Source organism: Pocillopora verrucosa, chromosome 3, assembly GCF_036669915.1.
Source record: "Pocillopora verrucosa isolate sample1 chromosome 3, ASM3666991v2, whole genome shotgun sequence".
Lineage (NCBI taxonomy): Eukaryota > Metazoa > Cnidaria > Anthozoa > Scleractinia > Pocilloporidae > Pocillopora > Pocillopora verrucosa.
Window position 1 is genome coordinate 22812271 of NC_089314.1, and position 137510 is coordinate 22949780.

The window sequence follows — 137510 nt, forward strand, 5'->3', positions numbered from 1 at the left end:
TCATAAACCAAAAGAGATGGTCGATCAGTTCATTGAATAATTTACTTTAGTATATACTAAAACAGTAGATAGCGTCAAACGCGCCCTCTGATTGGCTTCTCAAACCCAAAATATCCTTTATCATTTAATTTCATTTCCGGATGTTGCATTTCTAGTGATCTGATGGGTCACTCAACTCTGGTTATCAGCTTATATTCGAGTCACCTCTTATCGAAATGCATTGGGGCATGTCGGAAGCTAAAAACTTTAGTGAAAGTATTCAAACGTTCAGGAATTAATGAAACTTGATAAAATGAGTTTTCCATTCGCGCTTGTTGGATGCAAGATTGGCTATAGCCAACTCGGCGCTACGCGCCTCGTTTGCTATTCACCGTCTCATATCCAACTCGCGCTCGTAGAATAATTGTTAGTTATTTTTTCTAAGAGGGCACAGTAACGAATCTTGCAATCTCATTGGTTCTTAGCTCGACCCGTATTTTCCTACGCTTGCGTTAGTCACCGAGAACATCTCTAGCTTCCTTGCCACCCTTCACAAAAAGTATCTCAGAAATAAAAGACTGAATTCTAAAGACTAAAAAGACCAAATTCCCCTGAGGTCCAGTTAAAGTGTCTCATTTGACTCAAGTTATTTGGTGGAAAACTTACAGTTACATTCCTTACATTTACAGTCTTAATTCCTTATTTTCAGCTACGTTCCTTCGCTTTCAGTGAAAATTATCTTTTTTAAACAAGGTTATAAAATGGTTCAGTGACAAGGAGTCAAAACTCCTGCAGCAAACCTCGGTATAGTTGAAAATTAATACAAATACCAGGAAAGCAAAAACGGTCGAACCATATGACATTAGGTCTAAAGAGAATATTGGGACTATCATTTTCTCTTGATTAGGCGATAGCTATCATTTTTTTTGTGTAAGGTACAGAAGCTTGAAACGAAGTGCGCGCACAGCGAACCATTTTCAGAGATAGCAGAAAGAGACAAAGGATTCCTAGCTGTTTCATTAAGCATATTTAATGAAGAAGTTGATTGTCTGTAATGATGCCAAGCAAAGATGGACTGTCACAGAAATGATATTGAATACTTAGGGAAAAAAATGAAAAGTATCAAAGAAAGAAAAGAAAAAGGAAAAATTTATTTACCAAAAACAGCGCTTCAGCCGTTATATCAAGGACTTTCAAGTCTTGAAATCATTTCAGTGCTCTCTAAGTTAAAAGCAGTGGATTACTTCATAGGCGTTACGAAATACTTGAAGCGTTACTTAGTATGTTTAAGATACCAGAAAAAAAGATCAGATTATATCAGCTTTTGTTTTACGAATAAGGTAGGGGAAGGGTGGAAAATTGTCAGTCAAGGGTACTCTTTTTGTTGATAGCCGAAAGATTTGAAGAGGACCTATTTTAAGTAAGTATATTCAAATAAGAAGTTAATTACCTCGACAGCAGAAAGGTAAGACAGAGCTAGAGCTGATGAAAGCCCAAGGCCGGTGTTAAAACGTAAATGAACAATTTAAAAGAAAGAGCGCTTTCAAAGAAGAAAGCATTTAAAAATTTTTCAAACTAAAACCTTAGAACTACTTGACCTGTCTCCTTTTTTACAGATTATGGCAGAGTTTAAAAAATTGCTCCATTTTCGGTATATAGTAAAGGCTAGGCTAGTCAGCATTTTCAAGGTTAATTTTTAAGACTTCGGTCACGAACTTAAGCCGTTCATGTAGTGACAACTCTGATTTTTCAGAAAAATCAGAGGTCATGTGCCAGTTTTTCGATAAACGTGGCTATCCTGTTTCTGTCGTTCAAGCGGACCACCACCGTGCCCAACAAATTGATCGATAGGGAAAACACCGATCACATTCCATTCACTCTCACATTTCACCCTCGCAACCACGCAGTTAAATCTATCATTCTAAAGAACCGAGGACACCTTCGCGACATAGAGAGAAATGACAAGGACGCATCCAAACAAGTCGCTAGACACTTTAATCTCCCTTACCATTCTAAGCAGCATTTAGTAGTTTTCGGCCTTTCCCTAAATCAATGCTATTCGGAAAGCCGCAAAACTCTACGTAAAAAATTTATCTTTCAAATTGGCACTCTTAATCCCCACGGTATTAACGAGTGCTTTTCATTCAACTAATTTATTCTTGTTTTCTCGTCACCATAATCCCACCACTAGCGCAGCTCTAGACACACACAATTTTACAGTAGTTCTGACGAAGGGCTAACCGGCGCTCAAAATGTCAGCTTTGAAACTTTTAAAGGTGGCCAATTTACGTTATCGACTCAGTTGATGATACTAAATTACCCTGTTATACTCTCCCACTGACGCAGAACCAGTTTCTTAAGAAACTTACCCCCTTTTTTCAGATAAAGACTTATCAATTGATGAGGTTTCGAAAGACTTATCAATAGATGAGGTGTCGTAGACTCTTCTTTTAAACGAGACACGAATGATCTCATGTTGCTCTTTACCGATTAACTAGCATGATTACACTTCTAACCTTAGACTATCTCCTACCCACGACATCTTTTCTATTCGACTGCTCACCTAGGGTGGGAGTGTTAATACTGTGCAATCCCTTTCATTCCTTCCCTTCAAAAAATACAAAGTTTTCAATCCAAGTCAGATTTGAAGTGGTAAGACACGTGATAAAGAGACAGGAGACTGGGAAGTACTGTAACAATTCTTCAAGAGAGGAAAATGTGGGTGGGTTACACGTGAGGAGTTTCTATGGGTCTACTAATCAGTTCACACGAGAAAAGTACAATAAAGTCAAGTGATTCACATCGCCTGACAATAATTTTTTTTCAGTTCTCTTAAAATAACACACCATTCCCGCACTTCACTAAGATTACAGGTTATATAAATATGATTATAAAAATCCATCCGGAGCTCGCAGAGCGTAGTGCCATAATTATACAAAATAGTAGTAACCCATCAAGCCGAAAAAATTTGGATGTACGACCGTACGACCGTTCAAGGTGCTACTTTTAACATGCGCGGTCAACTGTACCGCGGGCACGCCAACGCCACGGCTTTGTCCACTAGTCCAGTGGTTAGTGCACTGGGCTCCGAGTCGGACGATCCGGGTTCTAGTCCTGGCCGGGGCAAGACGTTGTGCCCTTGAGACGTGCGGGAAAAGAAATGTGAGCTCCACTTTTAGGCTCGGCTAAATCTATGTATTACGAGTGACCTGATTCGTCAAAAACCTTTCATTTATAAAGGGGTAAGTTTCTAAAGAAACTGTGGTGCTGCGTCGGTGGGAGAGTATAGCAGGTAATTTAGTGTTAACAACTGGATTGAAAACGTAAATTAGCCACGGTAAAGGGTAAAAAAGCTGACGTTTCGAGCGTTAGCCCTTCGTCAATCGCTCTGACGAAGGGCTAACGCTCGAAACGTCAGCTTTTTTACCCTTTACGGTGGCTAATTTACGTTTTCAACCCAGTTGTTAACACTAAATTACCTGCTTTCATTTATAACTTTGATAAACCCATAGAAAATTGATATATTTTGAGTTATCTTAAAAAGGCATTAACCCGCGCTCTTTCGATTAGTTAACCGGCGTAATGACACATTTGGAATGCTGGGAGAACACGAGAAAAGTTCGTAAATTGCTTGCCGGAGGCGAGTGATTTTAAAACACTTCGAGTGTTCTCCCAACATCCTGTATGGGTTATTACCCAGGTAAATTGATGGAGAGAGCGGTCTATTGTTTTAATAGTCTTCGAAAGTTGTTTTTAGTAGTTTTTCGAGAAAAAAAAGGCAATCAATAGGTTTACAAAAGAACTGTCGCCAGTCAGCTGATAGATGACACCCCTAAAACATTTACGAAGAAGTTGCTCAGAAACCATTTCAACAAATTGCTTGATGAAGACGGCTATTAAATTGGCTTGGTTAACTTTAAAAAATCAGATGAAATCTTTCTTTGATTCATGTGTGATCTCAGTATTAACTGATTACCAAATACAGTACAAAACGAAAGAGTTTCTAAAAATGTGGGTTTTCACTCAAAATTTACATTTGAAATTATTAACGTTTCAGATTACGTCAAAGTGTAAAGGTCACCTTGCCACTCTAAAACTTACCAAAACGCAAAAAGCTGACTTTTCAATCGTTACAAAGAAACAGGTAATTGTCCAGAATAAGCCAATAACCTTTCTTCACGGTAAACTGAGGAATACAGTTATTGACCCAAGGACATTATTTCATTTTACTACTTGACAAAGCAAACATCATCCATCACCTCTGGCACAATCCGTCTCCAAAACTCGACAAGCTTTTGGTAAGAGATTTGAAGAACGTTAATGTTGTTTTAACATTGGACACATTCACCTCATTTCTTTTTACCTGTGTTTAAGATAAAATCATAACTGGTTAAAAATGATGTGAAATATATGAAACATATCTAAGATGTAACTGGTCAGTGTTTCCTAACGAATCGAATGCGAGATGTGTAGTAATATCTGCAGAAAAAATTCAAGTTTTAAACTTTGATTTTTAAAAAACAGAAAGAACTTAAAAACGGAAAAACTTCGGGAATGTTTAACGAATATACTCTAAAATCAGTTAATTAACTAGTTACCATTGTCATCTGTTGAGACCGTGGAGACCTTTGGTTTTTTTCTGTTTGTTTGTTTATCGGTTGGTTTGGAAGTTTTAGACATCACTTGCCAGAGATTAACTTGTTAATTTTTGGTATTTCTCCAGCAGGGATACATGATAAAAAATTTCAAACATTAATACTAGTACGGAGTCATTTCTCGATTCATTCAAATTGAAAACTACCAGAATAAGAATTTCACGTTAGTGATTTGATTATCTAAAACAGATCTTCAATATAAGATATCTCCTTTTCATCTTTTCTTTACTTTTTTTTCCTGCAGGATTTCCTTTAAAGAATGTGGCTTTGTTATCTCTTGCTTGCCATTGTAGCAGTCGATGGAGGTAAAGGAGATTCCTTTTTGATCAATGAAGTTTAAATTTGGCTATTTTCTTTTATGTAACTAATCGATTTTTAACTATACCGCATGTCAATTACAACGCGGTCGAAAGGGGCGTCTCAGAGGACGATAATATGTTGACGATAATATGTCAGTCCGCTGCAAGGGGGGTAGTTTTATTTATCGGAAACAAAATAAAGTAGGAAATCTATAGGAGAGGTTACTAAAACAAAATCTAAATAAGGCTACAGTTTTAGAAAACCAATAGATCCGGAAATATTTTGAGGCCGTTGCTCGAGATAAAAATATATTTTCCAGTCTTATCAATAAGCCTTCCTGATTTCTTGTCGCAGATGTATTCCAGAATTCTCAAAATTTTAAGCTTTCTGGTTCTGGAACAGCGGAGAAAAATGGAAAAATCAATTTAAACCTTCAAATTCAGATCGCAGGAACTGGGGAGAGTCCGATAGGAGGTCTAACGGGGGCGAGTCCGACAACAAGTCCAACGGGAGCCACGGGAGTTCCGGGAGCAGCTCCAATTACTGGGGCACCAACAGCAGGAACAGGGGGAAGTATGCTACATCAATGCTTAGTTCTGACCTTCAAGTCTTCTTTCATTTCATTTCTTAATAATAGAACTACTTGGAGCAGGGGGAAGTATGTTACATCAATGCTTAGTTTCGACGTTGAAATCGTCTTTCATTTCATTGCCGTATAGCAGAAATGCCAGGCGTAGGGGGAGGCATGCTACATCAATGCTTAGTTTCGACTTTAAAATCTTCTTTCATTTCATTTCTGTATAGCAGAAATTCCGGGAGCAGGGGAAGGTATGCTACATCAGTGCTTAGTTCTGACCTTAAAACCCTCTTTCATTTCTCTTCTGTAGAATAGAACTACCGGGAGCAGGGGGAAGTATGCCGCATGAATGCTCACTTGGACCTTAAAACCTTCTTTCATTTTCTTTCTGTAGTTAATGAAAACTGGACATACTTCATTTACTTAACATGATCTAACAAGGCGAAATTTTGTATGAGATAACATCTCACAACATAGCACGACAAACATACTATACGATATTTTATCCTAGATGTGACTTGTCAAAGCAGTTTCAGGCTACATCACAATCTCAGCCTCAGACTGCACAACTGGGAGAGCTGAGTCCTTCTCTTGAATAGCAGAATTAGAAATTGTTTCTATCAGTTGTCCTCATGTTAACATTTGTTGCTCAGGGGCAAGTTTACGCGAGCTTGAGAATAAAACCATACGACCTAATTTAAAATGTTCTACTTATAAAAAGGGCGACAAATGCTTTTGCATGGCCCTTCACTGGGTATAGCATCGATTCTTTCTTAACAAACATCTCTCTCTCTCTCTCTCTCTCTCTCTCTCTCTCTCTCTCTCTCTCTCTCTCTCTCTCTCTCTCTCTCTCTCTCTCTCTTCCAAGCTGAAACGTCTGCCCAATGCCAACCCCCGCTGCTAGTTTTGTTCAGTTATATTTATAAATCTTAACTCTCCTTTTGAAGAAGATCCTTCAAGGTGTCCTTTGATAATGATTCCAAAGGTATAAGCCTTTAAAAACAAATGACTATTTGCCCTCACTTTGCCTATTTTCTTTCAGTGTTTACTGAGGAAGAACAAATGGGTTTAGCAAAGCACAATGAATTCCGACAAGTACATGAAGCTCCTGCTATGACACTGGACAGAGATATGTGTGATCAGGCGAAACAGTACGCTCAGAAGCTTGTAGATATGGGTACTCTACAGCATTCGTCGAAAGGAGAGAGAGAAGGGCAGGGAGAGAATCTTTCCATGGGATGTTCATCAAACGCTCCACAAACCGTAGAGGAAGCCGTGACAAATTGGTGAGGTTAAATTTCGCTTTCTTGTAGCGCAGAAATTCGATTAGGTGTAGTATTCAACTTTGGCCTTTGAGAATAGGCTCACGAGGCTACCCAATACAATGATGTCATTTCTTTTACAGTTGTATACTTAGTTGCTAAGCTTTTGATTTGCAGTGAGGCTGAAAGTGACCTTGTTGTGATAGAGAGCAGTATCTAGTCAGATTGATAACAAAGTAATTTACTTTCGAAAAGCAGCAAGGTTTGTATCATAACCAGGTTACCCTTAGCCTCACTCCTCTTCGAAGGCTCGGCAACCAAACACGCAACTGTGAAAGGGACTATTTACTCCCAAACCTCGCTTTCACTACATTCTTCCCGAGTCTTTGCTAAGTTCTTATCGTTCGCTTGTGGGTGTTCCTTTGATTTTTGGTCCTACTCCCCATAAATAGAGAAAGTAACGATGATGGTAATCAGTTATTTTTTATTTCAGTGTTTTGGGAATATTTTTATTTTTGAATTACATTTCACCAGTTCGCGCCTTGAGAGTGAGGCGTAGAGGGTGGAATTGGATATTGCACCGTAAAAATGCATTAGGCCTACTTCCACTAATCTAGTTAAAATTATTTTCTTAGAAATAAGGTGTAGTAACCCTGACTATTTCTGAATGATCTGATTCGAAATACTAAGGAGCAACCATCCTTCCAAACAAGACATCTGAAACAGATATCGAATATATTTGGCACTCTGCAATAGCGGCCCGCACACAACCCAAGCGGTCCATACCACTGACGTTCAATCCAGTCTTTTTATGTAGCCCTCATTGGTGCCACTTCATGTTGCGGTTAATAACCTAATACCTTGTTATATGCTTACGGGAATCGATCGTGACATCTTCATTAGTTAGAAAAGCATCGCCGAAATCAAAACCTTTCTGGCACACTTCCTTTTCTTGAGTAACCAGGACAGAATTTCCCATAACAGATTTAAGCAGAAAACTCATGAGAGTAAATTAGTAGGGGATTATTAAGTGATCCAACACCAAATTCCCACAACAAACAGGAGAATAGTCGAGCCAAAAGTCGACCCAAAACATCAATGGTGATGCTAAACTCGCCAGATGAGCTGCCTTAGCACGAATTTAGTGCCCGAATAAAGCACGGAATCTATTGAAATCTTCAGTCGGTACAGGTTCCATGAAAAAACCGGTCACGAAAATGATACGAGCTAACAAACGGCGTAAAGAGGGTGGTGAAATATATGTGAAACCCATGTCTACAAAACTATTATAGATATTAGAAAACTTGACGCAGGGGTGGAATTGCTTGAATTAAAACTGTGAGGGCAATTTTACGAAATCGGAACACCTAAGGTTGCTAATGATGAACGATACTCTCCGCCGTGTGTTTCGTGGTGTGTGAAGCCAAAGCAGTCAATTAATGTTATGACAGCTGATTTTTCTTTTGCTCTATTTTTGTGTTCTCTCTCTTTAGTCTCATTGTTTTCCAGGTACAACGAGGTCTGTGATCCGGGATATAATTTTGGCAGGGCTTCCTACTCTGGTGGAACAGGCCATTTTACACAGGTAGTTTGGAAAGGCAGTACAGTTCTTGGAATCGGACGGGCAGAGGGTACAATGCGAGGAATGAAATGTGCATATATTGTGGGCAGATATAAACCAGCTGGAAACATGATGGGGGACTTTGCCCAAAATGTGGTGAAAGGTTCCTTTGATAAAGGCAGCTACTGTGCATCAATTCCAAGAAAAAATCGATGGTTCTTTGACAAGAATGGGAAAGCAGTGAAGGTGAATGGAACCAAAGTTCCGACTTTCAAAACGGGACTAGCTGAGAGTCGTGCCCAGCCGGTTGAGTTATTGAATAGCAAGAAGAAAACAACTGTTTCGCACAAGCACAATAAATGAGTCTCTCTGTGAAAAAAAAATTCAAAATAAAAAAAAAAAAAATATATATATATATATATAAATTGATATTTAGTAATTGCCATGATTATTAAACAGTTAATTAAAAGATAGGACCACCAAACACCGCTGTCTCACTCTGTTCATTTCAGTTGCTTAATGTAATCTTTTAAAAACTCCAACATTCAGAAATGTGGCCGAGTTTATCTTTTAAAAACCTGGAAATATAAGCAAACTGTTGGTGGGAAGGTTTGAAGTCTACATTTTTACCAAGATGTGGGTTTTTCGCACCGCACCGGAAACGTTATCAAACTTCATTTCCGGATGTTCTGATTGGTTCATTCAACTCTGGTTATCAGTTCGTATTCGAGTCACCTCTTATGGGAATGAACAAAGGGGGTAGCTGCGTCCGTGGGAGAGTATAGCAGGTAATTTAATGTTAACAACTGAGTTGAAAACGTAAATTGGCCACCGTAAAGGGTAAAAAAGCTGACGTTTCGAGCGTTAGCCCTTCGTCAGAGCGATTGGGACTTTTGTGAACATATTCAAATGTTCAGGTATTAATGAAATTTGATGAAACGATGTCTTCATTCGCGCTTGTTGGATACAAGATTGCTTATAGTCAACGTGACTCTACGCGCCTCGTTTGCTATCCAACGTCTCATATCCAACTCGCGCTCATAGAATAGAATAATTTTGGTTATTTTTTTCTCAGAGGTGTATTTATATTATATAAAAAGTACCTAGAAAGTTAAAACGTGAGGTATTTGGTTACAATTGAATTAATCGATGGAACTTTCATTCGTTAAATATCTGAATTCTCTCCAACAATTTGCTCGTAGTGAAAGGGCGAGAGAAGTTTATAGTTCTAGTGCAGATACATTTTCTATAAGTCTTTCCAAGTCCATTCAATTTGGACATTTGTTCTGTAAATTGCACCAAAAAAAGGAATTCAATGAGAAAAAGCCCCATTAAATCCCCTTGTGTCTCATTGAAGTGTCTCATTCGAATTAAATTTTAGTGAAAGACCAGATTTACACACGTCATTGCAGTAAACAAACGAGCGAACTCTCACAACTTCAGAGTAAAAAAATTTGAATTTACTTTCAATTACTTTCCTTCCCATTTACTTGCTGAACGGAGGTAAATCCTCGTACATTAATCAATCATCGATGAGAGTAATACTTTCCGTAAGATCATTAACTGGTTTTGAAGAAAACATTGTCGTGACAGTCCTTGCCAAACTAATTCTGTTGTTTTTTCAAAAGTGTACATGCGCTTTTTTTCCTTAGAAGCTTTCTGATTGACAGGTGTCAGATTGTGACATATTGTCTCAAAGTTGGCTTGAAAGCCTTTTAAATCACCTTTATCATTACGCAAATGAAAATCTCTCGGTGGAGCTTCTCTCTTCAATTTGCATTACCTCTATTTAATTACCATTTACTAGCTCAAAAATTGTTCGGTTTACGGAAGATCTTGCCGTAATCACAGCCCTTAATCAGTCGAGTTCTTTTGAAGAGAATTTCGTTTTGTTTAAGGAAAAAAATAAAAATGTTATTCACCAGTCTAGGTCGGTCCGTATTGGGAAAATTGGGTCTTGAGTACCACCCGAGTACCACCTCGAGACTTCGGGCACAGTTTTTCTCAATACGGACCTCCCGACTGGTGAATAACATATGTTTCTTTTTTTCTCAGAGGGCAAGGTAACGAATCTTGCAGTCTCTTTGGTTCTTAGCGCGGTCCGCATTTTCCTACCTCTGCCCACGGGCACGGTAACGCTTGTGTTGGTCACTGAGAACATCCCTAGCTTCGCTGCCATTCTTCTTATAGAGATAAATTTTGTTTTTCCGGCTGGGCCTTATTTTCAAGCAAATCAAGCCGAATGATAACTTATTAATCGTCTCTTTCCTCACTCTTAAGTCTCTTTGGTTACCAGTAGAAATTTGTTTTCGAAATAAAGTTGTGGTAGCAAATGTGTCATTCTGAAATGGGTTGACAAGCGGCCTGAAAACAGTTTTCAATTAACTTTATTCCTAAAAGGTAACTCAGAAAGTTAAGACTGTGAGATATTTTTTTGCTGCTGAATTAATCGATGGAACTTTTATCCATTTAATATCTTAATTCTCTCAATCAATAGTTTCGTCGTTGCGAAGTTTTCAGTATTAGAACACCTTCGCGTCTTGGAGAGAAATGACAAGGACGCATCCAAACCAGTCGCTAGACACTTCAATCTCCCTAATAATTCTAAGCAGCATTTGGCAGTTTCCGGCCTTTCTCTAAATCAAGGCAATTCGGAAAGCCGCCAAACACTGGATCAAAAATTAATACAAATACCAGGAAAGCAAAAACGGTCGAACCATATGACATTAGGTCTAAAGAAAATATTGGGACTTTCATTTTCTCTTGATTAGGCGATAGCTATCATTTTTTGTGTAAGGTATGGAAGCTTGAAACGAACTGCGCACACAGCGAACCATTTTCAGAGATAGCAGAAAGAGACAAATGATTCCTAGCTGTTTCAGTAAGAATATTTAACGAAGAAGTTGATTGTCTGTAATGATGCCAAGCAAAGATGGACTGTCACGGAAATGATATTGAATACTTGGGGAAAAAAATGAAAAATATAAAAGAGAGAAAAGAAAAAAGAAAAATTTATTGACCAAAAACTCTCTAAGTTAAAAACAGTGGACAAGCTCATAGGCGTTACGAAACACTTGAAGCGCTACTTAGTGTGTTTAAGATACCAGAAAAGAAGAATGATCGAAAATATCTTGAGATCATATCAGCTTTTGTTTTACGAATAAGTTAGGGGAGGGTGGAAAATTGTTATTCAAGGGTACTCTTTTTAATGATAGCCGAAAGATTTAAAGTGGACTTATTTTAAGTAAGTATATTCAAATAAGAAGTTAATTACCTCGACAGCAGAAAGGTAAAACAAAGCTAGAGCTGATGAACTCCTGAGACTGGTATTGAAACGTAAAGGAACAATTTAAAAGAAAGAGCGCTTTCAAAGAAGAAAGCATTCAAAATTTTTCAAAATAGAACCTTCGAACTACTTGACCTGTCTCCTTTTTCACAGATTATGGCTGAGTTTAAAAAATTGCTCCATTTTCGGTATATAGTAAAGACTAAGCTACTCAGCATTTTCAAGGTTAATTTTCAAGACTTCGGTCACGAACTTAAGCCGTTTATGTAGTGACAACTCTGATTTTTCAGAAAAATCAGAGATCATGTGCCAGTTTTTCGATAAACGTGGCTATCCTGTTTCTGTCGTTCAAGCGGACCACCACCGTGCCCAACAAATCGATCGATAAGGAAAACACGGATCGCATTCATGTTCACTCTCACATTTCACCCTCGCAACTACGCAGTTAAATCTATCATTCTAAAGAACCGAGAACACCTTCGCGACTTATAGAGAAATGACAAGGATGCATCCAAACAAATTGCCACTCTTAATCCCCGCGATAATAACGAGCGCCTTTCATTCAACTAATTTCTCCTTGTTTTCTCGTCACTATATTCCCACAAATAGCGCAGCTCGATACACACACAATTTTCCATTCGCTCTGACGAAGGGCAAGCCGGCGCTTAAAATGTCAGCTTTGAAACTCTTAACGGTGGCCAATTTACGTTATCGACTCAGTTGATAATACTAAATTATCCTGTTATACTCTCCCACTGAAGCAGAACCACAGTTTCTTAAGAAACTTACCCCCTTCTTTCAGATGAAGACTTATCAATTGACGAGGTGTCGTGGACTCCTCTTTTAAACGAGACACAAATGATCTCACGTCGCCCTTTCCCGATTAACTTGCACGATTACACTTATAACTTCGTTTATCTTCTACCCACGACATCTTTTCTACTCGACTACTCACTGGTGTGAGCTTCGATACTCTGCGACTCCCTTTCATTCCTTCCACTCGAAAACTACAGAGTTTTCAATCCAAGTAAGATTTGGAGAAGTAAGACACGTGATAAAGAATTACGAGACCGAGAAGTACTGGAACATCTCTTCAAAAGAGGGAAATGTGGGTGGGTTACACGTAAGGAGTTTCTATGGGTCTACTAATCAATTCACACGAGAAAAGTACAACAAAGTCAAGTGATTCACATCACCTGACAATCATTTTTTCAATTCTCTTAGAATAACCCACCATTCCCGCACTTCACTAAGATTACAGGTTATGTAAATGTGATTATGATAATTTATTTAAAAAAAACGATAATACGAGTGACCTGATTCGTCAAAAACCTATCATTTATTGCACCGATAAACCAATAGAAAATTGAAACCTTTTAAGTTATCACATAAAAGTAATAGCACGCGCTCCTTCGATCACTTTACTGGCGTAGTGAACCACTTGGAATGCTGGAAAACACAAGAAATGTTCATAAGTTGCTTGCCAGTGGCGAGTGATTTGCTCAGAAATCATTTGAACAAATAACTTGATAAATAGGGCTATAAATTTGCTAGGTTTTATTTGAAAAGGAAGATAAAAAAATGTCTTTAATTCATGTGTGATCCCAATATTTATTATTCTGGCGATTTCGTCCAGTCCTATCTCTAAACGCAATACAAAACGAAAAAGAGTTTCTCACAACAAGGGTTTTCACTCAAAATTTACGTGTGAAACTATTAACGTTTCAGATTACGTCAAAGTGCAAAGATCACCATGCCACTCTAAAACTCACCAAAACGCAAAATTGCTTGCCAGTGGCAAGTAATTATCCAACATTTCGAGTGTTCTCCCAACATCTTGTATGGGTTATTACCCAGGTAAATTAATATAAAGTACGGTCTATTGCTATAATAGTCTTCGAAAGTTTTTTAAATCAAGAAGAAGAGTCAATCAACAAATTTACAAAAGAACAATTGCCGCCAGTCAGTTGATAAATGACACCCCTCAAAAAATTATGAAGAAGTTGCTCAGAAATCATTTAAGCAAATTGCTTGATGAATAAGGCTATTAAATTGGCTTGGTTTTCTTTGAAAAAATCCGATGATTCTTTTTTTGATTCATGTGTGATCTCAATATTTACTATGCTGACGATTTCATACAGTCCTATTGCCAAATACGATACAAAACGAAAAAGAGTTTCTTACAATATGGGTTTAACGTTCCAGATTACGTCAAAGTGCAAAGGTCACCTTGCCACCTTAACTTACAAAAATGCAAAAAAACAGGTATAATTGTCCAGAATAAGCCAATAGCCTTTCTTCACTGTAAACTAAGGAATACAGCTATTGACCCAAGGACATTATTTCACTTTACTACTTGACAAAGCAAACATCATCTGTCACTTCTGGCACAATCCGTCAACAAAACTCAACAAGTTTTTGGTAAGAGATTTGAAGAACGTTAACGTTTTTTTTAACATTGAACACATTTACCTCATTTCTTTTTACCTGTGCGTAAGGTAAAATCATAATTGGTCATAAATGATAAGATGTAACTAGTCAGTGTTAGCAAAAGAATTGAATGCCAGATGTGTTGTAATATCTTCAGAAAAAAGTTTTTAAATTTGATTTTTTAAACATAGAAAGAACAAAACGGGAAACGGAAAAAAAAACTTCAAAAATGTTCTACGGATATACTCTGAAATAAGTTAATTAACCAGTTACCGTTGTCATTCGGTGAGAGCGCGGAGACCTTTGGTTTTTTTCTGTTTGCTTGTTTATCGATTGGTTTGGAAGTTTTAGACATCACTTGCCAGAAATTGAATGAACACTTGTTAATTTTCGGTATTTCTGCATCAGAGATACATGATAAAAATTTCTATCATTAATACTACTACGGAGTCATTTCTGATTCATTCAAATTGAAAACTACCATAATAAGAATTTCACGTTAGTAATTTGGTTATCTAAAACCAAATTACAAAAATCAGATGAAATCTTTCTTTGATTTATGTGTGATATCAATATTTACTATGCTGGCGATTTCGTCCAGTCCTATCATTAAATACAATACAAAACGAAAAAGAGTTTATCACAATATGGGTTTTCACTCAAAATTTAGGTTTGGTTTGAAGCTGTTAACGTTTCAGATTACGTCAAAGTGAAAAGGTCACTTCGCCACTCTAAAACTTACCAAAACGCAAAAAGCTGACTTTTCAATCGTTGGAAACAAACAGGTAATTGTCCAGAATAAGCCAATAGCCTTTCTTCACGGTAAACTGAGGAATACAGTCATTGAACCAAGGACATTATTTCATTTTACCACTTGACAAAGCAAGCATCATCTGTCGCTTCTGGCACAATCCGTCACCAAAACTCGACAAGCTTTGGGTGAGAGATTTGAGGAACGTCAACGTTTTTTTTAACATTGTACACATTCACCTCATTTCTTTTTACTTGTGCGTAAGGTAAAATCATAATTGGTCAAAAAATAACATGAAATATATATAACATTTTTAAGATGTAACTACTCGTAGTCAGTGTTACCAAGAGAAGTGAATGGGAGATATGTGGTAATATCTGCAGAGAAAAAAACATTAAGATAGAAAACGGAAAAAAAATTCGCTAATGTTTTACAGATATTTTCTGAAATCATTTAATTAACCAGTTACCGTTGTCATTTGGTGAGACCGCGGAGACCTTGCAGTTTTTTCTATGTTTGTTTGTTTATCTGTTGGATTGGAAGTTTTAGACATCACTCGCTAGAGATTGAATGAAGAACCGTCAAGTTTCGGTACTTTTGCGTCAGGGATACATGATAAAAATTTCCATCATTGATTTGGTCATCTGAAAACAGATCTCTAATATAAGATATCTCCTTTTCATCTCTTCATTACTTTTTTTTTCCTATGCAGGATTTCCTTTAAAGAATGTGGTTTTGCTATATCTTGCTTGCCATTGCAGCAGTCGATGGAGGTAAAGGAGATTCCTTTTCGATTGATGAAGCTTAAATTCGACCATTTTCTTTTATGTAACTAATCGATTTTTAACTATACCGCATGTCAATTACAACGCGGTCGAAAGGGGCGTCTCAGAGGTATGACCAGATTGATTAATATATGTCAGTGCTGCTGCAAGGGGATAGTTTTATTTGTCGGAAACAAACTAAAGCCAAAAACAACCATAGGATAGGTTACTAAAACGAAATCTAAGTAAGGCTACAGTTTAAGAAAACCAATAGATCTCCAAATATTTTGAGGCCTTTTTTCGAAGTAAAAAAAAATTTCCAGTCCTATCAATGAGCCGTCCTGATTTTTTTGACCCAGATGTATTCCAGAATTCTCAAAATTAAAAAAAAAAAGGCAAAATCAATTTAAACTTTCAAATTAAGATCTCAGAAACGGGGGTACGGAGAGTCCGACAGCAAATCCAACGGGTAGGAGGAGCTCCGTTGCCTGAGGCACAACCACCGGGAGTAAGAGGAAGTGTGCTGTAGAAATGCTTACGGTTCTGACCTTAAACCTTCTTTCATTTCAATTCTGTAGAAGAGAACTACCGCGAGCAGGGGAAAATATGCTACATCAATGCTTAGTTGAGTTATAATTACTTGCCTTGACTTCGCCTATTTTCTTTCAGCGTTTACCGACGAAGAACAACAGGGTTTAGCAAAGCACAATGAATTCCGACAAGTACACGAGGCTCCTGCTATGACACTGGACAGACAAATGTGTGATGAGGCGAAACAGTACGCTCAGACGCTTGCAGATATGGGTAGCCTAGTACATTCTCCAAGAAGTGACAGAGTTGGACAGGGAGAGAATCTTGCCATGGAATGTTTATCAAACGGTTCACCAACCATAGAGGACGCCGTGACAAATTGGTGAGGTTAAATCTCGCTTTCTTGCTGCGCAGAAATTCGATTAAGTGTAGTATTCAACCTGGGCCTTTGAGAATAAGCTCACGAGGCTATCCTACACAATGATGTCATTTCTAGGAAATTTACCCCCAAACCTCGCTTTCACTAAATTCTCCCTGAATCTTTGCTAAGTTCCTATCGTTTACCCGTGGGTGTTCCTTTTATTTTTGGCCCTATTCCCCATAAAAAGAGAAAGTAACAATTATGGTAATTAATTTTTTTTTGTTTCAGTGTTTTGGGTATGCTTTTAATTTTGAATTACATTTTACCAGTTCGCTACTTGAGGGTAAGGCGTAGAGGACGGAATTGACTATTGCAACGTAAAAATAAACCAGGCCTACTTTCACCAATCTGGTTACAATTCTTTTCTTAGAAGTAGGGTGTAGTAACCCTGACTATTTCTGAATGATATGATTCGAAACACTAAGGAGTAACCACCCTTCCAGACAAAACATCTGAAACAAATATCGAATATATTTGGCGCTCTGCAATAGCGGCCCGCACATAACCCATGCTAACGTTCAATCCAGTTTCTTGCTGTAACCCTCATTGGTGTCACTTCATGTTACAGTTAATCACCTGACACCTTGTAATATGCTAACAGGAATCCATTGTGACATCTTCATCGGTTAAGACAAGCATCCCCGAAACCAAAACTTTTTTGTGTTCCTTTTCCTTCTTACTATTTTTTCTTACTGTTATCCAATTACTCTGCTTCTATTCTTGTTATAGTCTTTCGCCAACTCCTATAATCAATTTTTACGGAAGCAGACTTAAGGATAAAAAAAGAATTCATAATATTTTTACATAGTCACACTCTTCTGTCACGCTTTCTTTTCACGAGAGACCAGGGCAGAATTTCCCCCTAACAGTATCAATACAATATCAAGCAGAAAACTCATGTGAGTGAAGAAAAATATCACTGTAGGGGAAAATTAAGTGATCCAACATCAAATTCCCACAACAAATATCCTAGGAATTTTATAGAGAATAATCGAGCCAAAAGCCGAGCCAGAACACCAATGGTGATACCAAACTCGCCAGATGAGCTGCCTTAGCACAAATTTAGTACCCGAATAGTGCTTGGAATCTATTCAAATTTTCAATCGTCACAGGTCCCATGAAAAAAGCGCTCACGAAAATGTGATACGAGTTAACAAACGGCGTAAAAAGGAATAGATGAAAGAGATAATAAATTTTAGTGAATATAGCGAGCAAAGTGGCAAATTAGGGTGGTGAAACATACGTGAAACATACGTGAAACATACGTGAAACATACGTGAAACATACGTGAAACATACGTGAAACATACGTGAAACATACGTGAAACATACGTGAAACATACGTGAAACCCATGTCTGCAAAACTATTTTAGGTATTTGAAAACATGACACAGGGGTAGAATTGCTTGAATTAAAACTGTGAGGACAGTCTCGACAAAATCGGAACACATGAGGTCGCTAATCATGGACGATTCTCTCCACCGTGTGTTTCGTGGTGAGTGACGCCAAAGCAGTCGAATTTATGCCTAAGACATTGCTGTGACCGCTAATTTTCTTTTCCTTTATTTTTGTGTTCTCTTTATGTAGTCTCAATGTTTTCCAGGTACAACGAGGTCTGTGATCCGGGATACGATTTTACCAGCCCCTCCTTCTCTGCTGGAACAGGCCACTTTACACAGGTAGTTTGGAAAGGCAGTACAGTTCTCGGAATCGGACGGGCAGAGGGTACAATGCGAGGAATGAAATGCACATATACTGTCGCCAGATACAGACCAGCTGGAAACATGATGGGGGCCTTTGCCCAAAATGTGGTGGTTGGTTCCTTTGATAGTGACAGCTACTGTGCATCAGTTTCAAGTAAAAGACGAAGGTTCTTTGACAAGTATGGAAAAGCAGTCAAGGTGAATGGTATTAAAGCTCCAACCTTTAAAACGGGACCAGCTGAGAGTCGTGCCCGGCAGGTTGAGTTATTGACGAGCAAGAAGAAAACTGCTTCGCACAAGCACAATAAATGAGTCTCTCTGGGAAAAAAAAATGTATACATATTGACATTTAGTAATTGTTATGATTATTAAAGAGTTGATTAAAAGATAAAACCACCAAACACCGTTGTCTCACTCCGTTGCTTACGGTAATCTTTGAGCTCCAACATTCAGTTCAAGAATGTGGCTGAGTTTATCTTTTAAAAATCTGGAAATATAAGGAAATCCTTACGTCCCCAACTGCAAGTGGGAAGGTTTGAAGTCTACATTTTGACCACGATGTGGGCTTCCGCACCTCACAAACTTTAGATCAGTAATGGTTTTGCAAACAGGAAAAGGCGTTAGCAATTCACTACTCTCTTGCCAATATCAGCCAATAGCTTTTTTGTTTAGAAACAGATACTTGCAAAAAATGTTTCAAAGTTTGTTTGGAAGCCTCTGAAATCACTTTTATCGCTACAGAAAAAGAAAAATTTTCGGTAAAGTCTCTCTCATTAATTTGCATAATCTCTCTTTATACTAACCTATACTCGCTCAAAAATTATTCAATTTAAGGAGGATCTAAAGTGTAACTTTGTATGATGAAAATAACAGAAAAAAAAGAATGGTCGAACATATCTTGAGATTATATCAGCTTTTGTTTTATGAATAGGGTCGGAGAAGGGTGGAAAAATTATCTGTCAAAGATACTTTTTTCTATTATAGCCAAAGGAGTTTAAGAGGTTTGACCTATGTTTAATAGGTATATTCAAATAAGAAGTTAACTTCCTCGACAGCAGTAAGGTAAGACAGAGCTAGAGCTGATGAAAGCCTAAGGCTGGTGTTAAAACGTAAAGGAACAATTTAAAAGAAAGAGCGCTTTCAAAGAAGAGAGGATTTTTAAATTTTCAAACTGGACCCCTGGAGCTACTTGACCTGTCTCCTTTTCACAAAATATGGCTGAGTTTAAAAAACTGCTCCATTTTCGGTGTGAAGTAAAGCTAGGCTAGTCAGCATTTTCAAGGTTGATTTTTAAGACTTCGGTCACGAACTTAAGCCGTTTATGTAGTGACGACTCTGATTTTTCAGAAAAATCAGAGGTTATGCGCCAGTTTTTCTGTCGTTCAAGCGGGCCACCACCGTGCCCAAAAAATCGATCGACGAGGAAAATATTGATCGCATTCCAGTCACTCTCACATTTCACCCTCGCAACTACGTAGTTAAATCTATCGTTATTAAGAACCGAGAACACTTTCGCGTCTTATAGAGAAATGACAAGAACGCATCCAAACCAGTCGCTATACACTTTAATCTTCCTAATCATTCTAAACAGCATTTGGCAGTTCGCGGCCTTTCCCTAAATCAAGGCAATTCGGAAAGCCGCAAAACTCTAGATCAAAAATTCATTCAACTAATTTATACTTGTTGTCTCCTCACCATATTCCCACCAATAGCGTAGCTCCATACACACAATTTTCAATTCGCTCTGACGAAAGGCTAGCCGGCGCTCAAAATGTCAGCTTTGAAACTCTTAACGGTGCCTAATTTAAGCTATCGACTCAGTTGATAATACTAAACTGCCCTCTTATACTCTCCCACTGACGTAGAACCACAGTTTCTTAAGAAACTTACCCCATTTTTTCTTCTTTTAAACGAGACATGAATGATCTCACGTTGCCCTTTCCCGATTAACTAGCACGATTACACTTATAACTTCGTTTATCTTCTACCCAAGACATCTTTTCTGCTCGACTACTCACTGGTGGGAGCTTCAATACTGTGCGACTCCCTTTCATTCCTTTCACTCGAAAACTAGAGAGTTTTCAATCCAAGTCAGATTTGGCGAAGTAAGACACGTAATAAAGAATTAGGGGACTGAGAAGTACCAGCTGGAACAATTCTTCAAGAGAGGAAAATGTTGGTGGATTTCACGTGAGGAGATTCTATGGGTCTATTAATCAGTTCACACGAGAAAAGTCCTACAAAGTCAAATGATTCACATCGCCTAACAATCGTTTTTTCAATTCTCTTAAAATAACACACCATTCCCGCACTTCACTAAGATTACAGGTTATGTGAATGGGATTTATGAATTTATGAAAAAAACGACCATATTACGAGCGACATGAATTCGTCAAAAACGTTTCATTTATTGCACCGATAAACTCATAGAAAACCGAAACATTTTAAGTTATCTTATAAAAGTAATAACCCGCGCTCCTTAAATTAGTTTACCGGCGTATTGACCCACTTGGAATGCTGGAAGGCTATTAAATTGGCTAGGTTTCCTAGGCTTTTGAAAAATTGGATGAAATCTTTCTTTGATTCATGTGTGATCTCAATATTTACTATGCTGACGATTTCACAGTCCAATTACCAAATACAATACAAAACGAGAGAGAGTTTCTCACAATATGGGTTTAACGTTCCAGATTACGTCAAAGTGCAAAGATCACTTTGCCACGTTAACTTACAAAAATGCAAAAAACAGGTATTATTGTCCAGAATAAGCCAATAACCTTTCTTCACGGTAAACTAAGGAATACAGTTATTGACCCAAGGACATTATTTCACTTTACTTCTTGGCAAAGCAAACATCGTCCGTTACTTCTGGCACAATCTGTCACCAAAACTCGACAAACTTTTGGTAAGAGATTTGAAGAACGTTAACGTTGTTTTAACATTGAACACATTAACCTCATTTCTTTTTACCTGTGCGTAAAATCACAAGTGGTTAAAAATGATGTGAAATATACAAAACATTTTTAACTGGTCTTTTAAAAAGTTTTTAAATTTGACTTTTCAAAAATAGAAAGAACATTAAAACAGAAAAAAAAAAAACTTCAAGAATGTTTTACGGATATACTCTGAAATCAGTTAACCAGTTACCGTTGTCATTCGGTGAGTGCGCGGAAACCTTTGGTTCTGTTCGTTTTTTTATCGGTTGGTTTGGAAGTTTTAGACATCACTTGCCTGAGATTGAATGAACACTTGTTAATTTTCGGTATTTCTGCATCAGAGATACACGATAAAAATTTCCATCATTAATACTACTACAGAGTCATTTCTGATTCATTCAAATTGAAAACTACCAGGATTTCACGTTAGTGATTTGGTTATCTAAAACAGATCTCTTTTTCATCTCTTCATTACTTTACTTTCCTATGCAGGATTTCCTTTAGAGAATGTGGCTTTTTTATCTCTTGCTTGCCATTGCAGCAGTTGATGGAGGTAAAGGAGATTCCTTTTTGACTGATGAAGCTTAAATTCGGCAATTTTCTTCTGTGTAACTGATCGATTTTTCACTATTCCGTATGTCAGGGGTGTCTCAGGGGTATGACCAGATTGATTATAATATGTCCGTGCCGTTGCAAGGGGAAAGTTTTGTTTATCGGAAACAAATAAAGCAAAAAATCCATAGGATAGGTTACTAAAACGAAATCTAAGTAAGGCTACAGATGTAGAGAACCAATAGATCTCCAAATATTTTGAGCCCGTTGTTTGAGGTAAAACAAAATTTATCCAGTCATATTAATGAGCCGTCCTGATTTTTTCGAACAGAACTACCGCGAGCAGGGGAAAGTATGCTACATCAATGCTTAGTTGAGTCATAATTATTTGCCTTGACTTCGCCTATTTTCTTTCAGCGTTTACCGACGAAGAACAACAGGGTTTAGCAAAGCACAATGAATTCCGACAAGTACATGAAGCTGCTGCTATGACACTGGACAGACAAATGTGTGATGAGGCGAAACAGTACGCTCAGACGCTTGCAGTTATGGGTAGCCTGGTACATTCGCCGGGCAGAGACAGAGGTGGACAGGGAGAGAATCTTGCCGTGGGATGTTCAACAGACGCTCCACAAACCATAGAGCAAGCCGTGACAAATTGGTGAGGTTATATTTCGCTTTCTTCCTGCGCGGAAAATTCGATTATGTGTAATATTCAACTTTGGCCTTTGAGAATAAGCTCACGAGGCTATCCTACACAATGATGTCATTTGCTGACAATTTACCCCCAGACCTCGCTTTCACTAAATTCTCCCTGAATCTTTGCTAAGTTCCTATCGTTTACCCGTGGGTGTTCCTTTTATTTTTGGCCCTATTCCCCATAAACAGAGAAAGTAACGATGTTGGTTATTAATTATTTTTTTATTTCAGTGTTTGGGATTGTTTTTTCTTTTGAATTACATTTTACCTGTTCGCCTTAAGGGTGAGACGTAGAGGGTGGAATTTTATATTTCAACGTAAAAATACACCAGGCCTACTTCCACTAATCTAGTTAAAATTCTTTTCTCAGAAATAGGGTGTAGTAACCCTGACTATTTCTGAATGATCTGATTCGAAATACTTGAGAGCAACCACCCTTCCAAGCAAGACATCTGAAACAAATATCGGATATATTTGGCGCTCTGCAATAGCGGCGCGCACACAACCCAAGCGGTCCATACCACTAACGTTCAATCCAGTTTCTTTCTGTAACCCTCATTAATGTCACTTCATGGTACGGTTAATAACCTGATACCTTGTTATATACTTATGGGAATCCGTTATGACTTCTTCATTGGTTAAGACAAGCATCGCCGGAACCAAAACTTTTTGCGTTCCTTTTCCTTTTTGCTCTTTGTTTCTTACTGTTATCCAATTACTCTGCTTCTATTCTTGTTATAGTCTTCCACCAACTCCCATACACAATTTTTGCTGGGGCAGACTGAAGGGTACAAAAGAATTCATAATATTTGAGCCTTGTCACACCTTTCTGGCACGCTTCCTTCTCATGAGAGACCAGGATAGAATTTCCCCTAACAGCATTAATACAATATCAAGCAGAAAACGGCGTAAAAAGGAACAGATGAAAGAGAGAATATATATGGGTTTCACGAATATAAAATATTCGTGAAACCCATGTCTGCAAAACCATTATAGGTATTTGAAAACTCGACGTAGGGGTACAATTGCTTGAATTAAAACTGCGGGGACAGTTTCGACAAAATCGGAACACCAAGAGTTGTTAATCATGGACGGTACTCTCCGCCGTGTGTTTCGTGATGAGTAACGCAGTCAAATTAATGCCCAAGACGTTGCTATGACCGCTGGTTTTTCTTTTCCTTTATTTTTTTGTTCTCTCTATTTAGTCTCATTGTTTTCCAGGTACAACGAGGTCTGTGATCCGGGATACGATTTTACCAGCCCCTCCTTCTCTGGTGGAACAGGCCACTTTACACAGGTAGTTTGGAAAGGCAGCACTGTTCTTGGAATCGGAAGGGCAGAGGGTACAATACGGGGAATGAAATGTGCATATACTGTGGCCAGGTATAGACCAGCTGGAAACATGATGGGGGCATTTGCCCAAAATGTGGTGGTTGGTTCCTTTGATAGTGACAGCTACTGTGCATCAGTTTCAAGTAAAAGACGAAGGTTCTTTGACAAGTATGGAAATACAGGCAAGGTGAATGGTACCAGAGCTCCAACCTTTAAAACGGGACCAGCTGAGAGTCGTGCCCAGCAGGTTGAGTTATTGAAAAGCAAGAAGAAAACTGTTTCGCACAAGTACAATAAATGAGTCTCTGTGAAGAAAAAAAGTATATATATTGACATTAGAAATTGTCATAATTATTAAATAAAGAGTTGATTAAAAGATAAAACCACCAAACACCGCTGTCTCATTCTGTTGCTTACGATAATCTTTATGAGCTCCAACATTTAAGATTGTGGCCGAGTTTATCATTTAAAAACCTGGAAATATAAGGAAATCCTACCTGCAATTGTGAAGGTTTGAAGTCTACATTTTGACTAAGATATGGGTTTTCGCACCGCACAAGCTTTAGTCAGTAAACGTGTTGTAAACAGGAAAAGGCGTTAGCAATTCACTGGTCTCTCGCCAACATCAGCCAATAGCTATTCTGTTTAGTAAACTTAGGATCACAGCTGTCACCTTGAAGACATTGTTTCATTTTACTGTCTAACAGGGTAAACATTATCTGTTACTGCTGGCAAAATCCGCTAACAAACTCCAAAAGATTCCTGGTAAGAGATTTGAAGTATATTACTTTTAAAGAACAAAACCTATCACTGTTAAGTCATTGTTAAGGTTAAGGCCAAATCAAGTTGTCGGCGACGAAACCTGATGACAACGTGGAAACGTTCAGATTTATTTTCAAAGTGTTAAGAGGTCCTTTGCATTGTAATTGATTAAATATTTTAAAAAAGGGTTTTTGATTTTTCAATCAATGGCGAGGGGAGAGGCAAATTTACTTTGTAAGACTGACCATGAGACGTATTAAATACGACCTCTCCGCCAAAGATCTCTTGCCCATAATGGATTATTTCTCGATATCCACATCGGTGCAATTGGCTTAGTCTAAATATCTGAAGACTTTCCTCGCCATGTTGAAATTAAAAAAAAATAGAAGATTGCTCACTTGGGTACTTTTCGAAGTCTTTCCTTTTTTCTTATCTTAAATTTGCCTTTTTGCATTTAGGACTTCCTTAAGAAAATGTTGCTTTGGTGCCTTCTATTTTCCATCGTTGCTGCCCAAGGAGGTAAAAACGATTTCCTTTACTGAACTGTCTGAATTTAACGGCACAGTTCTTCTTCTTATTGACTCATGAATTTTGCTTCATGCTACGGGTAAACGACGAGGAGAATGAAATGGCTTTCGGTGGTATGACAGTTACTATAGCCTTATTAAACTGATTGTCATTCTCATAAATGAAAATAAAAGAAAAACACTTAAAAAAAATGGACAGCGAAAACAAATTTATTATATTCATAGCTTCTCTCCGCAGGAAAATATTTTATTTGGATCAAATTTCTCATCGTGCTCTTGCTCGTTGTGCATCTGTTCTCTTGTAAAGCATGTTGTTTCAACCGACCTGAGCGCGCGCCAAGTGGAAATCTTAATGTAATCATATATGTTGTTTAATTGATTATTAAACTGCCTTCATGTGTTAATTTTACATGTCATTTAAGTTTGCCCAAGAGACTGGATCGCCTTGCTTCCAGAACTTGACCCAGTTTTTGGTAGCATACAGTGACAAAGAGCATCGTAACTCCATAAAATGAGACCATCCCGTAAATTAATCAGGTTTTATTGTCGCACGACTGATTTTAGTTCATGCTACTGTGTAGACAGAGGCACTGTTAGAATCAGAGGGACTTCCTATCTAAGATCACCCCACAAATTCCATCGCCGAGGCTTAAACTCATATCTTTTTTTAAAAAACTACTTATCATCTATCGGTACCGTCCTTTTCCTTGGTTGTCACAGACATGGACCACGGTGCTCCCATTACGATCTATGGCACTGGGATAATAAAACAGAACGGCACAGCCAATATGAATTTACAGATTAAGATAGGTGGACGTAAGGTAGGAGGTGTAACAGGAATTCCAATGGGAGGTGCAGCTCCATTGATAGGGAAAGAACAGCCCTTACAAGGAGGAGGTATGGTTTGTAAATTCAGTCTTCGCTATTTGGTTTAGTTTTGATGTGATTTTAAAGTTCGACGGTCATTTTGTATCTAAAATAGCATCGCAAAACCTGGATACAATCAGTTTTCCCTCCCATTAGTCCATGCAGTTTGTTTCATTACCCCTTTCACTCCCAAGATCTAATTAGTTATTCTCCTTACTGTCTGCCATACAATTCTTACGATGTTAGTTTAGAGTATTTGGTATTGGATCAACTAATAATTCCATAATTAGTATTTTTCTTCATTCTCATCACCTGCTTGCTTGATATTGTATCAATATTGTAAGGAGAAATTCTGTCTTGGTCACTTATGGGAGTGAAAGGGTTAAATCATCTTTCTAATTTTGAGATCAATGAAGTAAACCCGGTTATCATCTTATATACCATAGCTTGACCTCATATGGATAATAATCACATTGTCCAAAGCTTCAGTTTCCTTTTTGTGGGGGGGAGGGGAGACAAAAATTAAGGTATAAGCGAAAACCAACGTAAGAATGAAAAAAAGGTGAAAGAAACATCCTCACATGGCCAGCCCCGTTAACAAGAAAAACTAAATGAATCTTGTATTCTGTTTGACTACCCAAACTGATTGGTGAAGTAATCTTGCTCACTCGGGAATTCCTGCTTTGATCCAACGCATTCCTATTAACCTAATAGCCCATAAAATTAAATAGGTTCCACAGTTTAGAAATCGTCATGTGCAGCTCCTTCGCAAATTTTCACTACTAAATGGTACAGGGTAACGTGTTATACAAACTACAAATGATTACAGTTCTTCTCCTGTCCTTGAAAAGACATAAGCCAGCATCAGAAAAAGCTTCATGATCCTTTACTTATCATCATCATTAGTAGTCCCGTTGACGAGCCAAGTACAGTTAGTGATTTATTTTACTTGGAGAATTAATAGTCTGGTCCCACTGTCTTGTTAAGAAAGTAGTAAAGAGAGTAAGTAATAATTCTGAATAGTCCAGCCTCAGGCCTGAATTCCAGAACCCCTCCCTTTCCCCCGCCCTCTTATTTACCTCCTATGCAAGGACAGTACCACTTAAATACTTATTCTTGATTGGAACTTTCCTCGCTGTTCGTTTTCTACAGTCACTTTTTATGAAGGAACTCTCCTTCATATTAAGTGTTTATATAGATACGGAGCCACGAAAAAGGGATCTTTTGAATCAAAGGTATCAGTCCGAAAAATTTTCCAGCATGTCTTCACTTTGTCTTTTCAGAGTTAACCGAAGAAGAACAACAGGGTTTAGCAGCTCACAATGAATTTCGACAAATACATCACGTTTCTGCGATGACACTAGATAGGCAAATGTGCGATGAGGCTCATCAGTACGCCAAGCGGCTTGCGCGTATGGGTCGGCTTGAGCATTCAAAGGATAGAGAAAGAGATGGACAGGGAGAAAATCTTGCTATGGGATGTTCATCAGGTGCTTCGCCGCAAACTGTGGAGCAAGCCGTGAACAGCTGGTGGGCTCAGTTTTATTTCTTAGATCAATTTTCCGAAGGGTTGTTGACATCTTAATGAAATATTCCAAAGATAGATGTCAGTGATCAGGGTAAAAAAATCTCATCTCAAGGACTTATTATAACAACCTTAACTATATTTTTAAAAACTTTATCCTGAAATACTCCGCATCAGCATCTAAAAAAAAATGATATGCGACGGTACTAAACGAAGAATTCTGCGGCCAGAGAGTTATTTAGAACAGAGAACTTATTTTAGAACCAGTTTGGATTGAGGAATATGAAGTTAGGGGCTTCAAGTGTAAAGATTCCATCCCTTATTATGGGCATTTATTCCAAATAGGGCAATGCAGAGGATTTAGTCAAATGAACTCGTTTCGAAGGGCTTCTCCATTGTGCCTTTTCCTTCAGTCCTTCGTCCTTTAAATCCGCACGCTGTCTTTTTTCTATTAGCTTCTTTTGAGCTCTCCTATGAAATAATACAATCTCCACCAGCGTTACCACCATGCAGGAACAATGTGTTTGATGGATTGTGACAATTTAACGTCGCCTCATTTGAAAAGAACACAGTTTTTGAGAACTCTGAGCACTGCAAAATTGGTAGCCCATACCATTCGATATTCATTTAGCTTCTCTCCTTCCCCTGATGAGTGTAAGTTGGTAAATATAATAGCCAGTTGATGATCAGGTACCCACGATATACGTGCTTGTACCAGGAGAAAAAAAATAATGCTATCGCATGGTCAAAAAAAGAATCACTGAAAGGCGTGGCCTTTCTCCGTACCATTCCCTTCTTACCGTTACCCAATTAACCAGCTTCTTTTTTCGTTTCATTCCCCCTACCAATTTAGGAGCAGTTTTTTTCCGGAGCTAATCAAAGGATAAAAAGTGGTTCATGATAAAAGTTTTTAACCTAAAAATCTGCCTTCGCAAATCGCATAGTTTGCTCTTTCTGTTTTTGTACTCTTTCTTTCTCTATTATCTTCCAGGTACAACGAGGTCTGTCGTCCAGGATATAGCTTTTATACCCCCTCCTTCAGCGGTGGGACAGGCCATTTCACTCAGGTAGTGTGGAAAGAAAGCATTTTTCTTGGAATTGGACAAGCTTCAGGGGAGAAAAACGGCATGAAATGTACTTATACTGTGGCTAGATATAAACCGGCTGGGAACATTTTCGGAGAGTTTTCCGAAAATGTGCCAAAAGGAAACTTTGATAAGGAAAGCTATTGTGCATCAGTTAAGAGAAATACCGTCTTGGACAAGCACGGAAAGGCAGCTTTGCTTAACGATTCAAATGCCACAATGGGGTCGGCTGAACTTCGCGGCCAATATGAGGAACAGTGAAATAGAAAGAACGAAGGTATTGCCAAAAACCATAGACAACGATAATTGTTATACTTTGAATAAAAGAAATTAAATCAAATCCCTTTGTCTCCTTTAATTCTGAGCTGTGTCATATTGATGATTTAATGCCTCTAAAATCTTAGCACAAGGCCAAAGATCCTTCCTATAAATCTAGATTTAAAAGGAAATTCCAGAAAAATGGCAATTTGTGGTCCAAAGAAGGAATCTTGAAATGTTGATTTCAGTAAGAAACAAACGATTGAGTTAGTTTCTTTTGTTGTTTGGCATTCAACTGTTTGACCTATTTTTCCAATTATGGATACGTACCTTAAAGTTTTGATCTTTGTCTTGAGGCCTCAACTCTTTTGAGATCTTTGTCATCGGAAAAATTACGCACTTACATATTTAATGGTTTCTCTGAATATCACATCGAATTGGAAAACAAACTTCCACGCGGGAGACTAAGTATTAGAGACCATACCTCAACCTTTCTTGCTCACTGCATACAAGTGGAACTGACTTGACAGAAATCGTGGATCAACAGTCTCCTTCTCTGTCTAAAAGTTTTCTCTCCGTTAGAGATGACAAAATTTCATTAAAAATTGGGCGAAAAGATTCATTATCTTACATTTCAATATTTTCAAGTTTATTAATTTACTTATTCATTTCTCTTATTTACCCGTTATTTTTTTCTGTGATGATGGGAGGGGTGGGGGGCACCAGAGTCCTGATTCAGTCTACCCTTTTATCAAAATTTCGAATCAGCTAAGAATAAAACCTAAACAGTGAAGTATGTCGTTATTATTTTTGCTATTACGCGGATTAAAACACACGGGAAAGAAAACACGCGCAAATAAAAGCATCAACATAACAAAAGTTGTAATACAAGACAAGACATGGCCTTGTTCACCCTATATATATATTTATTTTATCGCACTACACTACATAACAATGTTTCGAGCCTAGCAAAATAAACAATTAACCATGCTTGTGATGGGAAATGTGACCTTTCTTTTTGCTGTTTAACAGCCCAAGGTCCTCGCCTCGCTGCTTTTTAAATCCAGTCTTTTTAGTCTTCCAGGCGTCCTTGACCGGAGGAGCTGAAATGGAAAGAAGAAAGTAAACAAAAGTAATTAGCTGCCTTTAAGACCTACACTTTCTAGAGTTTACGGAAACTTTGATTTTTCGCCTTAGAATTCGAAAGATTAAATAGATTCCGATTATATGTCATCAAACTAAACCAAGTTTTCTATTATCAGTAATTTTATACCATTAGTAACAGTAATTCCGTCATTGTATTTATTAAAGATAAGTCAATGCAAAAAGTCAGAATATAGAGCAAAACAGCTCACCAGTTTCTCCTGCTAGGCCTCCTGCCGGGAATGCCCCTCCTTCTTGGCCACCTGCAGTAGGACCAGTAGCAGGTATTCCTGCTCCAAATCCTCCTTCCAAACCTCCTATTCCTCCTTCTGGGGCTCCTAACCCTCCCACTGGGGCTCCTAAACCTCCCTCTGGGGCTCCTAACCCTCCTTCTGGGGCTCCTAATCCTCCCACTGGGGCTCCTAAACCACCTTGTGGGGCTCCTAACCCTCCCTCTGGAGCTCCCAAACCTCCTTCTGGGGCTCCTAACCCTCCTTCTGGGGCTCCTAATCCTCCCACTGGGGCCCCTAACCCTCCTTCTGGGGCTCCTAACCCTCCCTCTGGGGCTCCTAACCCTCCTTCTGGGGCTCCTAACCCTCCTTCTGGTGCTCCTAACCCTCCTACTGGGGCTCCCAGCCCTCCCTCTGGGGCTCCTAACCCTCCCACTGGGGCTCCTAACCCTCCCACAGGCGCTCCTAAACCTCCTCCTGCGCCTCCCAGCCCTCCTGTTGTGCTAACTGCGCCTCCCAGCCCTCCTGTTGTGCTAACTGCGCCTCCTGGGGCTCCTAATCCGCCTGCTGTGCCACCTAGCCCTCCTGCTACCCTTGCTTGACCTCCTGATGTGCTTCCTATTCCTCCTACTGGACTGACTGCGCCTCCACCAAGACCACCTGTCACGCTTCCTACGCGTGTGCTGCTTCCTTTTTTTCCAGATATGCCAGCTATCTTACTTGCTGTCCCAACTACCTTACTTGCTACCTTTCCTGCCTTTCCTCCCTTCAATGCTATGCTTCCAACTTTTGCTGCCAGGCCCAATAATCCAAGAGGTTTTGGTTGGCCACCCATTTCTTTTGATGGACCATTAACACCTCCTCCTTCGGGTTCTACCCCTCCTCCCAGCCCCTCATCAGGTCCTTCAGCTGCCGTTCCCTGCCCACCAATTTGTCCTACCGGTCCTTCTATGTCAACTTGTAGATTTAATCTGGTTGCGCCGTTTTTTTTTATTGTTCCAGTGCCAGAGATAGTTAATTGAGAATCTTGGCCCACCTCTGAAACAATCAATAAATATATCCCTTTGATGAATAGAAGGTGAAGGTGATCGCGGATTTTTGAACCACGACTTTGTCTTGGTGAGTAAAAAGGAAGTTGGTCAGTAATTATCAGCTTTCTTGATCGAACAAGTTTATAATTCTGAGGTTTCCTACATGGCTAAAACCACCGACGAGATTTCACAAAAGGGTGGCAAGGTGAATTTAGGGAACTCGTCGTGTAATTTTCTTCTGCGGAATTAAAAAGGAAGATAGTCACGCTCGGATGGCCAATCAAACTTTGGGATTCGCCTCATATTGCTCGTTAACGGAGGTGGCCTTTCAATGACAAATAACTGAAAAGAGAAACAAAGAAAAGGGGAAGACATTGTAAAAACCTCCTTAAATTTATGGGTATATCAAATGTTTCAGTTCGATTCCTTTGTTTTTCTAAGCTTCACTATCGAAACTCGCAATCATTTTGGAGGGTCATGAGCGCAGTTATCATATTTCATAAAGCTTCAGAAAGGCCAAGTGGCAGTCGAAATTTTATGACTTAAAAGGTACAACTGAAATAACACTGAAAATTTGTTAATGAACATAAGAGAAGAAACGATCTACAACATACCTCCCCCTTCAACAGGGACTACTGCCCTTCCCCTGAGAGTTCCTGCCCCCAATGGTGGAACTTCTCTCGTAGAAGTCATACGCCCTTTAGAAAGAACGCGAAATAAGCTCTTGAGTTACAAGCCGTCTAGAGAATAATTCAATAACAGTTTTGAGTAGTTCTGGTGCAATAAGATAAAAATAATAGCAGTATCGGTGTTGGTGTAAAGCAAGTGCTAGAAACAAAAGTGTTAGCTGTGACAAAAGCAGTGGCAGTTTCTGGAGCAGATGCGTAATGAAAGTCGAACCTTTTTGTTTCAAAAAAAGGTTTCCATTTTATTCAAATTTACTTTAATTTCATATCACATCACCCTCGAGGCTTCACGAGTATTTTAAAATTTTTCCTTGGCATATATGAATGTAACTCGTAGACGTATGGTCAGTAATTATTCTGCGATAAAGGAGTAGATTCCGAACACCTTGAATTTCTGAGCAGGGTTTTGAGCGATATTTTGATAGATCGATATAGATATTATTCCAAAAAGCCTATTTTAAACTGAACCTATTTGTATGAAGAGTCAATAGTCAATTCCTTTTTGCTCTTATTACCTCTGAAACGTCCTCTGTTTCTTCGATGTCGGGCTGCAATGTAGAATAAAATTATTACTTGGGAAGACGAAAAGAAATGTAACGTTAAACTGGACGAGTTGCTTCTGTTTTACCTCCTTCTACTGCTACAACAGCCAACAGAAGAAAACGAAGCCACATGGTTTTAAATCAGTCCTGAATGAAATAAAAAAGACGAGCGGTTAGCGAATAAGGAAATTTCTGAAAGAAATTTCTTGAAACGTGGGAAAACTTTCGATTCTTAGTCCAGCGGGTTGAAATTTGACCATAAATCGATGATCGTGCTTGATTCAGATAAGAGAAGGGATCAAATTCAAAAGTCTACACATATTCACAAGTATTGGATTTCATTGATTTGGAAATCAGAGAAGGATCCTCTGCGCATGCACGGACGAAGAAGTGCGGCGCTTTATCATAATTAGCACCTTGTCTTAGTTATTTTTAGCTAAAGAAAAACACAACGCCCGAATGTCCCTATTCACAGATTATGTAAATGTGTAACTTATCTTATCCCTTCTTTTGCCTAAAAATAAAGGAAAGATTGGAGGCAAAGAAATTTATTAACCTCAGGATCAACAAACGTTAAATTCTTTGTCAACGATCAGTAAGCAGGGCGGCTTCGGATTACAGTGAAATTGTTCTCTAGAGTTAAAACTGATCTCAGATTCACTTACTTATCTCAAAGGTTGATTGCTAACTTTCGAAATAGTGTATTTCGTCTATCTCACCAGTATGACGTTGGGTTTTTGTCACCAGACTAAAGAGAGATGGAATGCTGCCTCCTGTCCTTTTTATATAATGAGATAAGCTTTTGTTAAGGAGCCCTATTCCCCTGGTCACTAAACTAAAAGGTTATTGGCTTGTTCTCAAGGATAACCTGTTCTTCTCCGAAGTTCTGAAAGTCAATTTCTATACGTTTGGCGATTCTTTAAGTGGCTAGGTGGTTTATTGAACGTATGCTCTTCAGAAACCAGATAGGTTAATTACCAAATGTCCACATATTTATATTTCTTAGAAAGCCTTCATATCGAGGAAAAATCTACGTATTTTTATTTTTTTTATTCTTTTATATTTTTTGCCATCAATGTTCGTTATTAAATTTTTCATCAAGAGGCTCGGGGTTGGCGAAAAAGCTTGAAAACAGACTAAATAGGATTCAGGGGAAACGTTTCCGAATATGTGAGGTCATGACCTTGTATTGTGACAGAGCAGGTAAAAACTTCTCCTTCATAGGCGGAAAATTTTTAACCTTGTATCTTGAGCTATTCCTAAAGTTTGATGAACAGGAAATACGCAATTCCGAAATAAATGCATTTGGATATCTTTAAGGACCATTCTTGTTGAGCTCTCTTTCAGAGAAAATTTATCTGACCATACCTAGATTCACAAAAAGCAACAAATATTTGTCTTTTAAAAATTTAGGATGCATACAAACAAGCAAATATTGAGGAGAAGTAAATCGAAATATATTTACAACATAGCATGGGAACGAATTACTCAGAAAATAACATTCTGATGGCACGTTGAAGAGGCTCGCGTGGCATCATGGACGATTCGGATTATTTAAGCGTTTCGCGGGAAAGTTAAGTCATTTCAGGTCTGTCAGTCTTATGTTTGACCACTTTTTTTTTTGTACTTGTTATAATTTTGGTATTCCAGCTCCCTGCAAAATATGATTAAGATCATGCGATTTGTGATTAGTAGTGCAACCAGGTTAGTTTACCCTTTCCTCGAGGTATTGTGCTGCTGTATTAGATGACAAATACGTTTCCACACTTTTTTTGGCCCCATCTAAAAAGTGATATTTTAGCAGTTTTTCGTATCTGGCGTACGCTAGTCTCAGGGTGCACATGTTAAGAATGTATCAGGATGCGTATACAAGAAGACTGCCTGACTCATCCCAAAAAAAGTTTTTCACATTGAATGTCTCCGGTGAGTATAGTCAGAATCTGCCCTTTTCTTCTCGTGATATATGGAAAAATCCCATATATCTCGGGAGATAATTCTGAAATAATTCCTGTGAGTTAACACGTTTTGAGCAAGGTTTTTTTGAAAATTATAACAAAAGTGGTGATCGGTGAGTATCGATGATGATGATTACAATGATAGTAAAATTTAAGAGAAGAATAATTCTTGTTACCCAAGATTCATTCACGTCGGAAGTATAGGTACTCTGAATTGATTTGAATTTTTCCCGTTTGCCACATTGACCTACCAAGATAACCAAATGTCTTTTCACAATAATAGGTTAGCCTCTTCAGAATTCTTTCTACAGAATTTGAATCTATTATTGCAATAACATAAGTTATTATTTTTTTTCACTTAATTTACTCCACTCATCGTGCTTTTATGAGTTTGAGATGGCGAGGTGCCGCCATCTTTGAAATACGAAAATGATCATTGAGATTAACCTACTCGCCGCGAGTCAAAATTTGCCGCGCATCGGATTGAAAATCTGGGGTCAACAATCTCAAGTCTTGCCACACAGCTGTGTATTACTCCCCTCGCTTCTCTGACTGTCTACGATTAATGTAAATTACAAGCATCATATGACCCGGCCCCGCGCGCGCAACCCTGTAGAAAACCGGGAAGATTTTACTCGTTCTCTTTTATATCCCACAAAGGAATAGTGCTTTTTCGGATGTTTTTTCGATGTTGAGCTGATATGATTTAGGTTAAATTTAAGTTTTCTCTGAACTTTGTAAAAAGTCTTTACAACCTCCCTTAATTCAAGAATGTTTTATTTAAATTTAAATTATATTTACTAATTTATAGTCTGTCAGAGTAGTCCACTGAATATCCAGATTTCTCTAATTCCCAGTTAAGCAGTAAACGTTTAGTCGTCAGTTGCATAATTGAAACCGTTATCTTTTAAAATTTGATATTACTGTCGTTTGTCTCAAGGTGCTAGAGATTAAATCCGTATTTTGTCTTTTTTTTTTATCCTTGCTTCTTAAAGAGACCAATTAACCCGAGTTTCACCCATTTGGTCTCCCTGTGAGAGTTCTGCAGGTAGGTGAACCTTATTGATATACTTCAGGTTCCATGTTATCGTACACGAGGTTAGATTGAGGGCTGACTGTTTCGTGTATTCTTAACTGTACATAGAGTTTCCATAAAAAACTGAAGGACTTTAAGAAAAATAGGTAAGCAAAACCAGCCGGGGACGAGTGTTTCAGGTATGATCCATTTCAAACTCTGCCCTATGATTTGTAAAGCTTTTAAAATTTGTTTCAGATATCAGAGGCGACACAAGTACCAAAGCCTTTGCTTCTTCTACATATTAAATAGGTGAATTCTTCTGTTAGCGGTACAAGTAACGGAATGTTTGTCTCAGCACAGATATATATATGAAGAGTTCGGATAAAAGGAAATTGGCGAGTTTTCGTCCGAAATCAAACTACGAGTCTCTTCACAAGCACTGAAATGCAAAGAAACTTTAATTCCTGTCGCTACAGTTGTAAACAAACTTTTTCTTCCGCAAAAGGATTGTTTTTTATCGTTGGGTATTTACTGAAAAATATATTAAATTTTGGTCAAATTCAAAGTTCTGCGGTTTTCCTCTAAAACCTAATTAACAAATTCTTAAGCGCGCGACTTGAAAGAAAAAAACAGATTGGAACTGAGCGGTTTTCTTCCTTGTGATTAATTATAACAGCAGTTACAGTTTATCATCTTGTTGGACAAAGTCAACGTTACTTGTCATGAAGTTGACAAGCGAACTCATATGACTCCGTTCTTCCACAAACAGAGTTATTTTCAAAGTTATATCATTACAAAAAATTTTCAGTGTTTAAAAATTGCCATTTAGATGTGAAACACTTTAACAGGGTCACTTGTTTTTACAGGTAAAATTCCGATGAGACCAACCAAAAATATCCGATGTGTATTTTTACAGGTTCAAACTGCAAAAGCTTAGCATTGGGAGATAATTTTAGATCTGGTCTTGATAAGAACTTTCTTCCTATATCCTTAACCCTTTGACTCCCAAGATCTCATCAGTAATTCTCCTTACTGACTACCGTATAATTCTTATGATTTTAGTTCAGAGAATTTGTTACTGGATCAACTGATAATCCCCTAATTGATATTTCTCGTTATTCTTATCACTTGTCTGCTTGAAATTACATGGATATTGTGGGGAAAAATTCTGTCTTGCTCATTCATGGGAGTTAAAGGGTTAAACTAAATTGAGTTAAGTGCGCATGTGTGCATAATTCTGCTATGAACTATGAACATTTTGCGGGTTTCAATTTTTCGTGTCGCACTCGTTCCGCAATAATAAATTCTCGCGAAAACAAAGTCTCGCTTAGAAAACTCCTTCAGAAGTTTACCACTATATAAGTTGAAGGGAAATCTTGGTAATCTTCATGATCGCATTCTGTCGAAATATCCATAAACAAATCGTCTACTGCGTCTGCCCTCTGCTTATCTGGAAAAGACAGAAGTTTGAAACCGTAACTTTTTCATTTTAATACTCTGCTGCTTGAGCAGAAAATTGCAAAAATTTGTTTTTAAGGAAAACTTCTGTCGACTTGAACCGCAAAGAATCTGTCCCTACCACATAAAAAACATGAAGACGTTAGTAATGGAACAATATTGATTCCTCACAGCAGACTCAATGTGTTTTCTTTCTGTCCTCGTATTTCCAGGGAAAGGTAACGCTATGAAGCTGCTGTTGACTTCAGTATTACTGAGCTTTATTTCCAATATATTCACAGGTAAATTTTTAACGCTTTCACTCCGAAGATCTCATTTGTAAATCTCCTTACTTTCTGCCACACAACTTTTACGTTGTTGGTTTGGAGAACTTGGTATTGAATGAACTTATAATACCCTGAGACTTATGCCCTTTGATACTTTCTTTTTTCTGTGCTATTGGCACAAGTTGAGTTTCGAAATCTTTTTGCTTTTGAAAGAATCACCAACTGATCCAGAAGTTGCAGGAAATGCTCCAATCGTGCTCCCTACTGGAAGTAAGTTGAAATAAAGTATTTGCAGCAGTGATATAGAGACACATGACAGGACGGAAAACGCGTGCACTGTAAGTACCTCCCGTTGTCCCATACAAAGCCTTAGAAAACTTTTCTAAGGCTTTGTATGGAACAACGGGAGGTACTTACAGTGCACGCATTATCCGTCCTGTCATGTAGCAACCGTAAACAACATATTTGAGATGTCTGCTGTATATGTAAAGAAATATCTGTCTTTTATCGTTGAGTTCTTACTGACTGATTGACTGACTGCCTTGTTGTCAGACTTAAGGGCTGACCTATTGACCAGCGACTGACTGGCTGTCTCGCTGTCACACAGACAGACAGACAGACAGACTGACTGACTGCCCTACTGTCAGACTGTCTCGCTATAAGACTTACGGACTGACTTAGTGACCGGCTATAGATTAATTATAAAAGTCTCACTGTCAGACCGGACAGACTGATCGACGACTGACTGACCGACTGACTGTCTGTCTTTCTGTAAAATTGGTTAATTGACTGTCTGATTGCCGGAACTGGTTTTCAATTTTTACCAATTCTTCCTAAATTCTCCGCTTAACGTTTTGATGTAGTCGAGGGCTGACAGACCTTCCTCCAACAGCATTCTCTCAACAAGAAGTAAACGGCCTGAAAGAACACAATCGGTTCCGTGCGATACATGATGCGCCGCCCATGACACTTGATCGTGAGATGTGCAATTCCGCTGCCCAGTGGGCCAAATACATCGCAGAACAAGGCTCTCTTGAACATTCAACTGAAGATCAAAGACCTGAACAAGGAGAGAACCTGTCGATGGGATGTTCCTCAGACAAGGCTCAAACAGTAAAGGAGGCTGTTGCAAACTGGTAATTTGAGTACAGTTCATAGAATGTCTGCTTAAAAAAACCGGTCTATATCGCAGTGGTATATCTAAGGACAGGTGCGACTACGCTTATTACACCAAAACCTGGAACACGGCCGAGATTGTTTTTAAGAGACCCTCTCCTCATTATTTACTAGTAATTATTGTTTGACAAGGGCAAACACGATGATGAGGCCGAGCGAAAACCAAAATTGAATGGCAAAATCTAAGATGGGATTTCAGTTTTCGTTCATCTTAATTGTAGGTATAACGAGGTTTGTAACCCCGGCTACTATGGACTAGGTGAGTTAGAGACTGGGCCTGATGAAGCAGGGCACTTCTCGCAGGTGGTGTGGAAAGAGAGTACCAAGCTTGGAATCGGACGTGCAGAGATTGAACAAAATGGTATGAAATGTGCTTACATCGTTGGCAGATACAATCCGCCCGGAAATGTTCAAGAATCCTATAAACAGAATGTTCTCAAAGGGTCTTTTAACCGAGAAGTCTACTGCCCAACAGCTGTGAAAAAAGATGTGATGAGAGCGGATTAACTCGATCAGAACTATCAAGAGAAAATAGCGGAGTCCAATTAATTTCCATTACTGCCACTTATAATCATTCGATTGTGCGATAATAAAACGACCAGTGAAGCTTCGAAATCACACCTGCTCCCAAATTGAATGGAACGATGGCGAAGAAAATCACAATCTACCTCTGAAAAAATTCCTGGCCAAACCTTGTCAAGGCCCCCCAACGGACTTGTGGTTACTTGATGACAAATGATAGTAGTTTGAGAGCGCAGCAAATCCAAACCCGAGGAAACTTCTTTTATATATTTGGTAATAAAAATGACTTGTGATTTATTTATAATGGTAGTTGAACTGAATGGAGTACAATTTGGGCTGGAATTATACGCGTGATTTCAAAGTCGAACGAGCGCGCAGCGCAAGTTCGATTTGAAATCACAAATATGATTCCATACCAAAATTGCACGACACGAGGTTCAATTACCACTTTATTACATCCATTTTGAAATTGCCCAAATACAGGACTTGGTCAGTTCAAACATTTTATTGATGCAGTACTGAGCCGGTCTGAAATTAAATTCATGTCCTTTTTTTTTTGGGGGGGGGGGGGGGGAAGTAAGAGTTAAGAAACAAAAGTTGCAAAATTTGCCACATGATAATCTTTGTCTTTCATTTTCCTGCAACTTTTGTTTGAACGGTTACTTTAAACAAACCTTAAAATCTGATTGGTTGTTTTGTTTTTAGTGTAGCTTCCTCATTGGGGAGGAAAAAGATGCGATTTAAAGCAAAAAATGGTGCGATTCGTGAATAAATCGCATCAATTAGAGCCAATCAGATTACAGGGACCATCAGTGATTTCAAAATGGGTGTAATAAATTCATTAATTTATTAACTGTTTATGTGCAATTTAGAATAATTTCTGATCTTTGTCTTTCCGCTACTTTCTTTAGGACGGCTAGTAAAGACTCTTACTCTATGTCATTTCTTGCAATGAAGAATTACGTTTGAGACATCATTTAGGTTTTATGTTTTAGTAATTCTTTCCGGTTAGATGTGATAACCCTTTGATTCAATGCATTTTTCATTCCCATTCTCCCTATTTCTCCGTTTCACACTGTTTTGACCGGGGGAATAAGCGCGTTTTTGCTGTAAAACAGTTATTTTTTAGCACAAAATTGCAGGCACAGTTGAGTGATCGCAGTATTCCTCATAATTCCGTATGTTGCGTTACTCTGTTTCATTCATGTCCGTTGGGCCCAAACCGCTAAAAAATCCAGTTGACACGTAGTAATCCACGCAGTCTCTTTTTAAGGCCATATCTAAACATAAATATTAAAAGTTACCACATCTTGACACAAAACCTCCTGCACAACTACAGCGAAAAAGGCAAATCATCAGTCGGTGAGAGTCGGTGAGGGGTTCCGGAAAACGGAAACAAAGACCAACACGTGGATTGTAATTAATGCGTGACTGATACGATAATTATATTAAAACAAAGATAATGGCTAATCCAAGACTCTGCAAACGAAGATGGGACAAACAAAAACTAATTCAGTGTGTATAATACAAAACTTTGGAATTAAAAGAACTAATCAAGCCAAGTGGCCTGTGTAGATGAAATTAAAAACAAAAATCGTTGCGTGACTGGAGGCCAAAGAACACGAAACCCTCAAGCATGATTCGCGATCTCGTGACCAAAATTGCGTCATTTTACTGACTTGAAAGGGAAACGACGAGGTTCGTAACTCGCTTCTCTACCGAAATGCTTTTGAAATTTCTGCTTGCAGGCGTTTTTGTCAACTCTGTAATTGCAAATCTTTTGCCGATCTCCGTGAACCCAGCCAGACAACAGCTCGTGGATAGTTTGGGTCGCGAGGTCTTCTTTCACGGCACAAACGTTGTCGTGAAGTCATTCCCGTGGCATCCTGAAATCGAAGGCTTCAGCGATGGAACGTTCTCCGAACAAGACATGGAACTTCTGCAATCGCTTGGCCTGAATATTGTTCGCCTTGGCTTCATGTGGCCAGGACTAGAGCCAACGAGAGGGATATACAATGAAACCTATATGCAAGTTATGCAGCGAATTGTTTCGCTTTCCGCAAAATACGGCATTTACGTCCTATTAGACATGCATCAGGATGCATTCTCCAGAATGCTGTGCGTGGAAGGCTTACCGACCTGGGCAGTGAATACAGGGTACGCCAAAGGATTCCCTGAACCGCTTCATGAGCCTTTTGTTCCCGACCCGAAGACGGGAATGCCGTCTGATAAGGATTGCGCAAAGTTTGCGTGGTCAGATTACTATTTGACCGAAGCTACCAGTGTTGCTTTCCAAAATTTGTATAACAATACCGATGGTTTGTTGGATAGTTGGGCGGCCTTCTGGGCTAAAACTGCCGCAGGGTTTAAAAGTTTCTCCAATGTTATTGGCTACGAGCTTATCAATGAGCCCTGGGCCGGGGACATCTACGCAAATCCGCTGCTTATTGTTCCAAAAGTAGCAGATAAAATGAACTTAGCTCCCGTCTACGAAGTTCTGAGTAAAGCTATCCGACAGCACGATGAAGAACACTGCATCTTCTTCGAAGGAATAACTTGGGATGACTTTGGCGTCGGTTTCGACACCGTACCAGGCGGAGAGTTGTATCGAAACAGGAGCGTACTCAGCTATCATTACTACATCCCCCCTTCTCTAGCCCTGATCGAAAATTTCGGGGCGCGGAAAAAAGATCTAGAGAGGTTAAAATGCGGAGGAATGATGACGGAGTTTCTGACCAGTGCTGGAGAGATTGAGCCTATGTTTAAAACCATGGACGCTGCTGATATGTACCTTCAGTCGTGGATTGGGTGGGACTATAAAGCGTACCACCCCTCCCGTCCTAACTTGAAAGGAAACAGGCGCTCTGCTTTGTGGAATGGGACAGGACTCGATAAAATTTATGTTCAAAACACAACTCGTACTTATCCCCAGGCCGTCGCAGGATATACTGTTAAATTCAGATTTGATTTGACCTCGAAAGAATTTGTTTTAGTTTATGAAGTATCTGAAACGTGTCACGCAACCGACTCTGTGGTATATTTGAACGAAGAGGTTCACTACCCATCCGGTTATACCGTGGCTGTCACGCCATCCTCTGTGAAATGGTCCTCCGAGAAGAAAAACATGCTCACTTTTACTCATCCTACATCTTTGCCGGTTGGGTCTATTGTGGCGATCACAATTAACAAAAAATGAAACGGAGAAAATACAATATGAACATAACAATTATCTCATCAGTTTTCTGAGATGTTGACAACGAGACCAGTTCACAGGTGTGATTAATCAGAAAATAAAAGATTAAATTCGACTGCAAATTATTATAGGGTTTTCGAATGACTCGTTCTTACATTGTAAAATGCGTTTGTCTTCGAAAACCCTTCGACTCTTTACAACAGACAATTTTTCACACATTCATCCTGAAAAAAATCACTCTCATCTGTTGCTAAAGGACAACCAAACTGATGCCTAGTCCCTCACTCAATTAATTTCATTCTCTTGTTAGTTACTGCAGCAATGTTGGTACACACTGTAGTAGTCATAGTAATGATAGAGTGGGGGAGTCGGTGAGGTGCCTTTCTTTCCCCTCAACCTCAATTAATAAACTTGGAGATCATCCTTGGGCCTTTCTTCCCATATCAGCCCGTTCACGTACTGTAGCCATACTTTTCCTGAGAATGATCCCACATCCGAACCCTTAATGCACTTCGCACAACCGTGTGGACGCTACTTACTTCTTTCCCAAACTTTCAACATATCTTGTCTCACTAGGCCCACTCCCACGTTGCATGACAAGATCAAACAACGGCTGTGAAGGATACCCGGAGCTTACTCAGTAATACTGGAGACGACAATTGCCCATGTTTTTGATGGCAGCATTTGTCATTGTGCAAGTTCCCGTTTTAAAATTTTGCATTTTATTGTGTGCTAACTACGAAAATTATCATTTGTAGTATTAACGAAATAACTAGTCTTTGTGAGGCTTGTCCTCTTCTCCCTGGTCTTCGTATGACACACCAAACTCGTTGACTCTCTTCATATCGACCGGGTACAACCTGCAGACCAATATGCTTTGAATTTTACTTTCAACTAAGCTGAGTCATATGTAGGGCTGACCCTCAGCTTAAAGGGGTTTACAATATATGATTTCGGGAAGAAATACAAACGCAAAAGATGCAAAAGTAATCCAACAGGAAACAAAGATTAAGGAAATATTAGAAGAGTGCTTACCATCTCTGGTAGAAGTAGATGACGAAAACAACGTCGTCTCTGAAACAGGCCAGACGGTGGGCGGTTGGCATCACGATAATGAAAGCAAACACATCATCGATGAATGTGTTGAACGCCTGTAATATGTAATCAAACATAACTTTAGCTATAAACAATGTTTGCAATCAAATGAGAGACGGTGAAGAGAAGGGAAATGACAAGGGAAATGAATGAAGAAAGCAAGCAATAAAAATAAACCTGGGAGGTAGTGGGTGAAACGGAAGTAGTAGGATGAAAAAAAAAGAGTCGACTTTTCTAAAATAAATACGAAGACAAAGATTCTATTTCAAGGGTCCAGAGAGCGATGCCGCCAGAGATGAGCCGGAGAAATTGATAGGATATGTTTCGAAACTACAAGAAGTGATTGACGTTTAATTTCTCCCTTGGCAATACTCAAATTAATCGTGTAAGAGTTGTTATCTTAATCTAACACCAAATTCTCCACACTTATTTATAAGGAAGTGTTTAGCAGCTAGAGGGGAGAATCAAATATCATATTCTGGCTATACTAACCATTGACAAGACTGCGCACAATCCAGGAATACCAACTACATGGAGAAATAGGCAAAGACAAATCATTTAAACCTTAAACTCGCAGGAGTGACTAGCATCTAATTTCTCCAGTCAGTTTCAACGCCGGAAAGTTATGAGGTCACTTGTTGCTGCATATTTCTTAGCAGGGGTTGATGAAGTTGTTGACACTCCATTGAATCGTACAGCAAGCTGCCAATGTGCTCTTTGATCATTGCGACTTTTTCAGCTTTCTCCCTTTTGAAGGTTATCTTGTGATGGGAAAACTACAAGGATATTTCGTCCACCCTCAAGGACGACAGCTTATCGAAGTTGTACAGTACAACCCAGTCAACGTCGTCGTACTTCCAGTTTAGCCGTTCCACTCGCTCCCTTTCAGTCTCCTCTTTCTTCTTCTCCTTGCGCATTTTTATCTGGGCAAGGTGCTCAACATACTCTGCCACAAGCTTTTTGGGGAAAATGTATTTATCTGAAAACTTTCTAATAGCCTCACTGTCGCCACTGACTAGTTCACTTTCCTAAAACAATCGCTTAATCTGAGCTCGAGGCTGGAAGTCGTCCGGCTCACGGCCATCGGTGGGGGTTGCACTCCAAGAGAGATAATGGAAGTTTGGTAGCTTCCCTTAGCATCGCCATTCCGTCTTACGGATGGATAGCATTTCTGTCCTATGATGTGAAGAGTTCCTTGTCTAAATTTTACAAAGCTCGTTTGCATAGCCCTGTTGACAAAATTTCAGCAATCAGACAAAATCTCTAAGCAAGAGATATCCACTGTGCTTATGAGATCATCTTCCTAACTTCTGACGGTGGGCGTATCAAAGCAATTCCGTTTGCAGAAGGGGCAATCAACATCTTCTCTCAGCCGAAAAAAAGTACGATTTCATCAACCTTGCCAATCGACTCCAACTGCCATTCGTGAGGACTGTTAGAGAAATAAAGGAGAGGCTAAAGATCTACTCTTCATCCCCCAAATCAACAGATATTCTAGATAACATAAAGGCTAATGAAATTGAAAGACAGCCATCCTTTGAAAGTATGCTGTGCGCCGACGATGAACTGATATACGCTGCGAGAAAGGACTTCCAAGTGATTGTCCCTTTTCAAGTGGAAAAGGATGGCGTTGGGCAGAGAGGGGTAAAGGGGTACAGCATGTTTCTGCATATATGATGCATTTTCCTGTCAAATTGGGAGGGTATCAGGAAATGTTCTTTGGAAGTAGTTCAAGTGAAAGATGAGCCATGCATGTTGACATGTAGCGCTTTCCCTTGTGCGCCAGCGTAAAGAGCTTGTAGAGAGGAACACCAGCGAGATCCAAATGAGTACTGGCATTACAAGCGCTATAATGGACCTCAGGGTCATGTTTCCGCCAGGACCGTGGCCTCAGTTGCACCTCTTGAATGGGGGCTGCAGAAGATTGTGCAGCAATTTGCAACCATTCAACTTAAAAGTTGTATGACACTGGACGTAGAGAATTGCCATTCCACTGTTCATATCAAACAGGTGAATATGTCCATGATGGAGTATGCTAGATCCTTTGAATTTACCATGAAAGAATCGGTCGAGAAGGCGACACAATGGGCCGCGTTTCATCATACAAGCAGGAAGTATGGTTCCCAAAACCAAAGGAGACCATACCATTCTCTAAAGTCCCTTTGATAAAGCCACTTCCCATCGTTGATATGTCTAAAGCAAATTGCGATATTATGCGGAATTGAGCTTCGGCGTATGGAGCAGCAGTGCGACAGCGGACAGTGCGCCAAGAGACGACCATGGCAAAGCATGGCAATCTCCCTGAGTTTATATGCCAATCACAGCTATTGTTAAACCAATGAATGAAAGCGGACCACCCGCTTCTTTATAAGATGAAGCACAACCAGTCGACATCATCGTTGACCACATTGATAGACATGATAAACTTAGCTGCTACAGTGTTAGTCACGACGATGACTAACCGTATACCTTTTTCTATGAAATAGAAAATAGATTTGAAACAAAAAAACTAGACAAAGAAAGTCGTGAGATCAAAGGAAGCAAACTGTGAACTTCACTTTTTGTGGGAATGTATTCTAACCTCAGAGGACGCAAGACTGACCTAACGGAAACACTGTCGTATCAGTTGGCAGCAGTAACTTCTTTGGCTCATCTTAGTGTCGCCTAATGAAGTGTAGGCGACAGCAAGGAATTTACATGTGGAGACTTCGGTAGGAATGTCTTGTGATGTGTTTCTTGTGTTTGAAAAGTAGAAGTAACGGTGATGACGTTTTTTTTGAAAAATAAATTAGACCAGGTAAATCTTGCGGTGTCGGTGTGTTGACAATATTTATTGCGGTGATGCGGTATTTGTTCTATTTTGTTTGCGGTGTTGCGGTATTCAGAACCCCCCATGCCCCCCTCAACAAAGATTGTCAGTTTCAATGCCATAAACTGAAAACAAAAAAACCAAAAACGAATCGTAATCCGTTTTCAAAATTCCACACTAAAACGAAAAACGAAAATAAAATTTGAGTTTCCTTCTCCTACACAGTTGAAAATCGGTTGGCACTAAGATACACGGATTGGAGAACATAAAGTGAATTCGAATTCTGTTTCCTTCCCGGCGGGGAAAAAATGAAAAACGAAAATGGCAGTCCAATTTCGTTTTTTTACTGCAAAGAAAAACGAAAAACGAAAATAAAATTTGTTTCATTTTCCTATACAATTGAAAATCGGTTGGCACTAAGGTACACGGATTGTTTAGCCTTGGGCTTTTCTTATGCAAGTTCTTCTCTTACAATTAATAATTGCCAGGCGTATCTCAGATCCACCTCAGCCTCATTTGCATAAATTCTTTTGGTGAGCAAAGTTGGTCATGATCTCGAAATTGGTTACTCGCTAAAAAGCGTTCTTTTCATCAAAGTAAGCGGTCAGATAACAAGTGATACGCTGTGGAAGTAAGGTGAGATATTTTTATTAAGAATTCGACGTATTGTTTTATTCCTCACAACGGTCGTAAATATACCCACACAAACTCTTATAATTCCGCCATGACTATTATTGTGCAAAGTGATCATATCACAGCTGGAGCTTGGGCCGCCAAGTGGACCTTGTCGAAAAGACGCACGGACTATAGAATACTCGATCGACCTTGTCGAAAACACGAGCTTGCAGAATCCACACACTCTAACGCACGTGGGTCCTTCGTGCGATTTCACTTGTGATTGGTCGAAATTAAACGCGTGACAGACTCCATAGCAACACAGATTAAGCACACGTGGGTCGCTCCTTACGATTTCAAATGTGATTGGTTGGAATTGGCCTGACCACTCCCTTCGGCATAACGGATTACTTATTGATTAGCGATTGAAACATGATTCGCGATCTCGTGACCAAAATTGCGTCATTTTACTGACTTGAAAGGGAAACGACGAGGTTCGTAACTCGCTTCTCTACCGAAATGCTTTTGAAACTTCTGCTTGCAGGCGTTTTTGTCAACTCTGTGACTGCAAATCTTTTGCCGATCTCCGTGAACCCAGCCAGACAACAGCTCGTGGATAGTTTGGGTCGCGAGGTCTTCTTTCACGGCACAAACGTTGTTGTGAAGTCATTCCCGTGGCATCCTGAAACCGAAGGCTTCAGCGATGGAACGTTCTCCGAACAAGACATGGAACTTCTGCAATCGCTTGGCCTGAATGTTGTTCGCCTTGGCTTCATGTGGCCAGGACTAGAGCCAACGAGAGGGATATACAATGAAACCTATATGCAAGTTATGCAGCGAATTGTTTCGCTTTCCGCAAATTACGGTATTTACGTCCTATTAGACATGCATCAGGATGCATTCTCCAGAATGCTGTGCGTGGAAGGCTTACCGACCTGGGCAGTGAATACAGGGAACGCCAAAGGATTCCCTGAACCGCTTCATGAGCCTTTTGTTCCCGACCCGAAGACAGGAATGCCGTCTGATGAGGATTGCGCAAAGTTTGCGTGGTCAGATTACTATTTTACCGAAGCTACCAGCGCTGCTTTCCAAAATTTGTATAACAATACCGACGATTTGTTGAATAGCTGGGCCGCCTTCTGGGCTGAAACTGCCTTGGGGTTTAAAAGTTTCTCCAATGTTATTGGCTACGAGCTTATCAATGAGCCCTGGGCCGGGGACATCTACGCAAATCCGCTGCTTCTTGTTCCAAAAGTAGCAGATAAAATGAACTTAGCACCCGTCTACGAAGTTCTAAGTAAAGCTATCCGACAGTACGATGAAGAACACTGCATCTTCTTCGAAGGAGTAACTTGGGATGACTTTGGCGTCGGTTTCGACACCGTACCAGGCGGAGAGGTGTATCGAAACAGGAGCGTACTCAGCTATCATTACTACAGCCCCCCTTCTTTATCCCTGATCTTAACTTTTGAGGCGCGGAAAAAAGATCAAGAGAGGTTAAAATGCGGAGGAATGATGACGGAGTTTTTTACCAGCGCTGGAGAGATTGAGCCTATGGTTAAAGCCATGGATGCTGCTGATATGTACCTTCAGTCGTGGATTGGGTGGGAATATAAAGCGTACCACCCCTCCCGTCCTGACCTGAAAGGAAACAGGCGCTCTGCTCTGTGGAATGGGACAGGACTCGATCAAATTTATGTTCAAAACACAACTCGTACTTATCCTCAGGCCGTCGCAGGATATACTGTAAAATTCAGATTTGATTTGTCCTCGAAAGAATTTGTTTTAGTTTATGAAGTATCTGAAACGTGTCACGCAACCAAATCTGTGGTATATTTGAACGAAGAGGTTCACTACCCATCCGGTTATACCGTGGCTGTCACGCCATCCTCTGTGGAATGGTCCTCCGAGACGAAAAACATGCTCACTTTTACTCATCCTACATCTTTGCCGGTTGGGTCTAACGTGGCGATCACAATTAACAAAAAATGAAACAGAGAAAATTCAGTATAAACAATAATCAAGCAATGGTCAATCAATCAATAATCTCATCAGTTTTCTGAGATGTTGACAATGAGACCAGTTCACAATTATGATTAAACAGAAAATAAAAGGCTAAATTCAACTGCAAATTATTTTAGGGTTTTACAATGACTCATTCTTACGTCGTAAAATGCGTTTGTGTTCGAAAAACCGTTCAACTCTTTGCCACAGACAATGTTTCACATATTCATCCTGAAAAATCACTCCCGTCTTTTGCCAAAAGACAACCAAACCGATTTGTTATCTTATAACCAGTCCCTCACTCAATTAATTTCATTCTCATGATAGTTGCTGTAGCAGTGTTGGTAAACACTGTAGTAGTCATAGCAATGATAAAGGGGCGGGGGAGGGCGGAGTAGTGGGTGAAGTACCTCTCTTTCCGCTCAACCAAGTCTGCTTGGAGATCATCCTTGTTGTAGGGCTTCACCTCAGGCCTTTCTTCTCATGTCAGCCCGTGCACGTACTGTAGCCATACTTCCCCTGAGAATGATCCCACATCCGAACCCTTAATGCACTTCGCACAACCGTGTGGACGCTACTTGCTATTTTCCCAGTCTTTCTTATATCTCGTCACACTAGACCCACTCCTACGTTGCATGACAAGATCAAACAACGGCTGTGAAGGATACCCGGAGCTTACTCAGCGATACTGAAGACGATGATTGCCCATGTTTTTAATGGCAGCATTTGTCATGGTGCAAGTTCCCGTTTTAAAATTTTGCATTTTATTTTGTGCTAACTACGAGAATTACCATTTGTAGTATTAACGAAATAACTAGTCTTTGTGAGGCTTGTCCTCTTCTCCCTGGTCTTCGTATGACACACCAAACTCGTTGACTCTCTTCATATCGACTGGGTACAACCTGCAGACCAATATGCTTTGAATTTTAGTTTCAACTAAGCTGAGTCATATGCAGGGCTGACCCTCAGCTTAAAGGGGTTTACAATATATGACTTCGGGAAGAAATACAAACGCAAAAGATGCAAAAGTAATCCAAGAGGAAGCAAGGATAAAGGAGATATTAGAGGAGTGCTTACCATCTCTGGTAGAGGTAAATAACGAAAACAACGTCGTCTCTGAAACAGGCCAGACGGTGGGCGGTTGGCATCACGATAATGAAAGCAAACACATCATCGATGAATGTGTTGAACGCCTGTAATATGTAATCAAACATAACTTTAGCTATAAACAATGTTTGCAATCAAATGAGAGACGGTGAAGAGAAGGGAAATGACAAGGGAAATGAATGAAGAAAGCAAGCAATAAAAATAAACCTGGGAGGTAGTGGGTGAAACGGAAGTAGTAGGATGAAAAAAAAAGAGTCGACTTTTCTAAAATAAATACGAAGACAAAGATTCTATTTCAAGGGTCCAGAGAGCGATGCCGCCAGAGATGAGCCGGAGAAATTGATAGGATAAGCTTCGAGATAACTTTTTCGACGACACTTGTTGCCGCAACTTTTAGCTTTGGATACTTTGAAGAGTTTCAGTCAGGGAAAGAAAAACACCTGAACAGGCTTGGGGCTTGGGGCATCTAGCACCTCATGAAACTGCAGGAAAGGAACGAATCATTAATTCCACGGGAGAATTCTACCGCAACTGCAGAAAAAAGTGCCCCAGAGAACATTAAGACTTCACAATTTATTATTCAATCGTTGTCTGCAGGCCACAACAAACAAAACGAAGTACCTTGTACATAAAAGCTCTCCAAGGTAGATGTGCCACGGACTTAAGCTGAAAGAAAGAATTATGACGATCAGCAATATTCCTGATTGATTTCCACTATCAATAATTCAATTCATGGCCGGCTCGTCTTGATCATGTAAGATCCTACGGAAGTCTCGCTGCTCCTATATATTTATGACAAATTTTCAATTTTCACTTAGTCGGAAGTACCTATGGTTTTTACTTCGCTATGCTCTGCGGTTGGTCTCCGAAACTTCCGTTACTTTTCCAAGCATTCGGGTGCAAAGACCAACCACACTCGCTCCTACTTTGTCACAGTAAAAAGAATGCCCTCTCTTTTCCTACCTACCTTGTAGTTTACAAACAGCTGAGGCAACATGAACAAGAAACCAAACACATAGACGCCTACAAGGAAGACAAACAAGATGCTATCAACAAACATAATAAAAAATACCCTTGTTAGAAGTTGTTGTGAGCTTTTTAGGGAACCCCAGGTCAAATGGAGTTTAACACGTCTCCCAAAACAACTCAGACTACCGAGACGTAGTCACTAAATGAGACTTAACCCTTAAACTACAAGAAGTGATTGGCGTTTAACTTCTCCCTTGGCAATGCTCAAATTAATCGTGTAAGAGTTGTTATCTTAATCTAACACCAAATTCTCCACACGTATTTATAAGGAAGTGTTTAGCAGCTAGATGGGAGAATCAAATATCATATTCTGGCTATACTAACCATTGACAAGACTGCGCACAATCCAGGAATACCAACTACATGGAGAAATAAGCAAAGTCAAATCATTTAAACCTTTAACTCACGGGAGTGACAAGCATCTAATTTCTCCTCACAATATCATCCCTGAATCAAACATTTAGGTCACAAGAATTAAGGAAACGATCAACGAAAGAAGCCCTCGATTATTACACAAATTCTCGCTGTTAGCACCTTACGAAATGAATAGAGAACAGTACGGAGAATATGCGTAATGATGTTAGGGTGTAAAGCGTTAATACGTAAAATTAGACAAGTCCAATACACATTTACTGTTTTCAAAGATCGGCGAGGTCTCCACAAAAATTAAACTTGATTCATTCACCCCTGGCATTTAACAATCCACTTCCCTTTTTTCACTCTACCTTTTTTGTGGTTGGTACAGAAGTGAATATACAGCTACAGCTATCACCAGAGGGTATAGTGCATAAGAAATGTAACGCATGGCCTGAAAAACAAAGCAAAACAAAACAAGAGAAAATAATGAAACAATGCAGCATTCTGTGAAACTCCTAGTATCACATACTGTGTCTATAGCGTTCTAGTTGGTCCATCGAATCTCAATTATCAGCTCACATCCCACAGCTTAACCTAAAATATAAACTAACAATATTTAACATTATTTCTGTGGATGTACAAAGGTAAGATCACGCTCTTGGTCCCTATACGGCTTCCGGAGCTTATCCCGCTTTCTATAGCATGACACGAGAAGACGTATTCATTTTACTTCTTCTGGATGGGGTTCTAATCACTGTCGTCCTTGGGAAGTCACGCAAAGTCCCCTCGGTGGATTGGGGAGAGCGACGCGTGACAGCCAAGAGTACAGCTGCGAAGACAACTAGTGGATCGCTAGGTTATATCAACACTTATTTGGAAATTGGAAAACTACATGTAAGTGTGTGTAGACAATTCTTCATACCTGTACTTCACTGTATGATATTCATCGTTCTGCCTTACCTCGCTGTCAAACTCCTCAGTTTCTTTCTCTTTAGAAGTCCGTTGTCCAAACTTCGAAAGAAAAGAAAAGGTCGCAATGAGAACTAACTCTATCTGCCGAAATTAAGTTTTACTAAGGAAAGAACGTTAACTGGCGTTATTTCTTTAATTTACATTCACGTTGTATAAATCGTATTATCCAATCTCTAAATTATTACAAGTGCTTTGATTGGTCCACTTAGCGGGCCGTGCATTACTGTGTGTGTGCCCGATAAAATTTCAGGTCTTTTTCAGTTGCCAAAATCTCTTGTTATTTTTACCAATTAGTGTCCACTTTAGTGGGCGGATGAAAGGGAAGAGAGTGTGCAAAGAGTCAGTCTTCATTTATTCACCTGTACAGAAGGTCTTGCACCTTTCTCCCATTTGATGTTGACTTTGAATGCTTTGGTAACCTTCCAAACCTTCATGAAAAGAAGATAAGGAAGCGAAACCAGTTAGTATCTAAAAGGAAAAAACTTCGTAGCTTATGCTCATTAGATCTTGACGCTAGAGGGAAACTTAATTTATACCCGCACTCTAGGCTCGATAACCAGCCGCTGTCTTCAAGTTGCGAATTTACCTTTAAAGGTTGAAAGAAGGTACATTAAGTAATCGAAGACAAAATAACTTGAGAAGATTTGTATTTCAACGGGGATTGAACCGAACATGCCAAGTATAGGTCTAGGGGGCACTGCTACCAACACCGCTATGAAGCCACTTGTTGGAAACAAGGAAAATTTTTTTGAGTTGTTTGTCTTCCCTAAAGGAATGAGATCACAGCTAGTAAACATTAAAATATCGTTATGTCACATTATGTTATGCATATTTTTCTGTCAGCTAACTGCAAGTAGTTGTGTAATTAATCATTTAATCAAAAACGTATAAAAATTTTAATTCAGACTGATGAAAGAGCTCGGTGAAAGAGAAGTTAGGGATTCAAAATGCAATGAGTTCAAGACACGAGTTTATTAGGCAACTCGTGCAATAAAAATGGCTTAGGTTCCAACTAGCCTGCGGAACGTGAGTGCTCTCTCTGGTGTTTTCAAGTAAACGGAGGCAAACGCTAGGCGCACGCGCTTTACACGCGTGCCTTTCACGCTTGCCTCGGATTTGCCTCATGATAAATCAAATACTTACTTCAATGAGTACACCGATCCCGGCTGGGATAAGAACAAGTAGACTTGTTTGCTCGTCCATCAGGTACAAGAAGATTATAAATGTGCTCACACATCGCCAAATGACTGGAAAGGGATAGAAACCATCAACATCGTAATAACACAGCATTTGCAAAAAATTTTTATCACTTTACTTTATTAAAATACTTTGAGGCTACTGTGAAGACAGTGCTATAAACAACGATCTTGTTTGGCACTAACACCTATCAGGTGCTACTTCCCGAGTATGCATGTGGAAATAATACAGCCATCAACTATTCATTGATTGTTTTATCTAGACAAATGTGTCAAATAAGCGACAATGGCACAAATTGCCCAATTTTCTGTCTACAAGTACTATGCTAAGCAAAACTTTCCTCGCCCAAGCTTGTCAAGAATAGATGAAACCTTACCGGTTCTCATTGATAAGCCAACCATGCTGTCCCTGTGTTTCCAGTAATTTATATCATTCTTAAAGGCTAAAAAGTCAAACAGAAGCTACAAAAGAAAATAACAACATTTCACACTGCTATCTCACAAATGAACACGATTATTCATGGTTGTTTTCTGTACACATTCCATAAAATTCCGAGCACAGAACGGTACACTGAATCCTTTCCATTGAAAGATTTGATTCATTATTATAAAATTTTAGTGTAGTCATAACTTTTGTGCAAGGCCTGTTCATGGCTCTCCTCTCATTGAAATTTTTAGCAATTAAACTGATTGAGACACCACATGGCAATCCTTTAGGTTAAGGTTCTTGCAACTGTGCTTACAAAAGTAAACATTTGCTCATAACCTTTTAACTCCTGTGAGTGACCAAGACAGAATTTCTCCTTACTATATATATACAATATCATGCAGACAAGTGATAAGAATAAACTTAGATTACTAATAGATCCAATACCAAATTCTCCAAACTAACATAATGAGAATTATTTGGCAGTCAGTAAGGAAAATTTCTAATGAGATATTGGGGGTTAAAGGGATCATGTAAAACTTACATGGAGAACTGTTATTCCAAAGGTAAGAGCCAGAAGAAAGAGATTTGTGTCTGTGAAAATTCCTCTGACATCATCCAAATCCTTGTCAGTAAATCCTTAAATTAACCAGAAACATAAGGTTTTTTTGCACCAACTGAACAATGCTGTCAGTACTTAAAATAATTATATACAATTTTATTACATACATCTTCCCTCTTCAACAAGAAGTGTTGTCTGCAGAAATCTGTCTTGTCTGACAAAATTTTTTTTCTCATAACAAGTCCATCAAAGTATTTCTCACAAGAGTTGTATTTCCATTAAAAATTTGTAAGTCACTGATATATCTGTAGCAGCCAAAAGAAAGTTTTGGAGAATGATCATCCATATTGCACCTGTAATTTTATTCATACCTAAATCCTTCATTGATTTTAATGAATGGTGAACTGATGACCATATACGAAGCTTGCCAAGAGAAATAGGTGCATAGTTTATCTTTAACTGCATCTCACTGCTGCTTTTGTTCACAGGCTGTGGGGAAATCAACAAAAATACAAGTCATGCAGCTCAACTTCACAATCTGTGGAAAATAAATTTCATGTTTAAGCCTATATTCCATTACATTAGTTTGTGTATTCTCTACAATTACTCTTCTTTATACATTTCCTATGGTACTGTCTAGAAGAATTTGTCCAATAATTAAGAGCTTCCTAATGTGGTTACCATCTCCTACATTCTCATAACTTTAGTGTTTGCTTCGGCAATAATAATGTATGGAGAAATTATATGCTAATCACTCTTGGGGGTTAAAGGGTTAAGGTTGTAAATGAGGTGGAAGATTTACTCTGACTTGCTTGGGACACATGCACAATAACCAGGATTTATCCTGATTTCTGTACCATGCATGAAGCAAATTGGATCAATGCTACTCCTTTCTTGGTCTATTTCCAGTCATCCCCAGTGTTCTCTAGATAATTTTTAACAGTCAGCCATATTGGAACAGTGGCCAGTGGTAAACAAGTGAGCACCCAAATGACATAAGCATTTATTCTGACTAACAACGTACCTTAAGATATCTATAAATCACACCAAGCTGGTCTATGTATAGCACAGGAAGGTATTCTTTGTTAGGAGCTAACCTATCAGCAAGAACAACAAAAATGAACATGAGCATTTTGGGGTAGTTTAAGAAGATTTTAATCGACATCACTGATCTGCCATATAGTATACCTGTTTGACCAATTTTTTTTTTTTTACCAAATGTCTTTTCTTCTACTAAATGTCACAGTCTATCAGAAGGACTCCATTTATAACTAAACATAGAGGTACACTTCTGATATACACATTCAAGAATTTTCTTATCTACATTGGAGGAATGTCCATCATACCTGATGAAAGGGTAGATCTCACTGGGAATGGCTTGTCTCTCAAATTCAACTTTTTCATTCAGAACATGAAAATTCAGGATGGGCTTCCAGTGGGTTACTGGAATCTCATTCGAAGTAACACTAGACTTCTGCATAATAACAAAAGTGCTATTGAATTCATCGCATAAAAGCAAAATGAGTACGGTCACTTATATAGTTAGCATCAAGAAGAAGATACAAAACAAACAAAATAACATAATAAATTCTTATGTTTTTCAAATGAATATTTTTTACATGCCAAACAAATTCATTTATCAGACAGAAAGAAGTTTGTTGTGCTTAGAATGTGATAACCAAAGAGAGATCAGATCTGTACAAACTTTAAGATAAAAAATAAATGTGTATAGGCTTTTCACAAAATGGAACACAACAAGAAGACAAACAACCAAACTAATCAGCCAGGTCCAAGAAAACAGTTGATAATTACAGATTGATATATCCATCAATATATTTGAGTCTAACATTACCCGTAGTGGAGTAACTAATTTAATCACTGAGTTAACAACTGGTGGCAAATAACAAAGTAACTTGATTCACCTTTGGTTTTTCCGTTGAGAGAAGGTTAATAGATTCATCTTGAGGCAGTGAATACATTGTCAGAGGAGCTGAGGCATGTGATACATATTCACTCTCAAAAGGGGAAACTCCAGCTTGATAAACATATATGTGAGCATAAAGTGATCCATTGTTTCTTGTTTCATTTGGTATATTTGCATTTATTGATCTGCAAGTAAAAGAATTCTAAATTGAATTTACAATGTATGAAGATAATGACCAGACATAAGCAACAAAGTCTTTTGTCCACAATAGGGAATTCTTCAAAATTTTAATTTTAAGTGATAGGCTGACCATTTCAACAACCTGGGCATAGCTGATCAAAAAGGTCAAGTGATGTTGAATTATTACAGTAAGTGAAAACTTGTTGGTCAGTGTAATTGTCATGTCATGTCAAGTCATTATGCAGTGCAACCCCTTAGATTTCAAATCCCATGGAGAACAATTGTTTGGATCCGTGCTAAGAGATCACAAGAATTCATCAGTAACTATTTTTTGCTTCCATGAAAATTAATAAGAAACTACTTTTTATATATATTTTGCCTTCAAAAAACAGGATGTTCTATTGTTGTCAATGTGAAATGGAACTTGTATATTGTATACTTTTATAACAAAAATAGTCAATGTCATTTGAAGTATCAATGCACTGAAAGCCATAGAGATTACTGAACACATGGGCCATCTCCTCTGGTAAAATGCAATCCACCATGGGAACAATACAAGATGACAGAAAAGGGAAGATAAACAACTGATCTTGCATACAAGTAAAATTAATGTAAAACAAAGGAATTGCTCTACTGCTAAAAATATTAGGGGAGAAAAAAATGTTACATTTGAATTTTAATCCATAAGGCTGAATATGTCAGTGGAAAACTACTTTTCCATACTTACTATTTTGAGAACATGGTAACGACACATCACCAGAATTAATTGTTACCGTGAAATTCTAGGGTTTGCAGTAATTAAAGTTTGATCTGTCCTGAATGGCAAATATTTAACTTACTCTGTGAACTGATTTGATACACTAAAACTATCACTTTTCCAAAGTAAATTGGAATTTCTCTTGTTGATGTTCTGTACTTTTTCTTCAAGTGATGTATAAATTGATATCTGCAAGTATAAACATCAAAAGTTAACATAAATTCAACAAGTTGAAAGAGGCCTGAAATGTAAATGATTACAAGGAATGATTTTCTCCCCAATCTATAAATTTCTTCTAATACTGGGCAAAATAATTTTTTTCTGAACATTGCCAGAGTTTTTACAGTGACCTTTATAATTCTAGTAGTTTTAAATTTTTTGTTATGAAACAGAGTACAATTAAATTTTAAAACCCCAACTGGCTTCTTTTCAAATTTCTTTATCCTGAACATTCATACTGAGAAATATTTTCAAAATATACAGATTTACTTCTAGAAGCAGAAAATTCTCCAACTGCTGTGTACTCCTGACCTACAAGATGAACGTCTTCTACTTCCCTACTCCCTCCTCCCCCCCTTTCTTTGGGATCGTTTAATGAAAAAAGCTTTTTGATATCGAAGAGAAAGTGAAAGGGGCTTTATCCCACAAAAATTAAAGTAATAAGAAATAAAACTTCAAATATCAATTTTTGGACTAATTACACCGTGGAACAAAATGTTCTCCCTACAAAATGCCACTTAGCTAACTTACCTCTAACTTTTTGTCGATAATACCATGAGGTTTAAGGCATTGCCTTGTGCCTCCCTGGCACGTCGGCACGTGAAAAAGGTTATAAATAACATAAACACTGTTAACTATATATAATCCGAAAAGAATTAGAACTACTGTGGTGACAAAACTCATTGCGAATGTAAAAACAACGCCAGTTCATCAATCACGAGGCCATCCAAAGTCTACCATTTCTCCGGGTCATTGAAAAATACGTCATGTACAGCAGAACAAAGTGTTTACATCATTCATGTAAGTAAACTTTAAATGTCGTTGTCCTTGAGTGGATTGAGCTCCTTCTTCGTTGGAAGTTGCTTCTAAGTCCAGACTTGATTTAAATGATGAATGCAACTTCTGCAAAATTTTCCGTGATTTTTTTAAATTATTTTATCTAATCATAACTGAATTGATGACGTCTACCTCACAATAGTTTGTCAAACATCTGGCAGTGAGCCAAAAAAAACGCCATAAACGATACATATGTCCTTCTTACCTTTGTAAAACACAAATGGTAAAGTAACCCTCAAAGAATAATTTACAGGGGAACTTTTCAAAATACGCACAGGAAAGGTATGACGGGGTGACCTTCAAGAAGTTGTAATCCCAGATTTCCTTGCGGTCCTAGATGACGCAACGAGTCGCGCGAAGCGAAAAAAAACAACATGGCGGCTGGCAGTAGTCCTTCTTCTTCGTCTTCAAATTCAGACACAAGTCAACAAGTTGACCGAATAGCTCTCTTATATCCTAAAGTTAATGAATCAGAGACCCCTCTACCTCGATCATGGTCTCCTAAAGACAAATTCACTTTTATAGGGCTTTCACAGAATAATCTTAGGGTGCATTACAAAGGTTAGTGAGATTTTATGTATTTTTGTTTTCTTTCTTTCACGGGCTCTGAATTCCATCCTTTTGGAAGCTAATTCGAAAGGAGGTACTGTTTTGGTTTTATAATTGTGTGTACTGTCTTTTTCTGACCTAATAAAACGGTTCAGAGACGAAATGCCGCATCGATTACCTTTGAAACGACAGAAGTGGTTGTCTTGTGCTATTTGAAATTCATCTTTATTGTTTGCGCTTTATCATCAAAATTGAAATTTTCCCTGTCGGCGGTTTGAGTTTTTAAATGCAAATTATTTTCGATGGATTACGCTCAGCAGTAGAAACATTTGCTGCTGTAAATTTCAAATTGAAATTTTGTTATCAATGAATAAAATTTGAAGACGGATGCTTATAAGCGCAGATTATTTTTTTACTTGTAAGCTTAAACTTATATTGTTTACTCAATGATGGAAATGACTTTGCTTGGACTGAGCGAACGATAACGCTTACTATTGATGTGCATGTCTTTTCAGGTGTTGGAAAGACACACAAAGACGCGGCCTCGGTTAGGGCTACGCATTCGATTCCAGCGGCCTGCGGTATTTATTATTTTGAAGTCAGGATTGTTAGCAAAGGACGCGATGGGTAAGGAATAATCCCGCCTAACTAAACTATCTGTAATAACATAGCGTTTGAATCAGTTGTTTTCAAGTTATTTTTCCGGATAATGTTTTTTGTGTCACAATTAGAACATATGCACAAGGTTTAATTGCATTTCAGGAAGATACAAAGTGAATGCATGACAGTAAATGAAGGTTTGGTGGTTTTTTTCAAGAAGTTTCATTTTTATTTCGGCAGTAGCGTGAATTTTTAGTCATTTTAAAGGTTTTTGTCCCACTAAAAATAAAAATTAAAAGTTCCACAGAAGTTGTTAACAAGATTATAGTCCAATTCTATATTTGCATAATTATCCAGACTGAACACACTGTTTTCACTGGCTCAGAAAGGCAGTGTTTAGAATGTGGTGACAGATTGTAACTGTTGTATTTAAAATTATTAAAGGGCAAAGTGATTTCAAAGTGGTCTGATTTTGCATTTTCTATTTTTAAGGCTAGTATGATAATATACCTGGAATTTAAAGGAAAAAATAATGCCACCCTATTTTAAATAATTTCAAAGTACAGAATACATGTAGCCATATTTGATCAACACCTGTAAAATGAAACCACATGTATATTTTTGGTGCATATGTATTTTGAAATCCCACCAGTTTGATTGAAAGCTAATATGATAGAGATTGTTTTTTCTCTAGATTCATTGCACACCCACTGTAATAAGAAAATTAATTATTTTCTTTGGTTGTAAGTGACATTTTCCAAAATTGCCTAAAATCTTTCATTATATGAAATCTTAGGGGTAGAATTTCAACAGCACCAACGAGTAATTCTATGAACCTCTACATATGTATGTTTATAAATATATTTAATGTCTCTGGAGCTATGAATATCCCAATTCACCTTTTTATTGTAAGTTAAGAAACAGGGTTAATTTGTTTGAAACACTCTCTCTGGAATCTCATACATTCATACATACATTCACTTTAGAGGGGTTTTTTAGCATCAAAATCCAGAAAACAAATCTCCCAATTTCTCTCCAATTTTTGCCTTTCTTTTCTTTCAAATTCATGAAAAGGAAAATGCTTAAAACCTGATACAAAATAGGTGAGTGCATAACAGAGAACATTTGATTATTGGTGTTGATTTGATTTTTTGCTTACAGCTATATGGGTATTGGATTATCTGCACAAGGAGTCAACATGAATAGATTACCAGGTAAGTAATAAAAACTTTGATAGAGAAAGAGTATTTTTTCATCATGGTGCTTTTTTTTTTTTTTTCGAAGCCATGAAGTAGTCCCATAGTGTTTTTGAAAGTGGAGGAAATTAACCTGATTCTTTGTTCCCGGCTGATAGGTTGGGAAAAGAATTCATATGGTTACCATGGAGATGATGGGCACTCCTTCTGCTCATCCGGAACAGGAAAACCTTATGGTCCAACTTTCACAACAGGAGATGTCATTGGCTGTGGCATTAATCTGATTGATAACACATGTTTTTACACAAAAAATGGAGTTAATCTTGGTAATGTAAACTCAGCTGTTGCACTTACGTGTATAAGTGTGTCCTATAAGTGTGTCAAACATTAGTTGTTTGTTTGGTTGTTTCAATCAGGAACATATTTTACAATCAAGGGGGTCATGCTATGTCTTTAACCCTTTAACTCCCAAGATCTCATTAGTAATTCTCCTTACTGTCTGCCATATAGTTCTTCTGATGTTAGTTTGGAGAATTTATCCTAATTAAGATTTTTTCTATTCTCATTACTTGTCTTCTTGATATTGTATTGATATTGTAAGGAGAAACTCTGTCTTGGTTACTCATGGGAGTTGAAGGGTTAAGGGTAATTTTGTGAGAATAGGATCTTTAACTGTCCAGGTGCAACAAAAAAATTCCTAAAAAACTCGAGGACTTTGTATGAATTTAAATATTTCCTCTAGTCTAATTTGCTATCATATAATTTTGTTCACTCGCCCACTCACTTACTTTTTTTCACTGGTTTTACAGGAATTGCTTTCTCAGACCTACCTGTAAGTTTTTTAAGTGTTATTTTTTATTAATTGCATTCTTGTTTTTTCATGTTCTTCTAGTGCAATTCTTGGTTATTGTAAGTTACATATACATGTGCATATATCCAGATTAATAAGAATTTATTGTTAAAATATTACAGATTGTATTTCTCACTCAAGTCATTTCCTTTTAATTGTTTGTATTTCTAGGCAAACTTATACCCAACAGTTGGTCTTCAAACACCAGGAGAGGTAGTAGATGCAAATTTTGGGCAGCAGCCTTTTGTCTATGACATAGAAGAAGTCATGAAGGTATATGCTTGACTTACAGTATAATGTGATTTTTATTAAATTTACAAACACTCAACTTCATTCATAAGGTGTATGATCTATGGGAAAATTTGACAATTTTTTACTTCCATTCTTGTTTCAGTAAGTTTCAAGTCCATTTTTTCCAATTTAAACTTGCTCTGAAACTTTTTGAAATTGTACTTATTACCATCTAACCAGGCATTCGTTTTTATCTTTCTTCCTTTTACATGTTTATAGGAAGTTCATGCTCGGACAAGGCATACAATACAGACATTCCCTTTCACAGACAAAGAGGGCTTATGGCAGACAACACTGCAAAAGTAATCAGCTTTAATTAGTGCATGAATTGTACAGTATACCCCCTAACTCAATCTTGTTTTCATTGTACATATAATAATAAGAGCAGTATAAGAAACCTACAAACTCAGTGGAGGTAACTGCTGCATTTCCAGTTTCTTGCTGAAGCAATCATCCACTTTTACCACATGCTCACCTGCTGCCTCTTTTAGCAGAGTCCATGCATATTAAACAAACATTTGTGTAATCAAACAACTGTCATAATACCAGTGTGGTGCTCTACTAAATGAGCCAAGAAACCACAGAATGGCAGCCAGGGCATGCATTATTCTTGCTCATTCAGTCACTTTCCTACTGCTTCTTATGTCCTATGGCATTTAGGGTGGCATAGACTTCTCTCTTTTGACTCTGTTCAATCATGTCACATCCACTTTAGAGTTTGTCACTTCTCCTGTTGGGAGTGAGCTTCTCTTCGTGTTTGCATAATATACACAGAACAAACCCAGTAAGTGATTGTTTTTTGTATTCTCTTATCATTGTTAGGATTGTATCAACGTACTTGGTTCATCATGGCTACTGTGCTACTGCTGAGGCTTTTGCTAAGAGTACTGGACAGTCATTTACAGAGGAACTGGCTTCGATCAAGAACAGACAAAGTGAGTCAACAGTTATGCAAGACAGACCTTTAAAATATGCTTGTTGAATTGTTGCAACAAGCAAGTTTGAACTGATCAGTATTAGTAAACTATAAGATAAAACAAGGATTGATGCTGAGCCAAATCAAGATTATGGGTTTCATAGCATCTTTTGAATCCTTGTTTGGTTTGCAAACTTCCTAGATTTTGTTGCAAGTCTGAATGTTATGATCATTATTAATGGGGCTGTTTATTCTAGTACATTCAATGGAATAACTTTGTCTCTGCAGGAATACAAAAGTTAGTTCTGGCTGGCAGAATTGGGGAAGCTATCGAAACAACACAAACATTATACCCAGGACTCCTAGAAAGAAATCCAAACTTGCTTTTCCTTTTAAAATGCCGGCAATTTGTGGAAATGGTTAGTGGATGTGACAGTGATGTACGACCTGCAGCCCATAGTCCTAGATCTAGTCCTAATGTCAGCCCTTCGCACTCATATAGTGCAGCATCAATTGGAAGTGTTGCAAGTAGTTCTCCTTCAGCCACCAACGGCTTTGTTGCAAATGGCACATGTATAGACAATGGATTTGAAGCTGATAATGTACAAATGGAAGTTGAGGAATTTGAAGAAACATCAAGCAATGGTGTAGTGAATGGAACAGAAAAAATGGATGAGAGTGATCATAGTCCTAGCAGAGGTAAATGAGTAGTGTGAATATTTAGGTTTATGCCAAATTTTTGACCCTCCACATCAAAACATTCTTTAGCAAGATCTGTTTATCTGCTTGGAATACTGTACTGTACAGTAACTTCCATGAAAATGACCCAAGCATATTTTCAAACTAGTTTGGCTTCTCTTTATATAGGATTGTTAAAATCGTCATGAGTTCAATCAGCAGTGACCTTGACTTGCAAAAAAATTAGGATAGTTCAAATAGAAGTTGCATCAATAGAAATACTTTGTTTTCATCTATTTGAGCAGTCAGTGCTTTTTGTTTCTTCAGATTCCACTGGCAGACAAAATTTTTGTCAAAATAGAACTGTGCTTGAAAAGATTTTAGCTTTTGGAAGAGATTTACAAACTATGAGTGTACAATTGAGGAGAGAACATGGAAAAAATGAGACAAATAAGAAGACTCTTCAGGCAAGTCAATTCTGTAACTTTGTGTTTCCAATTTTATCCCTTTATATATTTAAATGTCCAGTTCAACAACATTGTTTTTAGCATGACAATTGAAAACTGTTTATATTTTTCAGGAAGCATTTAGTCTTTTGGCTTACACAGATCCTTGGAGCAGTCCCGTGGGGTATATTTTAGATCCTGTACAGAGGGAATCAATATGTTCATCTTTAAATAGTGCTATCTTAGGTAATTTTGGATAATGTTTTTACACACTCATATTATTAAAAGCTGCATGTACATGACAATGTTTTAATGACAGTCCAATTATGGATGTTTTGACAGCCTGAGAAGAGCTTGACCTTCCACAACATACGTAGATAGAGGTACTCAGGTTAAGAGGTGATAAAAATTGAACTGCTGAAATAGCTTCTCATGTCTAATGGTGACTTCTGCTCAGGTTGTGGAAATCTCAATTGCCATTGTCAACAGCTGTGTGATAATATCTTTTAACTTAGCATAACTTTATGCTTAGCATGAATCCTTTTCTTTTCGGTGTTGATAAACACATGAGCAAATATTTTTAACTATTCATAAACCTGTATATTCATTGACATTGAGCTAGGGATAAAGAAATAGTCCTACCTGAAGAAAGATTTCATTCATCTGTCACAAGATTTTAACCCAAAAAAATTAGTTCACTTTGTAGATTCAAACCTTACCCTCAGATTTTTCTATCTGGTGCTGTATCCCTGAGCAATAAAAATTGTTGATTATATGGGCCATATACATCTGTACATGTACCAAGTTCATAAGTTATGTGACAGAATTCCTACCTTACTCTTTCAGTTGCTTTCTTACGGCATGTTATGTCCTATGGCATCTATGGTAGCATAGACTTCTTTCTTGTGACTCTGTTCAATCATGTCACATCCACTTCAGAGTTTGTAACTTCTCCTGAGCTTTTTTTCATGTTTGCACAATATGCACAGAAAAAACCCAGTATATGATTGTTTTTTGTATTCTCAAATCATTGTTAGGATTGTATCAATATACTTGGTCCATCTTTAGGATCAATGTTCTTTAGTCTTACATATTAACCCGGTATCTGGCCTAGCTCACCATCAAGTTTCCTTTAGCTCCATGGTAGAACAACAGAGTACCAAATCCAAAGGGGCAGGGTCTGACACCTTGTTGTGGACTTGGATTTTTTCCCTTTCTCCTAACCTCTTGTTATGAATGTTTTAAAACATTTTAATTCTATATTCAACCAAGCTTAAATTTACTGTCTTTCTAAATCCATCGATCTTGTTTGCTTTCAGATTCTCATCACTTGCCCACAAAACCCCCTTTGGACTTAATTCTGGGACAGGCTCAAGAATGTTTGAAACTCATGTCAAAGATTGGACTAGGAGCATGTGCATTTGCTAGTGTTGAAGAGTACATGTAACATACAAATGTGGGGCAAATGTTTGGTTAATCTGTGGATGAAAGTACAATGTTTTATAAAAGCTTAAAATGACTCAACATAAAAAGTCATTGTACACTGTGTAAACATATCATCGAATGCATTACTTACCGGTACTTAAGTTTTTATCAAAATGGTGGTTATAAATTTACATGTAGGCAGCATTTTCTCTGAATCTTAAAGTCTTTTATGAGTAGAACCAAAAAATTACATTGTGTGGTATCAATAATCTTTTCACACCCACGTCCAAAGACACTTGTATTGTCTAAATTAGATATTACAATTTTTACAGAAAGACTCATAGTAGGCAACCAAGACAGTTTTCATTTCCAAGACTGTTAACAGAAATCCTCAGAATTGCTTTGAGATTGTCTCCAGAAGTTTACACCACTAGCTCAACCAATCATTCACTGATAGAGTAAATTGTGACTTATGTACTCTCCTTTTGATATTTTCCTCTGCCTTTCTTACCAGAAATGATATCTTAAACTGCTAGACTGTTATTGCACTGCTATACTGTTAACCTACATGTACATCCAATTCCTTATTTTTGGGTTATTAAGGGGTAAAAGAACCTGAAACATTGTTTGAATTTGTAATTTGCTATAGGGGTTTATTTTATTTTTTGAAATATTGTAAAAATTCTGTAATAACTTGACAGATACACAGTCCTGTATATTAGTCTTGTTTTTTTTTTTTGGGTTAGTTTTGCATTGCACATCTTGCAAATTGTCATTATTTTTGTAAAGTTTATCATGAAAATTATTTGGGGTTAATTAGAGGGTTTGTGCAGGACAGCAATAGGGTCATGCACGGTTGATGTCAAAGGGTACAAGTTCTACAATAGGAAAACCATGAACATCTGCTTTCTGATATTCTTTTTCCCTCTAAATGACTGATTTAGCATTCAACTGCTATTAGTTTGTATTACAGGAGTTTAGAGTGACATATTATTCTCTAGTTCTGCATTGTTTTAGAGTATAATTCTACTTCTCTAATCATGGCACACCCTCAAGATGGTTGCCTAAACAGCTCAACACAGTTCTTTTACTGGCTAATAGCCAGATTTGCATTTGTAATGCAGACTAAATCGAGATGATATATTGCATATTAATCAGAGGTATTCTCTACTATTAAATATCTTTCCTTTTTGTCTTTTTGTTGGTGAGTTTTTACAGAAAAATCTGTTTGACAGTCAAGAAAAGCAATTTTGAACTATATACTGTATATTACTTTTGATTAGTGTAGGGGCTAGGTTCTGTTTTCATAAGTGTGTAAATAAACTATATAGATTTTACTTTTTTGTCTCACATTATTCTTGTTGCACTCAGCACAGTTTGCCTCTGACAGATAACCTTCATAAATGAATAAAAGGGGGTAAGTTTCTGAAGAAACTGTGGTGCTGCGTCGCTGAGAGAGTATGGCAGGTAATTTAGTGTTTACAACTGAGTTGAAAACATATATTGGCTACCGTAAAGAGTGCAAAAGCTGACATTTCAAGCAGTAGCCCTTCGTCAATCGCTCTGACAAAGGGCTAACACTCAAAATGTCAGCTCTTTTACTCTTTACGGTGGCCAGTTTACATTTTCCACTTGTTGTTAACACTAAATTATCAGATAACCTTCCTAATTTGCTCTTGGTGTTCACCTGGTCAAAATGGTCAACAATACTGTATTTCAAAGGTTGTGCTCCTTGCCATAGCAAACTAGAGCATACTTGAAGGAGTAGCTAAAGTTGTATTTTTGTTGAAAGACTTAAAATGTAACCAGAGTATACTGAAGACAAGGAAGCTCATATAGCATATCAAACATTTGTTGAGTCTGCAAGCAAGCTCTCATTCACACTGTGGCTTGACCAGCAAACCCCCAAGATTCAAGTTTGCAAGCAAAACAAGGGTGCAAAGAGCCACAACCCTCTTAGACATTTCCCTCACTTTGCTGGCTGGCTTGAAATGTGTGGGCTGCTCTGCTGCTAATGTGAGACTTTTGGGTCCAAAGATGCCACGTTGAAACAACTGGAAAAATTCATGGCCTTGAGAAATACAAGATCCTTTGTAGAACATATGCTCATCAAAATATAGGAAGAGAAGTTTTCATTTTTATTCAATGTCTTTTCAAGATTTGGACTAAAATGTTAAAATGAATCGGGCCTGAAAAAGGATCATGCAGAACCCCATGACTTTGCAGCCACCCCAATGAGACCTTGGATCCACTTCATAGAAATGTGTTTGAAAGCATTACTTATCTTTCCGGAACAATGGTTTGACTTTCAGAGGAACTAAGGGTGGTTGCACATGGTTAGTCAACAGATGATCTCCCAGGGGCATATTTCAGGTGGTAAGCCCCAGGTTGTAGATTCTCTTTAAGCAGTTTACATCCTTGTCTATATATTTTGTTGCATTTTAATTTATTTCATCCCTGCTGTCATAAAGAGGGAAATGTTGCCCTCAGTCTTCCAGATGCATTTCATTACATCAAATTCACAAACAAATGGCATTTATTTTCATTTTGAATCTATGCTGTACTAGTATTTACAATATTTGACAAGCTGAAAAAAGAAAGTTTTCTACGAGTTATGGACCAAACCAAGAGTACAGAAATCTGAACAACCTACTTGTGCAACAAATTTTATGATTTAAAGCAATAACTTATGAAAGCAAAGAGCAAAAGAACTTTGATACAAGTCTTGAGCTTTTACTCTAAAGGAAGGTTTTTTGAAATGATAATACTCCAACTTTAACAAGTCAACATGCTTTTCATACATGTAAATTTCACTTCAAATTAATCACTTCCTAGTCTAACTAATAGAATTAATTGCCACAAGTTTACTCAGTGATGGCATACTTGCACTCAAATTCCCTCATTTTATCTTTGAATACTAAAAGTGAAAAAAGAAAGAAAATGTTGGCAAAAAATGACTCAAACACAGGCGTTGGGCTTCAGAGTGATGGATATTTCTGCACAGGCCCCATACCAAGACAAGAGCATAGTCCTAGAGGCAATGTATGGTTTGAACTATGGGAAAATCTTACTGAGAAATGTAATGCAATAAAAGGAAAGAGAAGAAGAATCAGTTTGAAGCCTGGAGTTCAGACTTTCTAATAACAAAGAGAATGTAAAGCTACTTCTACAGTCTGGACTTAATTGATTTTAAATTACAAATTTACATAACATTACCAGCTTTATTATTCCATTTCTGAGCTGCATCAACATTAAGTGGGTTGTCATTGTTTGGTGCTGAAAAGAAACAAATTACTTTTCATGTGGTTACTCGTTACATTTTTAAGCTCTATCTCTATTACTGATTGGTCAAATTCTTTAATTGTCATAAAACACCTTGCTTTCATTTCAAAATCCCTTGCTTTGAAAAGCAGGTTAAATTTTTATTTCTCAGTTTCATAGTCACTCTCAACTGAATTAAATTATTTGTTACCTCCCAATAACGCTTGTATGGAATGCAATATGCTTCTGACGCCATATGCAGAAGTCCATTTGTCCTGCAAAATAATGCATGATCAAGTAACGTTAATTTGTTACTCTGCATTCCATTTCACAGTGCGCCTAGCAACACACTTTCCAGAAGCCCTTTTACCCAATAATGACCAGTTAAACAATATTTAGCCTACTGTACCTTTAGAATGTCTAAGCAAATGTTTCCTTTGTCGTCCACATTAGGGTGATAACATGGCGTCTTGAATTTGACTACAGGAGGTTTGTGAGGATATGTGCTTGGAAATTCTAGGGTTAATTGGTACTTTTTCCCATCATAGACCTACAATGAAATGTCAAGTACAGAGCTTGCGTCAACCGTTCAACGAAAACACTAAAAAATTTTCTCATCGGAGAGAAGGAAAAATCCGATAAGCAAGTGTAACTTTCAGACTCTGATGTTCTCTCCTGCCTACATCCTAAGCCCTGGCGACTTATAAATAACGCTTCTTTAATATTTACAATGCTTTTTGAGGTTTATTTGATTTTTGTAAAAGCAATTTTTTGCTTTCAACAAGAAACACACAGAAACTCTGGTCGGGGTGGAACTAGAAGCTGAGCCTGGCACAAAGAAAAAAAGATACTTTACCGTATCCTTTCCTCCATAAATTGTTCCAATCCACTCTAAGATGCCATCGCCAGATGGAAATGCCGAGATAAGACTGTCTTGATGCTATATAACAGAAACATTAAAAAATTATTTACTTGAGCCACTAAGAATAGGACAAGATAATGAGCAAACTGGGAGAAAATAATTACGAGTACATCAATTTCCGAGCCTTACCTCAGAAAGTTCCTTAAGATCCATTAAGAGCCTGTTTATCAAATTTAACGACCGATTAGTGCAAAGAAAACACCTGGAATGACATGTCAATCAAAATATTCCTCAAATGAGATCCCAACACTCTTTACCTGGCCCAAACTTTTCCCTCGCAAGCCATTATTTTTTGGAAAACAGTACAACTTGATCGAAGCTTCGATACCTCTTCCTCTTCAGAATAGAACGGCTAAACGAGAGGTAAGTTTTTTAAACTTGAATTCTCTTCGCATGGACCAATCAGATCGTCTATTCTAATAAAATTGACCAATCACAGCGCTTACTTTCCTTCGGTTCCAGTCTACCTACTTGGAATCCCATAGATCTCTTCGGTCAGAAAAAGCGCCATATTGGATTTCACGTCTATCACTTGATCGCCGTGGCTGATGAAAACAGATAATTTCACGTTGACATGCCTTACGCAAACCAACCCAGTGTAAAAATTCTGGAGCTTACAGAAGAAAACGTGAAGTTTGTGATCGAAAATACAGACTTAAGGTATGAATAAGAACATTTTGATCGACTTCTTTATCATCGTACTAATGTTAAAGACGTTCCAAAGCTAAACGGCAGTCTCTCACCCAGCTCCCTAAGTTTTTGAGCTAATTCTCCTCACTGATCAGTAGTCATCTTTGGTAAAATTTCCGCACAGCCCCATCCTACGTCATGCATTCAGTTCTTGGATAGAGAAACAATACATTGCCATTGGGAAAACAGATTTGTTTCACAATAGTATGGGGCTGTGCGGAAATTTTACCGGGTAAACAAGAATTAAAAATGGCTTTCTCAAGTATGTGCTTCAGATGACAAAATTTTCGTATTCACAAATAAATCACCACTAAAAAGACTGTGGTATATGTAATACAGAAATCAGCACAAAATAAATGGAGTTTGTTATTGTGATTATAAACACCTCAAGCTGGAAAACAAACTTTTGAGCTCAAGATTGCAAAAATTTATGAAACAGGCAGAAATTGGAAGTAAATGTATCACCAAAAGGACTGTTTATGGTGATTTTGTGATTTAGGATCAGAACTCAGTTACATTTTGTCGAAAACTCAAAAGTTCTTTTTTGTTTTGCATTAATTACATGCTCTGGTTATATGACCAAGAGCTGGTCAAAATTTTCAAACAACTCAATTACCAGCAGTTGGATACTTTTCTGAAAATTTGACAAATTGAGAGATCTTATACAATCCAAACTATCATATGTTGTTGAGGAATTGCTAAGTGATCTTGAGAGGTTTTATGAATCTCATACTTTTCTCAGAGTACAGAGCCTTGGATTTTGACACTTCTGAAATTGAGGTCCACTGCTGGTCATGATTTTTAAATAAGTAACTGACTGGTGGTTGCAATTTTGAAAGAACCTATACAATCCAAAAACTCTCTGTCAATGAGGAACTACTTAGCAATCTTGAGGAAATTTAGAAAACTCATGTCTAAAGCTCAGTTTACGCTGACTCAGAATACTTAGAAATTGCATTACTTCGACTGGCAGTCACTGTTCTCAAATAACTAAATGACCTACACAATCCAAAATACTCTCTGTCGAAGGGGAACTGGGAAGTGATTTTGAGGAGATTCACATATTTTAAGTCTGATGCTTGGTTAACACTGAGTTAGAATACTTAGAAATTGCATGACATCGACTGCCGTTCACAGTTCTCAAATAACTAAATAACAGGAAGTCGTTAGTTTTTCCAAAACCAAGAGAGCCTATACAATCCAAACTACTCTATGTTGACCAGGAACTGCTAAGAAATCCTTAGAAGATTTATAAATTTCATGTTTGGGAGCCTTACATATTATTGTATATTAAGACATATAAATCTTAATTTTTGGAATTATTGTGTCAGTTATAGATGCAGCAATAGTCTGCCATTCCTTAAGTTTCGCATTTAAATTTGTTATGGCTACGAATGTTGTGTACCCATTTCAGACCATGTGGCCAATCTATGATATATGAGTCTAGAAAGGTCTATTATACACAATGTAACTACAGGAAGTCCCTGGAGCAGCTGAAGGGTGCATTCCAGTTATTTTATTCATTTCTTTTTTCCTCCATTGTCTCTTTTTCAGCATGGCTAATGGCTTACGAAGGATATTTATTGCTGAAACTCCAACTATAGGTTACTCTTTAACTTTCTTGTTAATTATTAGTTATTTTTGCCTAGTTTCAGGGTTCTAGTCTCCACTAGCTTAAAAAGTCCAACTTTAAAATGAAAGGAAACTTGATTTTTTGAACATTTAACTCTCCTCACAGTAAAACGCTTCTATATTGTAGAACATGTACATACAAGACATAACCATTACCATTACTATTACCACTAACCACACCCACAAGAGATTGAAAGAGAGGCTTGATACATATATGTAATCAGCACTCTGTACATGTATATCAGCCCTTGATTTATTCATTCTGTCAATGGTTTTCAGTGCAGTTATTAGCCTAGCTGATCTTTTGTTTGCTTGCAAGAGAAATTCCATATATCAAACACTCTCAACTGGCTATTTAAAACCGTGTTTTATACAAAGTTGACCTTCTAACCATCTCTTTTTAGCCATAGACTGGGTACAAATTGACAACAACACTTCTGTACTACACGATGAATTTATTGCCCACAGATTAGGTAGGTGTGTAAATACAGTGTGTATATGCACATTTTTGCTGTCAGTTTTGTGCCTTTATCTTGTATTGCATTTTAAATTATCAAGTGTTGAACACTAAGCCCTGGTTTTTGAAAGGTCAGATATTGCTATCCACTGAATAACTCTCTATCTGGTGGATAAGGCTATACATTTTGCTATCACTTTTCTTTCTGATATGTAGTGATTTTTCCATTGGATAGTGTTATCCACCCTTTATATAACTAGGCCCAGGATTTTACAAGGTGCAATACAAAATATACTTCCTGGATAAGATACCCTACTGTAAGAACATGCAGACAAACAGTCAGGGACAAGAAAGTGCAACCACTTTCAATTAGCCCATTCTTCTGTATCTAATACTCAACGTGTGGTTTTGTTGACCCTAAGACCACTTCGTCTTAGGGATAAGTCATGATAACCTATCCCATCCAGTTTTGCCAATGAACCGTTCAAGGGAATGACTTTCTCTGGATTACTTTGAGGGACTTTTGTGATCCCCATTAATGTTTGCACGGTTTTTCACATGAGGTTATGTTTTCCATCAGGTCTTATTCCTTTGACCAGTGATGAAAGTGTGGATAGATTGTGCTACTCCAGAGTAAGTGTATCTTAAACACTGTTGCTAGAAACATGAGGAAGTTTTGAAAAGAAGGCTTCAGTTGACAAAAGTTTAGGCATGAAAGAGATTTGCATTGTTGACCCTTTAACTTCCATGAGTGAACAAGAGCGAATTTCTCCCTATAAAGTCCATTCATTTTAAAGCAGAAAAGCGATGAGATTAAAAATATATATAAATTTAGGGGATTACTAGTTGATCCAATATCAAATTCTCAGAACTAACATTATCAGAATTCTATGGCAGACAGTAAGGAGAATCACTAAATTAAATGTAATATTGGGAGTGAAAAGGTTGAACCCTGCAGTGATACTGGTGCAGTGCTCCCATTAGTAAATTCCCCAAGACTGCTGGGAGCTGAGCTACAATTTGTATAATGGTCAGGTTTATTTTGTAGTTTATAACTATTCTTTGAACACTTTTTTACTTCACCCACTGCATATCAGCATTAAACTGTGCTGTCAAAGTACATTAATCTGACCAGACTGGGATTTCTTTTGTAAAAGGATTGCACATGTGAGGAGTTCTGTCCAGATTGTTCTGTTGAACTGAAACTGGAAGTAAAATGCACAGATGATCAAACACGACATGTGACAACCAGAGACCTTGCATCTTCAGATCCAAAAGTTATTCCAGTGAGTTATGCAGTTTTAAATTTAATTAGCTTTTTTCCATGGGCTGAGTGCATGATTCCATATAGTAGTAATTATGTGTTATTCATGATACAGGGTATGTATCCATCTAGAATTTAGCCACAAGAATAATTTAATTTCCAAGTTAACAGAGCAACTGAATTGATGACAGAAAGAAGCAAACATTACCTCCTTAATTTGTGAAGGTGTTTTCTCTTTTCCTGTAGCAGCCATCTTTGATATGTTCAACCCAACTTAGAGGATTTGCTTCATTTCAGAAAAAATTGTATCATATTTGGAATGTTCTTTTAGTGTCCACAATTAGCTAATATATATGTACCTAAATACTCTGACACTTAAAAAGGTTATTCATTCATTCATTTATTCTTTGCATCTGTTTGTATAGGTTACATCACGGCACCATGAAGATGAAAACAGTGACTATGGTGAACAGGATGGTAAGTGCTTGGTAGTTTTTTTGATCAATCCTCACATTTATTTTACAGGATCCCCATGGGTAAGACACATCGCACAACTGATTCAGGGGTGTCTATCCATTTAGAATTTAGCCAAAAAAATAATCTAATTTTTGAGTTGACAGTTAGAGCAACATAATTGATGACAGAAAGAAACAAACATTTCCTCCTTAATTTGTGAACAATTCAAGGTGTTTTCTCTTTTCCTGTAGCAGCCATCTTTGATATGTTCAACCCAACTTAGAGGATTTTCTTCAATTTAGCCAGATGTTCACATTTTGTTTTCCTCCGATGTCCCAGCCTTTCAAAGTTGATTTATATACTGCAGATAAAAACATTCCACATGGAATTTAAAGCCATCTGAGCCTGGATGTTGTGTTGTAGAGTTACTAATTTTTTTGGTTCCCACCACTTTTCAGACATTTTGATTGTTAAGCTACGTAAAGGACAGGTAAGATGTCTCTAATGCTCAGGTGAACACCTTAGTTTTTTGATGGGAAATGTGCCACAAAGTTTACATTTATTTTACAAACCATAATGCAAGCAGCCACTGTACAACCATGTGCTTTTTATTAAATATTTTCTTAATTTGAAATTCAAGTTTTAAAGGCATTTAGCACCTGTACCTTTGATTGAAGTTCATTTACATGTACCTTTCTCTCTCAAATTATTTACAGGAGCTCAAGTTGCGAGCTTTTGCCAAAAAGGTAAATTACATCTTCCATCTATGTTTTGTTACATGATTAGATTAGTGTATGCTGTTCCTACATCTGAATTTGCTGTGATATTGCTAGGGATTTGCAAAGGAACATGCCAAATGGAACCCCACAGCAGGTGTGGCATTTGAGTATGACCCTGACAATGCCCTAAGACATACAACGTATCCAAGACCGGAGGAATGGTAAATTTGCTTCAACTTAATTTGCTTCTTCGTTTCAGTAAACCTTTTGAATAGCAAGTCTGACCAATCTTACATTAGCCTGTGTGTAGCTGTACCCTCCCCCACCCCCAAGGTGAAATGGAAGGGACAGAACGTCTCTAATCCTTGGCAGGGAGGGGGGGGGGGAGGTACAGCTACACGTAGGCTAATTTAAGATTGGACAGACTTGCTATTCAAAAGTGTTTTTTTTTTTTTTTTTTCAGAAATTCTTCAGCATTCCTCTTCATGTAGATTTCTCAACATTATATTTTAGGCCAAAGAGTGAATACACAGAACTGGATGAAGATAGCCGTAAGTAGATAGTTTACCTGAATTACCAAACTAAGGTGTGACCAGACAATTAAAACTTTGTAGCAGTTTCCAAGGTATAGTATAATGTGAAAGTTATACTTGGATCAACTTGGAACATAAAACTCTACTTGTGAAAGGATACATGTACTTAAAAACTGAAATTGTTAGATGGTGACAAAAGTTCCCTGTTTGTTTTTTTCAGATCAAGCACCATTTGATCCAAATGCTAAAGCAGACAGATTTTATATAAACGTTGAGGTAAGATAAAGATTTGAAGGACTTTGTGGTTTTTATCTCTTTTCTAAATTCCATTTTAAACTACTTTGTTTTATTCTGTTTAATTTCTTTTTGTATACAATTTTTAATCTAGGGCTTTTTTTTAATACAATACTTAGACATACCATTACTAACACAACTTACATGGATACAAGGCTAACATACATGTAATGTAAATAATGATATATATTATAATAATAACTTACAAAACTAGTTAAGCTTACACTGCTACAAAGTAACTCTGATATGTATCTTGCGTTAGTGATGCAAAGTCTAACTGTTAAGACACTCTACTTACTCACATACTGTAATAATTATATGCGTAACATTCGATTAACACTATTTAATGTTTTTAAATACGCTACAATAAAAGCATCGTGCACAAAATGAAAGAATAGTTGTAAAAATTGAAGTAATTATAACATAATAATGATGATAATGATGAAACTAAAAACCAGCAAGAAAAAAAGCCATAGCAGGCAAGATCTTTGCATTTGTAAGGTATCATTTAGATAGTGTTACATTTATGTCAGCGTGTAAACACTCTCGTAAGATGCCCTTAGAAGCTGTATCAGCATTTGGACACTTTTTTAATTCAAATCCAGAAACAAGTCCTCATGTTTGCTTGTTCTGTATTTTGTAGTCCTGTGGCTCATTACGACCTGCAGGACTAATCGTGTTCGAGTGGGCGGTACTGTGCTCTAAGAAAAAGCTAAGTGATCTCCAGACTCAACACAGCCATGAAGTAGCTGCTGATGTCTTGACCATATAAGGACCGCCTCACCAGTGCATATGTTTCTGTAGTTATTTTATTTTATAATAGGAAAACTCATTTTGTAATGAAAAGACTATGATAGCAACTTGAAGTAATGTGTTCTTATTCAACAGAAACAACCATGTTTCTTAAAAATTTTTTTTTTATTTGTGCTGAGGTTTTAATTCAGCGGGAATGCGTGATTTTGTGTTCTTTGCGTCTTAAGAATAGCGGATATTTTCTCCAGGGCCAAACCCCTCCTGTTCATTCGTTAATTTAAGCGCTTGCTTCCCCCTTGCGCGTACAAAAGATAAAAAATTGTAATGCTCTTGTATGGAAATTAATGGGAAATCTTCGTTTCAATCATTAGTTTTGGGGTCTATGTTTTCTTGGGTAAGCTGCAAATGAGCAAATCATAGTGCTTTGATAATTGATAAAGATGGTGCTTTTCCTCCCTCCTGCTTGTTGTGTTTCTATCACCATGGCTTTTTAGCTATTGTTGATAGAGTTAACTGCAATCCTGTGTGACAAAAACTGAGGGCTTTTGATTTTTACTTGTCACATTTTGAATCAGAAAATCTTGCTGAAATTTTGTCAAGTTAAAGCACCTGCCAGTTGAGCAACTCCTGCAATATCCATTGGGACGGCAAATAACTCTCAGATCGCGCTGAAATTGCTGCTAACTTGCACGGCTTAAGAGAAAAAAAATTTCTTCCTCCGAATCCCACCCACTTTCTTAAGAACACAAGGTTTTGCATATCTACTTGCCATATAGCTCCAAATTGCTTGCAACGTCTTAAAGTACATGTTTGCGCGGTTGAACGTACTTAGAGACACCTTCCTTGATGATGACAGATTCATTATAGTAATGGGATCTTGTCATCGTCAATTTCATATCCACTTTGGTTATAATGTCGCTTACCGAGGGATCTCGACTTCCTTCGAAACTAAGTACTATTAACCAGTTAACCCTTAAACCCTTAAGAGTGACCATCATCTAATTTCTCCTTACAATGTCACCTTGAAGAAAACATGAAAGTTCACGAAAATCAAGAAAATAATCACCAACTTATAAAGCTTCTGGAAATGTATTGAGAACAGTATGGAGAATATGCACACTGATGTTAGGGTGTAAAGGGTTAACCGCTCTAATGTGACTTCGTACGTTTGCTAAGTCTTCGCCGACTTTGTGTCGTGCTAGATCTTTGTTGACTTTGTACATTCGTTATATTTTCGTTGATTGTGTCTTTAGTTAAATCTCTGTTGACTATGTGCGTTGGCTAGATTTACGTCAACTAGTCACCTAGTGTTGTGCGAGATCTTGCTATCTTCCCTAAGGCAGTCAAGAATCCCTGTGCTTTCTTTGTGAATAGGACATTAGGTAACACGTCTTTTCTTCGCTTTCTTTTATCTTGAAAATATTCTTTATCGTGGTCTTTTTGGACTGCAAGAGAAGAATCATTTACTCCATGGCAAATAATGTAGAGGTATTGTGGGATCAATACCCGGGATTGATACTGGACAAAAAAGGAATGAGTGTTCAGCTTCTTCGGTTTTTTGCCGTGCTATTTCTCCTTCTATAACTTAATAAATTCCATTTCTTTTTCAATTTTCACTCAGAAAAAAAAGAATTAATTCCCAGATCATTGACGCGTATCAGGCCTCATGCAATCTCTTTCACTCAAAACTAACCAACAGACCGAAAAATTGGAGAGTGTTATGCCGGAATTTATCCCAGTTTCAGAAATACAAAGTGAGTCAGAGTACATTGTAGGCGATCAGTCACCGGCAATTTTCCAAAATTGCGATAAGCTCCCTAAAAAATTTGACACATTAGTGCACCCAGATACGTATGTGGGGGTGAAAGAGCGAGACAGAAAGGATTTTCTACCCAATATACGGGTACCCTCCATAAGAGAATTAAAGAAATGTTCACGGGACCAACCTTTTTTAAACACACTTCGTATTTCTCATCCTCGCTCGCTGTTTTTGTTGTTTCTGGGCTGGTCTTCTGTTCACCTGGCCTGATCTGCTTGGGTTTGGCGCCAGGGTTTGTACATTGTCGTCTCAAGTCCTATGCAGCAAAGTAAAAAAAGTTACGTTAGGGATGAATAAGGTCATGTCTTCAGGGCTGCCAAACATAAAGAACTGCTTGACAACAGGGGTGAAGCCGTGAATTTTTGATTTGAGGGTCCAACATTTTATTCAACAAACACAGTTATTTTCTTTTTTCCACTATAGCCCTTAGAAGCAAAAAATATTTCAAGATGAGAAAAATTAAAATATTTAAAGTTGATTTCTTTAGTTTCAGACAAGTAATATGAATAGCCAGAGGTCAGGTGGGGGGTTTGGATCAGCCATGCCGCGCTACCCTGGATCCGCCACGGAATGATAAGCTCTAAATGCGACGAAGACCAGAAAAAAGTAAGGAACGAACATGCAGAACGCGTGTCTCCTAATCAAACAGAGAGGGGATGGAAAGAATCATGAAAATAAACGTTCTCTTACAAGAGCTTTATCTAAACCTCCCTTTTTCGACGCGCAATTCATTTACTTCATTCATTAGATGAATTTTACCTTTTTAGAGCGACAAGTCTTTCCAGTCGCTCCACAAGGGTCAGAGTGTGTACATTCAGGGAGACTTTCAGGCTGCAGTTCATAGAGACAAAAAAAAAATTATTAGACCTGCTTTATATCCCTGATATTTCTTGTCCGTTGTGTTTGAGTTATTAATTTATTAGCGACTTTCCAATGATGAACATTTTCGATGAAAGCACACAGTCAACTCTTTGGTCTTTTCCAAAACGAAAACGAAGCTATCAGATTATTAGAATGATATATCGTTCAATTTTGTTATCTATGTCAATCAAGTCCTTTCGTCATGAAACAAAATAGTGCAGCTCAGAAGATCTTAGGTTCCAATCTACTTGAGACCACTTGCGATTTCTTTTCTTCCAAAAATGCCTCAAGATATAGCAATTGCCGGTCAAATCCTCATTTTTCAATGAATAACAAGTATTCTTACCGGTGAGAATAGACCCCTCCACAGGTTCTCCAGCCTATCAACCTCTCTCTGTCGATTGGTTTGAAGTTGTTGGAGTTTACCAAAATTCTTTTTATCTTCGTCGGTCATTTTTTCTTGTGTCGTTGCCAAATCCTCAACTCGATGCACCACATCGTTGTGTTCTGCTCTAAGACCGTAATACGCAAAGTCGTAAAACTCTCGTTTCACCTCCGCACTGCATTTACAACACTCAGACACCATGGAGAGGACAGAGGTGTACAACTGCTGTAGACTTACACTGAGTCTCAGTAAAAGGTCGAGCGTGACAGAAACTTTCAGTTTGTCTTCTTTTATCTCTGGCAGTTCCAATAAAGATGTTACATTTTTACGAAGGAGCTCGTCGAGGTCTTTCAGCTTTGCGTCGATTTCACCCTCTGTATCTCCTCGACCTGGTGCGAGAGAATTTCTGGTATCTTCAAAATCATCCTCTCGGGCCGAATTATCGAAGTTCTCGGCCAAATCCTGCAAAAGTACACAAAATTTTCCTTTTCATCAGAAGAAAAAGAAGAAAATTGAGTTATAATTTATACATAGCGGCTTTCTTATTGGGTTGTGCAAAAACTCTTAACGAGACGCGCCGCTCGCCACAGCTGACAATATGTTGTCCCTATTACCAGGAGCCCATTAAGTAATGTGCAATGGCACTTGTTTATCTGCAAGTGATTCGGGAATCAGAAAAAAAGCGCACCATTCTTGTAAATAGGCTCATGGAATTTCTCAAAAAGTCCATACCCCAAACGGAAAAATTGCAAAAAAATCACCATGATTTTAACTCTTGTTAAATATCTCTTTTAACATTACGTTTAGGAAATATGAACTGTTTCTGTAACGTTCAACATAGTTTAAGTAACATATGCCTACCAGTTCTGACTTGTCTTCTCTTATTCCAGCCAACTCCTTTTCCAGTTTTAAAGATCTGGTCTTCCACTCTTGACCCTGTGTCACATATTAAATGAAAGATAAAATTTCAGAAATGTCGTTTGGTAGTTAATTATTTTTTTGGAGCATTGAGCAATTGTTACAGAGTATCAAGGAAATTCATCCCAATTATATTGGAATGAGCTACAAGGTATGCCTGATATGTTAAGAACCAAAACAAGAATAGAGCAGAAAATGTGGTTACCAACCTCTTGGGGAGTTTCGTGGAGTTGTTGTTTTACATTAAACAGTTCCTCCTCCAGTTCTTGAATTCTTGAGCGTAATTTCTGGCTCTGTTTATTAAACTGCACAAAGGAAAATAAACTTTTTGGTTTTGTTTTTATAAACGTGAAATTATCAGATAAAGTATCCGTTGTTTAACAAGAAATGGTTCGTTACCATGCTGGTTGGAAACGTAAAGAAAGATAAATATCCGACTAGCTGCCCATCAGAAATTAAAATTATTTACCAACCTCTTCTAAACTGTCTTCAAGCTGTTTTGTTATATCCTTCTTTTCATTTTCGAGCTCCTGCTTTCTCACTTGCAATTGTTGACGCTGTTTATTGATAAACACAAGTCCGTTTTAATTCGAAATACGTAATTCTGTTAAAAACCTGAAGAACTAAACTTTCAAATAATTTCTCACCTCTTTTTTCAAATGGTTCCAGTTTTTCTCTATTGTACTCTCCATCTAAGATAAAATGACAAATCAAACTTTAAAATTTTGCAGGCCAAAGAATCTTCTATTGGCTCAACTCTTGCTTACTTCAATTCAAATTTTTAACGGAGAGAACGTCTTAGACCTTACTCGAGACAACAAAACTTTAGCCACTACTACAGCAAATATTCTTAGGAAGGCTTGAGGCATCAGCCTATTACACCTCAAGTTGCTAAAAGTTCGAGAATTTACTTGATTTGAGTCGTTTCTTCCTAATTCGTCGTCCTCTTCCGATGACAAGAAACCTGGAAATTAAAGTTATATTAAAAAAATTAGTAAAAGTGCTGTTTAATATTTCCACTTTTCATAATTAAAACGAGAGAATAGTTCTTTTTTTGCAAGACTCAAAATTGGGTCAGGTATATCTTATATAAATTATAAGTTAGGGACCTGAAAGAAAATCATCTCGGAAAAATAAAGTTGTATTGGGAAAATCTTACAAGCACAGGGTTTTACTTTAACTTTAGAAAATGAAATATTTAGTTCATCCTTAATCGCGTGTCAACCAACGCTTTGACGAATACGAAGCGACATTACTTACATGGAAGTTTTTCAGCTACGTTCCTGAGTCCTATCTTTTTTAAAGCTTCAGCAAACTTTCCGACTGTAGCATCCTCTCCCTTCTGATTAGTCCACCTTACAATGACCGCAATGCAGCATTCGTTAGTAGAAGGGCCCTTCTCACTCTCGATCGCGTCAATGACAGCTTCTGTGAACTTAAGTTGTCGTGCCAGGCCTCTCCACTTGTTCCCAATCTCTTCAGATAAGAGACCTTTATTCATATTTTCCTCTGTCATCCGAAGTTTCCAGCTGCACTTGTCGCTGGAACAACCTGCTAAAAGTACCATAGCTCAGAGTTAAAAAAGAATGCATGCTACAAAGCGTTAACAGGTTTCATTCAGTAAATTAGTGGCGGAGAAAATGTACAGAAGCGATAAAAATTTTCCTTGCGTAAATGATAATCGGACACAAAAAGATTCGTGATGTTCGACGGTCTGCTGCTAATACGCCAGTAATTTATTCTTGTATCATTAACGTGAGGTAAAGTATGCTGGGCATTACCAAAGTTGTTGTTTCGTCATCTTAGTAGACCAATACCGAATCCTTACAGACTGATTGGATTGTTTCATCAAATGGAGAGATTTACAGGAGGAAATGAGTTTTTGCGCAAACTCAGACGCGTTAGTTGCGAGCTGAGCCCCCGATCATTTTTGCCGAGGAATTTCTTTCAGTCGTCATTCAAATGGAATGCAAACCTCAGATATAATGCTGACGTAAGCACAGCATTGCCTAGCATCCTTATCCTAGATAAAGTTGTTTTTGTTGGTGCAGGACGACCTCGGATTAGATAAAACTCCTCCTGTGGTCGATTATTAAGCAGACTTGAATGAAGATACTGCTGGTAATTAGTATTAAAGCTACGATCGTCTTTGACGAACCAAATATGGGGGCTATGTTATTGTCTTATTAGTAAGCAGGAAGCAATTTGATGATGCGAAATATCGAGCAGAAATGAAGAAAATTGTTAATTTTGTTGACAGTGGACGACAAGTTAAATAATTATGTAGATAAGAAACCCTGTATTGCAAGTTTTTTTCCGGTACGTCAAGTATGCTACTTCTAAATTGAAGGGAATTTTCCCTTTGACAGCCGTCGGAATATACTGTAATACCGTGCGGAAATCAGAGGCTTACGCGTTACGCGTTACGCACGCGGAAACAGATAGGAAAACTGATAGAATAGCAGATCAATCGAAAGGGAAAACAGATCAGCTGAACGTTAAATACCTCAGCCTTATTTGATTCATACACTGTACATAATTTTAAACAATAACAACAACAATAACAACAACATTTCTTAACATTACTACTGGCCACCCGGAAATTACTCCGGCAACTGATAATATTGGAAGTTAGCTTGGATAGACCTCACCGTTATGATGTACTTACCCATTTCTGAGGATTTACTGATATTGTCCATATGTCTTGCACCTGCAAGATAGTGTTTTAGAGTAATCACTCCACTCTAGTGATCAAACAGTTCTGACTCTTAGACAAAACAGTATTAATCTCCCGGCAGCAAGGACTCGTCTGAAAGTTTTAAGGCGAACTCAGGCGTTGTATATCTGTCAGATGGCCTTTTTTTTTTTACCTGTTTCCAAGATTAATAACCTCAATTAGGAAAACTTGAGAATGACTAAGTGCACAGTCGTCTCTTTATCGAGCTTGTGGCTCAGTGTTGTTAGTTAGTGGTTTACTTTTGTGCGTTGAATATTGATCAGCAGACTTCTCTGTACGATCCCCACAGAAGAAAGTATGAAACACTCACTGATTTCTTCGAATGTCACAACAGAGCAGAGCTTCGATCTGCAACACGCACAAAACTAAATAAAAAAATAATTTCCTTGTCGGGTCTGATAATGTCGAGCCAGCCGTCATGTGATCGTTGGGTCAGTGAACCGTTAAGTACGGTGCGTGACTCTAATCAAATCGTGGGTGAATCGTACTAATTTGTGAGTGACATTTAAAATGACGTGAACCTGACAAGTTTCCAATTGTTTAGAACTAGCTACTAATGCTAAGTAATGCAACATGTCTTAACTTGTATAGCAAATTTTCTGGGTTCTCATCAGCTGAGGTCGAGATATAAATGAACTTAACAATCCTTAAGTACGCTAGTTTAGATTGTATAAAAAATCGTGTTAGACCACGAATGTTTGTACGAGCGTACTTAACCTTACGGGAGACCAAGAGCTTAATGGCTTATTCTTTCCACATATTTCTGTATAGGATAAAAACAACAACAACTTCAAAAAAGACACATCGCAACTTTTCGATTACTTTCATTTCCAGGTTAAAAATTTTGCCGACTTGACACAAATCTATGTAGGTCAAGCAAAGATGAAATATAAAGCAAATAATTTTGTAAGCGGAAACATCATCTATGCCACCGGACGTGGTTTTCACCGAAAACTTAGTTGTAGACCAGCTTTATTATTTCTCTAAAGGATTTTAATCATTTATAAATCCACTTTATAAGGTAATTTGTCTGAAATTTCAGACCGGAAGTTTCGGTTGCGTTATTGGGGACTTACCCCTACAGCAGGGTTTTTCCCTGGTTTTATGTGATGATATTTCTGTTTAAATGACATCGATCATGAATTGAAAATTGACCAAAGCTTGGAAAGATTCCAGGTGCAAGTTCAGCGGAGAAATGCCTTCCTTTAGATGAATACAGAGGTGCATGGTAATTTAATTTTCTCCAGATCGCTTTTTTCATTGGACTTAACCAAGATTTGCACATTTACCGTTGATTATTCTACAAATTCACTTTAACTTTCTCTTTAGTTAACGCCCCCTCATAAAAAAGCAAAGCTTTTGGGTTTCGTCACGGTGAAATCTTGGAATCCGCCTAACCTTAAGAGGGGATACCCCTTCTTTACTAGAGAATTCTAATGACTCCGTAAATTAGCTTATTAAGATTGACCGTTTTATTTGCGAAGAAATCATTCGCTTGCAAGACTGCGATGAAAATAGAAACAAATGGTAATGCAAGGTATTAGAATCTAGTTCCAAAAAAGAAGCACGATTTTAAAGGAGAACTCGAGACACAAAAAGCACTAAAAAAGCACTCCATACATGATGCTGGTGCAAGCCCATGAAACGTAACAAACATAGAGAGCTCTTTGATGATTATGTGATAAAAAGCGATTGCGTGACACATAACACTACACGAAGATTACCCTCTTTATTGATCATACTTGAGAATGTTACAAATAGGCCTCCATTTAAAGTACCGAGGTATCTCATTTATTAATTTAGTGGTCATTCAAACAGCCAAATAAAACGCCAGACATAATTATGACGTAGGAAAAGCAATAGCATTAGTATTTAGCATCCTTATCCCAGAGAAACCCTAGAATAGATAAAACTCCTCATCTGTTAATTCCTGAGCAGGCTCAGAATGATGATGATACTGCTGACACTGCCTATTGAGCTACGATTGCTATTGACGAAACAAATATGGAGGCTATGCTACTATCTTAACAGCCAGCTGGAAGCAGCAGAAATTATAAGACTTCTTGGGCAACAAATTAGTTAGGAAGTTAAAGAGAAGACGATGAGCCTTGCACGTTAAAGATTAACGATGTAAAAAAAAAAACACCTACTTTGTTGGCTGTGGACTACATCATAAGCCATAATTATGACACCTTGCAAGATAAGCACAATGTTTTTTCGATTTCCCTTTCTTAATTAGAAGGGACTCTTCCCTTTGCCCAACACCGGTCGTAATATTATGTAACCATAACTATGCGGAAATCAAAAGCAAGGGGGAAACTAGTTTCAGAAACTTACGTCATGCGCTATCAACAGGTGATTAAAATATGCACACGGAAACGCGCAGGGAAACCGATAGAATAGCAAATAGCAATTGAAAGGGAAAGCAAGTAAACTTAACTTAATTTATCACAGTCGTATTTGATTCATGTAGTGCGCATAAATTTGCGAGAAATCAAAATTTCTAAACCCCACTGCTCACATGCAATTTCACTGGGAGAAATGCATTCACCCGGAAATTAAGCAATATTGGAACTTGACTTGAATAAAACCTCCAGAAATTCCGTTTTAAAGTACTTACCTATCTCTGAGTATTTGGTGTTGTTGTCCGTGGGTTTTGTTTCCTCCAAAATAGCGTTTCAGTCTAAGTACTCCAGTCTGGTGATCGAACGGCATTAATTATCAGACAAACTAAATTCGATTTATCAGACAGCAAGACACGTATGAAAGTTTCTACGTATAGGCGCTGAGCAGTTTAATTGGACTGTTTGTTAACCTGTCCGATGGGTTAATCTTCGTTATCTGGAAAACTGTATCGAAACTTCCGCGCAATGCGTTGCACTATTTTCCTTATCTGCCAAATTTACTTTGGCAGACTTCTCTGTACGAACCACTGACGCAAAATCTGCAAATTACTCAATGAAAGTGATAAACTGACCAGCTGTTTCTTACCAAGGCCACCATCAGTTCCCATGAAATGTCCTGAGTGGAGCTGTTACATCAGACTTTCAAGGTATTTGAAGCTTAATGAATGTCGTTTAATCACTGCTTTAATTTGAAGCTATAACGTCATATGATGTTTGTAAGGACCGATGAACCGTAAAATAAATCCAGAAAAAAATAGCTTTCTCTTGTTTTCACAGATGATCGCTCAGAGCATTATGTGAGATAGCTTTAGAGTCCACACGAGCCTCGAGGGTGAAGGCGAAAGGCGCGCGCGCCATATATTTTTTGAAAAAAAAAATGATCCGTGAACCAATTTGGGTTTTTAGATAAGACGGGCAGATTTGTTAATGTAGAAGTAAAGAGAAAAAGTACTTTTTGGGATCGATGCATGCTGCTCGGAGTCGCCCTAACATCGTAATATTCGATTTTTGACCCCCGACAGATTATTAATTGATGTATAATATATAGTGACAATGAATCTTATCTGTTTAAATTTGTGCAGTTGCACCGCGACTGTTGATGCCAGGTGACACGTAAAATAACTCTTTAACTGTTTATTTAAAGCTCAGACCTTGCATCTTGCCTATGCTTGTGTAACAAATAGTTTATGTTCTACATGATAGACGCTGATAAGTACGTAAACTTGATAATCCTTAAGTAATTGATTCTGATTGCCTACAGATCTTAATCAGGCGACAAAATTTTATATGTATATGAGCACGGTTAATCTGAAGAAAGAAAAAAGCAAAATGTTTTATTCTTTGCACATATTATTGGATAAGATGAAAAAATCTCAGTCATCGAAACTTCTTATATCATTTTCAATTTCGAGGGGAAATGTTGCCGTCTTGACACAAATTTATGCAGGTCAAAACAAAGGGATTTTAAATTTCAGACCGAAAGTAATGGAATAATTACGGGGCTTCCCCATCCTGAAATTCCTGTACAAATGATCGTCAAGGGAATTTGACAAAAGTTATTAAATCTAAAGACCTGGGAAGTTTCCAGGGGCGTATTTGGCGGTAGGATTTCAGATAATACATCCTTTGAGATAAATTCAGAGGTGCTCAGTAATCAATTTTTATGGCTAGTGCGTCCTATGGAGGCAAAGCCATAGCGTTGTCCTGTTGAGTGAGTGAGTGAGTGAGTGTAACAATAGAATACGAACGACCTATAAGCCCTCAACGAAGTCTACCGAGTTATGCCCGATATTCCTCGCTCTTAGCTTCTGTTCGTTTCGGAACATCCTCGTTTGTTCAACGCTTGGTGACCATTTCTTCGAATGTTACTCGGAATTGGCCACGTGATCACACGAGAAGTCTTGCGACGAGTTTAAATCATTTTGGTTTAAGAATCAAGCACAGTTTTTATGGCATTTATGGGGAACTTGTAAGAGAATAATTTTCCAGTGCGAAGCAACACTTGTCGCCGAAATGAGTGAGATGATAACGATAGAGTTCCGATCTTGAACCAATTTTCACCCGATGTTTCGCGGCGCTACTTATTAGAAGTTTCGGAGAGCTACAGAAGATGATGAAAATCTCACAATCTTTTCAGGATGGCGCGTGAAGAAACAAAGTTTTTCCTTGCAGGAATATCTTAAAAGGTGTGATCGGCGCATCTTACGTTCTAATTCATTACGCTCAACCGAACGTAAAGTATTTTATTCGTAAGTCAACAGATAGCACAATCAAGTATGTTTGGATTCGCGAGCGGATCCAGATAATCCATGAGCAATTACAACGTAATAAAGCACTTGAAGAATTTCTCGGCCTTTTCCCGCGGTTATTATTTCCTTCATCCTTTAGTCGCCGTTTTTGGCCGGCGACTTCTCTTGCTATCTCACGTTTTTCGTCTTCCGATCTCGAAGTCAATTCAATCTGACTCATACTCTGCCACTGCCAGTCTACGAAAAATTCAAGGGATTTTCCTCTCTTTATTAAGTAAAATACGGTGAACTGTTTGATATGCGAGGATTTGCATGCAATAATAATTGCAGATATCAAAATTTAAGACAAAAACAAATGTTTGAGCGGGTTGTTAGAATCTCGATCTAAAAATAATTTACCCAATGTTCTAAAAAAGTAACACGAATGTTGAAAGTTTTACCTGTCATCTTTGATTTTTACGGTAGCGGAATGCTGGGGAGGAAAAAAATAATAATCTGCGCATGCGTTCCCCACGGCTGGAAGTAGATTAGCGCGTCACCGAAAACTGTGATACTGTGATACCTCTTCCTTCGAAACCTAGACCAAACCACGAAGGAACTGCACCAAGTATACGGTTAAAGGTGGATAAAATTAAAGGGGCTATCCAATGGCAAAAAGGGAAACAACAGTGCCTGCAATGTCAGAGACAAGCGAACGTAAAGCTGATCAAGGTTTTGAAATGCAAAGTAAGTAATCATAATAAACATAAGCTCATGGATCGATTTTTTTTGTAAGTTGCGTATTTCTCTTTAATCAAATCGCATACTATCTCGATTTTTTATTTTGTAGCCGCAATGAGTCATTTTTTAATCATAATAGTTTTTGAGTTATTTTAATGTGCGTTCAGTCTAAATTCGGTATTGATCATCAATTTTGCTAAATTCGAGTGGATATATGCCTCTTGGTGTTCATCTTCACTTTCAGACGATTGAGAATCATGTCAATTGAGAGAAAAAGAAAAAAATTTCAGTAAGAGATAAATATCATTCCATTTTGGTTACTGATTTTCGTTCCGTCTTCATGATATGAAATTATGAATCTATTTCGTTTTAACAGATGCAAATGATGATCATGTAAGCTACAACAAGCAGAGAAAATGTGTCGAAGATTAAAACCTCATACTTGAATTAATTCACAGTAAAGCGATGTTCACCTTTCAGCGAGGTGAAAGGCAGAATCGCTCTATTACTAACTTTTTTTCCCAATAGTTGTGTGTAAACAACAAATGACCTTTTCAGGCGCCCTGGCCAATGGAAAGTTTTTACACCACACACAGTTTGATTTCATCGGGCCTTCAAGCGCAGAGGAGCTTTCGCATCCGAATCATTAAACGGAAGGTTATAAGTTGCAATCCTGTTGTGAACATTTAGGAATTCCTCTCTCGCAAATTTCTTGCGTCTTCTGCCAGAAACATCTTTTCCATGTTAACTACTGTTCAAGTATAGCTTTGCTCTCTTAGTAACTAATTTTTCTTTTCCATAATGATAGCTGGTTCACAATTTTTTAAAATGTAATTCCACACATCTGAAAGATTACAATCAGTTCAAATATATTTTGTTGTGCACAGGAGACATTATTGACCCCAGAGGGTCTGTGGTAACAGAGCGGCAGCTTTCAGACATAAGTGATGATGTGAATGAAAGTGATCCTCGCAGTAATGTGCACTACTTAGCCAGTAGTGAAAATAAGTACGGGATTTGAACCCATGACCTCTGCGATACCGGTGCAGCGCTCTACCAACTGAGCTAACAAGCCAACTGGGAGCTGGTCATGATGTTGGATCTAAATAAACCCGTGAAGTGATGAAATAAACGGTTAAGCCAGCTCCCAGTTGGCTTGTTAGCTCAGTTGGTAGAGCGCTGGCTTTCATATATTCTTAACCGTTTATAAGTGATGATGTAGGTACTTGCTGGCGTGAGCTGGGACCAAAGCTTGATATCTCTGAATCGAAAATCAAAAACCTGGACGAGGATTACAATTGTAGTCGCGACAAAGCAAACACTCTCCTTCTTGTGCGGAAACATAGAGAAGAGAGTAGGGCTGTGGCAGGGCGTATCGCAGATGCTTTAGTAAGCATTCGACAAAAATGCATTGCAGGAAGGCTGTTCGGGAAGTAGGTTCCTTGATGTAATGTCCTCTTTAGTGTACATTAATTGGTTACAGACTCATTGGGCAGATTTATGACATGCACTTGCAATGTCACGTTGTTAGATGCACGCAGTGGCATGATATATATTTCCGCATGCAAATCAGATTTTTTGCGATTAGTGTACAGCGTTAGCTATCGAAATCGCGGTCCCACGAAAATATTTCAGCTATTGTGAATCATAACGCCAGTGACACACCTAGCGATTTTATACGCCATTACGAATCACCAGTAAAATTAATCAATTGAGTTGGGCGATATTATCGCATAACTTCTTAAATAGGCGAAAGGCATCGAAAGTTGTTTCTGAATCGAAGAGGAAGTCAATTTGATCACACTGTGGTCAGAAAAACCATACTTATTTGATGTAACGTCGAGCGACTACAGTAATCGTCTCAAGAAGGACTCTGCGTTTCAATAAATCCATATCTTCGACCATATTTTCCTATTGTTCCACTTTTCAGAACGCTCCCTGGAGCGCTTTAGTTGCAAAATTATCGGCGCTGTAGCCAACAATTTTTTTCGCTTCGCTGACGCTAATTTATTTGTTTACATTGGTTCTCGCAATTTTTAAACGTCACTTGATGGAACCTGGGATGAAGGTCGCGATCGGCGGAAAAAATCGCCAAGTGTGTCCGCAGCGATCTGTGGCGATCAAATTCGCCGCGATTGGCGTATAAAATCGCTGGTGTGTCGCCGGCTTGAAGCTGCAGGTGTGTGTGAACAAGTGCGCTCTAAGAAAAGGAGCACAGTATTCGAAAGAGAGCTTTCCCAACAATTTCTGTGCTTCGAAATATCTATTTGACTCGGTAGATCTGTGTTAATCAAAAGGTGAAGGAAGGCTGAACTCCTAAAGAGGGTAAATATGAAACAAAATTAACGTGATAGCGTGATTTTAGTGAGTGCGAGTCGTCACCATTCAATTCCTTTGGTAAGTTGTTTATGTAACTCAGCGACGGTCTAGAAACTTCTGCCAACTTTATTGAAGCTTCTCAATCATCAAAAATTCATGGGCAAAATAGCCTTTACATCATTAATTACATTTCAGTGCATCAACACTTCATTTCAATTTGTTGACAATTTCACCAGAGTACAGTGTTGGAGGAAATATTTTTTTTTCATTACTTTATTTGTAATTATCATGCACTACATGAATTTAATTTAATTCCTTGTATACTTCCACACAAGTGATACGAATATGGTCGTCGCAAAACAGGTCTGAGAAGGCAGAGGAGCACTCCCAACCGATTCCACTACCCTCAAAAGTCTTTGATATTTCTCGTTTAATCAATCAATTAATTACTAGCCCGCAAAATCCACTTCTGTCGTCCAGGAAATTGCAACTCAGCAGTAGAGGCGATTGAGGAGCAATTTCCAAGGTTTAATGTTTATATGGGAAAGATGCTACCTGAAATCTTGGACTGGTTACGCTGCCTCACAGGCTTTTTATAGGAACCCATCGAAATTTTAAAGGACTCTAAAGTGAGATAAAATCTCGAAACAGAGCTAGCCTTATTGACTAAGTTCATATGGAGAAGCATCTAGATTGAAATGGAAAAAATAATTTGGCAAACAAGGCAATTAAAAATTCCTCGCAGGCCTTGTAGCCAAACGACCTTGAACTACAAGGTGCAATACTCTGAACTTTCACTTAAATGTTGTTGTTTTAGGTGTTGATAACATGATACTCTCGAGGGCCGAGTTATGCGTTTACAAGTAATTCACGACTTAAATACAGAGCTCGACAAGGTTGGTAATTCATTTTTTCATCACGTCTGTGCAACTCTCGGATAACTTTATCATGTGCATCAATTTTAAAAATCTATTTAAATTTGATGTAACAATAGCAAAACAATTCGTGAATGCTTATTAGCGAAGAGCCGTTAGAGTGCATAACCAGCTACTCCACACAATTGAATATTTTTACATGAGAAGGGAATGGACTTACGCTGCAAGAGTACATATATATATATATATATATATATAGATGGAAGATTCCTATGAAACTTGGCTACCCCAGGAAGTTTGTTAACTTGATCCGCTCCTTCCACGACTAGATGACTGGGGACTGTACTCTCTTGTGGTGAAGCAACAACACCCTCTAAAAAGTCACGCAGAATAAAGATAGGCTCTGTAATTAATCTTATGCTTTTCAAACCCTTTCTCACCCACCTCCTCAGAAGTGCAGATAGCAACTCTGATAAAGGCATCTACTTCAAGAAAAGGACGGCTAGATCTCTGTGCAATTCAAACCGTCAGATAAACCGCGAAATCACAAACTTTTGTCTTAAAAATCCTCTCCACTGTTGGTTGTACCCATAGAGGCCCATTCTAAACCGGGTTTCAAGCCGTTGGTGACAACTTTGCCAAGGTATCCCTTCCCTTTGCCTGGACCATCAGCGTAGAAAAGACAGAGCTATCAACTCTTTACGCGTGTGTGGACTTATGAAATCCGGCGGTATATTGACTGACTACATACGCGTGTGGTTGTATTTAAAAGCCTTCTTTTTTGTTAGATTGTGCTCTGCGAAGATACACAAGAAAATAAATACATGGTAAAGCGTGAGCCACCTTTTGTTTTTACCATATTTTGAAGTCACTCAGCCCTTTTTTTTTATCAGTTCTGAGGATGCTGAAAGGAAGAATGTATTCTTCTGCAGCAACACTCAGACGCCGAAAGATGTAAATCACTTGTATCAACTGTAAGCAAACACCTGCACCGAGACAGTATATGCAGAATGGACATTCCTTGAACAGGAACTAACCGTTAGGCGTAGAGACGGTCAAATTTTAACTGTTAGTCGTAAGAAAGGTTAACCGTGAAGGAAGGAAAAAAACTAAATTGGTAGCCGTAAAATCGCCGAAATTGTAACCATCAGCCTTAAAAGCCATCACCCCATTGAGAACCTCCTTGAATCTAAGTGCATTTTTTTCGGTCTCGACTTCTTTGATTTTCCATGAAATCTCAGGTATTGGAGTCAAACATGTAGTTAGTCGAGTTACTTTGCAATCGAAAAGTCAGAGTGAATAAACACTTGATTCCCGAGTGCTTTTCAAATTCGAGGATCAAGAATTTTTTCTGAAAACGATCAAAAGCTTAGCGTAACTATAAACTCAAACTATCCAAAAACATTTGCGAATTACCCTTCCTTGCTAAAGGTCTTCTGTATCTCCATCAAACTCATTTGATGAACTATCAGTGGTTTTGATATGTTTCTTATCTCGTCCACGCCTGACCATTCACTCAAGCTTTGATGTCTGCTCTTTCGATCGGTTTTAGCTTGCTAAAACACAAAAAATTAACTAAATATTACACAAGAGGAGGTGTATTTGCACGTTTCTATTGACTTGTCAGGGTTTTAGGCCATCTAGACAGAAAAATAAATTTTTTTAATGTATTTCATTAATGTAAAGAACTGAAAAACATTGGCTTTGAAAGAGGGAAATGACTGTGGAAAATACTTGACTTTTTTCTATTTTCCGCTATGATTGCTTTCTCTCCGCACTCACCTGATCAAGCAAGAAAGAAAGTAACTTTTCGACTAGTTTACATTTATTTTACAAACTTAAGGCAAGTAGTCATTGTACAATCATGTGCTTTTTATTAATTTGAAATTGAAGTTTTAAAGGCATTCAGCACCTGTACCTTTGATTGAAGTTCATCTACATGTACCTTTCTCTCTCTAATTTACTTACAGGAGCTCAAGTTGCGAGCTTTTGCCAAAAAGGTAAATTACATCTTCCATCTATGTTTTATTACATGACTAGATTAGTGTATGCTGTTCCAACATCTGAATTTGCTGTGATATTGTTAGGGATTTGCAAAGGAATATGCCAAATGGAGCCTCACAGCAGGTGTGGCATTTGAGTATGACCCTGACAATGCCCTAACACATACAACGTATCCAAGACCAGAGGAATGGTAAATTTGCTTCAACCTAATTTGCTTCTTCATTTCAGTAAACCTTTTGAATAGCAAGTCTTACCAATCTTACATTAGCCTATGTGTAGCTGTACCCTCCCCCACTCCCAAGGTGAAACGGAAGGGACGGAACGTCTCTAACCCTTTGGGGGGGGGGGGAAGTACAGCTACACGTAGACTAAGGTCAGATTGGTCAGACTTGCTATTCAAAAGTGGTATTTTTTTTTAGAAATTCTTTAGCATTCCTCTTCCCATCATTTTAATTGATTTTCATGTAGATTTCTCAACATTATATCTTAGGCCAAAGAGTGAATACACAGAACTGGATGAAGATAGCCGTAAGTAGATAGTTTACCTGAATTACCAAACTAAGGTGTGACCAGACAATTAAAACTTTGTAGCAGTTTCCAAGGTATGGTATAATGTGAAAGTTATACTTGGATCAACTTGGAACAACAAACTCTACTTGTGAAAGGATACATGTACTTAAAAACTGAAATTGTTAGATGGTGACAAAAGTTCTCTGTTTGTTTTTTTCAGATCAAGCACCATTTGATCCAAATGCTAAAGCAGACAGATTTTATATAAATGTTGAGGTAAGATAAAGATTTGAAGGGATTTTTTTGGTTTTTATTTCTTTTCTAAATTCCATTTTAAACCTCTTTGTTTTACTGTTTCATTTTGTTTAATTTATTTTTCTATATTCAATTTTTAATTTATTTTATATATATATATATTTATCTACATAAATACCTAGATATACAGTAATACAATTACTAACACAACTTACATGGCTACAAGGCTAACATACATGTAACGTAAATAATGAGAACGTACAAAACTAGTTTAGCTTACACTGCTACAGTGTAACTTTGATATGTATCTTGTGTTAGTGATGCAAAGTCTAAGTGTTTGGACACTTTACTTTCTCAAATACAGAAATAATTGTTTGCATAACATTTGATTAACATTAAAAAAACATTATAATAAAAGCATCGTGCACAAAATGAAAGAATAGTTGAAATAATTGTCGTAATTATAACATTAATAATGATGATAATGATAAAACTAAATACCAGCATGAAAAAAAAGCCATAGCAGGCAAGATCTTTGCATTTGTAAGCTATCATTTAGATAGTTTACATTTATGTCAAGTGTAAACACTTTGTAAGATGCTAAGCTGTATCAAGCATTTGGAAACTTTTTTATTTTAAATCTAGAACAAGTCTTATGTTGCTGTTCTGTATTTTGTAGTCCTGTGGCTCATTAAGACCTGAGACTATCGTGTTGAGTGGGCTGTCTGTGCTCAAGAAAAAGCTGAGTGATCTCCAGACTCAACACAGCCATGAAGTAGCTGCTGATGTCTTGACTATATAAGGACCGACACCCAGTGAAATGTTTTTGTAGTTATTTATTTTATGATTGTAAACTCATTTTGTAATGAAAAGATTTGATAGCCACTTGTAGTCATGTGTTCTTATTAACGTAAACAACCATAAACATAAAAATTTTTCAGAACTTTAATTTAGCGGAATGGTGATTTTTGTGTTCTTTGCGTCTTATAATAACGGATATTTCTTCAGGCCAAACCCCTCCTGTTCATTCGTAAATTAAGCGTTTGCTTCCCCCTCGCGCGTGCAAGACGGCTGGACGCACTTAGAGACACCTTCCTTGAGGATGGCAGATTCGCGGGGTTCCATGTAATGGAACCGCTTTGACTTCAATGCAATTTACTTAGGCATCTCGACTCCCTTCGAAACCAAACAGTTAGCCCCTTAACCCCCTTAGAGTGACCAGCATCTAATTTCTCCTTACAATATCACCCCTATAACAATATCAATAATTTATTTAACCAAGTTACCGTCTAAGAGCACAAGCGCTTGCTCAAAATACGAACGTGCATTAAATCTACAATTACAATAATAAAATCTAGCATTAACAGAAAAAAAGAAATTTAAATACATAATCTTTAATCTATGTACACACGATTATAAAATGTTATAAAAATTACACAAAAAATTTCAAAACATAAAAATTACAGCTGAATCGATCTTAGCTTAGACTTAAAAACAAACGTTAAGGTCACGAAAATCAAGGAAATGATCACCAACTCATACCACTCTTGATTTTATGACAAATTCTCCTTGTCAGCACTTCCGGAGATGTCAGAGAACAGTATAGAGAATATGCATACTGATGTTAGGGTGTGAAGGGTTAACTGCTATGATGTGACTTCGTAGATTTGCTTCTTCGCTGTCTTTGTGCGTTTGCTAGATCTTTGTTGACTGTGTCTTTGGCTAGATTTTCGAGGACTTTGTGTCTTTTGCTAGATCTTTGTTGCCTTTGTGCGTTTGCTAGATTTTCGTTGGTTATGTCTTTTGTTAGATCTTTCCGCTGACTTAGTGTCTTTGGCTAAATCTTTGTTGACTATGTGCGTGTGCTAGACTTTTTCAACTAGTCACCAAGTGTTATGTGAGAGTTACTATCTTCCCCAAGGCAGTCAAGAATCCCTGTGCTTTCTTGCTGAAAAGGACATAAGGTGACACGTCTTTTCTTCGATTTCTCTTTTCTTGAAAAGAGTCGTGATCGTGGACTTCATGGACTGCAAGAGAAGAATCATTTATTCCATGGTAATTAATGCAGAGGCATTGTGGGATCAATAACCAGGACTGATACTCGAACAAAAGGAATGAGTGTTCAGCTTTTTCGGTTTTTTCCGTGCTATTTCTCATTCTATGACTTAATGAATTCCGTTTCTTTTTAAATTTTTACTCGAAAGAAATTCCTAGATAGTTGACTCTTATCTGTGCTTTCTTGCTGAAAAGGACATAAGGTGACACGTCTTTTCTTCGATTTCTCTTTTCTTGAAAAGAGTCGTGATCGTGGACTTCATGGACTGCAAGAGAAGAATCATTTATTCCATGGCAAATAATGCAGAGGCATTGTGGGATCAATAACCAGGACTGATACTCGAACAAAAGGAATGAGTGTTCAGCTTTTTCGGTTTTTTCCGTGCTATTTCTCATTCTATGACTTAATGAATTCCGTTTCTTTTTAAATTTTTACTCGAAAGAAATTCCTGGATAATTCACGCTTAACAGGCCTCATACAATCTCTTTCACTCAAAATCAACTAACAGAGCGAAAAACTGGATAGTGTTTGGCCGCAATTTATCCTGGTTTCTGAAATACAACGTGATTCAAAGTATATTGTAAATAAATCGATCAGTCACTGTCACCAGCAATTTCCCAACATTGAGATAAGCTTCCAAAAAATTGACACTTTCGTGCACCAGATAGGTATGCGGGGGTGAAAGAGCGTGACAGAAGGTATCTTCTACCCATGATACGGGTACCATCTGTAAGAGAATTAATGTAATGTTTTACGGGACCAACCTTTCTGAAACACACTTCGTATTTTTCATCCTTGCTCGTTGTTGTTGTTATTTCTGGGCTGGTCTTCTGTTCACCTGGCCTGATCTGCTTGGGTTTGGCGCCAGGGTCTGTACCTTGTCGTCTCAAGTCCTACGCAGCAAAATAAAAAAAGTTACGTTAGAAATGAATAAGGCCATATCTTCAGGGCTGCTAAACTTAAAGAACTGCATGACAACAGCGACGGAGCCGTGAATTTTTGATTTGTGGGTCCAACATCTTATTCAACAAACACAGTCATTTTATTTTTTTATACTATAGTCATTATGAGCAAAAATATTTCAAGATAATTAAAATCAAACTATTTTAAGTTGATTAGTAATATATGATCATGTCGTTGGAAGAACTTTGGTTTCAGACAAGTAATATGAATACCCAGAGGTCAGGTGGGGGGTTCGGAGCAGCCATGCCGTACCCTGGATCCGCCACGGGATGATAAGCTTTCAATGCGACGAAGACCAGAAAAAAGTAAGGAACGAACAGAACGCGTGTCTTATAACGAAACAGAGAGAGAATGGAAAGAAACGTTCTCTTACGAGAGCTTTATCTAAACCTCCCTTTTTCGACGTGCAATTCATTTACTTCATTCATTAGATGAATTTTACCTTTTTAGAGTGATAAGTCTTTCCAGTCGCTCCACAAGGGTCAGAGAGTGTACATTCAGGACGACTTTTAGGCTGCAGTTCATAGAGACAAAAAAAAACCAAATTGTTTATTAGACCTGCTTTATATCCCTGATATTTCTTGTCCGTTGTGTTTGAGTTATCAATTCGTTAACAACTTTCCAATGTTGAACATTTTCGATGAAAGCCCCCTAATCTACTCTTTGGTCTCTTCGAAAACGAAAAGGAAACTATTAGATTATTAGAATGATACATCGTTCGATTTTGTTATCTAAGTCAATCAAGTCCTTTCGTCATGAAACAAAATAGTGCAGCTCAGAAGATCTTAGGTTACAATCTACTTGAGACCACTTGCGATTTCTTTTCTTCCAAAAATGCCTCAAGATATAGAAATTGCCGGTCAAATCCTCATTTTTCAATGAATAACAAGTATTCTTACCGGTGAGAATAGACCCTTCCACAGGTTCTCCAGCCTATCAACCTGTCTCTGTCGATTGGTCTGAAGTTGTTGGAGTTTACCAAAATTCTTTTTATCTTCGTCGGTCATTTTTTCTTGTGTCGTTGCCAAATCCTCAACTCGATGCACCACATCGTTGTGTTCTGCTCTAAGACCGTGATACGCAAAGTCGTAAAACTCTCGTTTCACCTCCTCACTGCATTTACAACACTCAGGCACCATGGAGTGGACAGAGGTGTACAACTCCTGTAGACTTACACTGAGTCTCAGTAAAAGGTCGAGCGTGACAGAAACTTTCAGTTTGTCTTCTTTTATCTCTGGCACTTCCAATAAAGATGTTACATTTTTACGAAGGAGCTCGTCGAGGTCTTTCAGCTTTGCGTCGAATTCACCCTCCGTATCTCCTCGACCTGGTGCGAGAGAATTTCTGGTATCATCAAAATCATCCTCTCGGGCCGAATTATCGAAGTTCTCGGCCAAATCCTGCAAAAGTACACAAAATTTTCCTTGTCATCAGAAGAAAAAGAAGAAAATTGGGTTATAATTTATACATAGCGGCTTTATTATTGGGTTGTGCAAAAACTCTTAACGAGACGCGCCACTCGCCACAGCTGACAATATGTTGTCCCTGTTACCAGGAGCCTATTAAGTAATGTGTAATAGCACTTTTTTTTTTGTAAGTGATTCGGGAATCAGCAAAAAAGCGCACCATTCTTGTAAATCGGCTCAGGAAATTTCTCAAAAAGCAAGTCCATACCCAAACGAAAAATTGCAAAAAAATCACTATGATTTTTAATTCTTGTTAAATTTTTTTTTAACATTTCGTTTCGTTTCTGCAGCGTTCAACATAGTTTAAGTAACATATGCCTACCAGTTCTGACTTGTCTTCTCTTATTTCTGCCAACTCCTTTTCCAGTTTTAAAGTTCTGGTCTTCCACTCTTGACTCTGTGTCACATATTAAATGAAAGATAAAATTTCAGAAATGTCGTTTGGTAGTTAATTATTTTTTTGAGCATTGAGCAATTGTCACAGGGTATCATGGAAATTCATCCCAATTATATTGGAATGAGCTGAAGGTAGGTCTGATGTGTTAACAACCAAAACAAGAACAGAGCAGAAAATGTGGTTACCAACCTCTTGGGAAGTTTCGTGAAGCTGTTGTTTTACTCTAGACAGTTCCTCCTCCAGTTCTTGAATTCTTGTGCGTAATTTCTGGCTCTGTTTATTAAATTGCATAAAGGAAAATGCACTTTTTGGTTTTGTTTCTATCAAGGGGAAATTATTAGATAAGGTATCCGTCGTTTGACAAGAAATGGTTCGTTACCATGCTGGTTGGAAACGTAAAGAAAGATAAATATCCAACTAGCTGCTCATCAGAAATAAAAATTATTTACCAACCTCTTCTAAACTGTCTTGAAGCTGTTTTGTCATACTCTGCTTTTCTTTTTCGAGCTCTTGCTTTCTCACTTGCAATTGGTGGTGCTGTTTATTGATGAACATAAGTCTGTTTTAATTTCGAAAAACGTAATTCTGTTAAGAATCAGAAGAACTTATCTTCCAAATAATTTCTTACCTCTTTTCTCAATTGTTTACAGTTTTTCTCTATTTCATCTATTTTACTCTCCATCTGAAATAAGATGAAAAATAAAACTTTAGAATTTTGCCGGCCAATGACTCTTTTATGGGCTATACTCTTGCTTAGTTCAAATTTTTAACGGAAAGAAAGTCTTGGATCTTAAAGAGAACAAAACTTTATCCACTTATACAGCAAATATTCTAAGGAGGGCTTAAGGCATCATCCAATTACACCTAAAGTTGCTAAAAGTTCGAGAATTTACTTGATTTGAGTCGTTTCTTCCTACCTCGTCGTTCTCTTCTGATGACAAAAGACCTGGAAATTAAAGTTATATTAAAAAAAATAGTAAAGGCACTGTGTAATATTTCCATTTTTCATAATTAAAACCAAAAGAATAGCTCTTTTTTTTCTTAAGACCCAAAAATGGGTCAAGTATATCATAGATAAATAAAAGTTACTGACATGAAAGAAATCATCCCGGGAAAATAAAGTTGTATTGGGAAAATCTTACAGGCACAGGGTTGTACTTTAACTTTAGAAAATGAAATATTTAGTTCATCCTTAATCGCGTGTCAACCAACGCTTTGACGAATACGGAGTTACATTACATACCCGGAAGTTTTTCAGCTACGTTCCTGAGTCCTATCGTTATCAAAACTCCAGCAAACTTTTCGACAGTAGCATCCTCTCCCTCCTGTTTAATCCACTTTACAATGACCGCAATGCAGCATTCGTTAGTAGAAGCGCCCTTGTCACTCTCGATCGTGCCAATGACAGCCTCTGGGAACTTAAGTTGTCGTGCCAGGTCTCTCCACTTGTTCCCAATCTGCTCGTGTAAGAAATGTTCATTCATAATTTCCTCTGTCATCCGAAGTTTCCAGCTGCACTTGTTGCTGGAACAACCTGCTAAAAGTACCACAGCTAAGAGTTAAAAAGCGTTAACAGGTTCTATTCAGTAAATAAGTTGCGGAGAGAAAGTACAGAAGCGATGAAAATTTTCCTTGCGTAAATGACAATCGGACACAAAAATATTCATGATGTTCGACGGTCTGCTGCTAATACGCCAGTAATTTATTCTTGTATCATTAACGTGAGGTAAAGTAGGCTGGGCAATAGCAAAGTTGTTGTTTCGTCATCTTAGTAGACCAATACCGAATCCTTACTGACTGATTGGATTGTTTCATCAAATGGAGAGATTTACAGGAGGAAATGAGTTTTAACGTAAACTCAGACGCGTTAGTTGCGAGCTGAGCCCCCGATCATTTTTGCCGAGTGCAATGCAAACCTCAGACATAATGATGACGTAGGCACAGCATTACTTAGCATCCTTATCCTAGTTAAAGTTGTTTTTGTTGGTGCAGGGCCACCTCAGAATAGATAAAACTCCTCTTTTAGTCGATTGTTAAGCAGACTTGAATGATGATGCTGCTGGTAATTAGTATTAAAGCTACGATCGTCTTTGACGAACCAAATATGGGGGCTATGTTATTGTCTTATTAGTAAGCCGGATGCAATTTGATGATGCGACATATCGAGCAGAAAAGTGGAAAACTGTTAATTTTGTTGACAGTGGACGACAAGTTAAATAATTATGTAGTTAAGAAACCCTGTATTGCAAGTTTTTTTTCCGGTACGTGAAGTATGCTACTTCTAAATTGAAGGGAATTTTCCCCTTGACAGTCGTCGGAAAATACTGTAATACCGTAAGGAAATCGGGGGCCAGGGGGCAAAGAAGCCTCAGGGTCATGCTTAATAACCAGATGAACAAAATACGCACGCGGAAACAGATAGGAAAACTGATAGAATAGCAGATCAATCGAAAGGGAAAACAGATCAACTGAACGTTAAACACCTCAGCCTTATTTGATTCATACAATGTACATAATTTTAAACAATAAAAAGACAACAACAACAACAACATTTCTTAACATTACTGACGGCGGAGAATGAATTCAACCACCCGGAAATTACTCCGGCAACTGACAATATTGGAAATTAGCTTGGATAGACCGCACCGTTATGATGTACTTACCCATTTCTGAGGATTTACTGATATTGTCCGTATGTATTGCAAGATAGTGTTTTAGAGTAATCACTCCAATCTAGTGATCAAACAGTTCTCTTGGTGCGAGCCCCGGCTCCTGGAAAAAACAGTATTAATCTCCCGGCAGCAAGGACTCGTCTGAGAGTTTCAAGGCGAACTCAGGCGTTGTATATCTGTCAGATGGCCTGTGCTTTACCTGTTTCAAAGATTAATAACCTCAGTCAGGAAAACTTGAGAATGACAAAGCGCACAGTCGTCTCTTTATCGAGGTTGTGGCTCAGTGTAGTTAGTTAATTGTTTACTTTTGTGCGTTGAATATTGATCAGCAGACTTCTCTGTACGATCTCCACAGAAGAAAGTATGAAACACACTCACTGATTTCTTCGAACGTCACAAAAGAGCAGAGCTTCGATCTGCAACACGCACAAAACTAAATAAAAAAGTAATTTCCTTGTCGTGTCTAGTGTTGTCGGGCCAGCCGTCATGTGATCGTTGGGTCAGTGAACCGTTAAGTACAATAATCCGGGGTTTTTTTTATTCAGCCGTATGAAAACCTACTTTAAATGGCGATGTCATCTAATTTCTATTCAAAACTCGTATTTTTTTTTGTTTTATCGTGCTTTGGTGCTATATTTACTAGGATGGAGCGACACGCGCCGTCAAGTCGGCATTTTCCTGCCTTTTTTCGAAGATGGTTGAAAAGGAAACCGATACGCTGTTTGCTAGCAATCTCATATACCTCAATTATCTTCTGAGAACCAGCTGTTTGTCACGAAATTGTTGCTAGTTTTAACAGATAGTCACCCAGCCCAAATTATCAGATGGCTTAAGAGTTCACGCGAGCCTCGAGGGTGGCCGCGAGAAGCGCGCGCGTAACATGCATTTTCTGAATTAGACTGAAGAAACGAACATATTTGATAATGGTGGATAAACAGATTCAATATTTATGGAATTGATACGTGCTGCTTAGAACTTTTGTCCCATACCAGTTAATTAATTGATGAAGAATAATAAAATTGAATTGGATAAGGTCTGTTTAAATTTTAGCGATTGCTGATGGGGTGATGAGTTGTATTAAGTGGTGCGTGACTCTAATCAAACCGTGGGTGAATCGTACTAATTTGTGAGTGACATTTAAAATGACGTGAACCTGACAAGTTTCCAATTGTTTAGACCTAGCCACTAATGCTTAGTACTGGAACATGCCTTAACTTGGGTAGCAAATTTTCTGGGTTCTCATTAGCTGAGGTCGATATATAAATGAACTTAACAATCCTTAAGTACACTAAATAGTTTTGATTGTATAAAAAATCGTGTTAGATCACGAATGTTTATACGAGCGTGCTTAACCTTACAGGAGACCAAGAGCGTAATGGCTAAATCTTTCCACATATTTCTGTATAGGATAAGAAAAACAACTATCGAACAGGCACATCGAAACTTTTCGATTACTTTAATTTCCGGTTAAAATTTTGCCGACTTGACACAAATCTATGTAGGTCAAGCAAAGATGAAATATAAAGCAAATAATTTTGTAAGCGGAAACATCATCTATGCCACCAGACGTGGTTTTCACCAAAAACTTAGCTGTAGATCAACTTTATTATTTCTCTAAAGGATTTTAATCATTTATAAATCCACTTTATAAGGTAACTTGCTTGAAATTTCAGACTGGAAGAATCGGTTGCATTATTAGGGGCTTACCCCTACAGCAGGGTTTTTCCCTGGTTTTATGTGATGATATTTCTGTTTAAATGACATCGATCATGAATCGAAAATTGACCAAAGCTTGGAACGATTCCAGGTGAGAGAAATGCCTTCCTTTAGATGAATACAGAGGTGCATGTTAATTTGATTTTCTCCAGATCGCTTTTTTCATTGGGCTTAGTCAAGATTTGCACATTTACCGTTGATTATTCTACAAATTCACTTTCATTTTCTCTTTAGTAAACGCCCCCTCATAAACAAGCAAAGCTCTTGGGTTTCGTGAAAGCTTGGAATCCCCCAACTCTAAGGGGGGATACCCCTTCTTTACTAGAGAATTCTAATGACTCCGTTAATTAGCTTATTAAGATTGACCGTTTTATTTGCGAAGAAATCATTCGCTTGCAAGGCTGCGATGAAAATAGAAACAAATGGTAATGCGGGGTGTTAGGACCTAGTTCCAAAAAAGAAGCACGATTTTAAAGGAGAACTCGAGACACAAAAAGTACCAAAAAAACACTCCATACATGATGCTGGTGCGAGCCCATGAAACGTAACGAACATGGATAGCTCTTTAATGATCAGGTGATAAAAGGCGATTGCGTGACACATAACACTACACGAAGATTACCCTCTTTATTGATCATATTTGAGAATAGTGCAAATAGGCTTCCATTTAAAGTACCGAGGTATCTCATTAATTAATTTAGTGGTCATTTAAATAGCCAAATAAAACGCCAGACATGATTATGATGTAGGAAAAGCATTAGCATTAGCATTAGCATTTAGCATCCTTATACCAGAGAAACCTTAGAATAGATAAAACTCCTCATCTGTTAATTCCTGAGCAGGCTCAGAATGATGATGATACTGCTGATACTGCCTATTGAGCTACGATTGCTATTGACGAAACAAATATGGAGGCTATGCTATTATCCTCACAGCCAGCTGGAGGCAGCAGAACTTATAAGACTTCTTGGGCAACAAATCAATTAGAAAGTTAAAAAGAAGACGATAAGCCTTGCACATTAAAGATTAACGATGTAAAAAAAAAAAAAAAACCTATTTTGTTGGCTGTGAACTACATCTTAAGCCATAATTATGATACCTTGCAAGATAAGCACTTTTTTTCAAATTCCCTTTTTTAGAAGGGACTATTCCCTTCGCCCAACACCGGTCGTAATATTATGCAACCATGACTATGCGGAAATAAGAAGCAAGGGGGAAAACTAGTTTCAGCAACTTACGTCATGTGCAATCAACAGGTGATTAAAATATGTACACGGAAACGTACAAGGAAACCGATAGAATAGCAGATCAATTGAAAGGGAAAACAAGTTAACTTAACTTAATTTATCACAGTCGTATTTGATTCATGTAGTGCGCATAAATTTGCGCAAAATCAAAATTTCTAAACCCCACTGCTCACATGCAATTTCACTGGGAGAAATGCATTCACCCGGAAATTAAGCAATATTGGAACTTGACTTGAATAAAACCTCCAGAAATTCCGTTTTAAAGTACTTACCTATCTCTGAGTATTTGGTGTTGTTGTCCGTGGGTTTTGTTTCTTCCAAAATAGCGTCTCAGTCTAAGTACTCCAGTCTGGTGATCGAACGGCATTCATTATCAGACAAACTAAATTCGATTTATCAGACAGCAAGACATGTATTAAAGTTTCTACGTATAGGCGCTGAGCAGTTTAATTGGACCGTTTGTTAACCTGTCCGATGGGTTAATCTTCGTTATCTGGAAAACTGTGGAATTACAAAGTGCGCAGTCTATCCCTGTATCGAAACTTCCGCGCAATGCGGTGCACTATTTTCCTTATCTGCCAAATTTACTTTGGCAGACTTCTCTGTACGAACCTCTGACGCAAAATCTGCAAATGACTCAATGACAGTGATAAACTGACCGGCTGTTTCTTACCAAGGCCACCATCAGTTCCCATGAAATGTCCTGAGTGGAGCTGTTACCTCAGACTTTCAAGGTATTTGAAGCTTAATGAATGTCGTTTAATCACTGCTTTAATTTGAAGCTATGACGTCATATGTTTATATGGACCGATGAACCGTAAAATAAATCCAGAAAAAATAGCTTTCTCTTGTTTTCACAGATGATCGCTCAGAGCATTATGTGAGATAGCTTTAGAGTCCACACGAGCCTCGAGGGTGAAGGCGAAAGGCGCTCACGCCATATATTTTTTGAAAAAAAATGATCCGTGAGCCAATTTGGGTTTTTAGATAAGACGGGCAGATTTGTTAATGTAGGAGTAAAGAGAAAAAGTACTTTTTGGGATCGATGCGTGCTGCTCGGAGTCGCCCTAACATCGTAATATTCGATTTTTGACCCCCGACAGATTACTAATTGATGTATTATAGTGACAATGAATCTTATCTGTTTAAATTTGTGCAGTTGCACCGCGACTGTTGATGCCAGGTGACACGTAAAATAACGTGAACCCGACAGGTCTTTAACTGTTTATTTAAAGCCCAGACCTTGCATCTTGCCTATGCTTGTGTAACAAATAGTTTATGTTCTACATGATAGACGCTGATAAGTACATAAACTTGATAATCCTTAAGTAATTGATTCTGATTGCCTACAGATCTTAATCAGGCGACAAAATTTTATATGTATATGAGCACGGTTAATCTGAAGAAAGAAAAAAGCAAAATGTTTTATTCTTTGCACATATTATTGGATAAGATGAAAAAATCTCAGTCATCGAAACTTCTTATATCATTTTCAATTTCGAGGGGAAATGTTGCCGACTTGACACAACTTTATGCAGGTCAAAACAAAGGGATTTTAAATTTCAGACCGAAAGTAATGGAATAATTACGGGGCTTCCCCATACTGAAATTCCTGTACAAATGATCGTCAAGGGAATTTTGACAAAAGTTATTAAATCTAAAGACCTGGGAAGCTTCCAGGGGCGTATTTGGCGGTAGGATTTCAGATAATACATCCTTTGAGATAAATTCAGAGGTGCTCAGTAATCAATTTTTATGGCTAGTGCGTCCTATGGAGGCAAAGCCATAGCGTTGTCCTGTTGAGTGAGTGAGTGAGTGTAACAATAGAATACGAACGACCTATAAGCCCTCAACGAAGTCTACCGAGTTATGCCCGATATTCCTCGCTCTTAGCTTTTGTTCGTTTCGGAACATCCTCGTTTGTTCAACGCTTGGTGACCATTTCTTCGAATGTTACTCGGAATTGGCCACGTGATCACACGAGAAGTCTTGCGACGAGTTTAAATCATTTTGGTTTAAGAATCAAGCACAGTTTTTAAGGCATTTATGGGGAACTTGTAAGAGAATAATTTTCCAGTGCAAAGCAACACTTGTCGCCGAAATGAGTGAGATGATAACGATAGAGTTCCGATCTTGACCCAATTTTCACCCGATGTTTCGCGGCGCTACTTATTAGAAGTTTCGGAGAGCTACAGAAGATGATGAAAATCTCACAATCTTTTCGGGATGGCGCGTGAAGAAACAAAGTTTTTCCTTGCATGAATATCTTAAAAGGTGTGATCGGCGCATCTTACGTTCTAATTCATTACGCTCAACCGAACGTAAAGTATTTTATTCGTAAGTCAACAGATAGCACAATCAAGTATGTTTGGATTCGCGAGCGGATCCAGATAATCCATGAGCAATTACAACGTAAATAAAGACGTTGAACAATTAACAGAGATCTTATCGCGAAAAGGATTATTACCAGCACTTGAAGAATTTCTCGGCCTTTTCCCGCGGTTATTATTTCCTTCATCCTTTAGTCGCCGTTTTTAGCCGGCGACTTCTCTTGCTATCTCACGTTTTTCGTCTTCCGATCTCGAAGTCAATTCAATCTGACTCATACTCTGCCACAGCCAGTCTACGAAAAATTCAAGGGATTTTCCTCTCTTTATTAAGTAAAATACGGTGAACTGTTTGATATGCGAGGATTTGCATGCAATAATAATTGCAGATATCAAAATTTAAGACAAAAACAAATGTTAGAGCGGGTTGTTAGAATCTCGATCTAAAAATAATTTACCCAATGTTCTAAAAAAGTAACACGAATGGTGAAAGTTTTACCTGTCATCTTTGATTTTTACGGTAGCGGAAGGCTGGGGAGGAAAAAATAATAATCTGCGCATGCGTTCCCCACGGCTGGAAGTAGATTAGCGCGTCACCGAAAACTGTGATACTGTGATACCTCTTCCTTCGAAACCTAGACCAAACCACGAAGGAACTGCACCAAGTATACGGTTAAAGGTGGATAAAATTAAAGGGGCTATCCGATGGCAAAAAGGGAAACAACAGTGCCTGCAATGTCAGAGACAAGCGAACGTAAAGCTGATCAAGGTTTTGAAATGCAAAGTAAGTAATCATAATAAACATAAGCTCATGGATCGATTTTTTTTGTAAGTTGCGTATTTCTCATAATCATAATAAAAATCATAATAGTTTTTGAGTTATTTTAATGTGCGTTCAGTCTAAATTCGGTATTGATCATCAATTTTGCTAAGTTCGAGTGGATATATGCCTCCTGGTGTTCATCTTCACTTGCAGACGATTAAGAGTCATGTCAATTGAGAGAAAAAGAAAAAAATTTCAGTAAGAGATAAATATCATTCCATTTTGGTTACTGATTTTCGTTCCGTCTTCATGATATGAAATTATGAATCTATTTCGTTTTAACAGATGCAAATGATGATCATGTAAGCTACAACAAGCAGAGAAAATGTGTCGAAGATTAAACCTCATACTTGAATTAATTCACAGTAAAGCGATGTTCACCTTTCAGCGAGGTGTAAGGCAGAATCGCTCTATTACTAACTTTTTTTCCCAATAGTTGTGTGTAAACAACAAATGACCTTTTCAGGCGCCCTGGCCAATGGAAAGTTTTTACACCACACACAGTTTGATTTCATCGGGCCTTCAAGCGCAGAGGAGCTTTCGCATCCGAATCATTAAACGGAAGGTTATAAGTTGCAATCCTGTTGTGAACATTTAGGAATTCCTCTATCGCAAATTTCTTGCGTCTTCTGCCAGAAACATCTTTTCCATGTTAATTACTGTTCAAGTATAGCTTTGCTCTCTTAGTAACTAATTTTTCTTTTTCATAATGATAGCTGGTTCACAATTTTTTAAAATGTAATTCCACACATCTGAAAGATTACAATCAGTTCAAGTATATTTTGTTGTGCACAGGAAACGTTATTGACCGCAGAGGGTCTGTGGTAACAGAGCGGCAGCTTTCAGACATAAGTGATGATGTAGGTACTTGCTGGCGTGAGCTGGGACCAAAGCTTGATATCTCTGCATCGAAAATCAAAAACCTGGACGAGGATTATAATTGTAGTCGCGACAAAGCAAACACTCTCCTTCTTGTGTGGAAACAAAGAGAAGGGAATACTGCGGTGGCAGGGCGTCTCGCGGATGCTTTAGAAAGCATTGGACAAAAAAGCATTGCAGAAAGGCTGTTCGGTAAGTAGGTTCCTTCTATGCAAGATTATGTAATGTCCTCTTTAGTGTACATTAATTGGTTACAGACTCATTGGGCAGATTTATGACATGCACTTGCAATGTCACGTTGTTAGATGCACGCAGTGGCATGATATATATTTCCGCATGCAAATCAGATTTTCTGCGATTAGTGTACAGCGTTAGCTATCGAAATCGCGGTCCCCGGTGACACACCTAACGATTTTATACGCCATTACGAATCACCAGTAAAATTAATCAATTAAGTTGGCGATATTATCGCATAACTTTTTAAATAGGCGAAAGGCATCGAAAATTGCAAAAAAGCTCTTCACTGTTTATGCATTTAATGGTATTGTCAAAAGAATTACAACAGCGCACAGTTTAATTTAATCGTAGTTTCATTTTTTTTGACAGACCCTGATAAGCAAGCCGTTCTTGCAGACTACTCTGAAAAATACTACGCGTCATATTGTGACAGAGATTCAAAACCTGAACAGACACCTAAAGGAAGGAAACCTGGACTGTGGAGACGGAGACACGAGTGATGGGGACTCCGGGGGCACAAGACAAGAAACAAACTGTTCATCTGATGATAATGTAGATCCATCATACAGCGAAAGCACGGAGAAATTGCTTCTATTCTGTGAGGAAAATCGAAAATTTTGTAACTCGATATTTGTAGTTCTCATCAAGCTGACAGACGAAGTTGGCCGACTGAGTGAGGATAATTTAGAGTGTATTCAACAACTTCGGGAGTTTACAGGAGAACTGCGTGAGCAGGAAAGGAAACTTTTCGTCGAAATTGAGTATTTACGTAATCAAAGCCAACATTCGGATGAGCAGCATGCTGCCCGCGCAGAGAAATTGGTAAAATAGAAGACAGAACAAGAAAAACAATTTATGGAAGTGGAAAAGCTATTGTCGGGATTGCTTCATCAGGGAAGTAAAGACAGTAGACCACAATATCAAGGAAATCAGGTGCTTTAAAAGCTCTAATATTTTCTCACATTTAAGCGTAAATCTTCACTTAAAATAATTTAACCCAGAAGCTCGACGTATGGATATGTTCAAATATTTTATTTCAACTGCGTGTACCTCACCCCTTAAACTGATGGAGAGATGGTTTCGTCGTTTATTTCTTTATCTTTGGGCCCTTCCGGTGGAATTTTCCTTAATTTTTCAATTTTTCATTACGAAATCTTAAAAACAGTATCCCCTCAAATAGGACGTCCCAGTGGTAATACGTAAATCGTGTGAGTTCTCAAAGAAATAGCACCTCCTCGGACGTCTCCAATTCGAGACCACCAGCCTTAATTTTGGGTGCTCCAGATCAACAAATTACTTCATTGTTCAGTCTGATCATTTCTATTTTTTGTTCCCTATTAAAAAAACAACAACACCCATACGTTATTGTTTCCAATTATGCAGTTACAAATGTTAACTTAATAATTCGATAACGTCTTTGTCGTTGCCTATGCAGTCACCTTATAATTCAAACGTCATATATTTAATTTGCATTCTTCTGTCAGTTCTAATGCTTAGCTTACATCAGTCGGTAAGATAGGTTTGTTGATGATCCTATCAGAGTGTTGAAGCCTACAAAAAAATTATCTCCTCTAACTCAACTCTTTCAAATCAAATGTTGAGGATCCTTTAAGTGTTGTAACCTTATGTTTTTAATTCTTATGCTCTACTTATACTTTTTCCTTTTGAATTATGTTGTAATGAAAGACGCCTCGACAAAGATCTGCGTCAGAGGTACACTCAAAACCTCGGCATGAATATGGAAGGAAGGTAACCAAGTCTTCATTTTATCTCAGATTATTAAAAATCTCATTGCGCAATAAGGCGTTCACTAATTCAAAATTTTTCTTCAAAGCGTAACCCTCCGGCTCTCTGTCAGATGCATTAAACACATTTCTAAACTTCGGACGGAAAACCGAAAGCCGGAAGGCCACGTTTTGAAGAAATTTTTTAACCTTAAACGGGAAAGTGCCGGTTGATTGAAAGCGAAGGACAAGAACAGGGATCGAGCCGGCAAAACTGTTAATGTGCTTAAATAATTATAAAATGGAAGAATAAGGTTATGTTTTTGTGTTACGCAGAAATCCTTTAGAAGAGACCCAGTCCAAAAGGACCATAGTGAAGGTATGAATGATATGATAGTTATCATAGCAACTTGAAAGGATGCAAAGCGAGTAAAAAATATTAGCAATGTGACCTAACAACACGAAATATGCAACTGAAGGACAGAAACTGATTTCAACGTTTAAAAAACGATAACTCACTTGATAAGACTACAACAATCATAGCATGCAGGCGCTATTCACGCTGGAAATCAACCATGCAAGCGTGTCAGGTAATTGTTTCCAGAGATGCTTTTAAGGCGCTTAAATGACTATGTTTGAGAGCTAATACTCGTGGCCCTAATCTGATCCATTCAGACCCTTTAAATGTTGTATTATTTTTGTTTGTTTTTTTTTTGTTTGTTTGGTTACGTGCCATGATAACATGATCCTAGCTTAAGTTCAGATTGATGACGAAATAGCAATGCAATCTCTCATTGATTTTTATTCAAGAAACCCATAATGAAGCAGAAATCGTGAGATGAAGAAACGTGCATCCTTGTTTCGTGCTCAAAATCTCCCGACGATAATGAAGGTGATTGAGCCAAAGAATCCGAGAACTGGAGATAATGCACGAGAACTTTCATCTGGGTGTCCTGGGACACCCAGGAAGGGCGATGGAAACAATCTCGCTCCAAGATTCTTCTCCGTTTGAGACAGTGAAAGGTTAAAATGGGGCTCGGAACGATAATTACCATGTCTACTATTTTGTTAAGTTTCAAATGCAGAAATCGTAGATTTTTATTCTGGTTTGCAAAAACGATTTCAAGGACGAAAAAACAAATCATTTACAGCAACGAAAATAGTTCGGCTTCACTGGTCTACTCTGTTCATCATCGAAACTACATCATTGCGTGTTCAGCGTTATCACACATACAAATATTCAACATTGATCTTGGGGTACCACAGTGGTCAAACGGTGACGAATGCCCTTTCAATTAGTATGGTTATTAATGGAGAGCCCTCGTGTAACAGCATTTTGCAGGCCAAGATACAAGGCTCTAGACTTTCCTCACCTTGTGCTAGTTTACACTCTCGCATTAGTTTTTTTACACTTTGTCGGGGTCGGGATGAAATCGCTCGTAAGCCTGGCCGTGCTGGCTGTAGTTATTCTTACCGAGTCGTTGTATTCATGGCGGAGTTGCCGGAAAAGAAGAAGCACAGCCAGACTAAACATACGTCACGATAACAAGTCTATGTTTATCGCAGACATTAGACTGGGAAGTACTGTAATATGTTAATTTCCTAACATTCTTGCGCTCATATTCTTCGACTATTTAAATGTGAACTTATTTATGACTAACTGGTGTAAGATTTATTGTATGATGCTTGATTAAGTTACTAGTATTAACTATAACGTCGTCACATTTGATTTTGTCCCCTGTTAGGGATCTTGAAGGGAAGATTGACGAAAGTAAAGAAATCTAACATGTAGAGCTTGGAAAGTTTCCAGGTGACCGAGTCAAATAGCTTATAAAGGTGATTTCATTCGCCTAAAAAAAATTGCCATTTAAAATGAGGGTGTGAAAATCTCGCTCCAAAAGGAACATGCCCAGTTTCGAAAAATTTATGAAATTGTACAAAAAAAAGAAAGAAAATCCGTCCAAAATGCTGACGTAAACGCATTCTGTATACCCATCAGGCCAGATACAGACAAACATTGCCGTGATGGTACAGCTGGTATGGATCCAAAGGCGCGCAGAAGTATACCTTTGCAACAGTAAGAAAAAACGTTAAAGAGAAGTGGTTTTATCGGCACTTCTGCCGACGTTTTCGTTCGTGATAAAAAAAAATTGATGTCTGAATGGAGCAACAACTTGTAAGCTGTCTTCAGGAATACAAATTTGCTGGCTCATCCAAGGTGAAAGGCAAATGAAGATAACTGGCATTCTACCCCCACATTCGTCAGAGGGTTCGTAAAGTTTTGGCAAGAGAACTCGTGTTCTCTTAGCTTTACATACATACATATACCTTATTTAAGCTCGAAATTCAGTGTAGCTGTAGAGCTAATATCTTCGAGAAAAAAAGCTAAAATGAAATAAAAATATGCTACCTTACAATTTCAATATTATTTATAAACTATATACAACTAAAAGCTAAGAGGGAAAACTAAGAGGGAAACATAACTTGTAGACCTAGCTTTGGAAACTGTGTTTTCATTACCAGTCACTGTTTTAATTATTTTCATATTTATTTTCAAAAATTAAACTCACTTACATTAACAAATTGATATTTGTATTGATACATGTGCTACTTCGATTTGTTTTTTTTTTCTATCTGGTAACTTATTCATCAATATCTTTCTTTCACACATAGGTTTAGCATATCTAATCATTCATTTATTTCATTTTTTAAGTTGTTCAATGTTCTGTTGTTAGTGAACAAAGAGGGAAGGAGGAGTTCAGACCTCAAGTAAAAAGAAATAATCAGTGATATAATAGGAATGACATTGCAAATTAAGAACATTTCAGTGCCTTGGTGGTATACTGTTTTAACCTCCCCTGACGGCATCCTCAAGGTATCTCTATCTCAGTCGATCGGCCTCGTGTTGATAGGACTTTGTTCAGAAGCTTAACCCAACAAGAGTAAATATTTCGTAGATCCTTAATGAATGAGCAATACACATTTGGTTTCCATTTTTCAAGATAGAAGGTTTGAAATTTCAAAATCTTCATATTTTTACATCTACAATATAGTTGAAAAATACATTAAATAGCAATTTGAAGCGGCTATACAGCACTAAGCTGATCACTGGCTATTGAAACGCCCTTCATCATGATGCTTCTCCTGATTTCCACTGGCAGGATGAACACTCGAGTATTAACTGATATCTCAAGTCAGTCTTCTTTTACGTTTTACAGCTGACTTTCGTGATTCACTTTTCTGCAAAGAAGATATTATTGTATATAGTTACTGATACGTAAAGCACAAGGAAATATATCCAGTAAAGGTGGGTTGAAGGAGGTCTTAAAAAGCTGACAGTTGCTGAAATCACTCTTTTGTTCGCAATTCAAACTATTTCATCGTCTTTCCAAGTTGAACTTGAAGAAAACTTATGTAAAACGATTTAGGCCCAGTTCATACGACATGCTTCTGCCGTGCCAAACCTAATTGCAATTAGGTTCGACCATAGTGCGGCGGAAACACGACTCTGCTTCAGACGTCGGGCTAATATCTTGCGAAATTCAACATTTACTGAAGCACCCTCGACGCATACTCCGTAAATAATAATTATTATCGTGACTCCTCCGCGGTAACACCTGAGCCACCTTTTGTTTTTACCATATTTTGAAGTCACTCAGCCCTTTTTTTTATCAGTTCTGAGGATGCTGAAAGGAACAATGTATTCTTCTGCAGCAACACTCAGACGCTGAAAGATGTAAATCACTTGTACCAACTGTAAGCAAACACCTGCACCGAGACAGTATATGCAGAATGGACATTCCTTGAACAGGAACTAACCCTTAGGCGTAGAGACGGTCAAATTTTAACTGTTAGTCGTAAGAAAGGTTAACCGTGAAGGAAGGAAGGAACTAAATCGTTAGCCATAAAATCGCCGAAATTGTAACCATCAGCCTTAAAAGCCATCACCCCATTGAGAACCTCCTTGAATCTAAGTGAATTTTTTTCGGTCTCGACTTCTTTGATTTTCCATGAAATCTCAGGTATTGGAGTCAAACATGTAGTTAGTCGAGTTACTTTGCAATCGAAAAGTCAGAGTGAATAAACACTTTATCCCCGTGTGCTTTTCAAATTCGAGGATCAAGAATTTGCCCAGAAAACGATCAAAAGCTTAGTGTAACTATAAACTCAAACTATCCAAAAACATTTGCAAATTACCTCTCCTTGCTAAAGGTCTTCTGTATCTCCATCAAACTGATTTGATGAACTATCAGTGGTTTTGATATGTTTCTTATCTCGTCCACGCCTGACCATTCACTCAAACTTTGATGTCTGCTCTTTTGATCGGTTTTAGCTTGCTAAAACACAAAAAAATTAACTAAATATTACACAAGAGGGGGTGTATTTGCACGTTTCTATTGACTTGTCAGGGTTTTAGGCCATCTAGACAGAAAAATAAATTTTTTTAATGTATTTCATTAATGTAAAGAACTGAAAAACATTGGCTTCGAAAGATGGAAATGAGTGTGGGAAATACCTGACTTTTTTCTATTTTCCGCTATGATTGCTTTCTCTCCGCACTCACCTGATCAAGCAAGAAAGAAAGTAACTTTTCGACTTCTTCGATATGTTTTTTGTGTGCCCTTCTCCACTTTTCTAGCTGTTCAACTCGAGAAACTTGATGCTTATCCAAATGATGGCTTTGACTAAGCGCAGGTTCAATTCGGGAGAAAATTTTGTTTTCTTGGTCCTTCACTTCCAACGTAAACTCCAAGAATTGATGAATACACTTCGAATTGTCTTTCATTATCTCTCCAAAAACCGCACCAATTGTCCTAATAAGAGAAAGATATATTCCTTCACAACAACTGCGCTGTTCCTCGCACCACTGTAGCAATAGTTCTACTTTTGAAGTTTCATCGACAGACGAATGGGTGCTCTTTGATTTTACTTTTTTCAGTTGCCTCCTTAGTTCTTGAACCCCCGATCTGGCTCTGATTAAGCTATTTTGGCGTAAAAACGATGTTTGTTCTGTTTCCATGGCAACTCCGAGTCCTTGAACGGAAACAGGAACATCCTTGAAAAAAAATATATCTCTGTCAGGCAATTTACGGGTGTACCTCAGTAACGTAGTAAAATCACGTTACTGGAAGGCATTCCGATACAGGTTAAACACAGAGTTCACCATGTGCTCAAAATTTGGCTCAAGAATGTTCACTTAAAAATAGGTTCTAATTGGGTTAACTTAGAACAAAAAATAATATTATGTTGTGGGTGTTCACTTTATGCACTGCTTACCGACAGCGTACCTTCTGCAGCTGTCATCAAAGGTATCGTTAAATAATAAGGCAATAAAAATACCTCGTCAAGATTGGAACTTCGGAACCCTTCACTACTGCGCAGAGGTTTTACCTCGTATTTATTTCCTTGTGGATCTTTGCATAGAATCAGCTGTGGCGAAACGAGAATATGCCAATAAGCGAACTGAATAGAGCATGAATTGTGCATTAACTAAACATATTGGCATCGTGAGACTGACATATTTAGCCATTTAGTATTCATATGTTTGAAAGCATATAATTAAGCAATTATACTTTGTAATATAAAGCTCCAAACCTTGTTGCCGCGTTTTGAATCCAACACTCTCAAACTGATTTCATCGCCTTCGCCAACATTAATGACTGGGGGAAGATTCTCATCACACATTTCTAGAAATATGTTGAGAAGGAAAACTAAATAAGTGTACTGATTTCATCGCCTTCGCCAACATTAATAACTGTGAAAAGATTCTCATCACACATTTCTAGAAATTGAGAAGGAAAACGAAATAAGTGTACTATTTAAGGGAGACGTGGGCATCATTCTCCATCAGGGGATCCTATCAACTGACACCTAAGGGATGCCAGGTTTTTTTCATCAAGCCCCGATATCGAGATAAACGAAGCGGGACGCTCATACATTTTAATAGCCCTTCACCGTAAGTTAGCCTTTGGCAGTACTCGTTATTCAGCTATTCATACCTTAGTACCTCACAAACGCAGCAGACAATGGTACGGACAGAAATACAGTTAAACCCTTATAATGGAGCTAGTCAGGAGAGCGAAAAGAGCTTCGAGATGGAAGACTTAGAGCCAGTGGATCGTAAATGACCATTAAGGAGAAAAAAACCTGTAACGGAGTCGCCTTAAGGGGAGTGGCTCAGTTTAAAGGAGTTCGACTTTGCGAATTCTCATCGTTATAGTAAAGAGAATAGTTTAATCCACATACATCAGCCACCCACCAAGCACGCTATCCGCGATATCTTTTCTTCCAATACTCTCCAAAGCATCCGAAAGAATTCCTGCTGTCGCACTCTTCCCTTCCTTCTGTTTCCACGAAATAAGCAGGGAGTTTGCTTTGTCCCGGTTACATCTGTACTCTTCGTCCAGGTTTTGGATTTTTGCGGCAGAAATTCTCAGTATTGGTCCTAACTCGCGCCAAAAATTCCCGACGTCTTCACTGATATTTGCAAGTTGCAGTTCTGTTACTAAACACATTCTTCGATCGATAGTTTTTGCTGTGTATAGAAAACAAGGTTTAAAAGATTAAACTCCACGAGCGGATAATTGAAAAGTAGATTTTTGAGGTATTCGGGGTAAAGCCTCATATGAAATTATCACTGAGCTTCGTTTGAAACTGAGGACTGTAATTAGGGTGGGCCTGTTAAGTTTCTGCATATAGTTTAACCCTATAAGTAAACCCTAGCATCAGTGTGCATATTCGCCATGCTGTTCTCTATATATTTCCTAAGATTCTTTCTTCTTTAACAACCAAGAGCTTCTTAAGGTAATGATCATTTCCTTTATTCTCATGACCTTAACGTTTGATTCAAGGGTGGTATTGTGAGGAGAAATTAGATGCTTGTCGCCTTAAGAGTTAAAGGGTTAATAGTCAACAGCTTTTTCTGATTTCATTTTAGGCCTCTAAATACAGCATAATCTAGATGTATACCTGCATATCATTATCCATTTGCTATTTCGAATTTTTCTTTTTTCTTTGCAGTAAGGAGCGACCAGATCTCTGGAAATTTTTTCAAGAGCCAGTTGGTAAAGCGTTCGAAAGGTATTGGTGAAGAACGGGATCTGTCCACGCCGAAGAAAGTAGATCAATAGGCTGACCAGCCCATGTTTATGTGTGCTCTAGAGCGTTAAAATGCTAAATTGTAAGAATTTTTATTCTTAAATGTCTCGCTCTCCTCTTCCCTTTTCATTTGAATGACTGAAAAGAATGTTCCGTTTGCATTTTCTGTCGCTAGATAAGGATCTAGTGTAACCCATCAGCTTCCACTTGTGTTAGGAAAACATAACTTAAGAACAACTGAACTGTCAACGTAACAGTCAAATTTTATAGAAATCAATGATGATATCAAATAAATTTAAAGAATGTTTAGCGCGATGGGTCTAGCAGAAATTATAAAGCTCTCATTTGAGATTGAGATTGGATTAAGCAGGTGTAGAACAAATTACGAGGAGGGAAAGGGGCTTAGAAACTTGATCCCACGTAAACTGCGGCATCTTTCAGGTTCATGCTTCAGATATTTTACCTCATTCGACTGTTCTATTAATTATTCACAAAGCATTTGGGAAATATTTCAAGGTAAAAACAGCGCCATATTCATACTTCATACCATTAACAGAGGAATATTCATGATAAAGTCGCTAAGGAAACAACTTAACGTGCAAACATTGTCGGTTTACTCACAATATAACCTCGAGCTGATGAATAAAGATGACACACAGGAGATTTCAAAATATTAACCGAATTAACATACGTCCTAAGATATACTCAAAATACTGAAAGGGTTGCACTTGACCCAAAATATGGACAAACCTATCAAGAAATTAGTATCATAAGACTTAGTACTCAGTTTACCGTAAATTAAAAGGCTGGCTTCCAAACAGTTTAAATAATTGACGACTGCTAGTTATTTAATGAGTCATCAAACTGATAACAGACTTAAACAATAAACAAGGAGATTTCAAAAAGTTCCAAAAGTGTTCATAGTGCAAAAAAAGCGAGTTGTTTGACTCGCAAAATATTTAGTGAGTAATTGCAATTGTTAGGGGGTTGAAATTACGGTTTGGTATTAGGCAGGAATATACATAAAAGCCCTCATTGCTCTTGCGACATGTTTTGATTATTATAAGCACGACCAACTACGTATTTTTACTTGTATCGTGATACTAATTACCTCTCATTTCAACACATCGCTCCGATTCACGTTCATTCAGCTTTGTTTTCTTCATGTCCAAGGATTCATTCTCCCCGTCATGGGCTCCCGTTTTCTGTCTCTGAAGCGAAGTTCTGCCGTCCTCCCGTGAGTCAGTGCCATTGTTTAAGGGTGTCGCTCCATCAGGTTCGGGCACGTCGTCGGTGCTGATTGTACAAGTTGTTTTATCTATTTGAGCAGCCTCTTCCGACCGAGTGTAAACGCATGCTTCCTTGGGTGCTTCGTTTGTCTCCCCGTTATTTTTGTAAACCACCGTAAACCACATCAGATTCGCTTGAATGTTCGTGATGTCTTACGGAGTTAAAGGTATTCCACCTCAAATTGAAAGCATCCAACACGCAACATGTTATTAATATATCACACTGAGATATTCCGTTAGACCATAACTAATCCTAATTGACCAATCACAACTAGTATTTTTTAAATTGCCCCTCTGGCTTGTATAAATGCAATGTCAATTTATTTTCAATTTAATGTTATTTTAACTAATTGCAATTATATTAAGGAGCAAACATCACATAACATAACGGAATTTTGTATGCACAGGAACACCAAGAAACCCTTTCGTAATTGTTCAGGAAACCATGATGGTAAGGATAATTATATCAAAATATGTTAATTGTGTATAGAGCACCCTAATCGTGTAAACGATGTTAATTGCATATTAGCCACTTTATAAATCTTCAACCCTTTCACTTAGAAAAAAAATTTGAATAAAATTATGTATTTAAAACATTTTCGTTCCCGAAGCCCATCAATTTTCTCGGCCATTGGCGCCTCGGCACCGTTTTCTGATAAATCGAAGGGCTCTACACACGCACAAAATAATCCTTTTTTTTCAAATTGGTCAAGTTCAGAAAAATGATATCGTACTAAGAAAGCAAATCAACAACCAAAAAACGGAAGTGGCGTAAAAGACATAAAATCTTCATTGTATGAGCTAATATTGTCTGTGGAGCGGCAGCTAACTTCTACATGTAAAAATTAGCTAAGATCACTCCTGGAGAGATAAAACTCGTAATTTTTTTTCGTCTACGAGTCTCTCTCGAAGTTATTCTGGTGATGGCATAAACATCGACGGAAAGTTTTTTTTTTAAATCAGATATTTGTTGGTTATTGAGGTGTTATAAAAATATGTAAGCGAAATCAAGTTTAGAACACAACAGTAATTTTTCATTTCATCTCCAGGGCATGAAAAATTTTGAATTCATACGCACACATGCGTACATGAACTTTATTCGAGTGAGAAGATGGTATTTCACTAATAAAGCTAATAAACTTGTGATGTATTTTATGTAATTATAATTGATAATCAATAAAGAAAAGAAAAAAATACCATCCAAGTATACAAGAGTTCTCTCCTTCTCTCCTAATGTATCGTGAATCCTCAAACCGTCCCATAATCTAAAGAAAATACTAAAGCTGATTACCTAAATAGTTTGTCATATGCTTACGAATTTTTGTTCATCTTCAACCTGGCAATTATAACTTTGGCAGAGAGGCTAATTCACCTTCATATCAAGGCGAACAAGAACTTTCTACTGTCAGTAATTGAGATTCATATTTTCTTACATTATATTTTTCAAATAAACAGATGGTCTACTAAATATGACAATAAAATGAACGATGATCAAAAATGAGGTTGTCAGTGTGCTCCTTTCATTATTTTTGCAGAGGGCTTCCTAAAAAAGAGGTTATTCTAATCGATTTTTCCGTTGTTAGCAATGTCAGTTCATGAGTTCTTTTGTGTTGACTCCTGCTCCCGAATTTGGTTTGGTATTCTTCATCGCTGACTCGGAGCCTCGGCATGCTGTATTTGTAACATTAATTCATCTGAATAGTGCAAATAAAGTTGAAAGTTGAAATTCGCTGGATGGTTTTGAGATGAGAAGAGGATGCGAAGTTATTTGTCTTCCGATCCCCGCCTCGAAAAGAGATTCTTGAAATATGAGGAGAAAAAAAAAAGAAAACTGCATTGTAATTAGTGTCGATAGCATTGTTTTTTCTGAAGAAGATGATATTATCACAGTGAAACCAGGAAGAAATAATAAAAAGGTAAGACCAGACACAATAAAAAAAAGGATGAAGTGTAAAAGGCCATAAGAATACATTTAAAATATAATAATAATAATAATAATAATAATAATAATAATAATACTATTGTCATGTTAAGGTAGAGCTTTGTGTGGATTATTTTTAAGTACGAAGGGTGGCCTCCCAGAGCTGAATGTTCCGCATTTCATCTTTGATCTTTAATATTTGTAATAAATTATTCGTGTTCTTGTTAAAATCAATTTTCGTCCCAGCGCTGGCCAATTTTGCGTTGTTGGGTCATAGAAAAGTTCTGTTCGTGCTTCTCTTCCAGCGGAGAAGAAAGCCAAACATTTCCAACTTTTTCTTAGGTTCTTAGTTTGATAGTGGTATTTAAATAACGATTACATCATACCTTCATTTTGATCTTTTTTGATTTGTCACTTTCTGAATAACGTCTGGAACCCTGCAAAAAAAGATAGAATTAAATCTAAACATAAACATTTAGCTACGTTCCTGAAAACAGTCAACAAAGGTAATATGAATCAGCGAATTAGATCGAAGATATGTTGAGCTTATTGTAATTATAGTAGGTCATATTTACCATGATTGTGGCCTAGTCAGTTACTTATCTGCAGTTTGATTCAGTCCAGTGATCTGTGTTTTGATAATCTCAGATTAAACTAAAATTTCCTTACCATCTCTCCGAGTCCTGACAGAGATCTTGAGCTGCATTCTGGCACAGAGTTCTAATGAGAGAACGTTACAAAAAAGAGACAACAAAATGTAGAAGAGAGAACATGACAAACAGAAATAGTCAAGAAAGAGGAGAAAACTTATAAAATCATTGATGATAAGATTCTTCCCGCTCGTTTGAGCTCAATGAAAAAAACCTGAGGCAGAATTCAATTAGAAACTTGAAAACTGACATAAGACTTCCAACAATTATGGACTGCCAAGGCCCCTGTTTGGTCGGTCGCACAAAGTTTTATCTATAATGTTATTTGGACGTCAAAACCTGGGTTTATCTCTCCTTCGATCTAAATCATTTTTTCATGAAACACCCCCACTGAGCTTTTAACAATTCAAATACAATTTGCATGAGATATTAAGTAATTAAAGTAAAAAAATGTTAGTCTATTAGAACTTACCAGCCTTCCTCTATTATTCGGCTCTCCCTCAGTAATCTTTTGATGTATTACTGTATTACTTTTGATGTATGACATCAGCTTTTCAGCTTCTTCGAATCGCACTTCATAACGCCTTTTCCATTTGTGTAATTTTTCAGCTCGATCCACGTGCCGCTCGTCCGAAAGTTGGCTCTGAGTAGGTACCGACTCGATCTTGGAGAAAAGTGTTATTTTTTCCTGCTGGAGTTCCATGGTAAAGTCCGAAAGTGGTTGAATCAGATTTACATTATCTTCACTCTGTTGCCCCACCTCAGCAGTCAGCTTGATAAGAACGTCAAACATTCTCTGGAAAAAGTTGCTATGTTCTTCACATGACTGTAGCAATTTTTCCACGCTTTCATAGTTTGTTGGATCCACCTCTTCATTTAATAAACTGCATGTTGGCTCTTTTTTGTCTTTGGAAGCATCTTTAATCCCATCTGTCTCAGCTACATTTCCACAAGCCAGTGGCCCTTTCTGCATTTGGAGCCTTAGGTCCTGATGCTTTGATCAAATGTAACGCGTTAGACTTTCCTGTCTCGCCGCAACAATAGTTTCTAAAAATCTCTTTCTCAAAAGTGTCTTTTAAAACAAATGAAATACAACTGGGTGAAAAAACTGAATTAAAACTACTAAATAATTTTCGAAGATGTACCCTGAATCACAGGGTGCGTTTTTCTAAATACTCATTCGAACATTCTATTTGGATAAATGGGATAGGTGAAGAAGTTACCTCTTCCAATTTCAAAAAATTGTCACTACTGTTGAATGCCTTCACCATGTACTTATTTCCCTGAGCATCTTCGCATATCAAAAGCTAAAAAAAAAGGACAAATAGTTGTTTGGAAACAAATTTGAACTTATTTACGAAACTTATTTTAAGAAAAATGTTTGCTAAACCAACACAATTTTTTTTACTTTACTTTGTAAAGAGTGGTTGATAGTAAAGCTAAGTCCAGAAAATCACGAGTCGTAAACATTAGAACAATTGAAGCGATTAGCTATGGAGAAATCAAGGGCACACGTACCAGTCAATAGCTTGGAAATGAAATAACTTTTTTGTAACGAATTATGTGTACTGTTTTTGTGAAAACTACATATTTCGAAGCTTATTGTAGAAAACGTGTTTTTAATTACTTACCTCATCAAGCCCTTCATCCAAGCTATGAATAACTATTAAACTGATAACATCCAGTCCTAAATAATAACATATATATTGAGAAGAACTTATTATAGGTTAAACTCGATCAGTTCGAAGATTCATCATCCCCCCCCCCACCCCTCCCCCTCGGCAGCCCCCAGAACAAATGTCACTAATGTCACCATTTAGAATATCCGTAGTTAGGGAAAGATTTTTATTCCTTGCAAGAGAGCAATTACTTAACTTAGCAACCTTTTCTTTAAACAACCAATTTTCAACAATCATGATTACACACAATCCGGTTGATAGGGTTGCTGGAAAATTTATGGAGCACTTTTCCGATTGAGTCTCGTAAAACCACACCCAGAGTTGTGCCAACTGCCAATTAGAACAAAGGCAAATGTCAGTTGTTAGGAGCCAATGAGAGCATAAAGCATAAACACGCGAAATACTTAAGTGCGGGTCTACAAGTCCCGTTTGATTTTAGTCTTGAGTGGTGCGAGTTTCTTGGTAAAGGTCGTCAAAATCATTACAATCCAGAATCACTTTCAACACTAAGTTGTCAATTGCTCTCTCAAGAACTGCAAAATCCCCGAAATAGTAATCGCGCTCTTATTAATCAGTAGGTGTGTTGAGATAAGGACGAGTAAAAGACTTTAGATCCACGAGTGCTATAAAAGCATATGTTCACAACAGCCTTCTCCAAACGCTCAAGGGGGGAGGGTATCGGCAGAACTATCACATTCCGCCTTTATGTTAAGATCAGACAGGGAAACTACGGAAATCGAAATCGATTGCGAAATATTGTGACAATGTCCACTGTTTCCAAGACTTCATCGTGTAGTTATTCATCCGGCTTTTCGGTTGTACACGCATTTTGGCAGCGATCTTCACAGACCACTCACTCATCTTAACAGGTATACCTACTTACCAAGAAGCTTTTCTGCAATGCATTTTTTCCCAATGCTTACTAAAGCATCCGCCAGACACCCTACCAATGCATTTCTCCCTTCTTTCTGTTTCCACAAGAGGAGTAAGGCGTTTGCTTTGTCGCGACTACAGCAATAATCGTTATCCAGGTTTTGGATCTTTGCTGCAGGGATATCAAGCTTTGGTCCCAGCTCACGCCAGCAAGTACCTACGTCATCACTTATGTCTGAAAGTTGCAGTTCTGTTACCACAGAGATCCCTGGGTCGTTGTGTGCACAAAGAGATATTAGATTGTTAGCTAAATCAACGTTTCAATTGGATGTAGTTTTTAACATTGGATTACGTGAGGCATCTTAGTCCAAATTTGATGAGGTTTTCTTCTTGCCTTGGAGTAAAAAACTTACCTGGTGTTAATTGTACAATAATAACGTAGAGGGGTTAAGCTTCTGTATAGCATAGTGAATTTTAAACAGCAGTATATGATCTCTATATAAACTCTACGCAGTTTTCATAAATTTCTAAATTAATTTTGGTAATAAATAACTCTAAGTTATTCATTCTTGGCTGTACTTTAGTCGACTTTGTTTTTTGGGAGCTGATTTTGATTTTGGATATTTCTGGTCTCCAGCGGCTTCATCAATATTAGTTATATCCGAAATTTAATTCACATATCTTCAATTGTTATTTCAATATTGCTTAAACTCTTTCAAACGTCACGCATCTCCTTGGTTATAATTATAACAAGATCTTACAATTGCCATAGTCAACCACTGAAGCATAACACAATACTCAGCAAACATAATGGATGTCAGTCTACGGGCTCCTGCAATTTTGTTAGTCTTTAAAAAAAATTACTCGTGCTTATTTATTCCAAATTGCACTCGAAATCATGTGATTAACTATACAAACAGTGCTGCTTCCATCCTGACTTTTAAAAAAGGAGCAGCGTGATAAACTTGAGAAAAAAAAAACTCATTGTAAATGGAGCCAGTTCGAGTTAGTACCTGCCCAGTCATGTTAGTCTCTAAAATCACTATAGCGGAACATATGTTAACCTTATACATTGTAAATATTACTCTAGTTTATCAACGCGGAAATGCAACAATCTCGCATCATTGACAACTAAAATAACATCATGAAATATATAGAGCTTTAAGGTTAAATAAAAGACAATTAAAAAACACAGATTAATCACTTTAAGATCGATGACAAGCGCCCACGAAGACTCCCAGAAAGATTTGATAGTTAAATTACTGTTATGTGATTGATTAAGCTTTGCCGATACAGAAAAACGTGCACCTGCAGAACCAAAGGATAATACTTAGAAACTGAACACAAGTAGCATTGTGACAAACTACCGAGACTGAACTAAACTAAATAGCCATACCTAAACCACGTACATACATTTTATATTATGAAAGCTTACTTCTAATTTCAGTAGCATTCTCAGCTTCTATTTCGCTTGTCGCAGGCAATGCCGGCGTCTTTGTTTCCTCGGAAGCCATAGGACTTGCTTCTCTTCTCTCTTCTTCTTGTTGTTTCCTCAATAAAACTTTACTTTCCCTCTGTGAACTGATAAAAACTTCGATGTTAACCTGAGGGCATTTTCGAAAATATATTTAACCACATCTTGCCACAAGGAAATTAATATTACTCAATTGTTTGCCTATGTGTTCCTTCTCGTCCACTTCCACCACTGAAGCTACTCAAATCCTTGTGATATTGACAGAACTGACAGCTTTCACCTTCGAGCCAGCAAGTACAACAAAGTGTAGCAGATTACTACATTTCTCTCCTCATGGATGAATTAATCTAATGATTAACAAACATGATGTGATGAAAAGGGAAAAAAACCACCACAAATCATCATACCGAGGCTGCTCCGGATGAATGCAGGGCATTTCGATTTCCAACCACATCTTGTCACAAGGAAATTAATATTTCCTTGGGGGGAGGGGGGAAAAGTCGAAGAATTTTGAGAGAGATCATATACTTTTCATCGAGAGGGGAAGGGAGGGGGAATCAGTTGCGCTAACAGATTGCAAAAGGGGACCATGGAAAACATTTGTCAATGAAGGGGATCATTAGAATACTACCAAGGTGGGGTCAGGTTAATTTTACTGAGTCCAGGAGACATCATGTCGCAACATGACCAAGCTCGTTGTCAGTCCAGTCTCATAATTACATCAAAATATGTTAATTGGTGCATAAAGGATGTTTATCTTTTTCATTTAAACAATGGAATTGGATATTACCTTCTTAAGAAATCTTCAACCCTTAACGTAAAAAAAAAATTTCATCCATTGATGTATTAATAACATTCTCGTTCCCAGAGCCCGTCAGTTTTCTCGGCTGCCAGCGGCTCAGCACCGATTTAAAATAAAAAGAAGAGCTCTAGACACGCACAAAATTAGCCTTTTTTTTCCAAATTTGTCAATTTGTAGGAGTAAAAATTAACTCGCACCTCGAAAGATTAAACTCGTAAGTTTTCTTCGTCTCCGAGTCTCTCGATTCTAGCTCTGGTAATCATGACGTAAAGTTTAACAAGCAGTTATTGTTACGAAAATCAGACTCATGGTAATTATCGAGGTACTGACAATTGAAATCGAAATCAGGTGAGAATACGAACAACCCCTTTTTTTTAATTTCAAGGGGACGAAAAATTTCAAGTTCATACGCACACATAAACATTTGAATTTTCATCCAAAAGTAAAGAGAGTTTTTCGCTGATAGAGCTACTTGGAGACACTTGTAATAGAATTAAAATGAAATTTATAATCGAAAAATAGCACTTCGCCATCTAATTAGGCAAGACTTCTATCTTCAGGTATCGTGAATCCTCGAACACTCTTATGATCCAAAGAAAATACACTTCAGAAAGGCAGTGTCGTAATTTTAAATTTGCCTCTCGCCTCTTTTAGTCTCTGAGTTCTTCTGTGTTGTCTCCCGCACCCGAATCTTTAGTTTGATGTTCTTCATCGCTAATTGCATTTGAGATCGTTAGGAGAACGCAAGTTGTCAACTGTGCTCTTAATTATTCACAAAGCATTCGCGAAATATTTCAAGGTAAAAACAGCGCTCTATTCATAATTCATGCCATTAACAGAGGAATATTCATGATAAAGTCGCTAGGGAAATAACAACGTGCAAACTTGTCGGTTTACTCACAATATAACCACAGGCTATACCCGAACGTTCAATTAGCTTACAGCGTGCATCATAGCACTGAAACTGTTCTTCTGAAAGTGAAGAATGACATCCTGCTCAATATGAATAAACAACATATAACCCTTCTAGTGCTACTTGATCTTAGTGCTGCTTTCGATACAGTCCAGCATAATATCTTGCTGGAGGCACTCAATACGCTGGGACTTAGGGGCAGGGTGTCCAAGTGGTTCCGATCGTATTTATCAGGGCGCAGTCAGAGGATATTAGTTCGTGGGTGTCTGTCGAAGAAGTTTGATTTGAACTATGGAGTACCCCAAGGCTCCTGTTTAGGACCGCTCTTGTTTACCATCTATACGAGCTCGTTACTAGACGTCGTCGAAAAATATCTTCCATCTGCCATTGTTATGCAGACGATACCCAACTTTACGTCTCTTTCCACCCCGCAGATGAGACAGGTCACTTGGATGCCATTACTGCTCTTGAGTGTTGTATCAAGGCGATAAGGTTTTAGGTGCGTGAGAATAAACTATTGTTGAACGAGGAAAAAACTGAGCTTCTTTTAATTGGCACGAAGCAGCAGCTCGCCAAAGTTGATATTGGACACATTAAAGTTGGCAAAGTAAATATAGCTCCGCACTCTCCTGTTAAAAACCTTGGAGTCTGGTTTGACTCAAACCTATCTATGGTTGATCATATCACCAAGACTTGCTCTGCAGCGTTTTACTATCTTTATAACATTAGAAAATATTTAACAAAAGAATGCACGGAGACACTTATTCATGCCTTTATATCTAGCCGCTTGGACTATTGTAACAGCCTCCTATTTGGAGTTCCTGAGTGCCATCTTCACAAATTACAGAGAGTCCAGAATGCAGCTGCACGCCTCATATTCCAGGAGGGCAGATTTTGTCATATCACACCTCTGCTCAAGTCACTACACTGGCTACTTGTAAAAAATATCGCATAGTTTTTAAAATTACCCTAATTAATTTTAAAGCAATACATGGTCTTGCCCCGGCCTACACAAGGGAGCTGATTTCTGTTAGAGACACCGGAAGATATGATTTACGTTCAAATGACGGCTTACTCCTGGCTCCTTGCAAGGGTAAAACACTTACCACGCTCGGCGATCGATCTTTCCATGCGGCCGCCCCTAAACCGTGGAACGATCTTCCGGGCTCTATCAGAAACAACCAATCTTTAAGGCCAGGTTTAAGGCCATTAGGACTTTGTATCTAATTTTATATTTTTACATCTTCTTAGTGAACATTTTTATGTTTTTTAATTTGTTTTATTTCTTATTTTCTATTTTTTTTTAAGTTCTTAGTATCTATGTAGGGTTGAATTTTTAACATTTAATTTTAATAAGCAATTGAAAATTCTTTTAATTGATAATTGCGCAAAATGAATCTATAAATTATTATTATTGATGAATAAAGATAACACTGGAGATTTCAAAATATTAACCAATTCAACATACGTCCTAAGATACCGAAAGGGTTGCACTTTACCCGAAATATGGACAAAACTATCGAGAAATTAGCATCATAAGACTTATTACATAGTTTACCGTAAATTAAAAGGCTGACTTCTAAACAGTTCAAATAATTGGCGAGTGCTAGATTTCAAAAAGTTCCAAAAGTGTTCATCTTGCAGAAATAGCGAGTCGTTTGACTCGGAAAATGTGAAGTGAGTAATTTTAATTGTTAGGAGTTGAAATTACGGTTCGGTATTGAGCAGGAATATGCATAAAAGTACTCATTGCTATCGCGACATGTTTTGATTATCATAAGCACGTACAACTACATATTTATTATTGTAATACTTACTGCTCATTTCATCACATTGCTCAGTTTCACGCTCATTTAGCGTTGTTTCCTTCATGTCCAAGAATCCATTCTCTCCGTCATGGGCTCCCGTTTTCTGTCTCTGAAACGAAGTTCTGCCGTCCTTCCGTGAGTCAGTGCCATTGTTCAAGGGTGACACTCCGTCAGGTTCGGGGACATGACCAAGCTCGTTGTCGGTCCAGTCTCTTCCGACCGAATGTAAACGCATACTTCTTTAGGAGCCTCGTTTGTCTCCCCGGTCCTTTTGTAAACAACCACCGCAAACCACGTAAAATTCGCTTGAATCTCCGCGATGTTTTACGGAGTTAAAAGTATTCAACCTCAAGTTGATAGCATCCAACACGCAACATGTTACTATAACTTTCCTCCTTTGTGAAGCTTTCTATCCGATCCTTTCAAAACAAAGCGCAAGGTAGTTTTATGTCATTAAGATATTATCTGCATGAGTTGAAACAGATCCAACTCTGAAAATAGTAGACATTAAGATTCTAAACGGAAAAGGCTTCTTCACACTGAGAATTCCGTTAGACCATGACTAATCCCAAGTAGCCAATCACCATATAGTATTTTTTAAATTGCCCTTTTGGCATGAACAAATGCAATGTAAATTTATATTAAATTCAATGTTAATTTATTTCAACTGATTGCAATTACATTGAGGAGCAATCATATAGCATAGCGATATTTTGCATTCATAGGAACACTAAGATAACCTTTCGTACTTGCTCAGGAAACCATCATGATAATGGTAATAATAATTATATCAAAATATGTTAATTGGTGTATAGAGCATCCTAGTCTGTTTCATGTAAACAATGTTACTTGCATATTACTCACTTTATAAATATCTAACCCTTCACCTAAAAAAAAATTTGGATTCAGTTATCTATTTAAGACATTCTCTTACCCGAAGCTCATCAGTTTTCTCGGCCAGCAGCGCCTCATCGTTTTAAGATAAATCGAAGGGCTCTCGACACACACAAAATTATCCTTTTTTTCTCAAATTGGTCAAGGTCAGAAAAATGAAATCTAACTAAGAAAACAAATCAACAACCAAAAATAGAAGCAGCGTCAAAGACATAATAAAATCTTCATTGTGTGAGCTAATATTGTTTGTAGAGCGGCAGCTAAGTTCCATATGTAACTAGTAGCTGAGATCGCTCCTGGAAAGATTAAACTTTTTTTTTTTCGTCTACGAGTCTCTCTCGATGTTATCCTGGCCATGGCGTAAACATCGACGATTTTTTTTAAAAAAATCAGATATTTGTTGGTTATTGAGATGTTGTAAAAATATGTAAGCCAAATCAGGTGAGAACACAACAATAATTTTTTTTATTTCATCTCAACGGCACGAAAAATTTTATCGTATGCTTACGAATTTTTGTTCATCTTCAACTTGGCAATTATAACTTTGGCAGAGAGATTAATTCACCTTTATATCAAGGCGAACAAGAACTTTCTACCGTCAGTGATTGAGATTCATATTTTTTTACATTATATTTTTCAAATTAACACATGTTCTACTAAATATGACAATAAAATGAGTGATAAACGAAAATGGGTTGTTCGTGTGCTCCTTTCAATATCTTTGCAGAGGGCTTCGTTAAAAAGAGGTTATTCTGATCGATTTTTTCATAGTAAACAATATAAGTCTATGAGTTCTTTTGTATCATCTCCTGCTTCCGAATTTGGTTTGATATTCTTCATCGCTGGATGGTTTTGAGATTTAGAAAAGGACGCAAGTTTATTTATCCACCGATCTCAGCCACGACAAGGGATTCTTGAAACATAAAGAGAAAAAAGGCTATAAGAATACATTAAAAACAATTTAAAGTAATAATAATAAAATGATAATAATGATAATAATAGTACAATTGTCATGTTAAGGTACAGCTTTTTATGAATTATTTATATATACGTAGGGTCCAGAGCTGAACGTCCCGCATTTCATCTTTGATCTCTAGTAATAATAATTAATTATTCATGTTCGTGTTAAAGTCAATCTTCGTCCCAGCGCTGGCCAAGTTTGCGTTGCTGAGTCCTAAAAAAGTTCTGTTCGTCCTTTTCTTTTTGCGGAGAAGACAGCCAAACATTTTCAACTTTTTCTTACGTTCTTAGTTTGATGGTGGTATTTTAATAACGATAACATTATACCTTCATTTTGATCTCTTTTGATAGGTCACCTTCTGAATGATGTCTAAAACTCTACAAAAAAAGATAGAATTAGATCTAAACATAAACATTTAGCTATTGTCCTGAAAACAGGCGACAAAGGTAATATGAATGACCGAATGAGAACAAAGATATTTTGAGCGCGTTATAATTATAATGAGTCATATTCACCATGATAGTGGTGATAATGATGATAAGATTCTACCTGCTTGTTTGAGTTCAATGAAACAAAAACCTGAGGCAAAATGCAATTAGGAACTTGTAGAATGACATAAGACTACCAACAATTATGGACTACCAAGGCCTCTGATAAGTCGGTCGTACAAAATTTCATCTATCATGTTAATTGGTTGTCAAAACCTGGGTTTATCTCTCCCTCGATATAAATCAAATGTTTCATGAAACTCCCTCGATGAGCTTCTAACAATTCACATACAATTTGCATGTAATATTAAGTAATTAAATTGAAAAAATGTTAGTCTATTAGAAATTACCAGCCTTCCTTTTTAACTTGGCTTTCCCTCTGTTGTACTTTGATGGAGTAGTCCTGACAGCAGCTTTTCAACTTCCTTGATTTGCACCTCATGTTGCGTTTTCCATTTGTGTAATTCTTCAGCTCGATCCTTATGCCGCTCGTCCGAAAGTTGGCTCTGAGTACGCACCAAATCGATTTTGGAGAAAAGTTTTATTTCTTCTTGCTGGAGTTCCATAGTAAAATCCAAAAGTTGAGAAATACAATTTACATTATCTTCACTTTGTTGTGCAACCTCGGCCGTCAGCTTAATAACAGCTTCAAACCTTCTCTGGAAAATGTTGCGATGTTCTTCACATAACTGTAGCAGTTTTTCCACGCTTTCATCGTTTGGTGGATCCACCTCTTCATTTAATAAACTGCTTGTTGGCTCTGTTTTGTCTTTGGAAGCATCTTGACTCCCATCTGTTTTATCAAAATTTCCATTAGCCAGTTGCCCTTTCTTTATTTGGAGCCTCAGGTCTTGAAGCTCTGATGAAATATAACGCTTTAAGCTTTCCTGTCTTGCTACAACAACAGTTTCTAAAAATCTCTTGCTTACAAGTGTCTGTTAAAGCAAATGAAATACAACCGGGTGAAAAAACTGAACAAAAACTATTAAATAATTTTCGAAGACGTACCGGGCCTTGAATCACGGGTGCATTTTTCCAAATACTCATTGAAACATTCTAATTGGATAAATGGGATAAGTAAATAAGTTACCTCTTCCAATTTCAAAAAATTGTCACTGCTGTTGAATGCTTTAACCATGAATTTATTTCCCTGTGCATCTTCGCACACCATAAGCTAAAAAAAATGACAAATAGTTGTATGCAAGCATATTTTAACTTATTTTACGAAAAATATTTGCTAAAGCAACATAATTTTGTCATTTTACTTTTAAAGAGTGGTTGATGATGAAGCTATGTTCAGAGAATGGTGGAAATCCACCTAAGTGGTATTTCTGGTCTACGGCTGATGTAAATTCCATCCTTTCGTTCACGAGTCCCAATCATTAGAAAAAATTGAAGTGATTAGCTCTGGAGAGGTCGAGGGCACACGTACCAGTCAATAGCTCGGAAATGAAACATAACTTTGTTGGAACAAATTATGAATATTGTTTTTGTGAAAATTACATCTTTCAGTGCTTATTGTAGAAAACGTGTTGTTAATTACTAACCTTATCAAGCCCTTCACCCAAGTTATGGATAACTGTTAAACTGATAACATGGCCCTTAGGAATGCTTCCACACCTCAGCATTTTCGCATCATCCACTCCTAAATAAAAGAACATATGTTGAAAGGAAAGTATTTTAAGTTGAGAGTTATTCATCGATCAGTTTGAAGCTTCATTATCCACCCAAGGGCAGCACCCCGGAACAAATTACACCAATAAACTAATGTAACCATTTAGAATATCTGCAGCCAGGGAAAGATTCCTATTCCTTCCAATAAAGCAATTTCTTAACTTAGCAACCCTTATAATAGGATAGCTAGACAATTCACGGTTTTCGTAAAACCAAACCCATAGTTTTGCTAAATGTCAATTAGAATAAAGCCAAATATCACTGGTCAGGAGCCAGAGGGAGTACAAAGCATAAAGAAGCAAAATATTTGAAGCGTGGGCCTACTTGTCACCTTTGATCTTAATCTTGAATTCCATCGGTTGAAGGAGTGGGGCAAGTTTCCCGGGCCCATTAGACAACAAAGCTGGCCAAAATCAACTCTATTAAGAATTGCTCTATTAAGAATTGCAAAATCCCTGAAATAGTAAGCGCGCTCAAATTAATCATTAGGTGTGTTTAGATAAGGATGAGTTAAAGATATTAGCTATGTAACAAATAGATTCCAAGTTGCCGTGCGACTGTTCAGTAATAGATCACAGATGATGTGAACAAATGTTTTCAGTTGTTGTCAACTGTTTTCTAATACTCTATTTAAACCAGCAAAACATATTTTGTTCAACTGGTTTTTACTGAATGTTAACCATAAACAGATTCAAGTACTTGCTGACTTGCATTTTCAATGTACTACATTTTAAATAAAAAAAATCAGGTTCAGTAGTCTCTATGAAGTAGAAAAAAATTAACCTGTCTTTAACAAAACAACCTAAAAAAATGTCTAAGCTTTGGTGTGAATGGGGTATAAGACTTCGTCGTATAGTTATCCATCCGGTTTGTCAGTTGTACATACATTTTAGTAGCAATCTTCACAGGCCACTCACTCATCTTACCAGGTATACCTACTCACCAAGAAGCTTTTCTGCTATGCATTTTTTCCCAATGCTTTCTAAAGCATCCGCTAAACGCCCTGCCACTGCACTGCTCCCTTCTTTCTGTTTCCACATGAGGAGTAAGGCGTTTGCTTTGTCGCGACTACAGCGATAATCGTTGTCTAGATTTTGGATCTTTGCTGCAGGGATATCAAGCTTTGGTCCAAGCTCACGCCAGCAAGTACCTACGTCATCACTTATGTCTGAAAGCAGCAGTTCTGTCACCACAGAGGTCCTTGGGTCGTTTAAGTCTCCTGTGTGTATTTAGAGATATTACATTCTTAGCTACATTAATGTTTTAGTTGCATGCAGTTTAAATATTGGATTGCGTGAGGTATCATAGTCCAAAAAACGTTATCTTTTTGCCCTGGAGTAGAAAAATAACCAGGTGCTCATAGGACAATAATAAGTTGGTGGGCTTAAGCTTCCGTTTAATAATTCAGTTGATTCTAAACAGCCAAATTCTAAACAGCCAAACTCGTAAGCGGTAAGTTACTTGAGTGACGATGTTTTAGGGATTGGTAAGGACTTGGTTAAATTGCCTTTGCAAAGAAAATCAGACTTGAAGGATTCTAAATCTCGGCTTTTCTTTTATCGCGTTTAATTTTTGGGGAGCTGATTTTAATTTTAAATTATTCTGGTTTCTAGCAGCTTCATCAATACTAGTTATATCAGGGTTTTTTTTTCACATATCTTCAGTTATATTATAGTTCGGATATAACGCGCGCTGTCATTGGTTAAAAGAGAGCGTTCTATCAAAGTACAAAACATGGTGCTGAGTTATATGTGTCACGTACGTCATCTGCCAATTTGTAGAATGTCCAACCATTTCTCGGACTTCTCTCAAGCTTTATTTTTGTTAATTGAAGTGAAATTTCGGAACAAGGAACCGCCAGATAACAACAGAGTAACAAAGGTTTGTAAACATGCCAAGCACAGTAATTGACATTATTATTACGCGATCAGAGACGAAAATCATTAAGAGAAAACGAAACGAATTGTCAAAGTTTTGAAGGTCTTCACGCTCAGTTATATCATAAGCTTACGTCTGGTAATAAAACTCAAACACAGCTAACACTCGCATACAGGATACATAGTTTCGTGTACAAAACAAAACAGAACAAAACAGGAGTGATGAAAATATAATCAAACTGGCATAACTGTTTAAATCTAAACAATTCTTGATGTTGACAAAGTGACTGCGATAATGCTGTGGTCCGTCGCGGCTAGCTCATTGTGGCGATCTCCGGTCATCACAAAGAAGCAAGCCTCAGAAATTTCATCGTTCGCCCTTCGAGAGAACTGATATCCTTTCCGGTGCGTTGGCCACATCAGTCGCAGTACCTGAGTTTTTCGGCGCTGTTATCAAGGAATCTTCTTTTCCTGTGAATTCGGCTGTCTTTCATTCGTAAAGCCTTGAGCAGTTTGATTTCGATTTGTCGAGAGAAAAATTAAAGCTTGCATGTTTTATGAGCCTCAATTCGACCAGATATCACAGAACATTTCACCTCCAGATTCAAGCAAAAGCGTTGAATTCGATCTGCCGACTATTTTAATAGGTGAACTATTACGTATTTTGAACTTCGTTGGTTTAACAGTTTTGACAGCTTTTATCATATTCAACCAATCAGATTATTTAAACCACTTTAACAAGGGTTTTGATCGGCTTATATAAGCGCGTTTTACGAGAGTATGGTGTTTAAAATAGAATAAAAAAAGAGTTAATCTTCTTTACTTGTCAACAATAACGCTCGAATAATAATTATTTGCTCAAAGGCACGTGTTTACCCAGGGGGAATTGCGAAATCCCCCTCTCAGACCTAAATGTAACTCAATAAATCGAAAATATTCTAGAACTTAATTGTCACTCAACAACTAAGGAATGTTGGGGGTCACCACAAGAGTATAACACTTTTGTTCGCTTCGGAAATTCACATTTTGTTTTGAAAATAAAAAGTAATGCAGGGGAATTTGACGAATTTGATTTTAAAGCACTTAGAAAGCGGTTGGAGCCAAAAGTAGGGAGAAATATTCGACTACGTCTCGTGTTCCTCCCCTACACTTCTAGCCGCTTTCTGTGTGCTTTATAACAGCACAGAGTACATGCAGTCAAGACTAATTCCTTATTTGTTAAGCAGACGTGATGGATTTGTAACGTCATCCAACAAAAAAAAACTCTGATTTAACTCACGTTTCCAAAATCCTTGAATGAAGACAAAAAATTTTTCGTTCACTTTAAAGGCAAAAAATTTACTACAGCGATAGGCATAATTTCAGTTTCCCGTTTGTGGTTCATCGAAAGAGCCATCCCTAACTCTCAAATATCTACCTAATACGTGATTATTTTATTGAAATTTCTATTTTGCAAGTAATCGGAGGTTTCCTACTAAGAGTAATTTTAGCTTTTCTTTATTGGCATCAAGTTGGAACACAATCTGAGCCGGATACAAAATTTCCATAATCTGATGTCAAGCCGGCTAAAATTCTTGGTACCATCGACGCCAATAATTCATCGAGATTTTGTTCTTTACAAATAAGTTTAAAGCTTCAATCCTGACATTAAAATAGGAGCAGCATGATAAACTTTGCAAGAAAAAATTCGAGCCAATTCGACTTAGTTCCTTTCCAGTCTTGTTCTGTTCCCTTTATCTTTCCCATTCTAAAATCATTATAGCGGAACATATCTTAATCTTATACATTGTAAATATCGCTCTACATTATCAACGCCGAAATGCAACAATCTCGCATACAAATCACACCTGAACAACTACACTAACATTACGAGATATATAGAGCTTTAAGGTTAATTAGAATACCGGTTATATGACAATTAAACAACACAGATTAACCACTTTTAGATCGATGACAAGCACCCACGAAGACTGCCAAAAAATTTGAGATTTAAATTACTGTTATATGATTGATTACATTATTATCTTTGCCAATACAGAAAAACGAGCACTTGCAGAACCAAATGATGATACTTAAAACTGATCGTGAACACAAGAAGTTTTCTGACAAGCTACCGAAACTGATGTAAACTTAAAGGCCATATATCTACCTCGTACACATAATATGGTGAAAGCTTACTTTTCATTTCAATAGCATTCTCAGCTTCTATTCCGCTTGTCGCAGGCAATGTCGGCGTCTTTGTTTCCTCGGAAGCCATAGGACTTGCTTTTCTTTTTTCTTCCTCCTGTTGTTTCCTCAGTAAAACTTTACTTTCTCTCTGTAAACTGATCAAAGCTTCGATGTTCACCAGAAGGCCATTTTCGACAATATTTTCACATCTTGTCACAAGGGAATAAATATTATTCAAGTTTTTGGCTAAGCATCCCTTCTCGTTAACTGGAAGCTACTCGGATCCTTGTGGTGATATTGACAGAATTGACAGCATTCACCTTCAAGCCAGTTACAAAGTGTAGCATAACCTGCGAGGCAGGCGTCTCATTA

The 137510-nt window shown here is 37.8% G+C and overlaps 17 protein-coding genes and 1 pseudogene across 31 annotated transcripts in view; 10 read left to right on the top strand and 8 right to left on the bottom strand.

Annotated features, from left to right (window-relative positions):
* The first annotated feature begins 3076 nt into the window (after positions 1–3076).
* Positions 3077–8749, top strand: LOC131771866 (Golgi-associated plant pathogenesis-related protein 1). Of its 7 annotated transcripts, XM_066164334.1 has the most exons (7): positions 3077–3221; positions 4037–4123; positions 4222–4277; positions 4879–4939; positions 5289–5507; positions 6554–6797; positions 8283–8749. In XM_066164334.1, the coding sequence occupies exons 4-7, from the start codon at positions 4894–4896 to the stop codon at positions 8695–8697; spliced, it is 924 nt and encodes a 307-aa protein (XP_066020431.1). In that variant the 5' UTR covers positions 3077–3221; positions 4037–4123; positions 4222–4277; positions 4879–4893; the 3' UTR covers positions 8698–8749. The 7 variants fall into 7 exon arrangements, with proteins under 7 accessions (XP_066020431.1, XP_066020434.1, XP_066020432.1 ...); XM_066164337.1 differs by lacking the exon at positions 4222–4277; XM_066164335.1 differs by lacking the exon at positions 4037–4123.
* Positions 8750–14011: 5262 nt separating this feature from the next.
* On the top strand, positions 14012–18531 carry LOC136279659 (Golgi-associated plant pathogenesis-related protein 1-like). The gene is made up of 4 exons (XM_066163598.1): positions 14012–14041; positions 15514–15574; positions 16235–16478; positions 18120–18531. Exons 2-4 carry the CDS (start codon positions 15529–15531, stop codon positions 18529–18531), a joined length of 702 nt encoding a protein of 233 aa, XP_066019695.1. The 5' UTR covers positions 14012–14041; positions 15514–15528.
* A 2531-nt stretch (positions 18532–21062) lies between these two features.
* LOC131771867 (Golgi-associated plant pathogenesis-related protein 1-like) lies at positions 21063–24059 on the top strand. Its single transcript, XM_059087733.2, has 4 exons — positions 21063–21124; positions 21648–21708; positions 22125–22368; positions 23628–24059. Exons 2-4 carry the CDS (start codon positions 21663–21665, stop codon positions 24037–24039), a joined length of 702 nt encoding a protein of 233 aa, XP_058943716.2. The 5' UTR covers positions 21063–21124; positions 21648–21662; the 3' UTR covers positions 24040–24059.
* A 1690-nt stretch (positions 24060–25749) lies between these two features.
* On the top strand, positions 25750–28765 carry LOC136279660 (Golgi-associated plant pathogenesis-related protein 1-like). Its single transcript, XM_066163599.1, has 3 exons — positions 25750–25924; positions 27178–27424; positions 28411–28765. Exons 1-3 carry the CDS (start codon positions 25750–25752, stop codon positions 28763–28765), a joined length of 777 nt encoding a protein of 258 aa, XP_066019696.1.
* Positions 28766–29705: 940 nt separating this feature from the next.
* LOC131771880 (spidroin-1) lies at positions 29706–33218 on the bottom strand. Of its 2 annotated transcripts, none has more exons than XM_059087744.2 (6): positions 33114–33218; positions 32481–32541; positions 32368–32400; positions 31781–31864; positions 30118–31173; positions 29706–29865 (listed from the first exon to the last, which is right to left on the bottom strand). In XM_059087744.2, the coding sequence occupies exons 2-6, from the start codon at positions 32524–32526 to the stop codon at positions 29744–29746; spliced, it is 1341 nt and encodes a 446-aa protein (XP_058943727.2). In that variant the 5' UTR covers positions 32527–32541; positions 33114–33218; the 3' UTR covers positions 29706–29743. The 2 variants fall into 2 exon arrangements, with proteins under 2 accessions (XP_058943727.2, XP_058943726.2); XM_059087743.2 differs by having other exon boundaries at positions 33060–33179.
* Positions 33219–35437: 2219 nt separating this feature from the next.
* On the top strand, positions 35438–39318 carry LOC136279887 (Golgi-associated plant pathogenesis-related protein 1-like). Of its 2 annotated transcripts, none has more exons than XM_066164312.1 (5): positions 35438–35564; positions 37038–37106; positions 37305–37361; positions 37984–38227; positions 38489–39318. In XM_066164312.1, exons 2-5 carry the CDS (start codon positions 37052–37054, stop codon positions 38772–38774), a joined length of 642 nt encoding a protein of 213 aa, XP_066020409.1. In that variant the 5' UTR covers positions 35438–35564; positions 37038–37051; the 3' UTR covers positions 38775–39318. The 2 variants fall into 2 exon arrangements, with proteins under 2 accessions (XP_066020409.1, XP_066020410.1); XM_066164313.1 differs by having other exon boundaries at positions 35448–35531.
* A 1148-nt stretch (positions 39319–40466) lies between these two features.
* LOC131771884 (endoglycoceramidase-like) lies at positions 40467–42373 on the top strand. Its single transcript, XM_059087749.2, has one exon. It carries the CDS (start codon positions 40513–40515, stop codon positions 41983–41985), a length of 1473 nt encoding a protein of 490 aa, XP_058943732.2. The 5' UTR covers positions 40467–40512; the 3' UTR covers positions 41986–42373.
* Positions 42374–46750: 4377 nt separating this feature from the next.
* LOC131771883 (endoglycoceramidase-like) lies at positions 46751–48625 on the top strand. Its single transcript, XM_059087748.2, has one exon. It carries the CDS (start codon positions 47021–47023, stop codon positions 48491–48493), a length of 1473 nt encoding a protein of 490 aa, XP_058943731.1. The 5' UTR covers positions 46751–47020; the 3' UTR covers positions 48494–48625.
* On the bottom strand, positions 48522–57975 carry LOC131771882 (lipid scramblase CLPTM1L-like). Of its 2 annotated transcripts, XM_059087747.2 has the most exons (17): positions 57767–57975; positions 57099–57205; positions 56078–56264; positions 55502–55629; positions 55180–55252; positions 54527–54644; positions 54138–54232; positions 53544–53628; positions 53114–53217; positions 52330–52398; positions 51959–52009; positions 51367–51449; positions 50966–51000; positions 50580–50635; positions 50234–50278; positions 49583–49698; positions 48522–49407 (listed from the first exon to the last, which is right to left on the bottom strand). In XM_059087747.2, the coding sequence occupies exons 1-17, from the start codon at positions 57917–57919 to the stop codon at positions 49320–49322; spliced, it is 1593 nt and encodes a 530-aa protein (XP_058943730.2). In that variant the 5' UTR covers positions 57920–57975; the 3' UTR covers positions 48522–49319. The 2 variants fall into 2 exon arrangements, with proteins under 2 accessions (XP_058943730.2, XP_066020208.1); XM_066164111.1 differs by lacking the exon at positions 48522–49407 and having other exon boundaries at positions 49605–49698; positions 50966–51002; positions 51368–51449.
* A 458-nt stretch (positions 57976–58433) lies between these two features.
* Positions 58434–66360, top strand: LOC131771881 (ran-binding protein 9-like). Its single transcript, XM_059087745.2, has 12 exons — positions 58434–58633; positions 59137–59248; positions 60383–60435; positions 60576–60743; positions 61227–61249; positions 61439–61540; positions 61778–61860; positions 62381–62493; positions 62763–63173; positions 63480–63623; positions 63737–63844; positions 64918–66360. The coding sequence occupies exons 1-12, from the start codon at positions 58447–58449 to the stop codon at positions 65043–65045; spliced, it is 1632 nt and encodes a 543-aa protein (XP_058943728.1). The 5' UTR covers positions 58434–58446; the 3' UTR covers positions 65046–66360.
* A 1181-nt stretch (positions 66361–67541) lies between these two features.
* On the bottom strand, positions 67542–69580 carry LOC131771869 (ubiquitin-conjugating enzyme E2 C-like). Its single transcript, XM_066164119.1, has 7 exons — positions 69464–69580; positions 69336–69366; positions 69141–69224; positions 68694–68834; positions 68496–68559; positions 68240–68299; positions 67542–67940 (listed from the first exon to the last, which is right to left on the bottom strand). Exons 1-7 carry the CDS (start codon positions 69490–69492, stop codon positions 67888–67890), a joined length of 462 nt encoding a protein of 153 aa, XP_066020216.1. The 5' UTR covers positions 69493–69580; the 3' UTR covers positions 67542–67887.
* A 134-nt stretch (positions 69581–69714) lies between these two features.
* LOC131771861 (DNA-directed RNA polymerase II subunit RPB3) lies at positions 69715–95978 on the top strand. 2 transcript variants are annotated; one of them, XM_066163935.1, is made up of 12 exons: positions 69715–69866; positions 71451–71500; positions 71933–72001; positions 72566–72618; positions 73143–73271; positions 73675–73726; positions 74164–74195; positions 74422–74451; positions 74539–74645; positions 74938–74975; positions 75178–75233; positions 94741–95978. In XM_066163935.1, the coding sequence occupies exons 1-12, from the start codon at positions 69781–69783 to the stop codon at positions 94861–94863; spliced, it is 825 nt and encodes a 274-aa protein (XP_066020032.1). In that variant the 5' UTR covers positions 69715–69780; the 3' UTR covers positions 94864–95978. The 2 variants fall into 2 exon arrangements, with proteins under 2 accessions (XP_066020032.1, XP_066020030.1); XM_066163933.1 differs by lacking the exon at positions 94741–95978 and adding an exon at positions 75895–76023.
* Positions 76717–85752, bottom strand: LOC131771862 (uncharacterized). Its single transcript, XM_066163927.1, has 14 exons — positions 85702–85752; positions 85345–85421; positions 83035–83072; positions 82656–82697; positions 81248–81541; positions 80899–80951; positions 80635–80679; positions 80461–80544; positions 80197–80292; positions 79931–80005; positions 79031–79531; positions 78583–78654; positions 77951–78079; positions 76717–77449 (listed from the first exon to the last, which is right to left on the bottom strand). The coding sequence occupies exons 1-14, from the start codon at positions 85735–85737 to the stop codon at positions 77348–77350; spliced, it is 1644 nt and encodes a 547-aa protein (XP_066020024.1). The 5' UTR covers positions 85738–85752; the 3' UTR covers positions 76717–77347.
* Positions 95979–96131: 153 nt separating the features above from the next.
* Positions 96132–105352, bottom strand: LOC131771877 (myosin heavy chain, clone 203-like). Of its 2 annotated transcripts, none has more exons than XM_066163930.1 (13): positions 105252–105352; positions 104851–104927; positions 101607–101814; positions 100187–100477; positions 99861–99889; positions 99572–99625; positions 99397–99480; positions 99133–99216; positions 98869–98943; positions 97980–98480; positions 97523–97594; positions 96882–97010; positions 96132–96382 (listed from the first exon to the last, which is right to left on the bottom strand). In XM_066163930.1, the coding sequence occupies exons 3-13, from the start codon at positions 101608–101610 to the stop codon at positions 96287–96289; spliced, it is 1419 nt and encodes a 472-aa protein (XP_066020027.1). In that variant the 5' UTR covers positions 101611–101814; positions 104851–104927; positions 105252–105352; the 3' UTR covers positions 96132–96286. The 2 variants fall into 2 exon arrangements, with proteins under 2 accessions (XP_066020027.1, XP_066020026.1); XM_066163929.1 differs by having other exon boundaries at positions 100187–100480.
* A 2258-nt stretch (positions 105353–107610) lies between these two features.
* On the top strand, positions 107611–109786 carry LOC131771870 (uncharacterized; annotated as a pseudogene).
* Positions 109787–112254: 2468 nt separating this feature from the next.
* On the bottom strand, positions 112255–120282 carry LOC131771858 (uncharacterized). Of its 2 annotated transcripts, XM_059087719.2 has the most exons (8): positions 120153–120282; positions 118778–119131; positions 116828–117103; positions 116164–116255; positions 115909–115998; positions 115133–115624; positions 114766–114905; positions 112258–113808 (listed from the first exon to the last, which is right to left on the bottom strand). In XM_059087719.2, exons 2-8 carry the CDS (start codon positions 119079–119081, stop codon positions 113781–113783), a joined length of 1422 nt encoding a protein of 473 aa, XP_058943702.2. In that variant the 5' UTR covers positions 119082–119131; positions 120153–120282; the 3' UTR covers positions 112258–113780. The 2 variants fall into 2 exon arrangements, with proteins under 2 accessions (XP_058943703.2, XP_058943702.2); XM_059087720.2 differs by lacking the exon at positions 120153–120282 and having other exon boundaries at positions 112255–113808; positions 115960–115998; positions 118778–119896.
* Positions 120035–129333, bottom strand: LOC131771860 (uncharacterized). 2 transcript variants are annotated; one of them, XM_066163931.1, is made up of 9 exons: positions 129085–129333; positions 125514–125659; positions 124089–124346; positions 123158–123213; positions 122750–122833; positions 121999–122520; positions 121546–121596; positions 121263–121313; positions 120035–120755 (listed from the first exon to the last, which is right to left on the bottom strand). In XM_066163931.1, the coding sequence occupies exons 2-9, from the start codon at positions 125590–125592 to the stop codon at positions 120720–120722; spliced, it is 1137 nt and encodes a 378-aa protein (XP_066020028.1). In that variant the 5' UTR covers positions 125593–125659; positions 129085–129333; the 3' UTR covers positions 120035–120719. The 2 variants fall into 2 exon arrangements, with proteins under 2 accessions (XP_066020028.1, XP_058943705.2); XM_059087722.2 differs by lacking the exon at positions 129085–129333 and adding an exon at positions 125742–125958.
* A 496-nt stretch (positions 129334–129829) lies between these two features.
* Positions 129830–137510, bottom strand: part of LOC131771871 (uncharacterized) — a 7738-nt gene continuing 57 nt past the window's right edge. The window contains exons 1-7 of one of the 2 annotated variants that reach the window (XR_010716981.1): positions 137148–137510; positions 134036–134311; positions 132966–133063; positions 132509–132592; positions 131769–132353; positions 131257–131307; positions 129830–130882 (exon numbers count right to left, since the gene is read on the bottom strand). The exon at positions 137148–137510 is cut by the window's right edge and continues 57 nt beyond it. Coding sequence is in view for 1 of the 2 variants with exons in the window: in XM_066163932.1 (XP_066020029.1) it covers positions 131781–132353; positions 132509–132592; positions 132966–133063; positions 134036–134311; positions 137148–137226 (1110 nt within the window). In the remaining variant the exon portion in view is untranslated. Of the gene's footprint in view, positions 130883–131256; positions 131308–131563; positions 132354–132508; positions 132593–132965; positions 133064–134035; positions 134312–137147 lie in introns of those variants that run through there. The other variant, XM_066163932.1, reaches the window with a different exon arrangement.

Bases quoted from the DNA above. Each gene is read 5' to 3' on its own strand.
- LOC131771862 (XM_066163927.1), bottom strand. From the start codon at position 85,737: ATGGGAACTGATGGTGGCCTTGGTAAGAAACAGCTG. The intron at 83,073-85,344 runs GTAAGTACTTTA...TGCGTGTTGCAG, and splicing joins CACCAAATACTCAGAGATAG to ATCGAAGCTCTGCTCTGTTG. The intron at 78,655-79,030 runs GTAAGAATACTT...TATGAACTGCAG, and splicing joins GGAGGGGTCTATTCTCACCG to CCTGAAAGTCTCCCTGAATG.
- LOC131771861 (XM_066163933.1), top strand. From the start codon at position 69,781: ATGCCTTACGCAAACCAACCCAGTGTAAAAATTCTGGAGCTTACAGAA. The intron at 74,196-74,421 runs GTAAGATGTCTC...AATTATTTACAG, and splicing joins TTAAGCTACGTAAAGGACAG to GAGCTCAAGTTGCGAGCTTT. The intron at 74,452-74,538 runs GTAAATTACATC...TGATATTGCTAG, and splicing joins TGCGAGCTTTTGCCAAAAAG to GGATTTGCAAAGGAACATGC.
- LOC131771858 (XM_059087719.2), bottom strand. From the start codon at position 119,081: ATGTGGTTTACGGTGGTTTACAAAAATAACGGGGAGACAAACGAAGCA. The intron at 117,104-118,777 runs GTAATTAGTATC...TTCTATACACAG, and splicing joins GCGATGTGTTGAAATGAGAG to CAAAAACTATCGATCGAAGA. The intron at 114,906-115,132 runs GTGAGTGCGGAG...TTTGTGTTTTAG, and splicing joins TTTCTTTCTTGCTTGATCAG to CAAGCTAAAACCGATCAAAA.
- LOC131771866 (XM_066164334.1), top strand. From the start codon at position 4,894: ATGTGGCTTTGTTATCTCTTGCTTGCCATTGTAGCAGTCGATGGAG. The intron at 4,940-5,288 runs GTAAAGGAGATT...TTCTTGTCGCAG, and splicing joins CATTGTAGCAGTCGATGGAG to ATGTATTCCAGAATTCTCAA. The intron at 5,508-6,553 runs GTATGCTACATC...ATTTTCTTTCAG, and splicing joins AACAGCAGGAACAGGGGGAA to TGTTTACTGAGGAAGAACAA.
- LOC131771877 (XM_066163929.1), bottom strand. The intron at 98,944-99,132 runs GTTGGTAACCAC...TATGTGACACAG, and splicing joins TTCACGAAACTTCCCAAGAG to AGTCAAGAGTGGAAGACCAG. The intron at 97,011-97,522 runs GTAAAATTCATC...TTTGCTGCGTAG, and splicing joins AGACTTATCACTCTAAAAAG to GACTTGAGACGACAAGGTAC.
- LOC131771860 (XM_066163931.1), bottom strand. From the start codon at position 125,592: ATGGCTTCCGAGGAAACAAAGACGCCGGCATTGCCTGCGACAAGCGAA. The intron at 124,347-125,513 runs GTAAGCTTTCAT...ACAACGACCCAG, and splicing joins GAATGCTACTGAAATTAGAA to GGATCTCTGTGGTAACAGAA. The intron at 122,521-122,749 runs GTAACTTCTTCA...ATTTGATCAAAG, and splicing joins ATTTTTTGAAATTGGAAGAG to CATCAGGACCTAAGGCTCCA.
- LOC131771867 (XM_059087733.2), top strand. From the start codon at position 21,663: ATGTGGCTTTTTTATCTCTTGCTTGCCATTGCAGCAGTTGATGGAG. The intron at 21,709-22,124 runs GTAAAGGAGATT...ATTTTCTTTCAG, and splicing joins CATTGCAGCAGTTGATGGAG to CGTTTACCGACGAAGAACAA. The intron at 22,369-23,627 runs GTGAGGTTATAT...ATTGTTTTCCAG, and splicing joins GAGCAAGCCGTGACAAATTG to GTACAACGAGGTCTGTGATC.
- LOC131771869 (XM_066164119.1), bottom strand. From the start codon at position 69,492: ATGGCTTGCGAGGGAAAAGTTTGGGCCAG. The intron at 68,835-69,140 runs GTAAAGTATCTT...ATTTCATTGTAG, and splicing joins TTTATGGAGGAAAGGATACG to GTCTATGATGGGAAAAAGTA. The intron at 67,941-68,239 runs GTAATGTTATGT...TTTCACTTTTAG, and splicing joins GAAATGGAATAATAAAGCTG to TATTCAAAGATAAAATGAGG.
- LOC136279887 (XM_066164312.1), top strand. From the start codon at position 37,052: ATGAAGCTGCTGTTGACTTCAGTATTACTGAGCTTTATTTCCAATATA. The intron at 37,107-37,304 runs GTAAATTTTTAA...TGCTTTTGAAAG, and splicing joins TATTTCCAATATATTCACAG to AATCACCAACTGATCCAGAA. The intron at 38,228-38,488 runs GTAATTTGAGTA...TCTTAATTGTAG, and splicing joins AAGGAGGCTGTTGCAAACTG to GTATAACGAGGTTTGTAACC.
- LOC131771880 (XM_059087744.2), bottom strand. From the start codon at position 32,526: ATGTGGCTTCGTTTTCTTCTGTTGGCTGTTGTAGCAGTAGAAGGAG. The intron at 32,401-32,480 runs GTAAAACAGAAG...TCTACATTGCAG, and splicing joins TGTTGTAGCAGTAGAAGGAG to CCCGACATCGAAGAAACAGA. The intron at 31,174-31,780 runs GTATGTTGTAGA...TGATTGTTTCAG, and splicing joins AGTCCCTGTTGAAGGGGGAG to AGGTGGGCCAAGATTCTCAA.
- LOC136279659 (XM_066163598.1), top strand. From the start codon at position 15,529: ATGTGGTTTTGCTATATCTTGCTTGCCATTGCAGCAGTCGATGGAG. The intron at 15,575-16,234 runs GTAAAGGAGATT...ATTTTCTTTCAG, and splicing joins CATTGCAGCAGTCGATGGAG to CGTTTACCGACGAAGAACAA. The intron at 16,479-18,119 runs GTGAGGTTAAAT...AATGTTTTCCAG, and splicing joins GAGGACGCCGTGACAAATTG to GTACAACGAGGTCTGTGATC.
- LOC136279660 (XM_066163599.1), top strand. From the start codon at position 25,750: ATGGACCACGGTGCTCCCATTACGATCTATGGCACTGGGATAATAAAA. The intron at 25,925-27,177 runs GTATGGTTTGTA...TTGTCTTTTCAG, and splicing joins ACAGCCCTTACAAGGAGGAG to AGTTAACCGAAGAAGAACAA. The intron at 27,425-28,410 runs GTGGGCTCAGTT...ATTATCTTCCAG, and splicing joins GAGCAAGCCGTGAACAGCTG to GTACAACGAGGTCTGTCGTC.
- LOC131771882 (XM_059087747.2), bottom strand. From the start codon at position 57,919: ATGAGTTTTGTCACCACAGTAGTTCTAATTCTTTTCGGATTATATATA. The intron at 52,010-52,329 runs GTGAATAAATGA...TTTCTTTCGAAG, and splicing joins GTGCAAGACCTTCTGTACAG to TTTGGACAACGGACTTCTAA. The intron at 51,001-51,366 runs GTAGAGTGAAAA...TTCTCCATGTAG, and splicing joins CTGTACCAACCACAAAAAAG to TTGGTATTCCTGGATTGTGC.
- LOC131771881 (XM_059087745.2), top strand. From the start codon at position 58,447: ATGGCGGCTGGCAGTAGTCCTTCTTCTTCGTCTTCAAATTCAGACACA. The intron at 59,249-60,382 runs GTAAGGAATAAT...TTTTGCTTACAG, and splicing joins GTTAGCAAAGGACGCGATGG to CTATATGGGTATTGGATTAT. The intron at 63,624-63,736 runs GTCAATTCTGTA...TTTTTCAGGAAG, and splicing joins TAAGAAGACTCTTCAGGCAA to CATTTAGTCTTTTGGCTTAC.
- LOC131771883 (XM_059087748.2), top strand. From the start codon at position 47,021: ATGCTTTTGAAACTTCTGCTTGCAGGCGTTTTTGTCAACTCTGTGACT.
- LOC131771884 (XM_059087749.2), top strand. From the start codon at position 40,513: ATGCTTTTGAAATTTCTGCTTGCAGGCGTTTTTGTCAACTCTGTAATT.